This window comes from Caloenas nicobarica, chromosome Z, assembly GCF_036013445.1.
Source record: "Caloenas nicobarica isolate bCalNic1 chromosome Z, bCalNic1.hap1, whole genome shotgun sequence".
Classification (NCBI taxonomy): domain Eukaryota; kingdom Metazoa; phylum Chordata; class Aves; order Columbiformes; family Columbidae; genus Caloenas; species Caloenas nicobarica.
Window position 1 is genome coordinate 68,869,483 of NC_088284.1, and position 119,068 is coordinate 68,988,550.

Here is a 119,068-nt window from a genome sequence, read left to right on the forward strand (position 1 = left end):
ATCCAGGCTGTTGGCTGCTTGGGGGAGACAGATCACTGCTTGCTCCCTGGGTGCTTGTGGGTTTGGCTGGAGTGTGGACATGGAAAGTCATTCCTGGGAAACTGATGCAAACGTTTGCCTGTGTTCTTGGCACTTTCTCATTAAAACAGTCTCTGTGGAAGAGATCTTTCTGGCTGCTAGAGTCTGGCTAAGGCCAGGCAGCTGGTGTGAGGTCCCCAGTGCCCTCCAGGGAGAGGTGGGCTTGTTCCCAGCTGGGAAATGGAAACTGGAGCCTCTGGAGCCCAGCTGGCACAGGGGGCAGAACATCACCAAGCTCCTACTGTTTCTTAGAGCCATGTTCTGAAGGCCAAGGGCTCTGGAAGAGGGCAGTGGTCTCTGCCTGTTTAACCCCTCCAGGGCTGGCTACTGGGACACTGAGGACAGTGTAAGAGCATCGTGTAGAAGTTGCCAGCAGACCGGGATGCAGCAGAGTCTTGGACAGGGACATAGGTGGTCCTTGTGGCATCTTGCATTGGCTTTTAGACCCTGAAAGGCACTGCACAGGAACTGTGGGTGTTTTCTTCTCATGGTTCAAAGTTTGTTTCTACAGGCAGAAAAATGGTCTGAGGGGGACCTTCAATTTTCTCCTACTTCTGTCCCCAGGGTATTGAGCTGCTCCTCCCCTCTTCTGCTCAGGGGTGAGGAATGGGCAGGAGTCATCCAGCTCAGTGTCTGGAAGAAGCCCTGCATGGAAATTTTGTCCCTTGTTGACAGAAGGAGCTGAGAAGTGTCAGTAGGATTTCACCCTTCTCCCCACTGGTTACCAGGGCTTCTCTGCACAAGATCAGCATGTGGCTTCTAAAGAATACCTTGACTCTTTCACTATGAGATCATACTTGCTCTAGCAGAGCTTCCTGTCCCACCTCCAGCTCCACCTGCCTGTCAATGACCAGGGTGGGTGAGCAGAGATCTCTGACATTTATCCCACATGTTTACTGTGCTACACCTTCCTGTTCCCCAGGGCATAAGCAAAGGAGGAAAAAAAAAAAAAAAGGATGTTGTTAGAAGGAAGAAGAAGAGGACTAAGCTGGATTTTATAACCCTTTTCACCCCTTTGGAAGGAGTTTGAAGTGGGTGTGATCACCCTTTGCTCTTGCTCTGCGTCTCTAGCACAGCAGTGCCGACACTGGATCCATTCTTATTTTCCTACGTCCTGTTTGCAGGATGCCTGTGCATTTGAGGACAATGCACCCATACAAGACTTCTGTTTTTGTCTATCCGAGTCAACAGCCCCACTCCTGGAGCCTGTTTTCCTTTTCCATCCACTGCTCTTGATGTTACTACCAGCAACACAGATATTACTGTGCAGAGACAAGATCTCTGCAGAGTCAGAGCTGACTGAATTCTCAAGCCTGCACTAGGTCTTGCAGTGAAGAGCTGAGTGGGGAAAACAAGGGTTAAGTCCAAAGCCTGGACCTTTGAACTTTTCCTGCTTACCTTCCTGCTGTTCACATGCTTGAAAATGATCTCCAAGAAGTCTTGCTCCATGATTTTTCCAAGGATGGAGGCATTGCTTACAGACTGCTGACTCTTGTTCCCAGTTGCCATGATATCCCACCATGACTGACAGCAGCTTCACTCACGTCAACCAGCACTGTTAGCTCCTATGAGGGAGTGCCATCCACTCCAGTAGACAGCAGTATGGTTCAGCTTCCATAAGCAGTCCTCAAACCTCACATTTGGCACTCCCGTCTCCTTCCCAAACTATGCTGGTGAATGCAGATGTCTGGGAGCAGTCTTTGCCTGTGGAAATGCTATAAAAATCCACTGATCATTGTAGTCTTTCCATATTGTCCAGCACCATGCCATCTCCTCCATCTGTCAGTGGACAAGCGTATTCCCCAACTTCTACCATGCCTGTGGAGTCCTGTCATACTACCCTTGATGACCCTCACTAGTCTGAGCTGTAGGTGGTCTCAGACCTGCCAAATACCACCTCACGAGTATCCAAGCAAGCAATGTTTATGACATTGTTTTGCTGTCTATTGTATTTCCCATTCTTACATGCATCCTTTTTTTGTTTGCATTTTAGTGCAAGAAGCTCCATTTTAGTCAAGCAAGACTTCTACTGAAATTCGTTGTCTTCTTGCAGAAGAGAAGGCTTGGGAGATTGAAAATGGACACTGTGAGAAACCCCTTCCCCTGGAAGGTGTTGCAGCCCTGGGACAGCACAGTGGGGTGGTGAGGGGTCCTCCCTTGGGAGGTTTCAGGAGTCAGTCGGTGGTTCCCCAGCTGTGTGACCAATACAGAAACAAACCAGCCCCTTGGGAGCAGCAGGAGAGCGCAGTCCCTGTGCAAAAGGACACTGCTGCTTTGGTGGCCAGGAGATCGGGCCATGCATGACGCCAGCAAGCCTGGAGAAACCTGCAGGGTGCTGCGAGGCAAAGAGCATGGAGCCAAAGGGTTGCCTGTGCTTTCCAGACCCGCTTTGCACTGTGTTTCAGAAGCCAAAACTCAGCATGGTATTTACCACTGTGAGTGTCTGCCCAGCTGCAAGAGAGAAAGGGAGGAGCTGTCAAGCTTTCCATGCTTGGGTCCAACTCATCCAGAGCTGGCAAAGGGATGGGGTGTTAAGCCCATGTCTGGGAGCATTTCTTCCAGGCGTCTGTGGAGGTGCTGTCTGCTGGCACATAGGACATTGCAATAAGAGCTCACAGGCTGGGGTTTTTTACACCCTTCAACTTTCTGTTGAGAGGGAGAAGAAACAGCTCGGTCAGAAAATGCAAAACATTGGCAGACTCCCATGTGAAACAGAGACAAGGCTGAGAAGTCATCCCCGCAGCAGCACCCCACCAATCAAATGCTCTAGTTTTCTTTTTCCAAACCACAATCTGGAACAGGGGAAAAAAAAAAAAAAAAAAAAAAAGAAGTCACCATCACCTTATCTCTTTCCCATGGGATTTAGTGGCCTCCCTAAGGGAAATGCACTGACGCGAGTCCTCACAGGGAACAGCAGTGCTGGTGAAGAGGCTCTGGGGTCAGAGCATCACTGCGGAGCCAGGATGTGTTCCAGCAGTCTGGGAGGAGATGTCTCTGCAGGATAACTATTGTCATCCCCATTTCCAGAAATTCTCTCAGGAGATACATGGGCCCGATGAAGAGCTCGACATGCCAGAGAGAAGACCAGCGCTGGAGAAAACCAGCTTCAAAGGGAAAAGATATTATTTTTCTGTTGGTGATCCAATTTCTTTGCCTTTCTGACAGCAGCACGACCACAGCAGATGTATTGTTCTTACAGAGGAGGCAGAGCTAAGCTCAGCCCAGGCACTGGGGTCTACATGCAGTTCATGCATCCACTCACTCAGCACCAATGTCTGGGGACATGCTTGAGAGAAGGAGTGCCAAGGCTGTGTGAGGACATCAGTGACACAGGTGAGACGGGGTGTGGAGGTGAAACAAGTCCATGGACGCAGTCGTGCTCTCAGAAAGCCTGAGTTTTTCTCATTTCAGGTAGAAAACACTGACTTTCTGCTTGTGTCTGTACAACTTGCTCTTTCACGCAGCTGCTAAAAGTTTTCAACACGTTTTCCAGGTGTAAGCAGGAGCGTTACAACAGAACACAAAGCTGAGGGAGCAGGTTGGGTGTCTCAGGAGCAACAGTAAGGTGAAGACTACAGCTTCCACCCCACCTGGACGAACCCCCGAGTGACCCAATGTGAATTCAGAGTCACCCTGGCTTTGATCAAAGGGATTGAGCAAGATACCTCCAGAGATCCTTCCCTGCCTAAATCATTCTAAAACATGGTTCTCTTAGAAAACACAGTTGCTGAGGCAGTAATTGACTGTAGTTTGGTTACCTCTAACTTGCATGAACATTGTGATACCTCTCACCAGAAATCCTATAGAGACAAGGTCCCAACATGCCTCGTTGATGTAACAGGGATTGCCCAGATAATGTGGGGAATATGCGTGGGAGTTGGGATTGCTCAATGAGGTCCGCCTAGCCGCTCTCAAATCTGTGATCTCACTGAAATGAGAATTTCTGGTGGACAAGAAGCCAGGTGATGTCAAATCAGTGAGGGTACAAACCCCTAATGTGTAAAGGGCAGCTGAGCGTCAGAGTCAGTGATGGCAACTGCAAATGACAAGGCTGTACCCAGCTGGCACAACATTGTGCATGGGAGTTTGCCCTCTGCAAAATTAGCTGCTTCGAAAATCAGTGTGTCTAAAGCACTGCCACTGGCCCAACTTTGAAAGATTCTTCTAAGGAGTGCTCTGTCCCACAGGTACTAGATCATAATGCTGCCCAAAGTTGTGATTAGACACATTGAGTTTATACATAATAAAGCTTCATTGAGGACTGGAGCGTTAGATAGGAAGAACGTGCACAAAACCCCATGCTCAGACACACATGGAGCACCGTGCACCAGCCTGCGTGACACTGGCAGCTCAAAAGGGTTTTGTTAGGGCTACCAACCAGGCAGATAGTGAGACATGTTCAAATGCCATCTGGACATGGGTCTAGGTGGCCTTGCTTGAGCAGCAGAGTTGGACCAGATGATCTACAGAGGTCCCTTCCAGCCTCAGCTGCTCTGTGGCTGTATGTGATCCCCAGGGGTTGCATGGAGCTGAGGCACCCCCAGCCCTGCAGCCATCCTGCAGCAGTGATTCTGGGGACAGAAACCCCTGGAAACACACCACATTGAGCATCCTGGCACTCCTTCAAGGCATCTGAGTTTCTAGACAGCTCTTAGCCCTCGTCCTCCACCCATTCCCTGCATGGCACCGGCAGCTGCTGCTTTCCTGGTGCCTGACCCCATTGCTCAGATGTGTTTCTCATTGCTCAGCTGCTACTGCTGCTTTTCTTTGGTACACTTAACGCAGGCTTTTCCCAGCTTTGGAGGATGCACACATAATGGAGCACCAGAGAGTTATTTACAGTCCTGGAGTCTCTGCTTTTGAACTGTTCCAAAACTTTCGGGGCCTCTACTGCTATCGCGCTTGTATCACACATTAATAACAAGAGACATCAGGCACTGAAGGCCAGTTCACACACTAAGCGGTTGTGCCAAACTGGCAACAAGTACAGTAAGCCAGGACAGGGTCTTGGTGCAGAGAGCATTCGCTGTTTTAGTGTAAGGACTGGGGCTGTTACCTGCAGCGGCAATGTCCTTCCTGGTGGAGCCTCAGGTGACAGCAGCAGACGGTAGAAAAGCAAATCCGAAGTCGAAGAGTACCATGAAAACATTGGCAAAACCTCATCTTGCAACAATGCAGCAAAACTCACTGTGGGACCCTATGGGAAGGGGGAATATTTATTTTGAAACTAAGCTGGTTTCCTCACTGCTAACCCCCACATCCCGTCAGTCATGAGGATGTCCAAGATGGGAGCATCTGAGTGGTCTGTCCAGGATGCAAACACCAAAATGGAAGCAGTCTGTCCAAGGACACTTAATGATGATGGAGAGTAAAAGGGACACTTGCTACTGAGGTTTTGTTGTGGCTCCTGGGTTGTTACCTTAGGAACTGTGTGTTGCTTTTGAGTCTTGACTTTTTGTACCCATTAGGAGCTGATGGTGACCACGATCTCCTCTTTCTCCATCCTGCTCCTCTTTTGGGAACCATTGAGATGCTCTTGCTGCCCTTTGTCCCTTTATCAGGATGCTTTATGTCTCCTACCCTGTTCTTCCCATCAGTATTTTTAATGGCTTCAGTATAGCCCGCTTTAGGCTGTCACATATTTGAGACAGTCCCTGGTTTTGGGGTTGTCTGGAAAGCAGTAGTACCCTTGTAATAGAGCAAGTGCGGGTGCCATCCATGGCTGCCCGCCCCATGGCTGCTTCTGCCGCTTGGTCTTGCAGGGGCTCCCGCGCCCACATACTCTCTGTCCACACCAGTCAGCATGTTCGTTGCAGTCTCTTGCAGAAAAAGAAAACCAGCACAGTATTTCCAACATAAAGATAGAAGTAGTAAGGGCGAGGGAACGATTTGCCACTTATCCAAGCATCAGTTTGGCACTCAGGATCAAAAACGTAGCTGAAAGCAGCTATTGAAGTCAGCTGTGAGGCACAGCATTGTCAAACACACTTGTTTTCTTCTATTTTTCTTCCTTAAAAACAAAACAAATCAGGACAGGATTATTCCTTCAATCCAATAAAGGGAACAGTGTTTCTGTTACATAGTTTGATTTCCTCAAAGAATTTTGGACTTAATATCACTTGATGCTTTGATAAGACCCATGCCTTATGCAAAAGAAACAAAGCTTAAAAAGTGGTTCAGTGACCTTTTGAAAAGTAGCTGTTACAAAACCTTCATGACGTTTGCAGATGGCAGAAATATGGTGGCATAGCAAATAATGGCTCTCTGTTACAGGATGCTCTGAATCTGAATAAATCATTGCAGTCTGGTGAAACTGACTTTAATAAATAAATTACAGAAATGCAACCAGAGGCCAATAATGCCAGATGTGAGATCTGACTTGGAAAGCAGTGTTGCAGAGAGACTGAAGTGTATCTGTCGGTAACACCATGAGGTCTTTGTGCTGCAGTTAATAGGGATAATGCAACCTCCAGCTGCAAGCAAGTGGGTAACAGCCTTAGGAACAGAGGGATCTTGCTTCAGCCCTGATAGGAAAAGCACTTGGTTGCTGTTTTTATTTCCAGAGGAACAAGGAAACATACATTTTCAAAGAAGCTGCAGAAATGAGCTAGGAGTGTTACAGCAGGAAGATTATCTTGTGCCGCACATCCAAAAGGCAGAGACCGTCTCTGAGCCCTGCTCAGAGTCACAGCACAGCAAAAGGGAAGGCTCCAATAGTTCCCTCTGGCCTTCAGTGTTTCCATCAATAAGGTCTCTGCTTTGCTTCTTTTTTTTTCCCTGACACTGGGTATGTCTCTGGGGAGGAAGCATCGACAACTCTGCGGGTAACTTCTGCAGCTCTGCCTTGTGACAGAGACTATAAACCAGGGCTCGGGCTGTGGAGCCAGTTACCTGCAGGGGTCAGGAAGGATACCCCCTTTCCTGGCCAACTGCATTTTCTGTTTTAAATCCTCACAACTTTTGTATCGGAGATGAAAGTGCTGAGCAAGTTTGGCATGGCAGTGAATTAAAATGACCAACAGCTGCAGGATTCTTACATGGCGCAGGGTTGACAAGCAAAGCTCAGCACACCTGTGAGCTGGGACAGACTTGCACATCTGAGGCCATTCCTCTGGGTGGATGATTTCATTTTGAAATTATGTACTTTTTAATTCCTAATCTTGTCTGCACACTCTTGCCAGGTCTCAATACTCAGGGCATCCCCTTCGTTTCTGGGTGCATAACATGAGCCCTGTGACTTCAGTGTGTCAGGAACAGCCAGGTGAATGCTGTGCATCCACCTGCCCAAGCACGGTCCGTCCTTCTTTCCTTCTGCAGGCTGTCCAGCCAGGAAACCTATTTTCTCTTACCGTTTATTTGCCAAGCCGCAGATGTGCACAACCCTGGGAACACAACTTCAGCTCTGCCAAATCCCTTACCACCCGTCAGCGAGAGAACAGCCTCTCCGAAAGCATCAGGTGCGAAAGCCCCAGCATGGGGTCAGCAAAAGTGGATGCAGACATCTGGTTTTAGCAAACCAGCTCTTCCTGAACTGCAAGCCAAGTGCAATGCAGCTTTTCCTTTGTCCCTGGGAGGAGGGGACTAGACCCCGGACCTGGGAAGTTTTCCAGCAGAACATTTACACAAGGCCTTCAGCAGTCTGCCAGAGGAGTGCCACGTGGCCAGATAGATATTAAACAGAGCTGGTCTCCCCAAGGAGACCAGTGGCAAGGATGGGGAAATTTCGGCAGCTGAGCACAACACAGCCCAGGAGAGGGAGGAAAGCAGATAAGCCTCAAAAAATCCTGCTGGGAGGACGGGGCAGGACAGCTGTACGGCTCTCTGAGGAGATGCCTGAAACCCGCATGTGCTCTTAGTGAAACAGCCTTGTGACCACAAAGCCAGAGGGAAGCCTGTCGGATGGCTGCTGAGGAGAGAACCTGGAGTGGCTCACACACAGGGGGGATGGGGACGGCTGCCACCTCAAATGCCCAGACCCCTCTGGTATATTTCTTCTTTCTTTGCATCTGCCCCAGAGCTGCCTCCCCAGCCCACACCTACAAAGCTGACGCTAATGCAGCATCAGCTCTCCAGGCTGCAGAGTCCCGTCCTAAACCAGTCAGAGCCAGAGGAGCTTGCTTGATGAAGTTGTCAAGTCGACTGACTTCTCCTTATCTCTGTTGTGATTATTTCCTCCCTACCTGCTGCATTCCTCAAATAGCAACGTTTGTTTTGGAAATTCCTCTCCTGAACGGTTCCAGGCTGGAAATCTGGGAGGATGCGGGAGCAGGATGGGTACAGAGGTTGGTTGCACTTGCTCTCCTCCTGTGTGACTGGCTGCTGGCGTTTACTCCCCTTGCACCCACCAGGGTGGCTGAGGGAAGGGATGCCTGTGTCCTGCAGCTGCTAAGCCTGTGGTTTATGTTGTCCCATCACTTATGGTCCTTCTGTGGTTCAGCACTTCACTGCACAGCAGTGGTGGCACAGCAAGCAACCCACTCCCTCCGCACCTGCCACCCCAATTTCCAGCCCCTACCCTGGCTTCAGGACTGTGCAAGCCAAAGGAGAAAGTGGGCCCTATGGCAGAAGGACTGCAGCTCAGCAGAAGGGATCTGGCAGCAGCACTGCCAAGCCCTTTGGCATGTTTTGCTCTCTCTGGTGGCCACCATCCTCTATTTTGTGTTATTGTCCACTAACACATTCATAACTGTGCTGTTTGAGGGAAGCCACGCAATCACAGATGGGCCTGTGAGCATGGGGGTTTTGGAGGACCACCAGTGATGAAGGGGTTCCTGGCCTGTGTTTGAGCACAATGAGGGGGAGACTGGTCTTTGGGCTGAAAACCACACACCGGGTAGTCAAGGGAGGGAAAGGGGCTGTGTCATGGCTGTACAATTTTCACCCCTGCACAGCTGCTTGGCATCCTCCTTCCCACGAGAGACAGTTGCAAATAAAGTACACAGGCAACATCCTGACCTGGGGAGGACTCGATGGAGGAAAGAGCTGTTGGCACTGAACTGAGCGGCCGTGCTCTCAACCTCAGCCTGATGCCAGCAATAGCGCGCCTAGAGAGCAGATCGATGTCACAGATCAGGGACTCATCTGCCACGTTTCCAGGGAGGGGAAGACACTCGAAGGTGCTCATGCACAGGACAGAGCTGTGGCACAGCGTATACAAAACACCTCTCCACCTCTGAAACCCTGGGCAGGCTGAAGGAAAGACATCCAGGCCTGTCACTATGCATGTGCAAGGGGTGCACACCTCTTGCTGGCAGAGACCATGGAGATGTCTATGTGCCAGACAGCCTGGAAGCACTGCTGCCAGGACCCCCAAAATCTGCCTGCTACAAAGCTGTGCTGCTTCCCACGGGCTGTGGGCTTTTTCTTCAGCCACAGAGGCACTTCATGCACCAGGAATGTCCTTAAAGTAAAAGGGCAAGTTTTTTGAACTGCAGACTGACCTCATCGGGTGAGCAAGAGAAGGTAAACAGCATGTGGGATGCCCAAAAAGCCAGGCAGCATGGGGATGGATCAGAGGCTGAAACCCTTGATCACGTCCACATTCTCACCTGCCCAAATATTGCATCGTGCTGTGGGTCCACACTGCATCTGGAGCAACATCTGTGTGTGTCTTACCCTGGATCTACCTGGCAAAACATCATCTCGAGGATGATTTGTGTTGCCGTTCATGTATGCATGTCTGCAAGGTCCTAGTACATAAAATGGCAGCAGAGACATCTTCCATTGGACCACAGGACAGAGAATAAGGCTGCTGGTCTAGGGAACTGCCATTTTCATGGCTCCATGCAAATCTGACCAGTTGTGGATGGCCAAACCCCCACACGGGAGGGTCAGTCCTGTGGGTCAGCACACAGAAGAGAAACAACACCCTGCACAACACCAAAATCCTATGGCAGGGAAAGCCTGAGTTGTAACATTTTTGAGCAACCTCCAGGAAACAAATTAGCCTCCCTTCACTGCAAGCACAGAGATTTACAAACACATTTCGAGGCAGCTGATTCAAGCACGGCCTGCTCTCAGCACATCAGTATTTACACAGCACTTAATGCTCTCAAAACGGAACACATAAAGAAACACTGGGGGAATTCCCCATGTCCTCACAGTGCCATTTGTCACCCAGCCCTGCTGCCCAGGCAGGGACAATGAACTGGTAATTTTAACCTGTTCACACAGTCTGTGGGTGGGGACTGAATGCTTCAGCCCTCCACCAGAAGTGAAGCTGCTAAATTAATGTGTACTGTGATTAAGTTACAAAAGACGTACCCATCATTAACCAATTGACGTGATAAATGCTTTCTAACCACCTGTAAAACGAAGGGATATTTTTGAACTTTTAGATCCTTCTGCATGACAAGAGGGAGACAGAAGGTTAAGTAATACATTGTTTAGAAGCAGAGTGCTTAGCTTTATTTGACTAGTAATTAATAGATGTATTGCAAGTAAGAAACTAATCAATTATAACTAAATTAATACTAACTTTATGGTTATAGATGTATTGTATGTTAAAAATTTCAAAAAAATGTAATGAATATGTGATAATTGTGTGAAGACAAGCAACACAAGAGCATCCAGTCACTGGAGTACTTACGGAGGACGATCCCCAGTGTTCCCCAGCACTGTTCCCCAGCGCTGTTAATAAAAGAATGCTGCTTAATAGTATAATTGACCCTGCTGTTCAGTTTATTTCTTTGTTTCCGAAGAAAACATATTTTGCCGCACATGTAAGACAGAAGCTTACCTTGAATGCCAGGAAGGTTGAGAGCGCTCACATGAATAGTGGTGTTAATGCCTTTTACTGGCCCAGGGAGGGGGAATAGCCACTCTGTTTCTTACTGGCTGCTTGGCTTTGGCCCCTTGCGCATCTTGAGCAGAGACACCAAATCTCTTCTGGCATTCAAACCCTGCAAAGAGACCACGAAGGATGCTCGCTGGGTGCACAGCCTGGAGGGGAGGCACAGCATGGGTGGGTGGGTGGGAACAGCAGTTCCAGCTAAAGGGCCTTGGACAGGTTATACAGAAGTAGGCCTGATAGCCCAGGCCAGTGAGAATGATATCCTGGGGTCAGAAAACTGCCCCCATATGCATGATGTGTGAATGTTGGACCTGGGTGTGTGAATGAGAGGGTCGGAACACATGATATGCATGGGAACATAACTGAAACAAACATAATATGAGTGTGGTGTGTTTTTAATAACAATTATTGGAAAAAGATCTTATGTGACATCTTAGTCCTTAGTGACATCTGTAAATCCTATAAATCGTCAATGGCTAATAAAGAGGGCCTCAGCCTGGCTCAGCTCTTGCTGCTAACAAGATCTCTGCCCGCGTGTGCATCTTTGTCTGCGTCCCGGTGTGCGTCGCTCCTCATCACCGCAAGTGGTGCCCCGCGTGAGTGTGTGACCCCTGGAGGCTCTTCATCGAGCAGTGTGTTTGGTGGCGACCACGCAATCTGACGGGAGAGTAAATTTTATTTGTGGCCACATTAATCCCTAGGGTATAAATAGGGACAAGCAGTCCTCGTTGAACAAGAGAGCTGCAGGATTGCGTTAGTACGGGGCAAGCCACTTCTCAGGAACATAAATTGTATTTGCAGGTTTTACTGCAGATATTACGTTCTTCTGGGTATCGTCTTTCTGAGAAGCAGGTCGCTTCGCTCCTGGTATGGGTGAGAGAGAATTGTGCTTGGTTTCCAAGTGAGGGGACATTTGACAGTAAAATTTGGAAACAGGTTGGAGAATATCCACACGCACAAGAGAATTCAGATTTTACAGTCCCCGATGGTTTGCATGTAACTTGGAGATTTGTGTACTCTGCGCTATTGCAGTTGCAGTCGGCAGAGCAAATAATGCAAGGGCAAACAGGGGAGGATGGACAGAAAAACACAAATGAGCAGGTTGCTAATGATTTGCATCTTGACAGCACTGACAGCACTAATCCTTTTGAGTCAGGCTCTGTAGATCTTGAATAAGGGTCAGTTTTATATCCATCATTAACGCCATCACAGCTGTGTAAAGATAAGGCAGAAATTTGTGAGGATCTGGGTCAGGAGTCTAAAACTCTGCCCTCAGCACCTCCTTTGCCTGATTTTAATGATGCTTATACAGCACACAGTAACCTCTTCATGACTAAGACAGCGGAACACAAAGGGGTGATGCAAAAATGCCGTGAAAAGGCTATGGAGCACAGCGATTTTTCTTTTGCCTTTCCAGTTATTTACAAACCACAACAAACACCAGAACATGATGGAATACCTGCTTCTGTGTGTTGCCTTTCCTAAAATCAAGCAGCTTGTCAGGAATGTGAGTTAATTGTTTTACTGGTTGTTGTTACAGGTTTTTTGTGGTATTGTTTGTGTAAGTGCACTGTAAGCCTTCTCCCTCCTTCTCCCACTCGTGCTGCAAGCCGCTCCGTGCTTCTCCCTCCTCCCTCCCTCTTCTCATGGTTTTTACTTATGAGATGGGGTCGGGAATGACTGTTTTCAGTCGTGTTCCTAAGAAATCAGTGTTGGGAGGTGCTTCAGAACATGGGAAAGCACTTGGAAATACGAGGAAGGAAGATCTTGTGAAATGTTATAATCGATGGTGGCTGCTGTGTAAGTTAGATGAATGGGAAAAGTGGCTGCAGAATAGAACCTTGAAGTATAACGCTTTGTTGCAAATAATGTTGTTTTTAAAGCGAGAAGAGCAGGACAAAAATAAAACTCTACAAGAGATCATTAAATCATTTCAGACAGTTTTACAGGTGGAATGGTTTGAACTCCAACAAGTTGGGAGAGAATTAACTGACAACACATAAGTCATAGAAAACTTGCTGAAGTCTGTAAGATGCTTTCCTTATTAAACTGTTTTCTTTGTAGGTATCTGTTTAAGCATATTACAGTTTAATGTCTTTGCCTGTTATATGGTACAGGAAGTTTACAGACTGTTAAATTATGAGAATCTGTTGACTCAAAAGTTACATTTTGTAATTACACAGAAGACCGTGAGTAATTCAGTTCTTTACTGCGTGAATGTGATGATAAGATTTTGTGTGTAGCAGCTGTTACTTTTCTTTCTAGCATGCTAGCTTTATTCTAACATCCAGACTTGCGCAACTTTGTGGTAGGCTGTGTCTCATCTCAGTGTACTAAATTTGGCTTTTTTGTATGCACACCGGATAAAGAATCCTGGTTTTGGGATAACAGTTGTAGCACCCCAGATGAGACATTAATAAAAGCCTTGCCCAGTCCAGCTTGCTAGGGCACCGCGGGGGCAGGTGCCGATTAGGCTCCAGCGCACACTGACCTGTTTTATCAGGGAGACCCAGCGTCACCTCTACCTGGCTGAGCAGTAAGTGGTCCAAAGGTGCAATGCAAAAATTGAGATATTGTCTTGAATAAGTATAATTGTGATCCATTTGCGTATTCAAACTTGGTGTTTGGTTTGCATATCTGAGCTCAGTATTTTAGTTTGCGTATTTATATTTGGTACCAAAAGAATTTTGTTTGGGGAGATAACTACAAAATGGGAACCAGTTCTACTACTAAAATACCACCTTGCTCCCCCTTAAGATGCATCCTTACACATTAGAGTAACTTTTTGGGGAAATACTCTGATAAAAGAAAACTTGAAACGATATTGTACTCGAATGTGGCTTGAATGTGGAATTCTGGGTTTTAGTGCTATATTGCAATTAATGTTGTTCTGCAGAACTTTGGAAAAAATGGGATGAAGTACAGTACTGTAAGTTAATTTGTTCTTATTGTTATCTAATAATTTTGAGACCAGAAAAGAATTTAAGTTGTTAAACTCTGATTTGCATTGAATTTAGGTGCTAGTTGGAGGTATGGGAAATAAAACTAAATGCTATGATGGATGTGAACTTGGAAGAGGTTGTATTTAAAACTGCTAAAATATGAACTGATTTGGATCTACGAAAATGAAAGTAATGGATTGATGGTTAATATGCTGTTTATCGACATCTTTAAGAAACAGCAAAAGGTAAATGGGGCCGCGGAATGTAACTATTGCTCAGCTAATTAGAGTTGCATATAGAGTGTATTATGGCTGGAATGAAATGGGAAAATAAAAAAGCAAAATATCCCAGGCCTGTGCTGTACAGTTTCAACATAAATTTCAGGCCTGTGTCAAGCCACAAGATAAACTTAGCTCCCTGGCAGCTCCCAGGCAGCTCCCAATTAGCACCAGTGATTATGTCACCTGTGTGGTCTTGCCTGTATCTAAACTGCAGTAAGAAGTAAAAAAAAAAAAAAAAAAAAAAAAAAGAGAGAAGAGAAAAACCTGGCTGCCTGCTTCTAAAGCGGCGAAAGGGGGATTTTCTCTCCCCGCCACTGCAGCAATCTTGCGGCTGGAGAACTGTAACACTGATTGGAGTCTAAGGGTGAAATTTAAAGGCATCCCCAGTGGATCCGTAGTCCTAAGGAAGCTGGGGAATTAAACCAAAAACTTTTTTTAATAGGCTTATTCTGTGGTAACTAGTTGTATGAGACTTCTTAGTAAATTCACCGTGATAATTTTTGAGATCGTGGGACAGAAAGAAGGAAAGGCCCTTTTTTGAAACCAATGGAACGCCAAATTTGGAACAAAGATGAATTCTCATATTTGCCAGAAAGCCCTATACCTCTCTTGGGTCAAGATTTGTTAAATAAGTTATAAGCTCAAATAACGTTTTCTGAGAATTCTGTTTAGTTGCATGTCTCATAAGAAGACGCTTGGAAGGTGCAAATCTCCTTGCTGCAAGCAAGAAATCTCCAAGAAAATTTTGGATACTGTATTTTCACTAGTATGGGCAGCCAAAGTATTGGTAAAGTCAACACTACACTGACAGAACTCAAACAGGACTTTGGTCCGGTAAGGAAAAACAATATCCAATAAACATGAAAGCCAAAATGGGCTCACGGCTAATGCCATTTAGCAGACTGCTGTTACACACGTCTCATCATTTGAAATATGTACGTTTCTACAGATACTTTTTCAGGTATGCGTTGTGCATCTGCTTATACTAGTGAGAAAAGCAAGGATGTTCAGTGCCACTGGACCCGCTGCTTTGCTATGCCGGGTGTGCCACAACAGATTAAAACTTACAACGGTCCTGGCTAAACTGCTAGATCCACGCAATATTTTTTATAGCAACAGGGTGGTTCGCATGTCACAGTTATTCCACATTCTCGCACTGGACAGGCTATTATTGAACAGGCACATTCCACGCTGAAACAGATGTTATTAAAACAAAAAAGGGGGAATATGACGCCTCAAGAACAATTAGACAATGCAACATATACTTTAAATTTTTTGAATTGTACTATGCCTCCTTCCTCTATCACAGCAGTGGAAAAACACTTCTGTGCTCCAGATTCACTGCCTCAGAGGCCAAAGGTTTTGTATCAGGATGCCCTGTACAACAGTCAATGGCAAGGGCCTGTAGAACTAATCACCTCGGGGAGGGGTTATGTTTGTGTTCTTCCAACAGGACCAAAGTGGCTTCCTGCGAAATACATTAAACCTGACCATGAGTTGGACAAACACATCGCAGGACGTAATGCCAGAGATACAGCATCTGTCCCTGCAGCAAAGGGCAATAAAGAAACAGAAGAGACCAAAGGAAGAGGCCGGTGATGTTACCTGGGGGCAGCTGAAGAAGTTACAACAAAATGCAAGTAGTATGAGGGCAGCAGCAGGCCCCTCACTGCAATTAACACTTTCTTAGCCTATTCAGCTATCATCTCCTGCAACAGTGCAGTAACAACGACACACACTGGGTAGGTGGTGCATGGATACCACCAGGAGATCAATTGCTGGAAAACAAGGATTGGATTGAATTTAATCAAATGCAACAGTATTTTGTTGAGACCCCTCCTGTATGTATTTCTAAGAAACCAATTAACAATTGTTTGTCAGGGAAGTTTCATCTGTTTTATCAGTGATGCGGGATGGAGGGGTGGTTCAGAGCAATTTGGATTTTGTTTCCATTCTGGGTCTTGAACATCGAGATGTAAGTCACAATTCTGCTCTGAAACCACCTGCTGACATTCCAACATGTAAGGTATCTAAAGTAACCATGGGAAATATTTTGAGTTTGTACAGGGCCCCCTGTAAATTAGAGGCACTAGCATATCAGAATGATACAGATTTACATTAATTTGACTGGGGACTAACTGGTGAAAAAACTTTCAATGCATTTGTTTTCCTTATCAGGATGACTAACCAGCCTTCTCCAGTATTTGTTAATAACTGTAATTGTTGTAATTTGAATTATTCTATTCTATAGTAGGTTGATTTGTAATGATAATGTATAACAGGAAAATGACACATAAGGTATGATGATCCACAGTGGGCATTCAAACTCGCCAACAGAGTGCCCCCTTTTGACTTTGGAGGCAAGAGGTGACTGCACCACCACTCCAAAGTAGCCTGTCAGATCATGACTGTGGTCACAGAGTGGATTGTGTGGCAGTTGCGCATCCCCCTGAGATCTGGAGCCTTCAATGGGGCCGTTGATGGCTCTTTAGCACCTTTTGTGCCCCACTGCGCCTGTCCCCACGTACACACCTGGGGTGGGGCTGACAGTCACATCCTCCCCTACCCCGGGGCAGGGCGACTTCACCTCCACCAGCTGGTGGGGCAGGAGGGGTGGGACCCTCGGTCAATTGACAGGGTCCTCAACAAAGGACGTGCCCAGAGAAGCTGGGAAGCTTATGGTCTATGTTGTAATGCCCACAGCCACATCTGACCAGACTATAAAATGGGGTTCCTGCTGAAGACACCCTTTGAGTGGTCTTCTCGGAGCTGCGGGTCTGTAAACTGGAGCGTTTTCCTTAGACAGGAACACTTAGACAGGGACTTCCTGGGGTTGAGAGCGCCTCACCTCATTTGGGTGGGTGATTATTTACTGGTTATATCCTTGAATGAGTCTTTGCCTAACCCAGGCAAATGATTATTTCTTGTGGGTACCCTGAAGTAAGAGGCCTCTAGTTTTGTTTTTTGTGAGTGACTACATGCATGTTGTGGATTCTCGTTATTTTTATGTTATTGTATTCAGAAAATCTCCTTAACTGATATCTGAAACTGTAGTTTATGTTATCAGAGTGCTAAATATGTGTAACACTGTTGAAATGGAATGATAGTATTCATGAGTGAACCCAAGTGAAACAACACCTCCAAAGAGTATTCTCAGATAATGTGCAAGGCCTGATTTAGGATTTAGCCAGTGCCCTGCAAAACAATTGCATAATTTGTAAGAATTAACACCATAAGACATAACGGCTAACATTATCTAATAGCATAAAGTGATCAGACCCCAAAAAACTTGGTTTTCAGGCCTCAATCTGCATATATGGATTTTTGTGGGAATTAGATGTGCTTGTGTAATATTTTTTCTTATAGTCCTCCGAATCACCTGGAGAATGATACAGAATGAAAAGAAGAATAAAGCCAGGGTCCTTGCTGCGCTCACTGTGAACCAGATGTTCAAAAACAAAAAAGGGGGAGATGTGGGAACAGCAGTTCCAGCTAAAGGGCCTTGGACAGGTTATGCAGAAGTAGGCCTGATAGCCCAGGCCAGTGAGAATGATATCTCGGGTCGGAAAACCACCCCCATATGTATGATGTGTGAATGTTAGGCCTGGGCGTGTGAATGAGAGGGTCGGAACACGGCCCACAAGATATGCATGGGAACGTAACTGAAACAAACATAACATGAGTGTGGTTTGGTTTTAATAACAATTATTGGAAAAAGATCTTATGTAAGATCTTAGTCCAGGCCCGTATCTGTAAATCCTATAAATTGTCAATGGCTAATAAAGAGGGCCTCAGCCTGGTTCAGCTCTCGCTGCTAACAAGATCTCTGCCTGTGTGTGCATCTTTGTCTGCATCCCGGTGTGTGTTGTTCCTCATCGCCGCATGGGTGCACGCTGGGGGAAGCCCTGCCCTTCCAGCCAGACTTTCTCCTGACCCTTCTGCTTCCTCATTCAGAACAGGTGCTTACAGGCCAGGGCTGCTTGCTGAACTGCCTGGGAGCTTTTATGCCCTCTGACTCCCACAGACACGGAAGGAGTTTGCATTGCTGCTCCTAATGGTAATTTGCAGCTCCCTGCTCCGTGCTGCAGCAGGTCATGTACAGAGCACACAGTGGTGCTTGGTAGTCCTTCACACTGGCGGCTCCTGCTCTCGAGTTGCAGCTGCAAAGACCAATACAGTTATCTCTGTGCGTAAGGAAGGAGCTTTCTCATTGCTCTTGCCTACAGGTCTGAGACAGTGTGCATCTGGACACAGCATTTTGCACAGTTGTACCCCCCAGCCAGCACATGGCAAGAGCACAGATATGCTTGGAGGAAGCTAATGGGAGCTTCACGCTAAGCAGAGCATGTGTCCTTCAGGTGTGCATGGGCAATCCCCATCCTGCAAAAGGGATCACCACAATTAGCTGGCAGAAAAGATGATGGATCCTATTCTACTTATTTCTCAGGGTCACTCAGACCTTATACACACCCCTCTACCCTGCCTCAGCCCTGCGTTTTTGGGTGCCATGCCTGGGGCGAAGCTGGGGGACGGGCAGCTCGCTGAGCTCCTGGCCACCGCAGCAGCGAGATGCTGACTCACGCCTACAGGTTGCCATGGAAACCGCAGTCATCACGTCATACTCCCTTCTGCAAACGAGTCTCTGCTAGCCCTGGAGAAAATCGGCCATGGGCCAAACCACCACCTGGGAGAAACAGCTCCAACCCACCGCCAGCAGCTGGAACTGCAGAGAGAGACCAACGCTGGCTCTGCTGCCTATGGAAGACTGTCAGAAAGCCCCATCCCCGATGCTGTCTCCCCACCAGCCCCACAGCAAGCAGCTAGGTGGGGCAGGAGGGTAAACGAGGCAGGACTGAGCTTCAGGAAGCTCTTTTTTTCTGTTTCAGCTCCAGCCCCACCACAGACTTGGGTTTCCTTGCTGTTTCCCTGTGCAGTCAGCTCCTAGCTGCCTCCCCACCCCGAAGACCCTTTCCCAATGGGCACACGCTGCTTTGTGGCCTCACATCTCACTGCCACCCCTGTGCACCCAAGGACAAGGGTGCATGGGAAGGTGGAAGTACATGTTTACTTCTCCATCATCTGGGCAAAGGGCTGGCACAGGGCAAAAGCTGTTTGGATGCAAGGGAAAGCTGCTTCCCTGCAGGAGGGGTGCAGCTGTGGGCCAGAGGGTTGGTAGGGTCTCTGGTCTTGGAGATACTCCAAACCCAAACTGATAAGGCTCAAAACAACACCACCTGATGCTGGGCTTACCCTGCTTTGAGCAGTGGATGTACTACGAGTGCCCCAGGGCTCCCTTCTGATTTAAGCATTCCACTGATGTCCTGCTAGTGTGAGCCAGCTGGTTATCTAAGTCTCGCAGGACCTCTGAAGGACATGTCCTGTGGAAGATCCACATTCTCTATGTTCAGGACTGTAACTTGCATGACAGTCAGCTGAGTCATCCCTCCCACTGTGGTGACTAAATGCTGCATGAGTCATTTGTGCCACTTCACCACTGCAAAGATGCAGAACACATTCCCCAGAATGACAGTTCTCTGGTGGCTGCTGAGGGTGCCAGCCACAAATCTACCAGGAGAGAGGGCCTCATGAGGGGCCATGACTGAATCTGGTAGCCTTCCCCAGAGAAATAAATGAGAGACAACAGTTGATATCAGATGACATAATGACCATACGAGGATGTGGCCAAGAAAGAGAAGTGGCTCACAGTGACTGCAGAAGCCCAACCTGCAGGGTCCCTCACCTTTAGGACCTGAAGTGGATCATTAACACCAGCTGAATTTAGTCTTGGCTGCCTCTGGCAAGGGCCCCTGAATGATCTGCAAAAGTGAGGGTGGAGGGAGATACAAAAGGCCACAAAACATCACTCCCAGGGGTTAAGGCCATGAGAAGGCAGCCTGGGCACCTCCCACAGACAATTCATCTCAGACACAGCCTTAGGGAAGACTGAACCACCTTTCCCATCCACTTCTGGAGGAGCTGCGTCCTGTCTGAAGACATGGGAGATGGGCAGAGGCCGTGCTGGGTGAGGCCTCATCTATGTTCCTTTACCCTGTTTCCAAAACAGTGGTCAAAGGAACGTGGTCTGGCCCCAGCAGGGGGCCATAGCTCTTCACCCCGGGTGGCTCCTGTTGCTGTGTCCAGGCTGAGCCATCCCCATGCAGCACCCTCCAGCCCTGTACCCCAACACAGGTCCACCCCCTGCACCAGACCCACCTGGGGCCAGACACCCAGCCCAGACCTTTCACTCAACCTCCAGACCTGCCCAGCCACCACCCAATGTCTCTCTGCACGCACATTCCTCCTGCCATGTCTCCTATGCTCCAGCTGTGCCAGCTGCTCCACCCCAACCCACCAGAGCTTCATTCCCTGCTGGGAGGCTGAATCTTCCCACCCGACCTCTGCTTCAGGCTCTCTGCCCCAGGAATCCTGACCCAGTCCAGCTCTGGTCTCCCAGGGATGCCCAAGCAGATGGAGGTGCTGGGTATAATTACTCATGTTGATTGCACATTTCTCGTTGACTGACAGCCTCAAAAACAAACACCGATCTGTGTTCACATTTAAACAAAGAAATGTTTTTCAGATCTGGTGTTAATAAAGGTTACTGATTTGTGTTTGGGAGAGCAAGAGGAGAAAAGGGGAGGTAGTTCTCGAATGAGCAAATCTTTCTGTCATAAAAATGCCTGGATAGCTCTTGAGTCCTCTTGGATCCGAGTGCAGAGAGGAGACAGATGTTGCTGATGCTCTGCTGTATTAGCTGTTGGTCCAAAATTTGTGCCTGGACCTGATTAAACTGAAATCCTTCTCTTATATCTTCTCCAAAGTATTCCATCTATGGTAATGTGAATGCACTAGACAAATGGGTCCAAAGAAGAAATATCTTCCCCATTCTGATATTTCTGGACTAGAAATAATTACCTAGAGGAAAAACTTCAGACCAAAGTCCTTATTCTAAGACCAAAGACCCATATCTTCCATCCCCCCACCGGGGTTGCTTGTGAGAGCAAACAAAAAAGCCAGAACAAAGGGAGAAATTTAATTATTATGTTTGGGGTATTTTAGTTGGAAAAATAAAACAGAAAGGAGTTCCTTTGTTAGCAAAAGCTGCGGTTTCTTTTGTGAGCAGTTTCCATGTGGTTGTTCACTGCACATGAGTAAGTGATTATCCTGTTTCAAGTAACATCCAGGAAACTCTGAAAAAGCACCAGACATAATGACATTGCAATATCTTGACAAATCAAATTTCTAACCCCTGCTGTCAGAGTTACAGTATTGCTGGGACTACAATACAAAATAAGGGCAGAGCTATAAAGATCCTCCTCTAGGGGAAATAACTTCTGCTAATGTTTAATTCCGAGGGCTGCTGTTGCACCAATGGCTCAGGGTAGAGACTACATTGGAACTTCAGCAGCCCCTGCTCTGCTAACATGAGATGGTATGACAGTCATAAACCCACCCAGCAGAAACTATGGTGATAGCGGCACGAGCAACACCTGAAACATGGTGCAGCCAAAGATCCCTGGCCTCCAGAGGAAACAACACCTAGCAGAAGCAAAACATAAGAACAAGACGAAGGACAGCAGACAGTGCCAAAAAAATCTCATTTTGGCTGAGAAAAGAACAGGCTGTGTCACAAGACCTACCCTAACCTTTGCCTGTCTGGCATACTGGGAGCGATGGCCCCAGGAGGAAGCAGAAGGGACAATGCTGCAGCCACCCTGCACCCTGGCATGGTTCTCATGACTGCCCATCCAGGCAATGAGTTATTGAGGCCATGCCAACAAGCTGTGTCTGTTCATTCCAGTGCCTAACACACAGCAAACTTCTTGCCTGCCTTTTTCTGCCAGCACGCCTGTCTACTTCAGTCTCCCTGCCAGAACACTTGAGTTTCCGCCAGTTTGACAACCTGCAACCTCGGCAGGTCTACACAGGACTGCGAAGGAATATTCCTTGCGCTTTGCCAGCATCAGCACCCATTTCTCCTTACACATCATCTTGAAGAAGTTTTTGGACTCACAGAAACACAAGATTCTCCAACATCCGTCCACTAGGCTGGCCATGGTCCTCCTTGTACAGCCCAACAAGCAGTTTACACTGTTCACAATGAAAATTATTTTTGGCCCATGTTCAAGCTCACGCATGCTTACAGTTACCTCTGGGTCTTATCCAGCAGCTCCACCAGCCACTTTCCAGCTTGGACCGATGCTCAGGGTTATGCATCCCTTGCCCCTGTGCACCAAGCACCAGTGGCACTTCTACTTGCTGGGCTTTGTGAGCATTCTGGTGGTCCAGCCCTCTCATTTAGAGAGGTTCCTCTAGACTGAGGCTCTGCCTTTTACTGTGTCAGCCATTCCCTCATAATGACTATTTCCAGCACTGTAAAAAAAAAAAAAAAAAAGAAGCATGCAAGTGTACATGTACATATATGTGTGTGTTTGCATACGTATATATACACATAGAAAATTTCTGTTTTCTAGAACTTAATCTTTTGTCTGCAGACATGTGTTGCTGCACTTTTTCTGTTTTTTTCATGTTTCCTGGCAAAGAAATACTTTTATTCAAAGCAATAAAAATAAAAATGTCCAACATATAAAAGAACAAAACAACAGGAGTGTCTTACCTGTAGACCCCTTGAGATGCTTATAATCATTTCCCTCACTAGTCAAACTTTGAATAGCAGGGTTTGTCCTGAGACACAATGCTGTTGGTAATTTATGTAAGCAATTGAAAAGAAACAAGGTTAATTATTTGTGAAATTATTACCATTTACTATCAGGCAGGCTGAAGCCACCCTGTAACTGAGCAATGTCATCACTGGATGTACCCTTGGTGGGGTTTGATTTGTTTTGTTTTCATTTTTATCCCACAAAGGAGGCCACGGAGTTTCTCCAGATGAGGGGTGGTTCCTTATCCAGGTCTTTCTGTTGCACTCATAAAGGCTCCAGTAAAAGCACAGCAAACTGACACCTGAAGCTGAAACATGCCTTGAAAGAAGTCATAGTCCCGTCACAGGGAAGCACAGCCAGCACAGGTATTTGTTGTAACATTTTTATTGGTTCAAGTGTGTGAGTGAGAGCACAGCATTGCCTTCAGAAAACAGCCGTGCATCTTGGCTGTGCAGATGCCTTCCCCGATTCCTGGAGCAGAGTGTTGGAGCATGGGGTGCTCCATCATTCGTGAGAGGAATGTCAGAATGGAGATGGTCCAAGCCTGACTCTCCACATTGCCCATGGCCACGTGGGGCTTGGAGGGAGCAGAGGCTCCCTTTCACTCACATATCACCACAGAGGTACAAAACTCTTAATGAAATGCCAGCAACAAGTCTCCAGGACCACCCTTGGGTCCTCTGCCAAGTCCATGGCCTCTGTGTGTTGACGTGGTGCTGTGACCTGGCCAACAATTCCAAAAGGCCCAAGGTGGTCAAGGGTCTGACACTGGGTGGCAATCTGCCCTTTTGGTATAAGCCAGCAAAAAGCTCTCCTGGGGCAGCAATTAAAGGAAGAACGCTCTGTACAACGTTCTCACCACAACAGTGCTTGAACTATGGGAAATCTGTTCTCATCAAATTCTTGTTTAGAGGAACAAGAACGAAAGCCAAGGAAACCTGCAACAACAGCAGAATCATAGGAAAATTCAGGCTGGGAGGGACGTCCGGAGATGCCCAGTTCCAAATCCCTACTCACAGCAAGGACAGCTTCAAGGGCATGTACAGCGAAGCTGGGAAATTGTGAAGGTCTCCGTAGGTCTCCTTTCCTTGCAGAGCAAACATCAGACCCGCAACCAGCACTCATTGCATGGTGTGTCTCTGCAGATACTCTCAGCATAGGCAGGTATGGTGGGTGTTTTTACTGCCACTGTTATGAGCCACCCCAACCTGGATGGGCTGGGGACAGGGCACCAGGGAGGGAGGAGGTCTCCATCCTTGGAAGGGTTCCTAGACATGGCTGCACAAAGCCACAGCTGTCCTGATCTTGTGCTGGGGAGAAACCTGCTGCGTGCTGGGCTTGGGGACCTTCGGAGGGCCCTGCTGAGTCCTGTGCTGCTGGGTTCTGTGCAACCCTGCATGTCACCCTGGGCTCGGCCCTGTCCCCAGCCATTCTGTGCATGGAAAGGTGAAAGCATGAGGGGGTGTGCGCCCACCGCACCGTCCAGGTGCACCAGGAGCTGCCCCGGGTGTTCACCACCCTAAACGCCATCTCCAGAAACTGCCATCTCTGAGCTGAGCTGCTTCAGCACACTCAGCCCTGGCCTGCATGAGGGGATGAACTGCAGACCCCCCAGAGGCTCCACCAATGGCACTGCTGGGGATCCAAAACCATTGGGGTGAGGCAAGTTGCTCATAAACAGCAGTGACTGAAGGTGCTCTACTAAGCTACTCAATGAAGCATAAAACATGGTCTGTAGTACACAAGAGAAATTAAATCACTAAGAAATGCCTACAGCTTCTCAGGTTGCAACAAATAAAAGAAAATCCTGCTTAGGTGCAAAATACCTGATAAATCTGTGTTAAGAGGCATGGGTGCAAGCTGACCCATCTTGGCAGCTGTGGCATTCTTGTCTTGGCTTAGAGGATGTTCTGCAGGCAAAGATAACAACTCAGCTTTACGGAGACAGCTTCACTTCTCCTGAATGTCAAGTAGCTGGCTTTTCTCCCTTTGCCAGGAGGAGCATCCCAGCAGGTATTTCCAAGACTCTTAAACTCTTGACTTCAGCCCCCGTGAGGTGTGTGCTCCATGGCAGGGACAGGATACTTGGCAATCTCCTCCAGCCGCCCTGTTGCATGCTGATATTGCAGATATTAGCTTTCTTTTTTAAAAACAAAACTAAACAAACCAAAACACCAAAACAAAATCACACAACGCTTTTAACTGAAAGATTCTGATTGCCTCCAAAGTGTGCCTGTCCACTCTGAAGTTTGTTATGGTCAGGCTACACACAGAGCAGCAAGAGGACACCATCTCCCACAGTGCCACCCTCAAGTTCGGGAGCAGTACGGGCTGCTGGAGTGTTTCTCTGTCCTGGTGATGGTCTCTCCCATCAGCCCAGCCCTCACTTGCTGGCTGGGGAAAAAGCCTGGCGAATTTTTCCCCTGCCCAGGCTCCCAGATGCATGAGAGGCATTGCAGTCAGCCTGCATCCATTTAACCTGGGAGAAAGCACCCTTCTCCAGCAGGACCCTGCTCATTCAGAAGGAGAGCAGCTGCTGCCTCGCACTGCACCCCCCCAAGAGACAGCCCCAAATGAAGGGCAGGCAGCTCTGACATTTTGAGTCACTGAAACTGCTTTTGTTAGGTGTGTCAGGGAAGAATGGCCTGAAGAGAGAGCTCTTGCTGGTGCTGGAAATCCCAGCCATGGGGACACTTTCCTGCCACGCAGCAGAGGACGGCAGGGTGCTAGCACAGATTATCAAACCCCAGCCCTCCCAGCCCGCAGCCCAGGTGCAGGTGAGCCTCACTGTGCTGCCAGATGGTTTGTTTTGCTCCAAAGCCAAGCCGCAGTCACAGCAAAGGTGTTTCACACTGGTGACAAGCAGAGCAGAATGAGAATCTAGCTGGTGGTGATGATCCCCAGGCAGGGACCGGGGCTGGGGCTAACCTTGAAGAAAGGCTGCCACCTGCCAAGTTACAAACATCATTCCCTGTCCCTTCTTTACTCCTACCGCTTGTGTTATCACATTTCGCCTCATTTGTAACAGCGTCCCAGAGCCCAACCCAAGATTATGACTTGGAAATATAACATAGCCTGCAAGTTAAATATAATCAATCCTATTTAACATCACTAGGGAGTGTCTTTATTCATTGTTAGTCTCCAGTTACATAGACATTATCACAGTTCTCCTCTGCCTGCAGTCCTTAAAAATGGAAGGCAAATGTCTTCAATCAACTTTTGCCTGTGAATAACAGCCGTTTCAGCCTAATTTCTAATTTCTCTTCTAACATGAGTCACACTTCAAAATCGCTCCAATGGGCTGCAAGGTCCAGCTTTAGAAAGAAATCTGCAATGCAGTCTGCCTCTCCAGGATGATACACCATGCCACGTTTTGCTTTCAGGAGGCCTCCTCTGCTCTGTATGCACCCAAATAAAAGTCTGGCTGTCCTCATATCGCAAGTAATTTAGGAGTTCAAAAACCATGCAGATAAGAAGCATAGTGGACACCTCTGTGAAAACTGTGCAGGGGTTCCTGCAGCTCTATTGGTTCAATGCACCCCGTGCCCCTGCACTGCTGCACAGCTGCACCCGTGGCTTCTGCAGACACTCTGTGCTAGTTGCATGCAGAAACACTATGGGACTGGAACCCAAAAGCCGTCCTCTGTGGCAACTCCAGCATCTGCCTGGCCATCTGCAATTTGCGCTGGATCTCCCCATGCTCCTCAGCTGCTGCTCCTCACTGCAAATAGCAGAAAACTTCCCTGCACAACCTGGTGCCCACATTACCTTCCCTGGTCTCCTCCTTCCAGCATCATCCTTCCCTAACCAGCCTATATCAGCCACTCCTTGCAGCCTGGGGAAGGTGCCAGTGCTTCCAAGATGCTCAAGCTAGAAGTCAGAGGGCTGAGATGAAGTTGGTGAGTAGTCTGAGAACAGGCCCTCTATGCGCTGCTGCAGACCCCTTGAGGCCACCAGGTACACATGAGGAGCATAGGGCTAGCTGGAGACTCCCCATCACTGGCTGTTCACCCAAACCAGAGCTCAGGCCCCACTGCAGCCAGATTCGATCGTTGTCCCTGCAGCAGTGGGGTAGGCTTGGTCTGAAAGACAATGTGAAACCTCCAGTTCAAGGACTGCAGGTGGCCCACCACTGAACGTAGGTGCAGGAAGTCTCTGACCGCACTTGGGCTGTCCTTTCATCTCTCAAAAGGAGAAGTAAGAGTGGCTCCAGCTCTAACCACACTGTGTGAGAGTCACCTTTTGCACCAAGGCCACCTTCCAGGGAAACGGCAGTTCCCACGGCTCGCCCTGGATGCCTGGCTGAGAGAAGAGGAAACCTGGGCAGCTCTCAGAACCCTTGACGACCTACTACACACGTCTGGTGGAAAGGTGGTTTTCAACACATCCCAAGAAAATATGAGAAAAGTCCCATTGCTAAAGTTAACTGCGGGAGTTAAGTTAACTTGGCCTCAAGTTGTGCCAGGGGAGGTTTAGATTGGATATTAGGGAAAATTTCTTCATGGAAAGGGTTGTCAGGCATTGGAACAGGCTGCCCAGGGAAGCGGTGGAGTCGCGATCCCTGGAGGTGTTTAAAAGATGCATATGTGAGGTTCTTAGGGACATGGTTTAGTGCCAGCATTAGGTTAAGGGGGGACTTGATGACCTTGAGCGTCTCTTCCAACCAAAATGATTCTATGATACTTCCTCACTACTTAGTGCTGCTGAAGACTCATCTCTGTGCTGCATCTAGTTCACGGCTACCCACGGCAAGGAAGATACTGACAAACTGGAGAGATCCTAGCAGTGACCACCAAGGTAGTGATGAGGCTGCAGCACAGGGCATATGAAGAGATGCTGAGGGAACCTTCCCCAACCTCGGAAGAGACAACTGGGTGGTCCTCATAGGGGTCATCCACTGCCTGAATGGTGGTTATGGAACAAACAGAGCCAGATTCTTCTCAGAAGCAGACTAGGACAGGACATGGGATAACAGGTACAGGCTGCAGGATCGGACATTCCAGCTGGGCATGAGAAAGTTCCTCCACGTGAGTGTGGTACATCTAAGAGGCCAGATCTCTACCTCTGGACAAGGCAAAGCACAACCTGATCTAGCTTTGGTCCAGGGATTTGAACTACAGACCTCCACAGATGCCTTCCTAACAAGACCTCCTGGCGATTCTGCCTTACGGTGGGAAGGAGGGAATATGGAATATGGATACCTTCCTTTGGGGCTTTCAGCACCCCCTCCTCTGAAACATCCCTAATGCCCAAGGCAGATCGAAGACACTACATGCCTCTCCCTCACCATGCCTGGGCCACTTTCCTCCTTGTGCAACATTAATGCAGGAGGGAAGGTGTTTGGTGTGGTTTCTCCGCAGCCTGGCAAAGGCTGGAAGCTGTGTGTCACAGTAGGCTTGCCTGGAAGAACAGTCTGAAAATCCAGAGCGGAGGTGGAGCTGGTGCCAGGGCACTGTGCAGTGCTAGGCCCAGGAAACCACATAGCTGCTGCAGCTCAGAGCCCCCAACACGCTTTTGGAGATCACCTCTGCGACCTCTTTGAGGAGTATTTCTGTTTGAGCAGCCACAGTTTTACTGAGGCAGAGCAGTGACTGAGCAGCCAGAAGAAGGAGACAAGGGAGGAAAATGACTGCAGGCATGTATTAAAGTATTCAGCTTGTCCAGCTGAAAGAGATTTCTGCCAAACGATTTTATAAGGAATGAGGTATTTTACAGGAAAAGCAGGGCCTCTCCTCTCATTTCCTCTCCCCTCTTCTCTATGAACTTCAAAGAAAAGAGGGGTCAAAACAGAGGCCAGGCAACTGGAACTGAGTTCCTGAGCCCTAAAGCCTAATTACGCCAAGATACATTTCATTGGATATCTCTCAGAGACAGGCCTAAATTACTGATCCTCCCTGCCGTGCTGCTGGGCGTTGGATAAAGCCAGAATGTGGTCTGCAGTTTGCAGGGCCCCAGCAGCACCAGGGCTCTTGGGGGGGGCCTCAGCATGAGCCCTGCCAGTGGCAGGGGCTGTCCCTGCCCCGCAGGCTTTGTGTGGCCACAGCTAAAACCCCCTCCCCAGGACAGGGATTGTCCCTGCCTTCTGGTGCCTTGTCCCGGGGCTGCTGACGAAGTTGTACTGATGAAAACCCCTCAGTGCTATTTGGCTGTTGCCCCTTGTTGCATCAGCTGAGGCTACCAAAGAACCTTCAGCCATTTGCCATTGCCCTTCTAGCCATTTTAAGCTGACGTTAACCTCCGCTCCTGTCTCCCCTGTGCCAGGCTAGCCAAGCCCAGCTCCTGCCAGCTCTGCCTGTGGGCCATGGCCCCAGGCCCCTTGCAGCTGTTTGCTGGCCCCCCTCCAGCTTCTCTGTACCCCTCCCTGATGGATGTCCAGCTGAGGGGCTAATGATGTCCCTCAATCTGTGTCTCCTTGCATGGCTTGGCCTGTGGTTTCCCTCACCAGCGATGACAAAGCTTGGTTTTGCAGAAGTTTAAGGTTTCTTCCTGCATGACATGGGTCTTCATGGGTCTTGGGGTGGTTTTGTTTTCTGTTTTGTTTTTTTGGATCCATAAAAAGTATTCTCAAGAACAGAGAGACAGAAATGACGCAGGCTGTTTCTCCCATACAGCCTCTCTGAAGATGCTGGCCTCAGAGGGGTGCATCTTATTTTGAGAGTACAGCAAACACACTTCTACAGAAGCACTAATTTCCTGCCTTGTGGTCTGAAAGCTGAGAAAAGCAAAACTCTACTGCAGGTCACTAGACTGTACTTTGGAGAGTAGAGAAAGGACATCACAGTCACCATAAACAGATGTGGCTTCCCAGTGCCATAGCACAGCCTTGGAACATAGGAAGCCAAGTCCTGAAGCTTGTGAGGAAGCACAGTTGCACATGAAACCAGGTGGCCATCTGGCAAGGACAGTGATGACCCCACAGGTGTACAGCTACTCTGAGCTGCAGGCTGTGATTCTGCACCCCAGTCAGTGCCTGGATGCTGCTCCCCAGCCACTACAGACAGGTGACCTGGTTAGCGTGAGTCACAGCCCACTCCTGGTTTGGTGCTCAAGCTGCTCTCCCAGGGAAACGAGAGGGCAGGAGCGATGCAGGAGGGGAATGTACAAAACTGATGGCTTTCAAACTGGGAGGGATCTGACATTTCTTTTATTAAATTTTCTGCCAGGAAAAAAAGATAAAGTTCTTCTCTTAAAAATTTTGATTCCAACATACTCTCTCCGTTCTCACTGCCCTGGGATTGATGTGGACTGGGTTCTACACCGTTTTATTGCAGATGATCTGCGCTGCCTAACTGCAGCAAGACCGTTTATCTCCCTTTGCATCCATTTCCCAATGGAGCCAAAACAGAAAATGGAAACCTTTCCTTCCCTTATGTAACGCTCTGCCAGAGCTAGCAAACTGCAAGCGCTGGCTGGAAGGACCTCTGGAGGTCTCCAGGTGCAGGACTGCTGCCAGCACCAGATCAGGCTGGCTGTAGCTGTGTCTAGCTCAAAGCCAAAGTCTGCTTCTCAAGTGCTTGCGCAGCACTGGGTGCATTGGAACCCTTTTCTCTGATGAAGTTCACAAAAAGCTCTGACTTCCCACCCAGAGAGGCTTAGCTGGGGTGTCCACCTCCCTCTGCAGCTATCAAGGAAGGAAGGGACAGATGGGGTATATACCGCCAACATCCGTCCAGCCTGTTAGCACGTTCCTGGGCCACAGCAGGAGAGAACCAGCTGAATTTACTGACGGACCAAGCCAGATTCCTGTGTGCTGCCAGCACAAAAATAGCTGCCATCTTTGGATTTCACAGCTCTGCTTTGTTATAGTCTGGATCAGACTTGTTTTCAAAACAACCTGCAACAGATATAAATACACCTGTCATTGAAAAGAAATATCCCTGGAATGATTAACCAATACTTCCCAGCGGTAATCCCTGCACCTCTGTAACAGGAGTTAAAAAAAAGGAGTTGGGATCACAGAGAGGAAACAACAGCATGCAAAATGTTAGCCGTGTGCCTCACTCACTATTTTTTCAACTTTATGCTATTAGATTACTTTCTTAAGCACTCTGGGGACAGAGACAGCGAAGAACAGCTTTCGTTGGCAAAGGCAGGCAGTTTCTCACAGACGGCTCTATTTTCAATGGCTCATCCAGCAAATTGCACGTTAAGCCTAAAAAAACAGCAAGGAGCAAGTCCATCCAAGAGGGGCTGAGTACAGCAATTTCACATCCCCGTGCGCTGGCAGTCTAGCACTGGGATCGGGCACTTACTGGGAGCAGCTGGGAAGAGTCCCATGCCAGCGAGACACGAGCAGGATGACCCTCAGTGCTGCCCAGGGGGTGAGGAGCTCCCTTCCAGCAAAGCCACCTAAACCTACATGCAGTCAGGAGGGACACCATCAGCTTTACTCATCTTCTAGCATTAACTGGGGCTTGCAACAGATGTACTTGACCCCTCCCCCAAGCAGGACCTTAAATCATGCATCTGCAACAGGGCTTGAAGGTTTTTGGCCTCCATCAGAATGCAGGCAGCACAGGCGGACTGCCACAGCCACCCTTTGTGCCTTTAAAGGACAGCTGTCTCTCACGTTCCTCCTTGCCACTGGAGGGATCTGCCCCTACAGCAGCATTTTTCCAATCTTAGTATATAATTAAAGCAGCCAAGGTATGTGATTAATTTCCCAACTAATTGCATCTTACTTTATGCAGTGTCATTCCTTCACACATGACCACGCTCTTGAGATGCAGAGCTCGCACGGGCTTAAGGCTTGCAAACAGCAAGTCGGATCCCTGGTTCGCATCTGCAAACTTACACACGCAAGGCAGCAGCTGGCCAAGGAACTGCTCCACACCCGTGCCAGGCCTGACCCGCAGTCCACACGCTAGCATTACCGCGGGGAATCTTCTGAAATCCTGACGAGTGAGAGACAGCGGGTGGACTGCGGCTCTGTGGGAAACCAGCTGGAAAACCTGAGCTCTGTGTTGTAACAGTGAAAACACTCAAACAAGGCTTGTCCTGGAGGGACAAGACCACACTTCTAAGACAATGCTGAGAAGCCAACTTGCAGAGTAAATAGGCAGGTTAACTTGCATCAGTGCTCCTGCCTTGACGTTACACTCGCTGTGCTCACTGAAGTGGCTGCTCTGTTTCAAGTGCTGCTATTTTGAGGTGCGACGGCAACCTCCACCCTCCGAGCTCCCAAAACCAGCAGCCGCTCCCAACAGCTCACTGGTCCCGGCCTTTCCGGGGCTTTTCCCCATGCGTCCTGCCTCAGCCTTCCTGGCCAGCCCAGCGCTGTGCCCGGCCCGTCAGTAACTCGGCTGCCATGACAACTGCGCTGGCGCCTTAGGCCCAACGTTCGTTCCAACGCACCCACCAGATAAGCAGCCGCGAGCCCGAGGAGGCTGCGGGCTCTCCAGGAACGCCACTCCGGGGGCACCGGCAAGGACCCAGCTCGGGGCTACCGCCGCCGGGCGCCCACACACCGGCCCGGGCCCCCGCAGGCCCCGGCGCCCCCCTCCCCGCGGAGCCGGCCCTACACCGCCAGGGGGCGCCCGCCCGTCCCGTCCCGCCGCCGCCGCCGCTGCGGCGCGCGCCTGTCCCAGCGCGCGCCCCGCCCGCCCCGCCGCGTGACGTCAGCCTTGCGTCAGATCCGGCGCGGCGTGGCGTGACCGGAAGCGGCGGTGGCAGAGGCGGCTGGAAGTGGTGTCGGCAGGCCTTCCGTGAGCGGTGGCGGCGGCTCAAGATGTCGATCGAGATCGAGTCCTCCGAGTACGTGTGGGGGCGGCGGGGAGGGGAGGGGAGGCGAAGAGAAGAGAGGCGAGGAGAGAGGAGAGGAGAGAGGAGGAGAGGAGAGGAGAGGAGAGGAGAGGGCTGGCGGTCCTGTCCCGGCGGCGGCGGGAGAGGGCGGTGGAGCTGGGCCAGCGCGGGAGCCGTCGTGCGGCGGAGTGTCCGTGGAGGAGCGGCTGATCCTGAGGGCTGTGGCGGGCGGCCGCGGGGAGGGGCGGCCCGTGGGGCTGTTGCGGTGACCGAGCGCTGTTCCCCCGCAGCGTGATCCGGCTGATCATGCAGTACTTGAAGGAGAACAGCCTCCACCGGGCCCTCGCCACCCTGCAGGAGGAAACCACCGTGTCCCTCAACACTGTGGACAGTATTGAGAGCTTTGTGGCTGACATCAACAGTGGGCACTGGGACACGGTGCTGCAAGCCATACAGTCACTGAAGCTGCCCGACAAGACCCTGATTGATCTCTACGAGCAGGTGAGTGAGTGCATGTTGTGAACAGACTTGTCTGGTCTGGGTGCAAGCGCCTCTTTGGAGTTTTCTGCTTACCCTTTGCTGATGCAGGTTTTTGTCTCTTCATGCAGGTTGTGCTGGAGTTGATTGAGCTCCGGGAACTGGGGGCTGCCAGGTCTCTCCTGAGACAAACAGATCCCATGATCATGCTGAAACAAACTCAGCCAGAACGGTACATCCACCTTGAAAACCTTCTGGCCAGGTCTTACTTTGATCCCCGTGAGGTAAGTCATGCTGTTCATAGAATCACAGAATGTTAGGGGATTGGAAGGGACCTCAAAAGATCATCTAGTTCAATCCCCCCCACCGGAGCAGTAACATCTAGGTCAGGTTACACAGGAATGTGTCCAGGCAGGTTTTGAATGTCTCCACAGAAGGCGACTCCACAACCTCCCTGGGCAGCCTGTTCCAGTGTTCTGTTACCCTCACTGAGAAGAAGTTTCTTCTCAAATTTAAGTGGAACCTCTTGTGTTCCAGTTTGTACCCATTGCCCCTTGTCTTATCATTGGTTGTCACCGAGAAGAGCCTGGCTCCATCCTCGTGACACTCACCCTTTATATATTTTTTTTATATATATATATACCCATATGTATATTTTTATATATATATACCCTATATATATTTATATAGAGACCTCACAGTGCTGTCCTGCATGACCACTAGCATTGGGTCCGAGCTGCAAAGGGTGTGCAGCATCTTTTCCATTCTGGGAGTGAGAACATGCAGCTTCCCAGTTTGATGATTTTACGCGTTTTATAAAATCATTGGGAAATTATGTGTAACACTTGATCACGAGGTAGCAGAGCAGTGGTTTTGAAGCCTACTGCAGGTGGGAGTTTGGGGATTTATACCTGTACCCTGCCACAGGATGACTCCTATGCCTTGCTTTTCCTGTCTTCTATAAGCAGAAGAAAATGCACGCTTTCTAAATAAAATTGTCATTGTACAATAACAATAATAACAAGGTATTATTTCTGACTGATTGTGTCAGTCTGATATTTTTAGTGAAAGCATATCCCAAGTGTTTCAAGGGTTGGTGTTGAAGAGAAGGGCTGTTTTGAAGGCCTAACAGAAAATTAACCAGGAAGGGCCTTCAGCTCAGAGCAAGGACTGTGTTTATGGAAGACAGTTCAGAAGAATCACTAATCACAAAAATAACTTCTCTCTAGGCATACCCAGATGGAAGCAGCAAAGAGAAGCGGAGAGCTGCTATTGCACAAGCTTTAGCTGGAGAAGTCAGCGTGGTACCTCCATCTCGTCTTATGGCCTTGTTGGGGCAGGTAATTCTTGAAAAATACTTTAGTAGCTATATCAGTTTCTATAGAACTTTGGCACAGAAAACTAACTAGACTGCATAGAGATGATTATTTTCAAAGTATGTCCTAACACACTGTTTCCATTGTTACAATTCTCTTTTGATTCTCAGAATGTTTTAATTGATACTCTATGCAGACAGTGTTTCATGTATTTTGCTGCTTGATGGCTTACATCTTACTTTTTAACCTCATTAGTACGCCAAATAAATTCTCTCAGCTGACAAGTGTGTCCTGCATCTGAGGGCAGCTCTCTGCTAAAGGGACTGTGTAGAGTTCTGTCTTTTGAATAAGGTTCATTTGTGCCTTCCAAGAAAGCTTATGTGTAATTTTGAATTTTAATGCATGTAGTTCTAGGCAAAAAGACAACAGGTTGGATAATTTAAATTAACACAAAATCAGACTCACACTGCATATGTACTGTGTATTGCATACTGAAAGTAGAATGAGAAGGGTGAGCCTGAGTCATTCTCATTTGTGAAAATCATTTGGGAATAACTTTCTATTCTGTCTATGGTCATGAGTTAGGAAGTATAACCTAGTAAGTCTCGTTTCAAGCAATTGTTTGCAGTGTATTTGTCTAAAACTGTGCAGGTGTACAATTTGTAAGGGTACAAGAAACTGTTGCTGCATTGTGTTGGTTAGAAGCACGTTTGGATGAGGAAGATGTGTGCTGGCTGGTACCTAACTGTGTGGCTTTCAACTTCTCGACAGGCACTGAAATGGCAGCAGCATCAGGGCCTGCTTCCTCCTGGCATGACAATTGACTTGTTCAGAGGCAAAGCAGCTGTGAAAGATGTAGAAGAAGAGAAGTTCCCTACACAGCTGAGCAGACATATTAAGGTGATGTTGTATTTGCTTTTGTCTGTGTTACTACAGTCTATGTGCTTGTTCCTTCCTGTGGTTTATGTTGGGACATAAGAGTAAACTTTCTGAATTCTTCTCTTTTTTTTTTTTTTTTTTTTTTTTTTTTTTTAAGTAATTTCCCCCTTTCTGTCTGTTTTTTAAACTTCTTCTCCATGCTTTATCCCATCAGGAGACTTTTGATGAGAATCTGAAATGAGGTCCCTTAACAGGTCTGGGTGCTCATGGTATTTGTGGATATGATGAATGTATTAACTGTTTCTTTGGTTTCACAGTTCAGAATAATTCAGTTTTCAGAAGTGGTTTGCTTAGTCCCCTTCTTTATTTGTGCAAGGAAATATTCATTTCTTAAACTTCAGTGTGTGCACATTAGCTTCTGTGAACCACATAAGTTTTGATCATGAACTACTACATACTACATAGTCAGTATCTGCTTTCTAAGGATTTTATAATATAGGTTTCAAAAGACAAAACTGTGCTGTAATGATGATGTTGTCCTGAAGCACTCACAATACAGAGTAGGTAGTTTCCTCCTGTGAAGGCTTTTCAGTTTCACCAAGCAGTTCTGTACATTGAGAATAGTTAGTTTACTGTAGCAGCTCTACCAGTTTTCACAGTGAACGGAAGTAACATTTTTCAGAAGTCATGAGTTGGAAATTGTGAAATAAATTTGTTGTGTTCAGTAGCAGCTTGGTAAAAATGTTTTATTGGAGATTGTTTTGTTCAGTTTACCAGTACTGAGCTTCGATTTTTGTATTGATTAGTGGAAACTTTTTTCCCTACTCAGTTGTCATAGTCATTTGTATTTAAAAAATTTAAAATTTAAAAATAGTATATGAAAATACCGAATATTATCTGTGACAATTTCACTGGAGAAATATAATTCCAAGCGAAGCAACTTGTACTACTTCAGGAATTTCTGAGGTCTGCTAGTGATAAATGATGGGTATTGGAAAGATGTTTGCTAACATACACGATTCACTGCAAAAACAAAAATGTGTAGACAACCAGCCCAACTGCTGCTCTAACTGTGGAGTATTTGATATAAGTTTCACAGATACTACCAGACCAAAAGGAGGGTTCTTTGTTTGTTTTGAAGTTCTAGTATGTAGGTGTTGACAGGATTTTTTTGTACCTTAACATTAAATTTGTGAATGCATACCTCTAGAAAATACTGGGTTTTGCCACCAAAATGAGACTACAGTTTTGTTTTAATGATTTGCTTCTTTCAAACTGCTTATTAGGCTTAATTTATATTCTCCTATAAAACAGTTTGGGCAGAAGTCACATGTGGAGTGTGCTCGGTTTTCGCCAGATGGACAGTATCTGGTTACTGGCTCTGTCGATGGTTTCATTGAAGTGTGGAACTTCACTACTGGAAAGATCAGAAAGGTAAGTTGCACCTTATTTCACATGGGTAGTTCATTGACCAGAGCACCTAGTTTTATTTGTCGAGGTTATACTTGTTTCGATTTCTTGGGCACTGTGAGTCTGAAAAGGATGTCTGCTTGGGCGATTCAGATAGTGGTCTGGAATGTTTACATGGGTTTAGTTGTCTGGTTTGGACTTCCCTCTGCAATAACTTTTTTATTTTTTTACGTTTCTGGATCATTGTTGTTGCGTCTAAAATGGTGACAGTAGCACATTGCTATTGTTAGAAGGCTGTGAGGTCTACTTGATGATAGGTGATAAAATATAACTGAAGTCAAAAGTGCTAGTACTTTGTCACTTTGCCTTAAAATATATTTCCTTGAATTCACTATTTTGACTGGTGGATCTTCTGCTTTCATTTAGGATCTGAAGTACCAGGCACAAGATAATTTTATGATGATGGATGATGCAGTGCTGTGTATGTGCTTCAGTAGAGATACAGAAATGCTGGCAACTGGAGCACAAGATGGAAAGATCAAGGTATAAATCTTTTTATGGGATTTGTTGGTGGAGTTGGAGAACAGAAAGATTCACCTGCAGTTGCAATAGTGTTGCAATTCCTTATAAAAACAAATGAAGCTTAGCATCGCTCAGAAACAAATACTTATTGGTTCTATGATCTCATAACAAAGTAACCATTTCTTTTTCTTCTCCAGGTGTGGAAAATCCAGAGCGGTCAGTGTCTGAGAAGATTTGAACGAGCACACAGTAAAGGTGTTACATGCCTCAGTTTCTCTAAAGACAGCAGCCAAATTCTCAGTGCTTCTTTTGATCAGACAATCAGGTAAATAAACTGAGAATGTGTGAGCTACAGTGCAGGAGAACAGAAAACAATTTTCATATTGAGCAGTTAAACTTTTTAATATAGATTGGTTTGACCTGGGATTTGATCCTTTTGCATTGAGTTTTAATACTAATAGGAGAGCATGGTTGCTGAGGATTGGAGAGAAACAGTTTGAGAGTCTGACCTTTCACCTTGCACAACTTGCATTATTCCAGGGCTAGGGACTAACTACTACTACTGCTCTATTGTCATTTGCATTGACCTTGCACATTTTCTTTCTGGGAGGCTCCTAGCTTAAAAAACAGTTCTGTCAACCTTCAAAAATAACATTTTTTTAATAATAAACTTAGGATAAGAAACATCTGAGGATAACGGGATGATGACATTTTTTGTAACAGCCTAAACAGCTTGATCATACTCACTAATTTTAGTAGACGTCTTGACAGTAGCTGGTTCTATCTGTTGTCTTTATGAACAGGTATCATGGGCTCTTCTTTTTCTACTACCTGTATAAATCCTCTGAGAGCAGCTTTAGTATTTTGATGCATCCTCTCTGCTTCTTCCTGATAGTTGCTGAATAGAGTATAAATTTGAAAAGTGCTTGGGAATCTCAATTAGCAATACCCCTGGCTCTCCCATGGGTTTGAATAAGGGTCTGTGTGTCTCTCTGAGCTGTGCGTGGGTGAGAGGAGATAAGGTGCATCACTACACATTCAAGGACAATCACTTGCATTGTGTTGCTGATTCCTAAGTCAGGTGTTGCCAGCCCATATTGTAAAAGGGTTCTTGTCCCAGCTCACACCCTGAATCCATCTCTGTAATCCCAGTCCCCACATCCACCCCTCTATCTCTCTTGGATCCAAAGAACTCCCTTTAGAGTGGGAACAAGAGGAAAAACGACCCAAAGGAAATGTTTTCTGGGCATCTCTTCTTCCAACCAGTCTGACATGGAATACTAGAGGTCCAACCGTGGAAGACAGGCAGGCTGATGGACCCTGAGAGCTTCCAGAGCAGGCGTTGCAATTTGTATCTGGATATGGCAGTAGAGCCTTTCCTGTGCTTCAGGGTGCTGGGTCTTGAGTTGAGTATCTCTTCAGATGTACATGGTGCATAAGGGAAGGCTGAGAGAGCTGGGCCTGATTGGCCTGGCAAAAGAAGGCTGGGAACGGACCTAGTTACCTCATCCGGATGTAGTCACAGATAAGACAATGCCAGACTCTTCTCAAGTGCACAGTTCCTACAAGGGACAACCTCCAGGAAGTGAAATTCTGGTTGTAGATAAGGAAAAACTTTTTTTTTTCCCCCCTCAACTTCCCCTTGAGAAAGAAGCTGTGCTTGGACAGTGCTGGGAGAGTTGGGTCCGGCTAGAGGGGAACTCAACCCTTGAAGACTTTCAAATCTAAATTGAAAAAGATCATGAATTACTTGGAAGTTGACATTGCTTTGAGGAGAGCAGTGGAACAGAGATCTTCTGAGGTCGCTTCCAGTCTTCAGTTATTCTGAGATTCTCTGACGTGTACCACAGTTTTGGAATCTCTGTTAGGGAAAAAACATGTGGCCAGATGGTTTTTAGATTTATGCTGGCAAGAGAAAAAAAACTTCTTTCAGTGATGAAAAAGAGCCATAGAGACAGGATAATTTTTTCTCTTCACTCTGAAAAGATAATTCCTGTTTCTCCAGGCTGTCTTTACAGTTCTGTGTTTGAGCATGGGAATTCTTCCCATTTCTCATGCAAACCGTCCCTTTCTGTGTAGCACCAGCACTATGTTGGGCGTTTTTAACCAGTCTGTATAGTTCAGCTTCCCAATGTCTGTGGCATTCATTTTGGGCAGTGAAACTGTTCATGGTGTTGAAGGCCCAGAAGCTGAGATCTTGGGAACCTATGAATGAGAGTTGAGTCTTTATACAAACTTTGGAGTTGCTTTGGTGCACGATCCAGTTAGTGTAGTTTAGCAAGTTGATAGTGTGTCCATTCACTTACAGCGGTTGGATATGAGGTCTGTCTGAGAAAAATCTAAGGAATCATATCCCTCTTAATGTGGCTGGGCTAAACTGAACAAACTTGCCATTACCTGACACTTTCCATGTGCTAAGGCTTAGGTCCATACAGTTACTGCAGCTTACCTGGTTAAGCAATAACGTGATAAAGCAATGGATTGTTGTGGGACAGGTATGAAGGTGGTTAGGCTTGCATCTGTGCTCTAAGAAAACGCAAGCATGTGTGCAACATGTGCAAGGCAGACTAGGCATAAATTATAAACCCGTTTAATTTAGAAGGTACCTGTAGAGGTCTCTAGTACAACATACTTCTCAAACCACAGCCAACCTTTCAGCTAGGACAGCTTGCTCAGGGCCTCGTCCAGCTGATTTCTCAAAATCTCCATGGGTGGAGACCCCACTGCTGCTCTTGGCATCTGTCCTAGGGCTGTACAACCCTCTCAGAGAAGATTCTGTTTTGACATAAGGAATGATGTTTTGTTTTGTTTTTTTCCTTGTATCTTATGTCCTTTATATCTTGTCCTTTATCTGCGCACTCTGAGAAGAATCTGACTCCATTTACTCTATGAAATCTTGTTAGGTAGTGATATTAACAAAATAGTTTCAATTTTTCAGGTGTTTAGTAAGGACTTGAGTATCCTTTTTTTTTTTTTTTTTTTTTTTTTTCCCAAAAAAGGGTCATTGCAGGATGGATAAAAGCAAGAATGAAGATTAATTGTAGCTTTAAATACTAGCAAATAGTCACACAAATACTCAAACTCTGTTCTAAGTTACCAGGTGGTCAGCAAGCTCGTAAAACCCTTGTTCCCGCAGCTTTTAGCATCTGGAAAGTGTTGCTTAACACTTCTGTAGTGCAGTAATTCTGGTCCTGCACCTATTTGATGTCTTGTTGTGGAGTGGAATTTGCTCACTGTTGGGTAGATTTGGTTTGCGACAAAGCTCTTCTGTTGCTATGCAGACACTTTGCTGCAGTTCAAAGTCACTTAGATCAGTTTTTACTAGTTCACAATTATTTTTCTTCTTTGGGATTATTCTGATTTACTTAATAATAGTTTAATTTTTGTCTACAAGGAAGACAGCAATTAGATGCTTCTGAACTTTCAGTTCTCTTGGCTGAACACACCCAGCTCTCCTCATGTGTCACATGTAGCCCAGCCCTCTGGCCATGTTAGTAGGGACCCAAAACTGAACATAGTCCTCCAGCGGTGGCTACACCTCCACCAAGTAGAGGGGAACCTTCATCTGCAGATGGTGTCTCTCCTAATGCATCTGGTGTGTGGCTGGGGTTCCTCAGTGCCACGGCACACTGCTGGCTGTCACTGTCTTTTCCCCAAGGCCTCCCAGGTCCTTTGTTGCAGACGTTTTCTGTGGCCAGTCAGCCCACAGCTGAGTCTGATGCCTGAGATGGTTCTGCAACTATCTGTTCTCAACATAGAATCACAGAATCAGAGTGCTCTGAGTTGGAAGGGACCCACAAGGATTGAGTCCAACTCCTGTCCCTGCATATGATAAGCCCAAAGTTCACACCATGTGTCCTGAGGGTGTTGTCCAAATGCTTCTTGAACACTGACAGGCTTGGGGCCTGTTCCAGTGCTCCACCACCCTCTGGGTGAAGAACCTTTTCCTAATGTCCAACCTAAACCTCCCCTGGCACATCTTCCTGCCATTTCCTCGGTTTCTGTTGTTAGTTGCCAGAGAGGAGAGATCAGCGCCTGCCCCTCCTCCTCCCCTTGTGAGGAAGCCGTAGGCTGTGATGAGATGATGTGGTTTCTCTCAGTCCATCTGTCTGGTTTGTCAAGGTTTCCAACTTCCTCATCTGTATTTTTGAACATTGAGTTGCAGGATATATGGGACATTGTGAATCAGATTGATCCCGTGCTTGATGACTGTATACATTTTATGTTTAATTGAATGGCATTATGTAATGTGTTTAATAGCTCTAGGCTCTTGCCTGTACTGTAAAACCCAATGGTATTGCTTTAGATCAAGATGTGTGGGTCTGGAGGCAACTGCACAGTGAACAGGCATTACAAAACATCTTAAAGAGAGGTGTTAATCTGTTTAAATCCTGATACATATGAACTGTAGCATAAGCATTTTAATTCAAATTATGTAACGTCGGTTGTTGAATCAAGGACAGCAAGCTTCAAATGGAATAAGGAATTTCATTCTCAAGACTTCGGATTTCTTGAAAACGATATTTCTGTAGCCACTAAGTACTAAAATTTAAGGCTGATACCGATTAGCAATATAACTTCCTTTTAAATAACTGAGCAAACTCTTCACAGAGTTGCACCATAAGAGATGACGGCAACAGCTTGCAAAAGAGAAAAATTCTGGCTGGATGCAAGGACAGACTTTTTTCTTAATTCAACTAGACATGGCCTTGCCCAAGGCCCTTAGCAAGCTAACATCACTTAAAGGTCGGATTTGTTTTCAGAAGTGTGTTGGACTAGAGACCTCCAGAGGTCACTTCCAAACTTAATTCATTCTGTAATTTTTGTTTTGTCAGCTTCACAGTTTCCCTTTTCATAGTCCTGTCATGTAATATGTACAGTGTACGTTACATACAGGTCCTTGAGCCTGAAGGTGGTTGATATTTTCCTAAGCTTTCCACAGGAACATGTAACGTCTTTGTTGAAAGGGGCTTGTGATAAAGACTTCTGGCTTGCAGGTTTTTAGCACTTTTTGTTGCTGCCTATCAAAGGTATCTCATATTTAAAATATGGTGAAGCCAGAGGGTGGTTGAGACTACTTCAGTCGCTCACTCAGTTTTGACCTCTGTTGTGTGACAGGATTCATGGTTTAAAATCTGGAAAAACTTTAAAGGAATTCCGTGGTCATTCTTCCTTCGTCAATGAAGCTACTTTTACCCAGGACGGCCACTATATTATCAGTGCATCCTCTGATGGCACAGTGAAGGTAAGATAGCATTTACCCTATTTAAGTAACACATTCAGACTCTGTGTGTTGTAGCTGATTGGTTGTAACTGCTGCAGTCATTGGAGAAGGACTTGGGGTTATCTGCAACGAAATGTCTTTCTGCTTGTGGTCTTTGCTGTGGATTGCTGTAAATGGGAACTGGTGAAGTTTCATACTCTGCTTACAGACTGCAGCAGAGCCTTTTTCTGCTGTGTTTATGAAAGGAGGACATAGGTGCACTACTTACCTGCCTGTTCCTGCCTTATTCTAGAAATCAAATTGTCTGTGACACCTCTTATCCTAGAATGTGGGGATTCCCATGTCTGAAATAATGTCATTTTCCTGCTTACTGTGTTGGACACCCGTTTGTTTCTTGGTACTTAGGAGTCCCTTGCTGTGCAAGCTAGGTAATCTAGCATTAATGAAACTGATTGTATGAGTGTTAAGTTTGGTTTCTAGTCTCAGCAAAGAGTGCGCTACTTAGTGTGTAGTAGTTAAGAGTAGTAAAGCATTGTTTTGTACAGGGCATTACTGGTTAATTAAAATAAATAAATTGATATAGAAACAGCTACATTAAGTAGGGCATTGATGCAGGGCATGTGGGCTGGATAAACAGATCCAATTTATAGACGTGGCCTAGGAGAGGGTGCATATTGCACATATTAAATGGGGCATTACTTCAAATTTGTGCTCTTTGCTAGACTGCCCCTGATTGTGGGAACAGCAAGAGAAGGTGGTATCTTTCATTTTGATTGTACTAGCGTATTCCACAGATGGTGAGTTGTGTTTTATTTTAAATATCCAACAAGTAGTTTCATTTCCTGTTTCTAAACAGCTGGAACAGCCTGGTGTTGAGCCTGAAGCAGCTCCAAACTAGAATGTTTCTCCCACTGATATCAGTGAGGCTTTGCTTTTTCAGTGATTTTCATGTCTATCTTATGTAAGGCAAATTGCATGTGCAGAGGCTGCACAAATATTCACAGATACTAGCTAAAACCAGAAAGCAAGTCTGAACTCACCCCTTAGGGAGTATGCTTAATGAAAGGGAGCCAGGCTGAATTTGGATAATGGAAATTCACTTTCAGTTCAGTTGTAGTGAAACTGCTCCTGGTGTTCACACTTCAAAATAGATGTGGCAATTTATTTTTAAAAAATCTGCTTTCAACTACAGTTGTTGGGATTCATATTTTCCCTCAGGAGCCTTAAAAGATCTGAGTCCTGTATCCTGAATCAGCTTGGTTTTGTTTAATTTTTTAAAGCTAATTGGTTTTACATTTATGTTTCATACTAGGTTTGGAACGTAAAGACGACAGAGTGCTCAAACACCTTCAAATCTCTTGGCAGCACTGCTGGGACTGACATTACTGTGAACAGTGTCATTCTGCTGCCTAAAAACCCAGAGCACTTCGTTGTTTGCAACAGATCCAATACGGTTGTCATCATGAATATGCAAGGACAAGTAGGTGATCTTACTGATGTTCTTTAAAGTCTCTTTCTCTCTCTCAGTCACTTTAAGAATGCCAAAGAAACTAGTTAATTACCTAGCCTTGGGTTAAACCTGATTTCTCCAGCTTGCTTTCATGACAGACTGTGTACCCAGGTTATAGAACAGCTTGGCTTGCAGAAAGCGATTGCAGCTGTGGAGAGATCCTGTGTTCTGATCACACTAGTGCTGCCTAGATATCTTTGCCCTGAACATAGTAATGATGTGCTGTAGTTTAATCCTGCAAAATATTTTTGTGGGGCTATCTTTACAGATTGTAAGAAGTTTCAGCTCTGGTAAGAGAGAAGGTGGTGACTTTGTCTGCTGTGCGCTTTCACCACGTGGCGAATGGATCTACTGTGTTGGTGAAGATTTTGTGCTCTATTGCTTTAGCACAGTGACCGGCAAGCTGGAGCGAACTCTGACTGTAAGTTCTTAACTTCAAGCTTCTGCAAAGCTATAAACCCAAGATGATCGAAATGTTTGTTACGTATGAAGTCCATAAGGAGAAGTCTCTAAGGACAAATCTCATACCAAGAAATGTTTCACTTCTAGCAGCCATGATTGGTAGCAAACGCATTCCAGAACATCTCACTGTAGAATATCCTTAGGCTTTTTTGGAGCCATTTCCGTTTTAAAAGTTATGAAAATATTTACCCACCAAGCCAAGAGTGAATTGGTTCGAACTTGTTTGAACTAGAGCATGTCTTGATCTGGGCTCTGGCTGATGGAGAATCTGACCAAGCTGTCGGATTTAAAGCTATCAGGCTTGGATTAAACTAAAGAAGGATACCAGCTTGAATGTCTAAATTTAATGGGGAGCACTTAGATGTCATAGATTTCAGTGGATGTAAACCTCCACTAACCCTTCCATCACCCAACAAAAAGTAATTGCTGTGTCACAAAAATTATTTGTACTGGAACTTAATACTGAGGGAGCATGTTCTTCTGTTTTTGCTGTATGTACAGAGCATGTTAAACCTCAGTCCAGCTTTCCTTTCATTTTTGTTTGAAGAGAGTATTTGCCTTGAATCTGCTAGAGGAAGAATTTCCTGATGCATCCTTCTGCTTATCCTCTAGGTTCATGAAAAAGATGTCATTGGCATTGCTCATCACCCCCACCAGAACCTGATTGCCACTTACAGTGAAGATGGCCTGCTCAAGCTCTGGAAGCCATAGCTTGATTTTACAATGAGCTATGAAGTGCACCTGTTAGTTGCAGGTTATTGATGTTTGTGCTTTAACAAGGTCTAAATGCACAGAGTGTGATATTTGCTCTATTTTCAGTTCAGGTTTCCAGAGAATGACATTTTTACTTCTTGGTCTAAAGTTAGGTTGATTGATGCTTAAATATAGCATCAGTTAATTTCAAATACTTTTATTTTTATCAGAGTAGCTGAAGCAACTTCAGTGAGAGGTTTCTTTTCTTCCTCCTGAAGTCTGTACTCTTCCTACAGTGTTTGTAAAAGTTCAACAAGCTAGGAACTATACACATTTACAAGTGGTTGTTGACTTCCTAGAATACAGTAAAATGTTTTTTTTAATGTGAGTGAATTATGCAAAATGGGAAAACTATCACTTCTCCACTGCTAAAACAAAAGCACAGTTTTCCTGGAATTCAGATGAGGCTACTCTATCCTCAGCTTGACAGCAGAGGCTTTTCTAGTCCTGTGAGTTTTGCTGTGTTCATTTTTCACTATAATTTTTCTAGTTATACCTAGTAAGTAGTTTCACACAGCTTTGTCAGAATGAAACTATTCTTTCCCATCTCCCAGCACTTCCTGCTATAAACCTGCCTAATGTAGCAGTGAGATATAGCCGATTTGGGGCTTTTTGTTTTGCCTTTTTTTTTGTTTTGTTTGTTTTGTTTTGTTTGAGTTTACTTCCAGGCTAAAAGGAATTATTACCTGGGCCCTCTTCCTATAAGTGCATAGTGTCTTCAGACCAGCTTTAACTGAAGCAGGCCGCAGGGGATCAATATTTTAAAACATGCAAAAGCTGGTTTACATAGGCCAAGTTCCTAGTGCTGCCAATGCTGCACATGCTGAAGTTGTTTTGGTTTTTTTCCAGTTTACTCAGTTCAGCTTCTTATTTTCCGAAAAGGGGATAGCATACTTATGCTTTAAATAATTATTTGTAAGATTTTTTTTTAAAGTTTCTTATACCTGTGGACCTAGTTAAGGTGATACTTAGGTCCCACTCTATGAAAAAAAGGAGGTTTCAGGCTCTTCAGTTTGGAGCAGATGATTAATGTGTTTGAGATCCTGACTGGCACACACTGTTGTGAATGTACACCAGAATCTTCTAAAGTCCAACTGTAATTTTTCTAGGATGCAGCAGAAAAAGAGGTCTTGTCTGTAATGTTAGGACAAACATGTCTAGATTTTAATCCGCTGCACTGTGTCCTGCCTTCATCTCTTGTACAATGCTTTTCTGCCACACCAGTCTTTCAAACAGTAATAACTTCTCTTTGACTTACTAATTATTAGTTCTAATTTAAATAACCTTACAGTTTTTCTCAGCTGAAGGGCTTCATCCTAGTGCAAGGGTTGGTTGTCAGCTGGTGACTGACCTCCTTCAGCACTGACCAGTGCACTTGGTTGGTCTGTGTTCATGTTGGTCTAAGGAAATGCAGGAAAAGTTTAGCTTAACTTTTCACATAGCATTGCTTATTCACTACAGTTGTAGTGTTTAGTTCTGTGTTTAGCTGTAATGTTTTAATTCCTAAATTTTTTACTTCCCTAGGTATGGCAATAAAGTTATTTTTTAGATAGCAAAAGGTGATTGTTTTTCTTGCCTGGAAAGACACTGGTGTGTCAGAAGCATCTGACAATAATACATCTGACAGGCTCCATTGGCAGTTACTACTTCTGATACAGTAGATGATCTTGACAAAATATTTTCAATATGATCTAACTTGTGGTTCATTTTGCCTTCAGATTACACAGAACTGCTAATCCTCTATGTAAACTATATTTTACATTGTTTGTTAAAAGTAGTTGTAGCAAATAAAGCTGTCAGAATCCTGAATGTTTGAAGACTGAAATACATTCTCAAGCTTAAAAATGTGAGAAAATCTGGCATTTCTTATTCTTTTTATTTAAGAGTTTCAGAGTTTATTGCATCAAGTACTTAAGACAAAAAAGCAAAATGTACTAATACATGTAATGGTGTGTGGTAAAACATAGATGGCAGTTGGCACGAAAGTACAATGACAATCTTGATTTTTTTTTTTTTTTAATGTAAATGTTATGAGTTTTTTTATTGTAATCTAGGAAGACATTTTCTGTCTGGAGAATCAGCCGAGTGTTGTGCCACTTACCTGTATGTGAGACTCAAACAAGGCAACATATAGTGCAGTGGTGTCAAACTCATTTTCACTGGGGGCCACATCTATGTTTATACAGTCCTAAAATTACATTTGGCCCTTTGAAGGCAACCACGAGGCTGATGTGGCCCCCAGTGAAAATGAGTTCGACACCCCTGATCTAGTGCTTGAACTAATATTAAAGAAAGCTTTGTTCACCCATGGGCCTTGCTTTATTCTTCAATTATTTTGCATGGAGCTGGCGAGTTCTGTCATACATAGAGGAGTGCAAAATGTTTTGCAGGGGGATCACCATGTAACGAAAGTCTCATCCTGTTCATCTTCCCGTTCCTGAGCTGGAGATCAATGAATTTCAGCCTTACTCAGGTGGAATCAGCTGTCAGTCTGTCTGTGCTTGCAGAATGTATTTGGAAGAGCTACTGCCATCCTCAGCAAAAAATAAGCACACTTAGGTTCCTGCACAGTTATGTAAGTGGTGGATGTAACTTTTTTAATGTCAGTAAAATTTTGTCCAAGTAACACAAGCCTATAGATAGGGGTGCAGTCCTGCCCCGATACTACTGCCAGCTTGCCATCTGTAAAGAAAAATTAAATCCTTCTTTGAGTCCTATTAAGATTTAGTGAGAGCAGCTGAAAACTTAAGATCTCAAAACAAAAAGATACTTTGTGGATGTCTTATTGTCCTGTCCCAACAGATGGCATGAGGGATGAGTTAACCTTGAACACGACACGCGCCCTGAGTCAACAGATGTGAGTTAACTCTGGGTTAATTCTGCACGGTTATGTGAAGTGAATGACAGACAATCACTCCAGGGATGGTGGGTTGCCTTCCAGTGCTGTTTTAGATGAGCTTTTTTATAGCTCTCCGAGTAGAGGAAAGTCTGGGGGGAAGGGGTGATTGCCAAAGATCGACAAGTCCCGACAAGTCCCGACAAGTCCCGGGCTGTGTTGAAGGGTCTCAACTTTTCCCCTTTGTGTGCCAAGCTGGGCATATCAGAAGATGGAGCTGTGTGCCCTCCAGCGCATACCCCACCTCCGCTATCGGCCAGCCGGCCTGGGCTGTGGCTCGTTAGCTTGTCGTTAATATGTAAATCGCGGTTCATCCTGTACTGAATGTGTCACCTCCTGTGGCCGGATGAACTAGTTTTGCCACAGTGTTTTAGCCATGATCCTTATCAATACACAACACAACCGCGTGGCTGAAAACATTGTGCATTGCCCCCCCAGGGCAGAGATTTTTTTCATGACAGATAAAGGATAGAAACGATAAGAACAAAAGGGAAGAGGGAGATAGATTTCAAACATTGTCTATGTAGTCTTCATCTAGTCTAGTAGAGATACAATAGCAATGCCAAGCATCAAAAGCAAGATACCACAAATTAACATCATAGCAATATCTAAAAGCCATTTTCACCAATCTGTGAGTGATTCTAGGAGAGAGCTAAACCAAGGTCCAGGCCTCAAGCTGTTAAACCAGTTCTATGGCAGCATTGCCTGGAAAAGCTCTCCGGTTTGGTACTATAATACAAACAATAGGAACAGAGGTAACATTGTAGTACTAACAACAAGTTTGATTACACAATTTTCCCCCAAGTACTGTTGCTCAGGAGTTGATGCAAAGTTTTGAACTATTCAATCAAGGTCCCATCACTTTTCCACAGCTGTCTCAGTTCAAGAAAAGGGGAGTTAATTATTCTCCATGTTGTGTTTCCCGCTGATTTAGGTGTGGGGTTTGGGTTTTGTTTCTTTATGCTTTGTTTTAACTAATTTTCTAATATTTTCTAATATTCAAACCAATCATTGCACAATTAGTTCCAAATATATATGAAACCTTGTATCAATTCCTGAGCTAAATTAGGTATATTCTGGTTACACACTAGCGAAAACAGTGTTAACCCTATAAAACATGGGAATATACATTGGCCCCACACAATTTCTCTCTTGCAAGATAAAAGAAAGCTAACATAAAAAATAAAAATCTCCAAACATATTAAAATAACAATATTACTAAAAGGCAACTTTTACTTCCCCCCCCTTTTTTTTTTTCTTTAAAAAAAAAAAAAATGAAGGAATGATCCAACGGGGGCTGACCTGGTGCTCTTTCCCATGGGTGTCAGTAGCTTTCCATGCATCCGGAGATCTATTTCTTTTCTCTTCTTCCTGCAAGGAAAGAAAAAAGAAAATCTTGGTCTGAAGGACTGGCTTTAGAAAGAGAGAAAAATCCTCCTAGTATTGATTTTATGTTCCCTGCCGTGGGCATCAGTGGCTACCCAGGTATATTTGTTGAAAGGGGTTTTTAATACCAAGGGGACTTGTCCCACATTGGGGAATTCAACTAGGACAGGTTGTCCAGAGTTGATGGAGAGGGTCTTCGGCATCTTCAGGTTCTCTCACTTCAGGGAGTAAAATGGTGATTTAGGGCAAAACACAGTAATTCAAGGACATCCATTAACCCCCCAGCGGTCATTTACTCTGGTTACAGCTTCTGAGAGCCGCATGAACCATCCAGGCTCATGAGGTTTCAGAAAATGTTTCAAGAGACCGTTTGTTCTTTCTACTATCCCATTAGCTTGGGGATAGTAAGGAGTGTGAAACGTCCATTGTACACCCTCTGATTTCACCCACTCTTGGACCACCCCAGCAGCAAAATGGCTTCCATTGTCTGATTGAATTGATTTGGGCTTTGGCAAGAAACTAAACCACAGTTTCAGTTTTTCCACTGTATTTTCTCCAGTAGCTCGTGACACTGCTCCAGCTTGAACAAGTCCCAATACTACTTCTACCCCAATGAGTACATACTGCTTCCCTGCTGATCTTTTAAAGGGTCCTATGTAATAAATCTGCCATGTTTCCCATAATCCTTTTCCATCTCGCAGATGGGGTGGAGAATCCTGTAAAGGGTGTTTCTCTAATCCAGTGCGGCATAGCCCACAAGCAGAAATAACTGTGTGCTACGTAGTTCTCGGGTGACAGGCCACCCTCTACTCACAGCTTGCTTCAGAAGGTCTTTGACAGCTGAGTGTCCATGCTTGACATGCAGCCACTCTAACAGGTGTTCCCATTTCTCCTCTTCCTGCTCTTTCACCGCTGAAGCTAAGCGAGTGAGTGAGTCTACCTGATTATTCCAGATGTGTGCCAGGTGATTGCCCCCTTGGTGGGCGGCCACCCACCCCACATATATGGGTTTCCGTTTAGCCATAGCTAATATCTCCTCCCATCTTTCTTTCTGCCAGACAGGCACTCGATTAACCTCCCACTGGTTCTGCTCCCAAAAGGGAGCCACTCAGTACATCCTTTGAACATAGCATATGAATCTGTATAAATGTACATAGGTTCAGTACTGTCAGTTCCCTTCATTATTACACTCCAAACTGCTACCAATTCTCCTGCTTGTGCAGAACCTTCTCCTTCTGTTGCAATACGTTCCCCAGAATCAACACACAGAGCTACTGCCTGATACTTCCATGCTTTTCCTTCTCTCTTAGCAGAAGCATCAGTGAACCATACATTCTTCAGATGAGACTCAAATGAAGGAGCTTCCTTTATGTAAGAAGGTGGTGGTTCCTTATCTGGGGAAATGGATGATCCCTCCTGTATTTGAAGTGTCTTGGGTGCCCCTTCTTCTACCCAGTACATGTGACTGCAATGTTCCAACTGGGCATACCACTTCCTGACTGTTTCGCGTTGTGCTGCTCGCACAGGGGGGCGGGGTGCCAGCCAATGTGGGTTTTAGAACTTTAAAAGGCCCCCGTAAGATGATTTGTTGTTGTCGTATAACTTTTTCAGCTTCCTGCAAGGCTAAGCTGACTACAAAAAGGCCTTTTTCCCAGGTCGAGTATTGTTTCTCTGCATCTTTAAAACTGTATGAATAAAACCCAATGGGGCGAGTTGGACCTTCTGGGCCCCGCTGCCACATGAGTATAGATGCTCCGTGAATTGCAAAACCCCATTCAATTTGGAGTGGATCTGTTGGATGTATTGGGCCTAGGGCTTGATATGCTCCTGCCTCAAAAACTAATAACTTTAAGGCCTCCTTGTGGACAGGGGTCCAGTCCCAGGTAGCTTTTTTGTGGGTTAAATCATGCAGAGGGCGAGCTATGATAGAGAAATCTGGGCTGTGCTTCTTCCAGAATACCGGTAAGCCTAGGGCAGCTCCTTTTTATTCTCTGGCATCTTTATCTGTTCTAAAGTGGTTAAAGTTTCAGGAGGAATACACACTGTCCCTCCTCTTCACCATATATCTAAAAACTTTACCTCGGGAGAGGGAAGCTGTGTTTTCTCTGCAGGAATCTGAAAACCCAAATTTTCCAGGCGAGTAATTATTTTTGCCTGAGTTTGTCCCACAGCATCGACATCAGACCACCCACTAATATATCATCAATGTATCGGTAGAGTTTAACTCCCTCTTCTGGATTGATTTCTGCTAATCCCTGGGCCAGAGTGTGATATGCTAGAGTGGGCAAATGTTTGTATCCTTGAGGCAAACGAGTGAAGGTGTATTGAATACCTTCCCACATGAATGCAAATTTATCTTGATCACTTTCCCGTATGGGTACCACCAAGAACATATCTTTCACATCAGTGGTGGCTAGGATTTGATGGTCTTGCTCCTGTATAGTGGAGATCAGTTCGGCTATGTTAGGCACAGCTGCTGTTGAAGGGCTAGTGCCTGCATTCAAATGCCGATAATCAACTGTTAGCCTCCATTTACCATTTGGTTTGTGAACTGGCCACACTGGTGAATTATAAGGAGAATGAGTTTGAATGATTACTCCCTGCTCTTGCAGTTCTTTTATCACTGGAGTAATCCCCTTCCTGGCTTGCAGTGGCAGAGGATAAGGTTTCACATCCACAGTTTTGGAGGAGAGGAGGACAGGAGCAGTTTGCAAAGGCCTTATCGGGACAGACAAAGACCCAAACTTCCATTCCCTACCTGCAGAATCCATCCAGGCTTTCCCCTTTAGTAAATCCAAACCCAGAATATTTGTGGGGATCCCCAATATCATAGTAGTCTCAGTAGGAGTGGTGTCCTCAGGCAGCCAACTCTTTACTCGGGCTGTGGGTTGAAGCTTAGAATATCCAAAAACATCTTTAATCCATATCTGTTTCTTGTCGGGGACAATTCCACCTCGGTCTGCAGTGTCAGAAATTAAAGCAGACATTTGGGCTCCTGTGTCTACTAGAAAAGTAGCTGGAATCTTGAAAGGGCCAAGGGGAAAAGTTACTAGCAGATCTCCTTGCTTATTTTCAGTGAGCCGTCTGAAATATATCCATTTGCCGACCCCTGGCTCAATTACTGGGGACGGCGAAAGAAGTTTCCTGGCTTTGAGGGGCTGTTGAATTCATCTCTAGGAGCTGTGGGAATGACTGGCGCAGCTGACACCTGAGTTACAGGGGCTGTGGGGGTGTCTTGCTTTCCTGGTTGATCTGTATCTGCTGGTTTCCACATCTTTACGAGCAGCTGTAAATTGGGGAGGGGCACGCCATCCACCAATTCCCGTGGAATACCTTTATCCAGACCTAATTTCTGACATTGATGCCTTGAATCTACCCCCATAAATTTCTTGTCTCAGGGGTGAGGAAATTTTACCTCTGTTTCAGTTCAGTGGACCGCTGCTTGAGGCTTAACCTCTTTTCCAACGAACCCCATACGCCGGCCATAATTAATCACCTCCCGTGCAATCTCTCCCCAAGAGAGATCCAGTCCAGTCTGAGGCCCCGCACTGCAGTGGCTCTCAGACGATCCTGGATTTGTATGGCATAGATTTTTAATGAGTCAGGTAACCCTCTAATCGAAGGAGTCATCCTGTCAGGGTCAGTAAACAACAACATGGGGAAGGCTGGCAAGGAACCAAACACCTATCATGCATCAGCTGAAGACAAGCTGCTTTGTGAATGCTCTCAGTGAGCTGGCTTACCCCAGAGGTAGGAATAGCAAGCTGGTCTCCCCTCTCCAAAGGGTCTAAACCACCGGCCCAATACGCAGCTCTCTGAGTCAGAGACCAAGGCTCTCTGGCATCTTTGACTGCTAGAAACACACCAGGACCCCAATAACCTTGAGCTTCCTCCTCAGAAAGCCTTATTTTATCACCACTAGTCAGAGAAACTCTCCACACATATTCCGTCTCAGTCTCCGTAGCCTGCCTGCTATATTTTTCCTGTGATTTTGCTAGTTCAGTGACTGTATATGGTATTTCTTTAGTGAAGATGGCGGGTTCAGCCTCCCTGCCATCACGTACAATTTCAGTTTTAACAAGTGGCCGAAGCTCGGGAGTAGGATCAGATTTCGACACAACCTCCAACTCCCTCCACGGGTAATGAGGAGTTACCTCCCTTGACATAAGTTTCTTTTACTGGGTTGGAAAATCCCGGCTCATTTTCCAAATCGTCCTCATAATTAGCCAATTTCAACCTTATCTGCCTTTCTCTTGAAAAAGCATCTCACAAACTATTCTGCAAGTTTTCGTTTGTTATCAGCTAACTCCTTTTCTACTTGTTGCTGCTTAGAACACTCTGCTGCCAGCTCTGTCTGCAACGACTTAATCACCCCCTGATCAGTTTCTTTGCCCTTTTGGGCAGCTATCAATGCTGCTCCCAAAACAGCACAGGCCACAGCTTTACCTTTCCTGCGCTTAAACCTGTTTTCTTTTGCCAAGTCCCTTATTTGCTCAGTTACAGTATCTGGAGACGACCAACATCCAGAGGTCCACTTAAGACCCTCAGGGGTCGGGCAAGCCTCATAATCTTTTAGTAAATTCAACAGCAGGGAGCAGTTCAGGTCTGGCTTAACCCAGGATGCCATGACCCACTGCTGGAGAACGTGGCACAGACCGATCAGTCCTCCTTTAGAGCCTCTGGCTCCTATCCCCCCCCAAACTGCTTCTCACAGAATATCCCACTTCTGACACCAAATAAAACTGTCCCATTCCAACAGATGGGATGAGGGATGAGTTAACTCTGAACGCGACACGCACCCTGACTCAACAGATGAGACCAGGTGTGAGTTAACTCTGGGTTAATTCTGCGTGGTTATGCGAAGTGAATGACAGACAATCACTCCAGGGATCCAATTCAAGTACGAGTTTTACTAAAAGTACGTGTTGGAATACTAGTTACAGCGAATAGTGGCTTCGCAAAAACATTTTATGATATCACAGAACTTATTAATTCATTAACAGCAGAAGTCCTTCTACAAGCAATGGATTGGCAACCACTAGTAGCTATAATACAAAACTTAACAAGAATCCAACAGCAGAGCTTAAGATAGTGTTACTCTTACATGTTCAAAAGGAAAAGAGAGAAAGAGAGTGGTAGAGAGGGAAGGAAAACTAAGGTATAAGAGATATAGAAAAACTCTGAGTAATATATCACCACTTACGGAAGGAGAGACAAAGAAATAGGGATATAGAAAAAAGGAGAGAAGGAAAGAGCAGACAGAAACCAAGAAAGAAAAGGGTGAGGGATCCAGCCACTCTTATGACTCCACAGTACGGATGAGGAGACTTGTATGATGATGTATGGCCCCCTGTGTCCGGCGGCGAGGATGCTGGGGTTTGCAGTTCGGGAGCGCAGCGTCCTGCGGTGTCTGGTCCAGTTCCCGCGGCAAGGCTGGTGCACGGAGGGTGCTCAGGGTGGTGGGTTCCCTACCAGTGCTGGTTTAGATGAGCTTTTTTTATAGCTCTCCGAGTAGAAGAAAGTCAGGGGGGAAGGGGTGATTGCCAAAGATCGACAAGTCTCGACAAGTCTTGACAAGTCCCGGGCTGTGTTGAAGGGTCTCAGCTTTTCCCCTTTGTGTGCCAAGCTGGGCATATCAGAAGATGGAGCTGTGTGCCCTCCAGCGCATCCCCCACCTCCGGTATCGGCCAGCCGGCCTGGGCTGTGGCTCGTTAGCTTGTCGTTGATATGTAAATCGCAGTTCACCCCATACTGAATGTGTCACCTCCTGTGGCTGGATGAACTAGTTTCGTCACAATGTTTTAGCCATGATCCTTATCAATACACAACACTTATAAAGCAGCCAAATTCTCCCGAGATTGGAGAAATGACAATCTCTATAGGTGCCTGCCAGCCATGTGAATCCATGATCCTGCAAGTTGCCGAGGATTTTGAACCACGAGCTCAAGCAGGAGGGCCTGCCTCTGATTTGAGGCAGCTTTAACACCAGTGTTCAGTCTGAGATAGGAAGAGAAAGAAAATACATTGCAGAGATCTGTAGGAAAGATGTTAGAAGTCTGTTATAAATGCTGTTCAAGTACAGCTTTTTTGCACTTTTTGCTTAGCATCTGCATGGGTTTCGGGAGTCCTTTTTAAACATGGTTACTCCAGTTCCTCTTGATGGTGTATTCTCTGCATAGCTGTAAATAAACTCTCCAGCCTTCTGGATCATGGTGTGAGAGGCAGGCTGAGCAAACTTGGATCTGAATGTTGGGGGAAACACACAGGCTCTAGGTGAATCCTAAGGGTGGCTAACTGCCTTATTTCAGGGGTAGAGTAGGCATCATGTGGGAATTCTTTGGCTCCCCATGGAGCAAGACAGAAGGAGGTGGATGCTGCTGAAGTGAAGGGAGCATAACAATTTTTCCTATAACAGGTGCTGCTTGCATTATTAAAGTGAGCAATGAAGCCCTGTTCAGTTTGTGTCCCTCAGCCTACAAAACTGCTTGCTGTGTAGTAACAAGTTCTGATACTGTCTCTGCTCTTTTGGGCAGGAAATTGCAACTAGTTAATCCTTTCGTATCTTCCCAAATCAGAAGCTTTGCAAGCCAAATCAACAAGTACGTGGTCTTCTAAGATTTAGTCACAGAATGATAGGATGTCTGAGGTTGGGAGGGTTGGAGGCTCCACCACCTTCTTAGGCAACCTGTTCCAGTGCTCAGTCACCCTCACAGTGAACAAGTGTTTCCTGATGTTCAGAGGGAACCTCCTGTGGTTCAGTCTGTATCCATGGCCTCTGGTCCTGTCACTGGGCACCACTGGGAAGAGCCTGGCTCCATCTTCTTTGCACCCTCCCTTCAGGGATTTATGTACATTGGTGAGATCCCCCCTGAGCCTTCTCCAGGTTGAACAGTCCCAGCTCTCTCAGCCTTTCCTCATATGAAAGATGCTCCAGTGCCTTCAGCATCTTCATGGCCCTTTGCTGGACTGTCTCCAGTATGTCCATGTCTATCTCATATTGGGGAGCCCAAAACCAGACACAGTACTCCAGCTGTGGCCTCACCAGTGCTGAGTAGAGGGGAAGGATCACCTCTGTCAACCTGCTGGCAACTGGGATACCATTAACCTTCTTTCCAAAAAGGGCGCACCACTGGCACATGCTCAACTTGGTGTCCAAGTGGACTCCCAGGTTCCTTCTCTACCCAGATACTCTCCAGCTGGGTTGCCCCAGCATACACTGGTCCCTGGGGCTGTTCCTCTCCAGGTGCAGGATTTTGTACTTCCCCTTGTTGAACTTCATGAGGTTCTTGTCATCCCATTTCTCCAGCCTGTCCAGGTCCCTCTGGGTGGCAGCACAACCCTCTCTTGTACCACCTACGTCTCCCAGTTTTGTGTCATCTACAGACTTGCTGAGGGTACACTGTCGCATCATCCAGATTGTTACTGGAGATGATGAACAGGACCGGACCCAGTATTGGCCCCCAGGGTACACTGCTAGTTACTGACCTCCAACTAGATATTGCCAGGCCAGCCATTTCATTATAGACTAGTTGTGGTGTTGTCAAGCTTGACACAGAAATGGCTACTGTGGTCTCAAGAACAAGTCAAGAACAGAAACATTACCTCAACTGTGTTGATGCAGCTATGGGTGTGGTGAAAGGAGAACTGGTGTTCCTGGGGGAAAAAAAAGGCTATATGAATGCTTTTTGATGGAACACAAGAGTCATCTGAACCAAAATAATGTCCTGCTGTCACCCTCAAGGCACTGCACTGGGTTGGGTTTGCCCTAGCTGTTTTAATCCAGTGGTTAAAGAAAAAAAAAGAAACAAGGGTGCTTACTGAACTGAAAACAAGTACCTTATTTTAGTGCTGTTTAGTCTCAAGACCGTTGTGCAGGAGCCTCAGACCTACCCAGAGGTAGGATGACTTTCTGTTCCTCTCCTTGACTCAGCCAAACTGTCCCACTGATAGTGCAAAGGCTCCTGCTGGTCATATTTGTATGGCTCACTGATGAGCTCATTCAAGCAGAATTTGGAATGACACTTTGCCTACAGAATTTTATTCCTGCTGAGACAAAGAAAGCAAAAATGAAACATGCAGGGGATCACTATTCTGTAGGTACCTGAAAGGAAACTATGTTTAAGGTAAAAAAACATGGTACCAGCTGTCCTTATAAACTGAAACTCATAACACTTACAAGAGCTAGAGATGTTTTATACACTAATGGTTTCCAGATATTCAAGTAACAACATGCGTACTGTCATGAAGGAAAAAACCCAGAGTTCTCTTCATGACACTTTTGCTTCAGAGCAGTATGAAAAACATAAGCTCTGTCCCAAGCCAGATGGTAGAACAAGACTAAACTACCACACCAGAAGTTAAATCTGGACCTGTCTTCTCAGCATATTTTCTGAAAGAAGTTTTTCGCCAAAATTTTTCTGTGAATAGCTGTCTAAAAAGAAGGGGGTGGTGTCTTTAAACCAACATCTGGTCTAAGAAAAGAGGCAATGAACAATTTTGTAATTATATTGGAAATACTTAATCTACAGTAATTAGAACATTCATACATAATTTTCCAAGAGTCATCTTAAAATAATGCACACAATACATGAATTTCAGAACGTCAGTTGGTTGTGTTCACTGACAGCAAGTTTCTCTCCTCTGCAGGATCACATATGCCCACCAAGGGGGCTGGTACCACTTTCCATGACACACCACTGTGTGGTATCCAGTTTCAGTAACCAAGGTGGAAGTCAGGCTTCACATGCCAGCAGGCTGACAGCTTCCAAACCACATGTGTGCTGATAAAGCCTGGAGGTTTTTACTCATGCGCAGCAGTGAAGGAAGCTCCTGCAGCAGCCAAGCAACCACTGGCTCTATACGCAGTATGGTACAGGACAGCAGCCTAAGACTAGTCAGCAATGAACCGCAGCAAGCTTCACATCTAGCTCCGGGGTCAGGACCAAAGCTGGCAGAGGCAGGGACTGTCTAACCTTAAGTGCAGCAGCTTCAGAGAGCTTGTGAATCGCATGATTTTAATGGGCCTGTGAAGGCTGACCACATCCTTCTCAGCTTCACGTATTATGTGACTGCACAAGAGCCAGTCCCTATTTAACAAACACCAGTACAAGCCCGAAACATTAACATGTTATCCTAAGTGGTACAAAACTTAACTATATCTTATCATGAATTATAAGTACTTGTGCATACTTTATTAACAGAGTATAAGATCTAGAATTCCTAAAAAGAACACCACAGAATCTTAGTTTAAGCCTGGGCAATTGCACACATATAGGAATTACAAACCTTGGAATAAAAGACAAGCAAGTAAGGGAGTTTTCTTGCCCAAGTAGGAGCGGTGAAGTGCAATCAACTTCACTTGAGCTTGCATCCTGGAGCTTTATACAAATTGCAAAGTCAGTTTAATTACTTAGTTTATTTCCTTATGCTTTTAGAAACAACTATGGCTGGGTAGAACAACAGATAGCAGGAACTGAAGGTGAACTGCTTGTAGTCCTTCACTCATCCACTAATGCGTACAAAACAAGCATCGCAAGTTATTCACTGGCCCATTACGACGTCTGACATTGAACACCACCTCTAGGGTGATGCTCATCATCTTCATAGACTTCCCCATTATAATGGTGTTTTCTTTTTTGAGATGGATCAAAGTCCACTAAATCCACTTGTTCCATTTCCTCAGTTTCTTCTATTTCCTGCCTCGTAGGTAGCAGTTTTTCAAGTAAAGACAGCTTGTCTGAGGAGAGGAAGCCACTCTCTGGGAAGTTCACCTGAAATCATCAAGAACTGGGGTTACATTAAGTCTGCCTGAATTGGCCTTTTTCCATCCCACTACAGTATCTGTCAGTGTTAGCTTCATCACCACCGATGACTTAAACCCAGTGCTCAAAATAAAATATCTAAGGCTATTTTTTAATGCTTGCAAGAGGTTAGCTTCTAATGCTGGCAACTTAAACAAATCTTATCCAATATTTCTTCTGCCTCAGGCTGCTCTCCAGAATCACCCTAGAAGCAAAGAACAGGATATACCAACACCAGAGATACAGTTGAATCTCCTCTAAAGCCACAGCAGGGCCTGCTGTGGCAGCATGCAGCATCAGCTTCTCTCCAGAGAAGAAATCAGCATTTTCCAGCCTAGCCCCTTGCTCCATCACAGGGGAAGTTATTAATCGGTTCTTCCTACACGATGATAGAAACTAAACAACTTGCCAAGCAAACAGAAATTCACAAGGTATCTGAAGAAATTCTTCCAGTACTTAATGTTCTTTCAGCACACAGTGTTCTGGAGTTCTCTCTTTGTTCTGAACTGTAATTCTGTTTGAAGGATTACATGTTCTCACCATTGTTAAAACCAAATACCAAACCAGGACATCTGATAATAAGTGTCTCTTCTTATGAGGTAATGCTTAGAAGTTAAATATTGGATGGATATTCAGTGCTGAATGTTTACCATGGAAGTAATTTGATCCACTTACCCTGAATTCTATGATCAGACGTCCTTTTTCATATGGTCTGCGATAAATTGGCATACCTTCATTCAACACACACTTAATAGCCCCATGCTTGACAACTTGGCCTAAAAAACAACAAAAAAAGGGTCCATGCAGGCAACAGAAACAGTGCTAGTTTTAACTCCCTTCAATATTCACGTAACCTTCTACATTGTGGTTAGACAGTTACACCAATATGTAGTAGTCTAATAGGGATTTACTGCCTGGTCACTTCTGAGTAGGAAAGCAGGCTGACGTCTACATTACATTCTTGTAACCTTGTTATGCTTCCCAAAGGAAGCATACTTACAAATTTTTAAAGTGCTCCATCAGTTCCAAGGCTGAAAAAGTGGTTTTCAGAGACCCATGGCCTTCAATTCTCATGAGGTATCCTCAGGATACAAGTATGTCCGTGAGGTAAGGTCTGTTACTATATCACGCAAAGAGAAAGTTACTGCTGACTGCTATCCAAAAATCCTTTTTTGTTTAAAGATTTGTACTGCAAAGACTAGGAAAAATAAGCTTGATACCAGCACACATTCCTTGTACATCAGCATGGGATGTTTCTGCTCCTTTAAATCTGCAGCTTACATTCACTGTACGCTTGGACTTCTAGCAGAAAGCAAAGCAACACTTACCAGGATGGGAAGTAATAATAATAGTTCTATTATCCAGCGTTGTGATAGGCTTTTGAAAGCCACATAGTGCTTCAACCAGTTGAATATCCATAGACATAAGAAGATCTTCATCTCGTCTAAGAAAGAACCAATCAATAACACTCACAGAGAAGGAGAAGCAGTAAAAGTAATCATACCCAGCTTCAGTATTTAACTTGGCAAGGACAATAATTCTAATGGAAGCCTGGGCAATTAAATGAAGAATACTGAATATATATGCAGCACCTCAAGCCAGCAACTACAAGAATGATAGCCACACTGACCACCGTTATTAAGTAAGTCTAGCTATCAAAGCATAGAAGTGTTTATTGAACAGAAATAAATACAGCAAAGCTCACTTGCATTCAGTTTCACTTCACCACTCCTTCCCAATTCTAGGGAGAAGTTATCTCTTAGCCTCCTAAATGTTGCAACTGGGACAACTAATCCTTTCCTTTATGTAGATTAATACTTTCATAAGTGCACCAGCTAGCTCTACATTATTCTGTTACACTTGGTCTCTGAAGATCTGGTACTAGGGAAGTTTGAACAGGTGATGGCCACTCCTGGTTATGATGACTGTGCCTTCTAGAAAGCATCAAGAGGTATCTGGAAAAGATAATGTCACTATTTTAATTGGCTATTATGACTTCAGCATGGCAGCACTAGCGATGTCTGCACGTCGAGGACTACAACACCCTCCAGCCTATTCAAAGAACTTGGTTATTTCACTCACCCTGTTTTAAAGGTGTCTTAAAAGAGACCTGCCTGAAAAGTTAATTTTAGGCTGCAACAGGTGAGGGGCAATATTCCACTTGTCCAGAGCACCACAACCCCATAAGACCAGTAATATCAAGGGTTATCTAAGGACACTAGAAATGAAGGCAGTGGGCAGAAAGATGGACAAAAATAAGCCAGCAGAGTTGTGACTTCGAGTTCCAGGTAACTGTGCAAACAGTCTGGCCCAGACTGTCCCTTTGGCATAGATGATTCAGTATCTGGTTTCACTGGAAGTTAAGAAAAATCAGCTGAGTAAGCTTATCCAAAGCAAACAGAACTGATTCTTAACCTGTGAGCTCAGTGTTCTTTGGCATAGAGTTCTGGCACCAACTTCCAGCACTCAGCACCACACAGAACAGTCAGGCAAACTAGCTGCAGGTTTCCCAAAAACCTCTGACTCACCATTCCTATTTACAAGTACAATGTCCGTGGTTGGTGCTGAGACAAATGATCTCTCTACATACATTGATTCCCTTGTTACTGTTCTGAACAGAAACAGCAAGACACCAAGTGCAACAAATTTCTGAGAGATGACTGGTGTTGCTTTTAATTGGACCAAAATGTACTGGACAGGCTCATCTCGCAAACAGTAACTTGAAACAAGGAGTACTGCAACACCAAGCAGTACTGCCCAGTAACACGAAATACTTGACACATGGTCAACACTGCTTGAGTCACTTTTGCTTTCGCAAGAAAAAACAGACAGGACTGACTACGCTGACCAGTGCACTCAGGCAGGTAATTAGTGTGGGAAACCACCTTTGGTCAGAAGGATGCATGCTCTATTCAGTAAATTCATCGTAAATAAGATCCCTGAGCAAAAGTAAACACACTACAAGTGTTATGTGCCTTGAAGCCAAGTGGGCAATGAACAGCTGCCTACACTAAATGGTAGTTTTCTGAAGTGATGAAATGCTATCCTAGAAGGAGCAAGGAAATAATCAAAAGTATTCACATCTACTAAACAGAATATTGGTATTTTAAGAGTTCTTAAAATTCCAAGATCTGTAAACTCTTAATACTGTAACTGGTTTTGTTTACCTTCCATCCCTTTCCACTGCCAAAGCTCACAAAAGAATATGTTGTACTACCAGAATACAAGTGGCTGTGACTAGCTGGACCAGGATTCCTCCACACCTCAGTGTAAAGTACACCTCAATACTCCTTTGGCCACTCAAACAAACTCACAGGTGAGTTCTAGCCACATGATCCTATCTACTGATATTTCCAGTAGATAAAAAAAGGTGAGTTGTAACCAGGGAAGGATGTGGACAAGCATCTCACAGGAGTTAACACTAAAGATGCACAGAGTTTTTACCTTGTAAATACAGAGTGGTCTTTTTGATCCAAAACAATAATAATGTCCCCTGGCTCTAGTCCTGGCTCTTGGTCGCCTTCACCATGGAATGTTATTTTCTGACCATCCTTCATTCCTATTGCAGAAAACCAACAAAAAAACATTGTTCATCCCCTTAAGTGAAAAGCAGAAATAAGAAATATTTTCACAGGCACAACCTGGTACCAGGAGATCTCTGGAGCTTTAAGTTAGACCATCAGGACCTTCTCTTGAAGCATTCATAGTGTTTGTTTAATCCACTCATATGTCCAACAGATTTTAGTCGTGCCAGCATGAACTATGTCCCAAGATCATTAAATTTAACTGTAGTGCAAAATATTCACCTGCCAGGATAAAGTCCTTAGGGAAACAATATCAAAACAGCTTTTATCATATAAACAAGTACTAAAATGAAAACAAAAACACTGCATCCAAAACACATTTTAAGACCAAGCGACTGATCAGCTTCTTCAGTCTTATAAATATACATGGCAAGGCTACTTATGAAACATGATCTTAGTGCCGGCAGAGTGCAAGACTGTAACTGTCACATAAGAAACCCATTTCACCCACGCAAGTCTCTCTACTAAAAATTCTAGCTGCCTCATGCTAACTCAGTCTGTTTTTCTATAAGGAGAGGAAAAGAAACTAGTTTACATGATTTCCCTCACTAAAATGTCAGTAACATATCTCTACTAGCCCTTGTATTTAGTGTTATTGTAGAATTTTGCATATTAAAACAAATCCAGGCATTGCATAAGGTGTGTTTACACCTACAGCAGTTGCAGGTGATAATCAGGCGCAAGTCTGTAGAAGCCATGTGCTTGTCAGCTTGCTCTGCCTTACAAGCAGCACTACTCCAGAGACTTCTCCCACCAGCTTCTGAGCAGCCTCCTCACCAGAGAGGCACTTGTGACTCAATGCTGTTGTGTTCTCACATCACCGTGACGGTTTGTGTATCGAGTTGCATTTCGCCAGGCAAAGAGCACCTGCACAGAGCAGCACTGTCAGGGTTGCATAGCAAACAGAGTTCTAAGCATGAGAGGCTTAGTACTGTCTCTGCACCCCATTGCTATAGCAGACCTGGTTCCCCTTCACACTGAAACACAGTAGAAGTGATCGAGTCTGCAGGGCTTCCCTAGAGGCAGAGAAAACTGATTAGGCAAGCTGAGCCAATAAATGATGAGATTTTAATCAGTCCAGTCACCTGGACAAGACTCGTGCTTATGAGGTTGCTCAAATGTATTTCACTGCTTACAATACTGCAGGTTTCAGAATTAGTTCTCAGTTATGTGCAAAAGTATTAGATGCAAAGACAGAAGTAATCAACCTTCCCAAAAATAAGTCTCCTACTTTTCAAAGGCAGCAACAGGCAATTTTACTGTGTATACATATTCAGCAATGCTACTCACCAAATCAACATCATGCATTTAATAAAGCTTCTGTTTTAGTGCTGCAAAGTCAGTCAGTACATCCAAGTTCAATACTTCACCTTAGTAAGAGACCTCACCTTTGTCAATGTGAACTTCCAGTATCTTCTTCTCCCTAATAATTTTTCTGCCAGTGCAGCTCTTACAGCGGTCCTTGGGGCTGATGCGCTCCCCATGCCCCTGACACTCCATACACACAGACTGGATTTGTTGCACCATTCCTGGCCCGATCTGGTGAATTCTGATCTGCATGCCTGTTCCTCTGCAGTTAGGACAGCATTCTACTGCACCTTTCTTGCCACCACGACCTGAGGAGAATGAAAATTTAGAGATGGATGGTTACGTGCTGCCAGAAAAAAACCCAAAACCAAACAAAACCAACAACAACAAAACCCCCAAACCAAAACAAAACCTGAAAGCTTTAGAAGCAACTTGTGCTTAGTTTTAGTTTCACAGTTACCTTCACATTTGTCACAGATAACATTCTTCTGCAGTGCAAGTTTCCTTGTTGCACCATTGTACATATCTTCTAAACTTACTGACAGCTGATGGACCACATTTTTGCCTGTAAAATAAAACAGATATTTACTTAAGTTTGAAAGCTTGTCTCCAAGTTACAGTAAAATTCCCATGTCTCTATGCTGAAGTCATGACAAAACAAGTCTATGAGCTTTAACATCCTATTTTAACATAGCTTTATCTTGTTTTGCTGATATTAGTCAATTGCCGCTTCCTATCTGATGTCAAATTAGGTAACAATTCTAATGGCTTTGTTGGTAACAATTCTCTATTAGAATAAGTCAGACTCTTCTGTAAAAGCATGAACTGTAACAGAAGAAAAAAATACGTAGAACCTTGCGTTTAAGTCTTACAATGCAGAACTTAGTTTTTAATGAAGTGACTGACTGTGCCACCTGCAAGGAAGTGGGAGAAACGTACTTTCTCCCTCTCACCACGGGACTTTCTGGAAACTGAAATAACTAAGTTTTTTACACTCAGCAACTAACTAGAACTTCAGCTACTGCAGGCTGAATTTTGTAAAGGATACAAAGTTCTGGGTGACTAGGAATACTTTGATACAACACTCTAACATTTTGACACAAACCCTCTTTTCTTTATCACCAGATCTACACCAAGAAGGGATGGGGTCAGCACTACCCAACCAGTTTGATTAACACCAGAGTCTTTCCCAGTGTGATTAATTTTGACTTTAATTTTTGAGCAGTATTTTATTGCAGCTTCAACTCAATTGCACTGAACAGCACAGGAAAACAAAAAGGTTTCACACACTCAATCTGAATTGGCTATCTTATTTAGATATAGTTACTTGCAATAAAGACCAAATTCATACTCAGACACTATGCTTCCAGTAGCTTAGTTAAAAAAAAAAAATCACTTTAAGATATGTTACCATTCCATTTCCTATTCAGGATATTAGAGGATGATCTTATGCTCAGATAAATGCTTTCCGAACATGAAGTCTGGTTAGTTATTAACATGAAACAATGCACAAAAGACACTGTATGAACCAAATGCCCTCCCCTGCTTGTTTCAAGTGTTAAGGGATAGGGAAAATCTTTCCTTCCATATTAAGATCAAGCCTGTAACTTCATTTCAACGCTATTTAAAGTCTTATGTGTATGGCATTCTCCTCAGAGACTCTGATCCTGTCTGCCACAGCAATCACGCTGTAAAGTCTGGTAAAGTGTCAGAAGATGGCACGTTACCTCTCCTCTCTCTCTGCATCCTCCCGCCGCCGCCAAAGAACATATCGAATATGTCCATGGGTGACCCGAAGCCACCACCAGAGCCACCCTCTTTGATGGCCTGCTCGCCTCCTTTGTCATACAGGTCCCTCTTCTTCGGGTCGGACAGGACTTCGTAAGCTTGGGAAATCTGCTTAAACTGCCAGAGACAAACACTGTGCCTCAGCCACCCGGGCCTGCAAACCCCCAACAGCCCCCGAACACCGCCCGGCCGGGCCCGCCGCCCCCCCACTCCCTCAAACCTTCCCCAGCCGGGCCCCTCGCCCTCCCTGTCAGGACCCCCGCGTCAGCCGGCCCCGCCGCCCCGGCACAGACCTTCTCGCCCTCATTGGGGTTTTTGTCAGGGTGGTACTTCAGCGCCAACTTTCGGTAGGCCTTCTTCAGCTCCTCGGCGGAGGCGTTGGGCTTCACGCCCAGCACATCGTAGTAAGTAGTCTCCTTCACCATGGCGGAGGGCGGCCCCTGAGCACCGGGCGGTCCCGCACCGCGCGGCGGCTGCTCGCCCAGCGCCGATCCCGACTTTTCTGGAAAGTTCCGAGCCGGTGCCGCATCCGGGCGCTTTTGAGCCGGCACCGCCCCGCCCCGGAAGTCCCGCCCCGCCCGCCGTCGGGCTACCGAGGGCGAGCAGCCAATAGCAGTGGGAGGCGGAAGGCGGCTGGCCAATCACCGCAGCCTCCCGACCGCGAGCGCACCCGCCGCCGCCACTCCCGGCGCACACTGGTCGCGCGTCGCGCTGCGCATGCTCCGGGCCCTGCCCCGCGCAGCGGGCGGAGGCGGTGGGCGGGCGCCAGGGCACCGTGTGGCTCCGGCTGCGCCGCCTGCGTGTCGCGGAGCAGTCGCTGCTGCGTCCGGCTACGCGTGTGAGCCTGACAGGCCCTACCCGCGCCGCTTCCCACGCCCCGCGCTGCCGGCGCGAGGCCGTTCCGCGCGGGGAGGCACCGAGCTGCAGGCGGGTACGCGGCAGGCAGCCTGTCCGCCGCCTTTCCGGCCCCCGCTCCCCATCGCCCCGCGGGCCTGGTCACCGCCGGGGCGGGGTTACCGCGCGGGCCGCCCGGCCCCCGCTCCGCACATGGCGCCTGCGCCGAGCCGCGGCTCCCGCTGCGCCGCGCGCGGGCTCGGTGCGCGTGCGCCGGGCCGCGCGGGGATACGCTGCAGCAGCCGGTTGGCTGGCCCGGCCGCGGCGCCGGCGGCAGCGCGCGCGGTGAGGCGGGGGGCGGCGTTGCCATGGGGACGGGCCCCGGCGCCCCTTCGTTCCTGGGGCCCAACGGGCCCGGAGAGCGCTCGACCGCCCGCGGGGGATCCCTCGCGTCCGCATCGGCTGCGCGGTGCTGGCGGCCGTGGCTTTGCGCCAGCCCCCGCCCCGGGTGGTCGGGCACCGAGGGTAATGGCGGCTCCCCCAGGCGGGGTGTACAGTGAGCACCGGAGGGGCCCGGCCTGACCGGCGGCCCGGCCGGGACGTGCGGCGGGCTGGGCCTCACCGCCCGCCTCACGTTTCTGAGTGTGTGACAGTGCTGGCGGTGCACTGGGACGGAGAGTTGCTTTCCACACCACAGAGCTGGGAGGAAGAGCACTCAGCACCCAGCACCAGGCAGGGAGGAGGGTGTGGGATCTTTGCTGTCCGGGTCAAATTTGTGTAAAGTTGAGTGTCCAGTTTCATAGCATGGTCCGTCTGCAGATTGCTGCCAAATGAAGCTGTCCGCCTCTTTTGCCCTCTCTGCCTTCTGCTGCTTTCTTTGTGTTGGTGTGTGAGTTAATCTCTCAGATCAACTCCTATTCAGTGGCAAACAAACCAGTTTTGTGGGAAGGCTTTTCTGTCAGTTGCAACTGTTGGTCCAATTGATTTTTCCTACACATCATCCGTGGATGTGAGAACATATGGTATATGTAGAAGAAAGGAAACTAGCATTACCTTTTAAACTGCAACTTGCTCTTAGATTATGCTAGTGTTAATGATATGCTTTGCCTTGAATTTCAGAAACATGAACCTAGTTAGCAGAAGTGACTCAGCTAATGAATGGGCTGACAGCAGAATTCCTGGACCCCGTTCCACAGGAAGGTGACCCATTGGGAAGCTGCATTATAGTAACATACTGTTTGTTTTGCTGTATAGCACAGTGATGCGTGTATGCTGGCTCGTGGGGAAAGAGAAATGCAGTCAGCGTGTGAAACTGCCACACTTGGAAGCAGTGGTAATTGGACGTGGGCCAGAGACTGGGATAACGGATAAGAAGTGTTCACGGCAGCAAGGTAAGGTTTAGCTCAAATCCCGCTTTCTACATGGAGCAGCAGCCAAACTTGTGAAGAGAGTGAGACAGAAATACAGCACTCTTGTTTATGAGTAATCATCATTCTTCTGTTTGGCTAAATTACAGTGAAGGTAACAAACCAGTGTTTTGGCCTAATTCTTAAGACTGCTTTGAGCAGGGTCTAAATGGGAAATCAAAGTTTTTCCTTGAAATCTAAGCAGGTGTTCCATATGCTTGCTTTTACAGTCACTGCCGTATGGTCTCCTTTCTCTGCATGGTCCCTAGTGTTGCCCAATTCTTGAAGTCATCAAGCTTTTTTAATAAGCACTTATGGAGATCTCTAGGTCCTAAAAAATCAGAGGAGACATGTAATAGGAAGTTTACTGTAGTAAACTAAGGCATTGAACCATAACATGAATCCCCAGGCCCACAGTTACGTTCCACTGCCTGCACTCTTTGTGAGTGACACTTCGTTTTCCTACTCTTCCACCAGCTGATTTTTAGTATGACTTGTTATTTTAAAGATGCACTGGGAGAAGATATAAAACTATCTGTGATCTATAAAGTACTCCCCTTTGCATCTTCTGCACCTTATCTTTCTTCCCTCTGGACGCAGTCCTGTTCCATGCCTGGTGAGGGCTGATGAGAATAGCAAAAACTTCCACAGATTTCACCTTTATTCTGAAGCAATTTTGCTGATCCGTGATGTGAAATACTCAGGTGTGACTCAGTGTATGAGTTGGTTCTGTTTTACCTGTGGTCCTGGAAACAGAGGATGAGGTGGAAGTATTCTTTGTGTACAGATCAGCCTCAGAAGGTAGCAGGTCTTAAAATACAGGAGCGTTTTCTGCAAGGGGTGGTTCAGCAGAGTTCTGGCCTTTGTATTTATACTGTTCTGTGACACTTTGTTCTTTCTTTCTTTCTTTCTTTCCAGTTCAGTTAAAAGCAGACTGTAACAAGGGTTATGTCACAGTTAAGCAGGTATGTTTTTAAATGTACAATATTTCTCATACTTACTGGGATGGTGGTTGTACTTAAACTCCACAAATGCCACAAGTGATGATTCTGATCAGCAGGACTGAAAGGCCTGAAGCTGTTTTATGACGAAGGAGAGCACAGTGAATGGTCCTCAGAAGGGATCTGTCTTTTTCGTGTATGTGTACCTCAGTGTAAAGACTGCACTATTCTTTACAAATATTCTCCAGTCTCAGACAGAGAAGACTTTCAGCATCAGGGCACACTGTTGTGAATCCTCAGTCTATTTTTCCAGGCACTATGTTTGGGAGATTCTGGAGGTCTTCCCCTAAACTTGCCATCCTGCCTTAAATGTCTGAGCTGAGGCAGCCCTTCACTTAAGGTCGAACTGGTTCTTGTGTTAATGGGATGGGGCAGTTGTGGAAGGTTTTTGTTTCGATGTCTGATAGAGCCAAAGGTGTGGTCACCTCTGGGAAGTGACAGGACGTGAGGCAGCACTGCAGGCATCCTCATGTACTAACTGGATGGATGTAGGCCTACTCTCATGAGGACCAGTACAGCAGAGATAATATGAAGGGAACATGCTCTGTCTTCAGGTGCTGGGGCATGTGTGTATGCCCGCAGCATCAGCGTGTGTGGACAGCACATCAGTGTGTTCTGTCTACTGAGGAGGAATGTCTTCTGTCAAAACAGCCCCAGTGCTCAGTAAGCACACAAACCCCACCAGTATCTGGTGAATCCAGCAAAGATGTCTCAGACAGTTTTTCACAGAAATCAGCCTTAGCTGCAATTTGAGTGCCATGTTACTGGAATCTCAGGGCTGGGAATATTTTCTGGTGGTGGATGTGAGCATGTTTTCACTGCCTGCTCTAGAGTTGCTTCCCAGGTGGTATGTGTGCATCACAGGGTTCCAGTGCTCAGTTGTTTGATCGTATATTGGAGGGTGTGTATTGTACTTGACATGAGTGAACTGTGGACTGATGAGATTCTGGATGGAATCAGGCAGGTGCTTCATCGTAGTGAATGCCAAGCAATGAGAGGCACAGTACCATCTTGTGAAACAGGCAGGTATCGCAGCGACAAAGCTATAGGAACATTCTGCGACAGAGTTTATCAGTTTCAGGGAAGAGCTGGTTTCCTAAAGCTTGTTTCATGCATAAACGTTAAGCAAAAGCATTTGGTGAAGTTGGAGACTCCTGATTTCCCTAGGGTCACCCTCTTGATCAGGCAAAATCCATCTATCAAGCAGTCACTCTAGGTAGCCCAGGCCACTTTGTGTTACTAAGTATGCCTGAGACACAGGAAGAGGTATTGCTTTTCAATTATCATCTAAAGTTCAGGTGACTTCTCAGTCTTTAAACAGTGTTTTGAGAGGAAAATCATTTTAGAGTTGCATAGTTTCATAAAGTGATGAAATGAGAGGCAGGTAAAAATTTGACCTTGCTGTCCTAATTTTCTGCTAGTACAGAATAAATAGTAAAGTTGGTTTCGTTTAAGACCCAAAATGAAAATAAGGGCATTAAAATACAGGTAAGCTGGTATATATACTACTTCGCATAAGCTGAGGTAGACAGAGAGGTTTATCCTCTCTTGAGGGAACAGGAAAGTGTTGTCACCATGTTTGAACACAGTCTTCTCTGGGCTGGAGAAGGCTTATCACATTTGCCTTGGCAAAGGAGGAAAAGACAGGAGCAAGGAGCTGATCCTTGTGAAGTGGACTCTTCTAGGGGCTCAGAGATACTTTCTTCCTGAGGTTTTATGTATGTATTTATTTATTTATTTTTATTTTTTTGTTTTTCTACTGTGCAGGAGGGAGTGGGTTGCAAGTGTTAGCAGTGGACTATGCTTGGTGAGCCAGTGGTTTTGAGCCTGAACGCTGTTCTCTCTTGAAATGAGCCACAAGAGTGTGCTTGTGTAATTGAAGGCAAATGTGTTGATGAGATGGCATTTGGTAGGAACAGAAAACAAAATGTAGGAAAAAGGAGAAGAAAGATAAACTCATTTGAAAACAGGAATTTTCTGGGGATGATTGGACCGAAATAATTAGTTAAAACTACTCATACTCTTCAGAAATAATTGTTACTAAAGCTGTTATTATTTTAACAGTTTTTTAATAGGGTTGTTTTGTTTGTTTGTTTGTTTGTTTGTTTGTTTTTGAGCACGTGGCATAGGTCTCGCTGTAACTGTGTAGCCAGCTGGTGCAGAGCTGTGGGGTCCCTGTGGCACCGTGCCCCTGAGGGTTGTGCACTGACAGCTGTGATTGCCATACTGGGCTGTATGGAGGTGTCTCCAGCATTGGACCTCCCTGATCCTCTAGAGTGGGCTGATGTGGGCAGGGAGTGCTGTGAATACAAAACACATTTGCTTTACAGGGTCCTGATACTCCAGGACAATGGGGCAGTGGTTGGTGATTCCAGTTACAACACCATTTGCTATTTTTTTTCCCTTTTTCTCCCTACCAAAGATAGGAGTTAACCCAACTAGTGTTGATCTTGTGGATATTGGCAAAGATGAAGAGGTAAAAATGAAGCCAGGCCAAGTTCTTCACATTGTGAATAAACTTTACCCCTTCATGGTGCAATTTGCTGAAGAGTCAGGGAAAATTGTTACAGAAGCAGAAGAGAACATAAAAACCAAGAAGACGCCACGTGAGGACTCCTGTGAGAATGACGATGTAGAGCTTGTGCCCAGGAAAACAATGAAGGTGGAGGTGGTGGATACACGAGGCAGTTCTGCAAATCCCAAACTAAGCAATACTGGTGTGTCTCCACATGAAGGAACTTCGACCAAAAAGGCAAGTACATCAGTAATAGTACTTGTGCTTTTCCTCCTGGGGTTGTCTCCTTCATTAGGGCTTTTGTTGTTTACTTTTGTGGGTACTACTGATGGAGAAGCATCTCAGGTGAACACAAATCCTGAGAGTATTCAGAGCATGTGAGCTGATGTCTGCTGTGGCAAAGGCTCTGCTCCTGAAATAACCTGAGAAAGTTACCTGGGACCCATTCTGGCCTGAGCTGGGGGTGGGTGGGTGTGAAGGAGCTTGTTTGTAGCAAGTGAGGATTTAATCTCTGGTTCTTGTTACAGTTTCTGCTTAGAAGGACAGTCCATGTGAACTCAGTTTACCTGGATTCACACAGGAATACTGTGCTGCCTTTTGAGATGAAATCTGCTTTGTTAGAAATAGAGCAGTGGTTATCTAAAAGCTTATGCACATAGAATGGAGTAACTTGACCTTTTTTTTCTTTTTAATTGCTTTTTTTCCCCCTCCTGGTTTGGTCATTCGTTGTGGTAGAACCATGTTTACGTTAATGAATGTTACCAGCCAAAATCTTTGGAAAGGGAGTTTTTAGTCCCTGATGACATGGACAAAATAGAAGACTGCTTAATGCATCTGGAACTGTAACAGTGCAGTTCCTGGAAGAGAAGGCACAGAAATTAAATGGCTCAGGACAAAATTTCAGTCCCAGGTTGTGGCGGGTTGACCACTTACTTCATTTGTTAACTCAAGCTAGTTATATTAGGGCCAGATTTGTGGTGGTATGAGGGGGGAGACAGGATGATTCACACTGTTCCTCTGTCAGCACTATAATAATGTTTGAACATCTTCCTCTATAAGAATATGATGAAGATAATTGTTGATAAAGCTTGTAAAGTGATCCAAGCAGATAAAACATTATCTGCTTTGAAAAAAGTACACTTATTCCACTTTCTATTAGGTGTTTGGTAACCAAGTTAAGAGATATCTGCTAGTGTTGGCTTGATCTTCACGTGCCTTTCTTGTTTTTTGTGCAAGCCACTTCTTGCACAATATAAACAAATAAATACATCTAAGAGTAGGGCCACACACCACAACCACTTTTTTGTTCTATGCAGAGCAGCATGATAGGACAGTTAACAAAGATCCTTGTAATTCCTTTGGCCTTTGTGATCCATGAAGCAGAGGGTCTTTTTGTAAAATAATATGTCATTAATAGTAATCAAGGAGTGTGCCACAACATTTGTGTGCAAATTATTAAATTCAAACAGATCCAGAACTCCCTGTTGTTAAATTTCCAACATTTCAAAGACTGAACTTTGAATCTTAACAGCATCTTGTTAAAAGTTTTCAAAAGTAGTTTTGTGGGGGCAGTTGGAGCAGGTGTGTTGGCATTTATAGAAAGGAAGTAATTTAGCTGTGATTCAGCTATTATTGTGCTGTTGTGTAATAACTAAAGTACTTAACTGAATGCTTTAAAACATATAATTGATTTCTTAATTCTCTTTTGAAATATTTTTCCTTGTGTGCTTTAGGAACATTTAGGCCACTGGAGTCAGGGTCTGAAGAGCTCCATGCAAGATCCAAAAATGCAGGTGAGAGCTCTACACTTGTACTCTACAGTAGTTCCTGTCTGACAAAGTTAAATGAGCTTTCTTTCATCCTTCTGCAGTTTACTTTAATGGTCTGATTAACCAGTGGAGTACTGCATAAGGTCGAAATTGTACTTGCATCTCTGTGGTTGCATTAATTTGGGAGTCTCTACTATTAATATGCTGATTTTGCAGAACGTCATTATCTTAATTATCTTTGAGCTCTCTACATTGTCAAATTCAGCCAACAGATTTCAAAAAGGTTGTTGGGAGAGCAGGCAAGCAGTGCAGTTGCTCTGGTTCCTTGAGGAAACAACTAAAATGAGGCTCTGTGGTTTGAAGCTGAGCAAGCAGTGGAGGTTCCTGTTTTTGAGCAGTCAGCATTGCCTTCTCCCCAAGCCTGGCGCAGTTTCCTGGTTCACAGCGAACTCTTCACTGCAACTCTGTGCCAACTGGCAGGATGTGACCCCTGGCTCCTCCTCCTTTTCTTTGTGCCAACAGGAATTTCCTGGATGGTTTCTTTTATTCTTTTGCAGATTCTCCAGAGGTACCACCCTCCTTCTTTTTCCCTGTGGTTGCATAATGGTTGTCCTTGAGCTGTTTTTTTGTCATCTGCTGTCTGCTTTTGGGGAGCTCACAAGAAAGATGCAGAAATCTGACAGATGTATGGCTAAAGTGTATACGCATACTCTTGTATTCTAAGAGCCCCGAGAGAATCTGCCCTATCCTTGCATAGAACCTACTTTCATTTTAAGTTATGGAAAATATGTAGACAACTCCTCAAAAACAGGCTTTTTAGCTGAGCTCCAAAATAGGGAGAATGCTCTCCATCAGTATTCCAGTGTCTGGCAGAGTATGGCCTGAAGCTTGTGTCCATTGAGCTTGGGTTTTTGCTGGCTGGCTGCTGCATGGCCACTTTAACATCAGAGATGTGTTTTTCCCTTTGTACTTCTCAGCAAGAGTATCTGTCCAGGAGGATGGATGTCACAGACACCTGGGATACTTGGTCCTTGAAATCACTGAATAATTTCAGTTGGAAAAGACCTTTGGAGGTCACCAGGTCTGACCACTTGAACTCAGTGTGACTGCCACAGCCTTTGTTTGAGTTGAGGTGGTCTCTAAGGGTGAGGATCCCATGGCCTCACTGCACCCCTTCAGGTTATGATCACCCTCAGGCTGAAAATAATTTCCTTGATAACTGATCAGAAGGTCCTTATTTCTTGATTTTTTTTTTTTTTTTTAATTAGTTCAAGGCTAGAGTGTTGAACTCTGTAGAGTTCTAGGAGCACTGGATGCCTGTTCCCCTGGAAATGCTGGCAGTTTCAAATGAGGCTTTTTATGAGGAATGATAAAGCTATTGAAATACTTGCTTACTTTTAAAATATGAAGCTTAATCTTTATCCCTTAAGCAGAATTTCGTATAACACTTTCCAAGACAGTGCTTTCTTGACTTAAAAGATAAGCTGGATTTGCAGTTGTTCTTTGAATGTTAGAACACAAAGAACTGTTTGTGACTTAATGTGAGCTTTATTAGTTGTGGTTCTGAACTAAACACACAAACAACAGAACTCCTATCTTTGTTTTTTAATCAAATATTAAATAAATGACAGTATTTCTTTCTTTGAAAATACTTGATCATGATGCCATTCCCACTGGCTGCACATGCAGACACTAGTGTGTGTAAATAAAAATATGACATCATCACCAGTCTTGCTGCTGAAAGAATCGGTCCTGTGATTTGTGTGCTGATAAAATTGTAATCTTCCTTCCTGTAGAGCAAGACTGATCAGCTCTGTATATAAACATACAAGAATAATTATCGAAGATGACAAAGACATCATCTATCTCTCACCAATAGATTAGCTACTAAAAGATCAGAGACACAGCATGTAGGTTCTGCCTCAGAACCTGGCAGATTTTTATTGCCAGGGCCAGGTTGTCCTCCCTGTCTTCCACATGTTTTGCTGCTGTTTCTCTTCATCAGCTGTATCAAATTGTTGCAAAAGGCAAAGCAAAATGGAAACAGGGGAAGAAGGGCATGATAGACAGGAATCTGTCCTTTTTGTGAGTGTTCTTAGTAAGTAGCACATTGGGTAGCATGAACTGGAATAGCTCACACTTGAATGTTTTTGTCTTTGCTGGCGGAGGTCTGCAGTGCTGAGCACGCCACGTGTAGCACCTCTGAGACTTGCGTTTCTCTCCAGAAATCTGCAAAGGATGAGGCAGTCCAGTGCATTTGTACGTGCTCTGTATTGAGCACAGTGCTGTGACTTTTGTTTCAGTAACTGCAGAGCTTGAATGTAGCCTGACAGAAGCAGAGTTTCCCAGACATCACTGATATCTGAATCCAGGTGATTTTCAAGAGAGTTTGTATCCACCTGTAGCAAAGCTTAACTTATTGCTATGTAAGAACAAAAAGCTTTTTCCTGAGAGTATATAAAGAGGGATGCTAGAACATCTTTCTGTAGCTGCCTGGTGCATGGTATGGAAGAGGACACATATTCTGGACCAGCTTAGTTCTGGGAGAAGTCCTCCTTGAAGTGGAAAGCTCTGCTGCTTGATATTTGTTCCCATCTAGTAATCTTTCCTGGCTTTTTTTTTCTGGCAGTCCCAGTTGCGCTAGCAACACATAACATGTGCTTAGGGACTTCTGTGACCGCAATGGGTTGTGCAGATGGATAACATCTCAAAATCCACTAAATATAGTGCTTATAGGACTAAGATATTTAGCCTTCAATCAGTAAATAATCTAGTTATTTGTTTTGCAAGGTTTACAAAGATGAAAAGACTGTAGTCATCAAGGATAAATATCCCAAAGCACGTTACCACTGGCTTGTCTTACCATGGGACCCCATTTCAAGCCTCAAGTCAGTCACCAGGGACCATCTTGAACTCCTGGAACATATGCATGCAGTTGGGCAAAAAATGATTGAACAGTGCCCTGACAAAGAGAGTCTGGAGTTCAGACTGGGTTACCATGCTATCCCCAGTATGAGGTAAGAGCTATATGTGTCGTCAGGTGGAGACCCCCTTCTTCCAGTTATACAGATTTGCAGCTAAATCTGTAACATCATCTGGCATTGCTAAAGAGCAACTAATCCTCCTAACACTACCAGTGGTTCGGTGTCCAAGTCCTTTGGGTGCGGCCCTGCACACAATGCTGTGTACATGCAGATGGGCTAAGCAGGTGTCTTGGGGCTGCTGGGAGATGCCTGTTGGGTTCCCCCAGCAGAGGCCTGTGGCTGGGGCTGCAGCACACCTCTGGTCTGGTCCCAGCGAAAGAGGCGGTGCTGCCAATGGCCAAGTGCACCAGTCTGCGAGTGGAGAGTGAATCTCAAGCCTATCGAGTCCTGCCTGATGCTAGGCAAAGATTTGAGCTTTGTGTGTAAATAAGTCCAGATCTTGCAGCATCCAAATGCCTGTGGGTATTGCAGTCAGTGTTCCTAAATTGTTCTCCAGTTCTTGGATGAAGCTTTGAATTACTGATCCAGTCCCATTCACATACTCTACAAAATTTAAACCTCTGTTTTATTAAAACCACTGTTTCTGCCTTTTTGGAAGCTAGCAGGAATACAGACTGTAGTCAGGGGCCAATGGAATATGCAGAGTAGTGACCTTCACTGTCCAAGTGAAATGCTTGGCATGAGACAGTGCTGCCAGGACTGACTGGGTTTGTTCTGTCACAGGACTGTGGGTCAAACACGATCAGGCTGGCCCATAAGGCTGGCAGTCCTGCTCTGCTGAGTCACCTTTGCAACTGATACTACTGCAACAGAACTTTGAGCATTAACATTATTCTTCTCTCTTATCTACATATTTGTTTCAGTCAGCTGCATTTGCATGTAATCAGCCAGGATTTTGATTCTCCAGCCCTGAAAACAAAAAAGCACTGGAACTCTTTTACTACAGACTACTTCTTAAACTCTCAAGGTAATGATTAGAAAAGGGATTTCATAACACATAGTCCTGTTTTTGGCTTCTGGCTTTGGGCTTTTTTTCCAAACAAATCTGTAAGCCATACATTCTATTGTAATAAGAGAAAGGTTTAATGTAATTTCAGATACTGGGGAATAGCACTAAGTAAAAGTCAACCGAATTTTGTGACTGGTTTAGATTAGAATGCAGTCATGCCATGCTGTGCATGCGAACCAGCATCCAGAGATTCTGCAGTGTTGTGTGTTCCATCATGCTACATGGTCCCAATACCTCTGGTCTCTCCTTTTTTTTTTCTTTTTTTTTTTTCAGAAGTGATGGAGATGGTAAGAAGCAAGGGAAAAGTGATGGTGAAAGATCATGTCTCTGAACTTCTCAAATTGCCCCTCAGATGCCATCGTTGCAAACAACAGCTGTCCACTATCCCACAGTTAAAGGAACATCTCAGGAAACATTGGCCAAAATGACTTTGCAAGAAATCATCTTACAACCTGTCTTCAGATTTTTGCCTAAAACAAAGACCTCAAAATGTTAGTGGCTGTGTATGTTTTCTGTTAACTGGAATGACAAATGTAATGTGGGAAAAAATGGCCTGGAAACAGCTGCATACTAACTTTCTAATAGGTGTGTTTGCAGCTTTGTTGTGGTATTGCCACGCTAATCTGTATGACAACTGGAGTCTGTAAGAAGCATTTAGTTTGAATGAAAGGATTTATTTTAATTCAGAAGCTGAGTAGGTTTCTACTGAGAAAGGAAAGAAACAATGAAATTGAGGTCTTCTGCTTGTAACTGGAGTTTCTCTTAAGTGATAATGTTGTAGAGGCTGGTGGGGCTGACAGTAAAGCTGTCAAAGGAGTGGGAAGCAGCATGAGCTACAGCATCCCACAGCACTGTGCCACAGCATAGCTTTAAGATCTTGGTGCTGCTGAAATTCTCTTTAGCTATGGAGCAGGCATTGCCCCTTGCCAGGGCAGTCACTACTTGGGCTCTAAGAGGGGCAGCCTGTTTCTTCCATGTACAAGGATGTATTTAATTGTCATCAAGACATGAACTCCCTGATAGGCAGCAGAGCAACAGTCATAAAAACCTGGGTTCAGAACTGGTTTGTGGGGTTCAATTTCATTCTAAACCCAGCTTTGACTTGTTTAGTAAGATGCCTTCTGGGTGAAATGGCTTTCAGTAAAAGAGCACACAGAGCTTTTGTTTTACAAGGAAAATGCTGCTTGTAATTCTTGATAAGATACTGTGTGGGACAAGGGTGTCCTTCTGTGCCCCCATGCAGCAGTGTGTTACTACACACACAGATGGGGCAATAGTGACCTGTTGCTGCTGGAAAAAGAACAAAGATGTTCCTGTGGTGGAAAAGGCAACAGTTAAGGGTGAGGGGTTTGCCGTGGCCTAATTTCATATAAGAGTCACGCTTTAGTTTTTGCTGACGCCAGTAATATTATGCTTTAATTTAGAAAGTAAAACTTGAAAATAATGCCAGATAAACAATGACAAAAGCACAGCCAGTCTAGGGATTCACTCAACAGTCAAACCAGGGCTTCACATGGCCCCAGAGTTGAAGTAGCGCTAATGCTTAGCAACAGGCACTGTTTTGGACCAAAAGCAGTTGCAGATGCTGGAGAACCATGGTCTTCCTCATGTGGCAGATGCAGGCCAGAATGGAAGCCACGCAGCTTTACAGTTAAAATGCACTGTTCATGCCCCATGGCCCATCACATCTGAGTGGGTGTCATGTTTTTTAGTACCTCTTGGAACAGGTCCAAGAGAAGCACAAGCACCTGCAGTCCACCTGTATACAATAGGTGGGCAGCCAAGTCACACTTGTCATATGCTTGCACGGGGTGCACTGGTTTCTGAGGGGCAAGCCTGTGTATGATGTCATAAGTCAGTGGCATCAGTAGAACCGCTGCCGTGCTCCAGGCACGTGTCAGCTGCTTGTGCTGACCCCAGCTGGAGTGGTGGCAGGGCAGTGCTGCCAAGAAGCACGTCCAGCACTTGCTGTGTGAAGTCGCAGCTGGACAGAATAAGGCTGCAAGAATGGCAGCAGCCGCCATAAGTCATTTGAAACCTGAAACGGACAGCCATGTATCTGCAACAAAGGGTAGTGTCAAGGCCAGGAAGGAAACTAAAGCAGTAGTTTTAGACATTGGCACTGGTTATTTAAAGTGTGGCTTTGCAGGGGAACCATGGCCTTCCTGCTTTGTTTCATCTATGGTTGCTAAGCCCATATGGGAGACTGGGAGAAATCAAGAAGAAACCTTTGTTGGAAGAGGGCTTCGGAACAGCAGTGTACCCTTCACATTCACCAACCCAATAAAACATGGCATAGTGGAGGACTGGGACTGTGTCCAAGATACTTTGGAGTGTATTTTCCAGGCAGAGTTGAAGATACAGCCAGAGGACCATGCTGTTCTGGTGTCAGTGCCTCCCCTGTGTTCCATCATTGACAAGGGAAAATATGCTGAGATGCTGTTTGAAGGACTTTACATGCCTGCCATCCACATTGCCTACCAGTCCAATTTATCCATGTACTCTTACGGAAAAACCTCAGCTCTCGTGGTGGAAAGCGGCCACGGAGTTTCACATGTGGTTCCCATCTATGAAGGTTATATTTTACGTAGCATCACTAGGACGGTAGATTATGCTGGCTTGGACATCACACGTTATCTCATGCAGTTACTAAATGAGTCTGGAAACACATTTACAGAAAAACAGCTAAACATCGTACAAGATCTCAAAGAGAAGTGCTGTTACACTTCTCTGGACCTTACACGGGACTTGAATTCGCCTCAACGAATGGATTATGAGCTGCCTGATGGACACCTCATCACTGTAGGCAAGGAGAGATGCCTTTGTGCTGAAGCGCTCTTCAAACCAGTGTTATTTGGCTCACAGCAGCCAGGGCTCTTGCAGCTGACACTCAACTGTCTCAAGAAGTGTGATGAGGACCTCAACAAGAAAATGGTGGGGAATATCCTGCTGTGCGGGGGCAGCACTATGATGGAGGGCTTTGCCAACCGCTTCCAGATGGAACTGGCCAGGATGTGTCCCAATGACAACATAATCACAGCAGTGTCCCCTCAAAGAATGTCTTCTGTCTGGATTGGTGGGTCTATTCTGGCCTCGCTCCACTCTTTCCAGGGGCTCTGGGTTCACAGGAGTGAATATGAAGAATGTGGTCCTTCCTGCATTTTTAAGAAGTGCTTCTGAGGAAGACACTGGATGCCTTAGAAAGACCAGCGTTGACAAAGGGTACCTGATTCACTCCAAGAGGACCTCCCTTCCACCCCTTGCTGTAATGAAGAGATTTCTGATGCAGGTGTATTATTTTTGTGATACTGTGTGCCTGAAATATCTTGTGGGTTGTTTTTTGATTTTTATTTATTTATTTATTTATATAATGAAGTTAGCAGAGAGGTGACAAACTTCTTATTCTGATGAGAATCAGTCTTCCATACAGCCATATTTGCTCAAAATTTGGGACATTTCTTAAGCTAACTCAGTATTTATATATTGATGCCATACTTAGATTCCTGATAACTGCATCTGTTTGCAAGAACCTCCACAGAACTCAGAATAGCAAACTCAATGTGTCTGTAAAGACATCAGCAAAGGCAGAATATTTTTCAGGATGACATGCATCACTAACAAAGCAAAAGAGCATCCTAGTAGAAATTAAGGGAAAGCGGACTCTTGGCTGCTGCTGAAAAGCAGCTGAGGTTCAGCAACTGCAGAAGTAGGAAACAGGAGGCAGGACATCCCCCTAGAAGCTCATGGACATTGGGTGCTGCTTACAGCTCTACCACTCCTTTGTCAAAGTTCACTGAGGAGAGAGAGGGGTAGGGGAAGACAATGGAGTCCAGTGATCAATGACAATGTGAATGATTTAGAAGACTGATCTTACATCTGGATGACAGATTTAAGTGATGTTACCTTGATGGGAGAACAGAAAAACATGTTTAAGACCAGAAGGTCTTCAGCTTTGACCATCACCATGACAGAAAAGCAGACGTACCTATATACATACATTAAAGGAACTGCTGTGTGTAGGCACAAGCATGAGCCCTCAATAAGCTGGCAGTTTTTCTTGGGTTCTTTAAAAAGGGAATATCTCTCTAGACAATAGATCAGACTGTGCAAGACCTCAGCATTTCCTGGCATCAGATTTAGGAATGTCAGGAATTAGTGGTGTCAGTGTTGAAACTCAGTTCCAGGGCCAGAGCCCTCCCATACCCTAGAGAGGACCGCAGACTCCCTCATCACCCCTTTCTCCAGATCTGAAAGATGGCTTTTGTATTTCATCTTGGACTATGTTCTGCTACCATTTTGAAGACCCATAGTCCAGTACAACAGTCCTACCCTGCACACCCTTTCATGTGCTTTACCATCTCAAGGCTTTACTCTTGGGAGAATCTCTTTGCAGTGTAATACTTGACAACAGGTGTAAGCCATCCCCACACCACCCAGTGTAGTCCACATAACTCAGAACAGCAGGAATTAATATCACTCCAATGCTTCATGAAACACTGACAAAGGATTGTTTTAACACTCCAAACCCTCAAGGCAGCATGGCACATACAGTGCAAGCCAACATGGCCATCTCAATGTGATGGAGTTCTCGTATCACAAAAACAATGATTTGAAGCACTGGAGACATGCTGATGCCGTGCAATAAGAACACAGCCCATTGCTATGTTGTGAGATACCTCCAACACACAGAAAGTGCCTTGTTTGTGCTGGCATTTTTCCACAGCACCTAACTGAAATAGCTTGCATTGAGTACAGCAGCTGCCAGGCCAAAATTAAAAGAGGGAGAGGTGGACTGCTACCAAAAGGTTTTCAGCCCCACCTGCAGAGCTTGTCCCCTTTCTCTGCTCCCAGGATGGCTGCTATTAATTCTGGAGTCAGATTACATAAGTATTCTGGAGTAAAACCTAATTCTCAGGTATGAGGTTAGATCGGTTTCCAGCTGAAACAGTTCTGCAATAGCACAAGGCATGATCAGGGTACGGCTGCTGATCTGTCAGTGCCATACAGCAGCATTAGCTGATCTTAAACTCAGATAATTAGGACAGTGTTACCCAGCAGTGTGTTACACTGACATTCGCCACCCCCCTGCTTTTTTCATGTTTACCCAAGATCTCCCTGGTGTGAATGACTTTCAGGACATAACAGCTGTTGGTACTGCAGGGTTCACTCTGAGGTAACAAAACGATTCTGATGACTATCTGGTGTTACCAACATCCAGCTTCAACAGAGAAACCACCACTCATTTGTTCAGCAACTACAACAAATTACTATTAATACAGACTTACTGGTGAGATCTCTTAAACCAGGGTGAACAGCTTAAAATGTGACCGACCTGTCATCATGGCAGGTACCATCCACAGGAGGGAGTGATAGGGCAAACAACACTGGTGGGGTTGCTTCATCCAGAAGGGAAGGAACAGTGGTGGGAGACGCTGGATTCAGCCAGCAGCATTCTGAGCTGTACACCCTGTCACTCCCCAGCCTCACAAACCACCTCTGCAGTGGGACGCGAGCAGCTGTCCTCATGACCGTGATGCCATACAGGTCACAGTCACGGCTGCATCTGGGGAGAGACCCTTCACTTGCACAGCCTTAAGAACAGTGTATCAGAAATGCCAGGACAACAATGGTTCTATAAAGATGTAATGACATTATATGAAAAGTTACAGTCCAGAGTCCCTTGGGATTCCTTGGCTTCTAGTTATTGGAGAAGATGCAGTTTCCACTGCAGATTTTTATTGAGTTTTGGTGGAATAAGTAATTCTGGATCTGAAAGAAAAACAGGATAAGTGTCAGAACAGAGGGTAATAGCAATATGGTTTCTTCAGGAGCTCTCAACTACTTAGTTTTCTTTACATCAGAGGACACAGAAGTCTCTGACACATAGTGTTTCCCTTTAGTGACTGATCACCAGCCTGCACAGTAGACTGCCTCCAGCAGAACTGCTTACAGAATTAAATCTCTGGGATAAATCAAGTTCCCTCTCCATTAAGTGTTATTGTTCATAATGAGAACGCAACAATCAGTGGCAGAAAGTAAAGCTGTGTTTGTTCACCAGGAACTGGGACATCATATACAACAGCCAGCTGACTCTGTGTGAATAAGAGGCACAAGGTTTTCTCTGGAGCCAGCCCTGGCAAGTGGCAATAGGCAGGTCATATCTAGAGGTTTATTAGAGGATTTCTCCAGGCAATTCCAAGACTAGTAGGGGAAGAGACTGTAGGACTAGTGGGGAAGACAGCAAAGGAGCATGATAGTCTGTAGCCTGGCCCGGCTGCCAAAGCCAGGTAGAAAAAAATCAGCAGGTAGGTTACCAGCAGAATTATCTAACATATTCCCTAAGAAATCGGATTTCCAATTCCCTTACAACAAACAGACAACACACACACAGGAAGGCAGGAGCGCAATCCAGACAGTACTTTCAGCACACAACTTCAGAGGAAATAAAACCTTGCTAGGATGGCTGTTCACTTGCCACAAAATGGCAGGGTGCATCATAAAGAAAAGCAAGAAACTACCACAGCTGAATAAATGCTACAACTGTTGGGCAGGTATCAATGCTTGGTAACCCTCAAAACCCACTGATCTCACTGACATTTCACACCCGCACCTAACTCAGAGCCTCAACTAACCTTGTACACCAGGAGTCATCATCCTCTTCTGCTGATAGGCAGCCATAATGGTGTTTGAGGTTGAATTGGGTCCCAGGACCTGTGTGAAGAAGCAATACCCATGTTTCAACCTGCACAAAGCAAGACTAAGAGCAGGGATCCTACAAAGAAAACTCTGCTGTTTGTTTCCAAAAGTAGAAGCAGCTGCCTGCAGGAGACCTCACAGTACTAAGTGACCAGGAACACGTGATCAAAGCCCAGTAATGTCTCAGAAAAGTTGACACAGAAGCAGAAAGAGAGAACTGATTTCAGACAGCTTTCTCTGGACACAGAATCCTCACCCCTGCACCTACTTCATTCACAGCACTGTCATGACTTGGCAGGACCACTCTCATGCAAGTGTCAGCAATATTTAAAATTTGTTTGAGAGTCTCAGTTCTCTGTCACATAGAGCAGTTTTAATCTGTCCTTAGAGACTTGTTAATCAGTCGTTAGGGAGAAGATACTGGGGAATATCTTTTGTTCATTATGAATGCTCAGAAACTACCTATAAAGACTTTTGTTTTGGAAGGGAATTAACTGCAGTCCTTGCCATTTCTTTATTCTGCATTAAGCGGAAGCTTAGAAGCCTGACATAACCCTCCTTGCAATAAACTTATGATATACTGGTTCAGACTAAGCTGGCCAGTCTGGTAGCTTTTCACTTCACAACACCAAGTCATAAAAGCTATGCTAACACTTCAACCATCAGGCCTAAAAAAGAAAACAGTGTTCCTATGTTCTAAAAATTGCTTAAGATAGAGCTTACAAAAAGAAGTCACCACCAGGACAAGGTAACACAAGCCTTATGAGACCTCATCGTGTCCAGTGTGGCACTCAGTGCAGGGGACATAGCAGGCTATACTTGTTGTACACATCTAGAGTGTACTGACTTGGCAGGTACTGCACAGAGTATCTGTTCGACCTCTGCAGAAAAAAAGCAGATCTGGAAAGCCAGAGAAGGATTCCTGACTCTTTGCTAGAGAATGCAGAATACTGCTAAATACTTGGCATTGTACAGTAGGCAGGTATTACAGATGAGCACAGACCGGGTTTACAGAGCTCTGCTGCAGGTCTGGAGTCCAGATTTCTGGGATTGAGGTCTCCATCAGCTGCAAAACCTCTTCCAGGGCTTGCTGCAGTGTCCCAGCTTGCTCATCATAACCAAACAACACGAGCTGCTTCAGAAGGATGTGTATGTCTCCTGCAGGAGGGAACAGAAGCAGAAGCAATAGCAATTAACATAGGTATGCTAAATAAACAGCTTTATTTCTCTGGTATCAGGGCACAAGAAGGGAAGCAGCAAATCAGAACCAGTTCTGTTCCTACCCAACTCCTACAGTGCCTAAGCACAAATGTGAGACAAATTGTCACGGCACTGACAAGGTCTCATTTCTCTTCTCCTAAACTTCAAATGTGGAGAGCTCACACTATCACGTGTTCTTCCAGGCATGGAGGCAGATGAACTAAGTCAATGTCCAACACAGACGGTCTTACGAGCCAGGTGGCTTCTCTCCTTGTGTGGCGGATGCACTCGACCTCCTCCAGCCAAACCAGCAGCAGTTTGGTAGAGACTCCAAAGGAGGTAAAGGCCTGACCTGCAGCCGGGCCAGGAACTCCTTTTAGGAAATCCACGAGGAAGCAGAGCGGTACACTGAACATGCACAAGGTGTGGGTGCAAGGAGTCTTGTGTGTATTTTTCCCACTGTATGCAAACTGATTACGAGCCAACCACTTTATTCTCTAAATATGACAGCCTGGATGAGCCTACTTTGAGCTCTCTCTGCTAAAATGCTGGCTGTATGATGATGATCTTTTACTATTCACAGATCACTGGATGAGCCCTTCATATCAATCATTTACCTTAAGTAAATGCGTACTAAAGACAATGAATCACCTAGAATTACAAGGTCATGTGACTTTTCATATAGTGTCTGCTTTACATTACTTAATAAGCTAAATTTGCTGAAATTTTAAAATGTATGTTGTAAAGTTCTGCTCATATTTACCAAATTTCTATCTACTTAATGAAAACAAAGCAGCTACAAACCATCAACATTATCTGCATAATAAGGCCTGGTTTGCACCTTATTGAGAAAAACAGAATTTACTTGGGCAAAAAAGCACCTTCAAGGCCAGCACAAAGCTACAGACCATCAAGAACACCTGCCAGGTAAGGCCTGTTTTGCACTTTGTTGAGGTAAAAAGGATCCATTTGGACAGAATAACACTTTCAAGACCAGCACAAAGTGGCTACGGACTACCAATAACATCTGCAGCTAAACAAACGAGGGCCTGTCTGAAGACACTGAAAGAATCCAATGAGAAGCAAGTAGGCCCCAGACTCCAATATTACTACTGGACTGAATCATCACATGAGGGGCAGGTAAATAGTCTGGAAGGGTATAAAATCCCATGGATTTCTATCCTTGTCTCGGCACCACTGTGAAGGCACTCAGCTCAAGTGGACCCTGCTGCTATAGTACTCCCCCAAATTATTTATTTCTACCAACTCTGATGCCCAAGAGCTTCCTTGGAGAGACCTAGGATGCAGACTTTGGAGCAACTTGACCACCAGGCCCCTGGAGGGGGGTAAGCAGCTTAAGGTGCAGAATCATGAAACTTTGAAATCCTAGCCAAGCCATATAAAGAATCGCGTGTGCACATATAACCCTTTAGTCATAAACACATATAATTAATCCCTTACCTGTTTTCCCTAACCCTCTATGTCTCTTAGACATGAACTGCTGACCAAGTCTGGGTCTAAGTCTGGATCCAGCAACACCTAGACTCCTCTCTGAAAAGGAGTTTAGAAAACAAGGGGTTCCATTCTGAACTCAATGGGAAGACCTCCATCTACCTTTTCACATCTCCTGTCCTTATAGAAATCACTCTAAAACAACTCTCACCCGATTCTGCTTGGCATATTTTCTCAGTGCAGTAAGTAACGGAGTGAACCTTGCCATCAAACTCTGTTAAATCGCACTTTTGAGTGATCTAAATATTGCTCTGCAGCAAGCAGGACCCTAAACCAGTCATCCGTGACATCCCAGCATACCCATTAAGAACAAGAGGGAGCATACTGCCTCAGCTGTCCTCACAAGCTGCAGAGTGGAATAATATCAAGTGTCCTACCCTTAACAGTCTCAACAGCGCGAACATTTTCTCCCAGGGCTTCTAGAAGAGCCATATCTTCAAAAGGACTCCCCTCTTTCAAGCTGTATCTCTTGCGCTCAGCCTTGCGCCGGTTCTTGGAGGATCGCCTGAAAAGGAGGACGCTTAATTATAGTGTGCACAACAGGATTAGCTGTTAAAGGGTCAGTCTGAAGGAACATCAACAGCGTGCATGAAAGAGAGGGGACTGCATGCAGGCTTAGGTATCTTTATGTCCATGTTTTCAATGCTACTCAACCAATATCCTTTGTGGTCTGAAACATACATCAGTAGTGGAGCTGTTTCTCTACTACAAAAAGGACTGCTCTTTGTTCCAGCATTGCCCAAAGCACAGAGTAAATTGTTTGGCAGTAGTCACTATCAGGCAAACCTGAGCTCCACTTAAAACAATTTTGTGCCAGGGTCTGTGCTTGCCTCTGCACACTTTCATTTCTGCTATGTCCACAAGTTGTGCACTGATACAGCTCGGCTCCTGCCCATTATCACAGGAAAGCAACTTCTAATCACAGGCCAATACTTGTTGCATAACATCCCCAAATGATCAGCACTCTGACACAGGTATGCTGAATGCTAAGGTTGCATTCTATTCCTCTTTTCATGTGGGCTACAGAAAGTGCTCTAAGAGGTTCACACTTTTCCCACAACGGTATTTTTGCACTAGGGAATTCAGAAGCAGTCCCACAGACTACAGTGGCCTCTAACACACCCCACACTGAAGTTCACATTCTTCAGAGCACTCAAAAGCAACACGGACACCCACTGTGGGAAGACATCGGTATGAGATTTAGTAGCAACTCCCACCCATCAAGCACAAAACCCAGGACAAAGAGCCCAAGCCATGCGCACAGGCTGTTAATGTCTGAGGAGCTCTGCCCATATTCTGTGCTGAGCTTCCTACAGCCAGCTCTTCTGGCAACATGCCCGACACTCACAGCGTCAGCTCCCTGCCAGAGACTGTTCACAGCTCCTCTGCTGGGCACTCAGCTCCTGTTGCACTAGTAGCTTCTGGCATTTTCTGCTCTCTCCCTCCCAATAAGAGTTAAAATAACCATGAAATGTCTGTAATTAAAGCAGCTTCAAGGCATGCACAGTTGCCAGGAGGAACATGCCAAGCATGAGCAAGCTGGCCTCCCAAATACCGATGCCAGGGCAGCCACTACCTAATTTGGAGGCAGATACCTACGCTGATATTCTTGAATTGCTGTGTGAATATTTGCTGTTCATGTCGCTGGCTGTCACAACACTGCTGGTTTCAGAGAAAAGATCCAATTCCGGGCAATGTGGCATTTCATAATCTGCAAAACATGTTAACAACTGTCACAGTATGCAAAAAAGTCACAGTTATTCCAAGCTTCCTCTCTGGGTAATCTACGTAGCTTGTTGGAGAAGCAGCTTGGGCAGATACATTCTACCTGCTGGTGTTTCAGAGCCTTACAGCTCTCAACTCCTCTCGGCGAGCACACAAGAAGAAACAGCAATTGTGAGAAGAACACTGCTCCTCTGCCCTGGTGGGGACTGTGACATTAAACAGCATGATGAGAGGGATGATAATCTCAGTGCAGCAAATCTGGAGCAGGACAAAGCATTCTTCTTTCAGAAAACTTCCCTGAGCCTGTGTGAGCTGGCAGGTGAATGCGCTTAGAGGGTACTTGGCATGATAAGCACTGTCTGATCCAGCCAGGCTGGCATGGTGGAGACAATGCTGTGTTATTCTGAAAATCTTTCAGGTGCATTTTCATTGCATGAAAGCTGTGACACAGACAGCACTGAAAATAAAGCTCTCTTTACAGAATGATCAAGGTCAAATAATCACAGTCCAAGTATGGTGTGAGGAGAGGGTGAGAAGAATGCCGTTCTACTGTTGTAGATACCACTAGAGCTAGAAGAGAACACAGCTCCACCATGACAAGTGGTAACCGCAAGGAAAAGGTGATCACAGTTACATATGCAGGAGAAAGTCACATGCATTTCAATACCAACCCTGCAGGCTCTCACAAGCCTTCTCCTTCAGCTCTCGGACCACTTGCAGGCGACTCCTATGGTGAAGAAATGCTGTTTTCTGAGAATCTAGGAAGATCAGCTGACTTTTCTGAGCTGCTCAATAAGAAAATCAGAACATAAGCATTTGTGCAAAAGACCCAGAAAAGCATTTTTTTTGCACAAAAAGTTTGAAGGAGTACAGTCCTCAAGCTCAGAAGTCAGGTGCCAAGCACAACAGGACTCAAGTGGAAAGAAATTCCAAGCTCATAATAAAGGAGCCCACCAAACAAGATGCACTTGAATGCGGAGTAAATTAACCTGCCAGACAACCATTTTGTGGAAAAAGAGTCTGTTTCTGATAACTGGAAAAGCAGAAAGCTCTGTGGCCACTTCTCTTTACATTAATTAGGTTTCAAAGGAAAAACAACCAATAGTAACCAACCATGCTTCTTGGATAGAAGGGATAATACATCTGTTAAATCATATTTTTCAAAAACTACTAATAAAAGCTTATAGCGTAGCCAGCCATTTTCTTAAGTCTGCAGCTCTGCTGCCACATGTGCTCTGGAGCAGGGACTCTCCTACTTGTTCATGAACATGCAGACATAGATTCCTTTGCAGTTTGTGACTGTGAGGTCTGGAAAAGCTCAAAAGGAGCTTGACTAAGCTAAAAAGAGCCCATGACATTGCAGGGCTTCAAGCTGCATTGAGTAGAGCCAAATGCAGCTAACTGGACAGCATCAGTTGGGCAGAACCAAAGCATCCTTCCATAGAGCTTCCAGTACTGGAGTGCTGTGACTTCCCACAGAACCCGTAAAGACCTTCTTCAGCCTCTATAGCATAGAGAAGTCTCAGATTCTTGCACAGATTCACCTTCCAGAATAGCAGGTTTAAAGTTGGTCTCCAAGATATCCAGTCTACCATACTTGTGAATCTGGATCAGAGAAAGTAAACAAGGTATTATTTAAGGACCTCATCCAGATCCCATCCCTCTGGTTCTTGCACTCTAAAGAAATATTTCCACTCTGTTTTTTGTGCTCTAAAATGTCTTACCAGCCTTAAAGCCTCTTCCCAGAGAGCCCCTTCTAAGACCAGGAGAACAGCCTCTTCATAGTCCTAGAAGGAAAGAGCAACCATGTACTGCTACTGATGCTAGTAATACACCTTCAGGTAGCACCTATTCAGATGTACATTTCTACACAGCAGCATCACAGTCAGGACAAGAAAACACCACCGTGCCAGGTACTTTGAAGTGCTGAGATTAAAAAAAAAAACAAACACAAACTATGTTACTTCTCCCATGCTGAGGGGAAATCCCTCTGGAACTCTGTATTCCTTACTCCAGCCCTCATGCTTCGGCTCTCTGAGACAAAAGCTTTTCGTATCAAAGCAGAGACAGCTTCATGAGTGGAAAAACACAGCATTCATCCTCGCCCTGCTTACTGCATCACCTTGACCCGCTCTGCCCTTCCCAAGAGAACCCATGGCACAGACTGTTTTGCTGTTGGCCTGCATGGAGTCACGTATGGCCCAGGAGAACAGACAAAACACAGATGGAATATCTCTCTGACAGGATATTACTGTGGCACAGACAGGAATGTGATTATATTACCTGAGTGTACTGCTCCAGGAGTATGGCTGCCTCTGCATGCCTTCTCTGTTCAACTAGTTTTCCTGGAAGAAAAGGTGGAGTTCAGCTTTTCAGAAGTAGCTGGATTTTGTGCCACAAAACTACAAAGTAGAGGACAATCCCACTCACTGAGGCATCTTCTACCTGCTCACACACTTACTCAGTCTGCCTGGTAAAAAGAAGGGCTGCCTGATGTCAAGGATCCATTAATGTGCAACATTATTAGCCAGTTGCTTGTGAAATTGCGGGTGCACATCCTTCAAGGCCAGCTGGAGAAGATTTTCCTCCCAGTCTGAGGCAGAAATAGTGAAGTGTCTCTTAAGTGGAAGGGGCTGGGATGTAAAAATGAAATCTCTCTTGAAAACTTCAGTGTATTGGCACCTTGCAATCTGCAGGGAGCACTTCATTGCCTGCTCTCTGTAGTATCGACAGCAACCACCAAGCTTGTGGGATTCAGGGCTTCTAGCTCCCTAAAAGTCAGAACCAGCTTTGGCATTGGTTAGTATGCTAGGATGCAATGTGAGAGAGCAAGTGACATATAACACCAGGAAAAGGAAAAAGGAAAAAGGGAAAAGGAAAAATTATCCAAGCAAAGCAATCTCATCCAAGACAGCTCATGTCTGCTCATTTCGCTAAATTACAGTTGTGATTTCACCAGGGCACCAGAAAAAGTATCAAAGGCAAGTCACAAAGGATCCAAATCACACTAAGTGACACAAAAAGAAAATACTGGAATATTCAACTCTGGGAGATGACACTGGCAGCAGCCATATTCCCACTGCATAAGTGGGCCCTTCATAAACCCTGCCTCAGAGTAAGGCAGAAGTCAGGATGATGCTCCCTTTCTCTTGCTGAAATATAGGCCAGGTCCACAACACATCTCACACATGCAGTCTGATGTGCCCTAGTGAGCACAAACTCTAAGACCAGCTACCTTTTTCTCCTGCAGCAGGACAGCACATAGCTTCACAAGTACCAGTTGGTCCTAGCTGCCAGCAGGCTTTAAGGCGAGAATATGAAGCCACAGCTCTGAATTATTCAATAGCCTTTAAGGTCTGTGACTAGGCACAGTACTTAGGTCAATGATGTCTAGAGGTCTCAGTCACATCAGATACTTCAAAGAATCTCCATTCCCTGAGGTTAGCGAAGGATGCAATTTGGAATAGCAGTTCAGCAACCGTTTGCAAAGAAAAAGTGCAAGAAGCAATCAGCACAGGGCAGCCAAGGCCACAGTTAGCTTGGCAACTCCTGGATGCCTACCAGCTCAGCCCCACCATGTTTTGGTTCCTTTGAGAAACAAACGTAATGTGCGATCACACAAACCCTTGGGAAACATAAGATCTTTGCTCTCCCTTTAAGAAAAATGCTGCCGAAGACTGAGGTTTTCCCTAAATTTTAGGAAAAATCAAAATGAACCCAAAATAACAGCAGCGAGTTTTGCTCTGCACACTTCCATCTCCTCAAAGCCTACCTGTCATGCTCCGTGCCAGGCTGGACAGCTTGTCCTTTGTGTAACCAAGCCGTGATGCCATGCACAGGGCTTGCTGCCAGCTGCCACAGTTCTGAAAAGCATCAAGTGCTTTTGCAAAGATGCCAGCACGAGCAAATATCAATGCAGCCTGTTCATATAGCTGCTTCTGAATCAAGTACTCCCCATACGCATCGCTGATATCCTGCAAGAAAGGGTCAAAAGAGAAATAAAAAATCAGCTGTAGTGCAAGTAGCAGTCCTTCGTTAGTAAAAATTAAGCCTTATTTCCCCCTTCCCCAAGGAACCTCCAGGAACAATGTTCCTACCCCATTTTGAACTTTATATCAAGCCAAGGGCACATGGAGACATTTCACAGAACTGAAGCAAGAGACACAGGGAGGTACCTAGCTCTGCAAGCCAAAGGCTGGGTAAACTACATATTGCAGGAAATCAGCTCCTTCTTCACCACTCACGAGTGCTGTTTGTTAGAATGTCTCCCTGAACCACCTTACTCCAGGAGTCAAACACCGGCACAAGGGAGGATGCAAGTCCTGCAACTCTATAAGCATAGGCTGCTGTGAATCAATATCCTGAGCTTAACTACGGTATTCAAAGTGCACAATCTCCATCAATAAGCGGAGGGCGGATTTTACTGTAAGAATACAGAAGGAATAAAGAAAGACTCCAAATAAGCCAGAGTCAGGGACAGACCTCCTTCATAAGAAAAGAGTCCTTTCTGCTCTGTGTTGCAGTTTCTGTGTTTCCCCTCTTACTTATTCATCTACTTCATTTACAAAGGATTCTATGTTGTGTATTCACAATATCTAAACTAAATTATATTAAACGTCTTCATTTACATTTTACCTCTGCCTTGGACAAGCTAAAGTTCTTCAGTAATACCAAAACCAGATACTACATGCTAGAAAACAGCACATCTACACATAACCCAAGCTCTCTAGCACTCAGCAGAATAGTTTAACAAAGTGTCCCCGCACACCCTGCAAATGCCAGACAGAAAGCTGGTATCACAAAGGTCAAGAGAGGAGGAAAAGTCTTTCTGTGGTAACAAGAGTTGTCCAGCACATCACAAGATAGTGCAGCAGAAACCAGACTCCCAGGTGCTCTACTGGTCATGGGATCAAAGAAATCGGAGCCACTCTTTCGATGACCAGAGCTCACAGGGTCAGTGCCAAGTCATTCCAGTTGTTATCTCAGACAACACAGGAATAGCAATGACCTGCAGAACTTGAACACAAACAGCTGTTGTCTCATTCCTGCCCCCACTGAAGGTGCCGAGGATGTGCAAACACATGTGGGAAAGAATAAAAAGCTTGTGCACTGCAGTGCTATGTGCTTACACACCTTGTATTCCTGAGTGCTAGAGGGGTACAGCTTCAAGGCTTCACAATACAGATTCTGATCCTTCACCAAGTTCAGAAATTCAGAGAAGTGTTCAGGACCTGTAGAAATAATTTATTTTTCATAGCAGTAAGAGAAAGCACATGGCTCTCATGGCTCCCAGCCAGTCTGGGTTCATTGCATTAAGAAGCAATGTGTTGCTTCATTAAGAAGCAATGTGTTTTGGGTGGAACAGCACAAAAGCACCTGTTCTACTAATATAAAATCAAGGTGTTCACTTCCTTGAGGTTTACTCCATTTTTGGCAGCAATATTAACTGGGAACAAGCCACCTACAACAGGAACAAAACAAGACTTACGCTTCATGATCACAGAGCAGCAAACATTCTCATTCCTTTCTCCCTGAGCCAAGCTACACTACAAAAAACACGTAGCAGAAGTTCACCATACACTACCAAAAGAGAAGACGACCTTGTGCAATTCTCTTCAGCTTTTTCCCCCCAAAGGCTCTCCAAAATGGAAATGTTCCACTGCAGAATTTCTCCTTGGAAATGTTGCATGTGCAGGACACCTACCACATTTGCTGAGGTGCGCAAGAGCTTTTGTGTATCTCTTCAAGTGTCTGTCTATTGTATATCGCTGATAATTAGTTTCCATTTTCTGGAGGGTATTTAAGAAAGGCAAGTATTCTTTTGGGTCCTGCAAAGAATAATGAGAACTGCAGTTGAGCTAACCTGGTAAGACATATGCCCACATCTTTACCAACAGACAGTGCCATATTTGAAATTGTACAATAATATATTAAAAAAAAATTTTAGTGTAAGTCATATTAAATAATTAATTATGTCTATGTACTCTTGCCAGGAATGACTAACTTAAATTACCAGGCTCCCTTCCACATGGACTCCAGCAGTGGCTAAAGGCTGGTGACATTTAAAATTCAAGGTTATGTATCATATCAAATATTGTTTTCTATTAGCTATTATCATGTATAAATTTGCAGCTGTAAAGCTGACCAACTTCCCCCACGCCAAAGGTCATAAAACCTGTTAACATGAACAGGGAGTCTTAACTGATGGACAGCAAGCTTTGCTGTACAATTAGGAAACTCTGAAGCCCCTGATGGAAATTTTCCATTCCATGATTTCAAATTAAACCTGCTAGAAGATACACACTATTATCATGGCCACCACCAAACAAGCAAGTATCAAGAGTATAGAACTGGGAACGTAAAGCATGCAGTGACAGCACTTCAGACCACAGTCCTTCCCATCCCCAGAGCTACTTTGCCATGCTGCTCTAGAAGAGCCCTGTTTCACCTTCAGTACAAGCAAGTTTCCAAAGATGTGCTCAAGAAGTACTGAGGGATGCAGAGATATTCCACCTTCCCAGTATCATCCCAAGCACACACAGGACTTCTGAGCAATGGGGATCCTGCTTTGGTAGAGAGCTATGACTAACAAAACATGTGTGTGATACGCAGACTAAAAAGAACCTTTAGGAAAGCAAAAAAATAGTTCCTTGGCTGGAACTATAAGCCAAGACCTTTTGAGACTTTTCTGCCACCATGATGACTAAATCAAAGTCATACGTCCCCAAGGAATAATCATACAATTCATTGACATCCACGAGGAAAAGCAGGTACTTCAGCGCTTCTTCTGCACTCACAGCTTTGACATCTGGAGTAATGCTTTCTGTAACAAAATAAACCAGGATATGATCAGTTACACCATCAGCAGTGCAACCCCACTCTGAGCGAGATGCATTATCAGGCACATCCTTGACACCAGACAGGGACCAAACTAACAGCTCGCTCTCTCTTGCCAGAGTGGTTTCTTTGCCTTTCCTGGGCAACTTCAAGGACCAATCCAAGTACAGTAACTTGCTAAGTGTGCAACAGTGACAAGTCAGAAGTATCAGCACAGAATAAAAGCAAAGATTGCCTGTTTGAGATACCAGGATCCAGAATGGGAACCTCTGGGAGAACCAGACATCCCTAGATAAAAGGATGAGCCAAGGGCACACACAGCAGTGTATCTTAGCTGATACACTGCTGTTCCATTAACACACAGCTAGTTTAAAGTACGTTTCTGTTTTCTGGCTAACTCCATGAACAAACACCTTATAATAATTTTCAGAGTGAACTATGCTAACAATTACAGCTCTCGCAAACCACCCATTTTCAAAACTTTTGAGTTCCTGATACAACACCTCGAAGATCATGAACTTTCTGGAGAGCAATTTCCAGTTCTGGAGGACTCTTCTTTACATGTGCTGTCAGTATTGATAGGCAGTATCTGAAGAAAACAGGAACAGTAAATGAAAACCCAAGAAGGCAGAAACATTGCTTCTTCCTATTTTAGCACAGTTAGTTCAGGTTCTAGTTTACATTTTAGTAAAAAAACCCCCACCTACTCTTTTTAAAGGAAGGCAGCAAAAATGTGAAGAGAACAGAATATACCAGAAAGGTTTTTCTACTCAGCATGTCTGTCCAAACATGTCACAAGACCAGAGGTGTGTTTTGAGTAGAATGAGTTTCCTTACCATGCCAGCTAACATAATGGAGAGAGAACACCTCTCTCTGAAAGCTCAGATAGCTGGACACAGTTTTCCTAATCAAATCTGGCAGGAAAATGGTCTTTTTTATAAAAGGAAAGCTCTCTAGGAGGTTATTTCCACTTCCATAAATTTCACATGTACTACTTCAAAACAGTTTTCCTAGTTAAGGGGATGCTTTGTTTTCCAAAACCTTTTGCTGAAAATTATCTAAATTTTCAGGGTTCAGCAGCAACCCAACATCTGTTGCTCCTCTATACACTGTTTTACATATAAGCTGCCAATGGTTTAACACTGCTTCACTAACCACTGTTACTATCCTATTTTCCCACTCTTCATCATTGCCTGGTGTTGATTCATCCAAGGAGGATGGTTACTGAAAAGGTAATAATTCAGAAATATACAACTGAAGGTTTACAAAAGTAATTCAGTCTCAAATGGAACAGCTGAGACCTTTCCAAAAGGCCAGCTGATCCTAAAAGCCAGCATCTCCCTGAGATTACAATCCTTCTTGTGCCTCTCTGTCCCCTATGCCATTCCTTAATGGAGTGTATTCCCTAAGCCCTTACAAGCACCCTGAATCTATTACTTAAATTATTGTAGTAAGGAGTTGCTTTGCTATCTGCAGAATTATTAAATGTTGTGGTTTTCAGGACAGCATCCTCAGCAGATGAAAGGTATGGCTACGAAAGTTTTGTGGAGCACAGTCTCACCTCAGAGGATCTGAAGCAAAATAACTCATGTTAAGGACAGCTTCACTTTCTGCAAATGAATTACTAGAAATCTCTCTAATGGTTCCTTTACCCACAATAAGACAATGCTCACTTTTGAGGGTTGATGTGTTCCATGGCAACTCTCATCACATCACATATGAGGTTTACTTTATTCTGGTCAGGATACTGGTGTGGTTGAGCATTACCACTACCATTCAAAGATGGGTACATAGTCTTTGTGAAATCTTCCTCTCTAAATAAAAACAAGATAAAAGAATACTAGCATCATCCATCACATAGCCCAGCACAAAGACAATAACATTAAGAAAGACAAATGCATGCAGGAAACAACTACTCAACAAAACAGCTCATATGTCATTCAGTACTTACACACAACCTGCCACGCTACCAGAAAACTCTCCAACATCTCTTAACTGTCTCAATTGATTCTCAGTCGAGAGATGCATTGAAATAAATTGTTCCAAACAACTACTCTAGTTGCACAAAAAATCAGAAGGCAAGATTTTCAAGATACATCTGTCTTCTACTAAATCCACTAAAGAGATGCTGAGCACAGAGCACTTCAGAAAACTGAGCCATTTCCTTTTGTTTCTAGACAAAGATTTAACGTCAGGTCGAAACTGAAAATAAAACAGAACAGCTAAGCGATAGCTCCAGCTCCTAAACAATTATTTACTTCAATAAGGTTGAGAAGTCCTGAAGCTACCAATGGCTTAAAGACTCTTGTCACTCAGTCTTTGAGAAGGAAGTCAGGGGACCTGATTTGGGAATTTAAGCAAGTATCTTGGCCTCAGGATTCAGACAAGCACTGCTGTCTTGCTCCTCTTCATGAAGGATCGAAACTTTGTCTGTTCACATTTATCCCTGTACAGCAAACCAGAAGACAAAGCAGTAAGATGATGTGTTCATCCCTTGCTGTAAAATCTAATGGCTGCCTGCAAGCTGGAATTCACAAAAAGACACACTGACTGTCCCTGAAACTACTGAGCTCACCTGGGTCTTTATGACCCAACATGCCAGATTTCTGACTGACTCCTTGCACCCACATTGAAGAGCTGCCAATATCTTGACAAAATAATGTAGCACCACTGATTACACGCATGCTTCCATTTGTGGAATTGTACTCACTTCAGTTCTGTGAAAAACAAGTTGATATAGTTCACAGAATCTATTTGCCTGATAAAGGTTTCTGTGTTTTCCAGAAATACCTGAAATGAACAAGAATGTTACTACTGTTATTCTGAATAAGTACATTAAGTACAAGAACAAATCAAAGACCTTCTCTGAATGTAGAAGATGTAGGAAATGCTAAATCCCACCTGCTTGCATGAGGATGCAGCAATGCAGAGCAGCCACTCCTGCTGAAAGCAGAACTGACAGCACCACCTACTCTTTTCAGCTCACTGTTCAATGTTGATGGATTCCAGGCTAGATGGATATGGAAAACAACACAACAGAACTGGGCATACTTGCCTTGGGATTGTGATCATAGAGAAGATTGAGGTTGATTCGCAGCTTCCTCATACACTGAAATGCTTCCTTGAACATAAGCCTGGAGGAATGAGTCAAATGGGATAGTTTACAGAGTGGATAGGTGCAATATCTGCAAATAAAGGCAACTGACTACAGGTAAGCACAAACTCCCTGGGAAGGGAATACCCTAGGCAATAAGCCATGCAGAATGCCTTTCAGGAAAAATGTGCAAGGTCAATCCTGTTCATTGCCAGCCTCTGCAGTGGAACAGACCAGCATGCCAGGTAGAAGAAACAATACAGGCCTGGCATTATTTTTTCCTCCTAAAACAGAGAACTACATTTTAATCTAATGGGCCAACTTCTGTTTCAGAAAACTTCAATGTAAATCAATCAAATAAAACATGACAAACAGCAAGCTTCACCATGAAGTGATCAAGATGTCTAAAGACTGGAGCAGATGAAGATTTCTCCCACCCACACAGTCTCAGCACACATAAAAGTTCTTTAGTGTTGAAGTGAGAGGCACCTGAGACTGCTGAAAGCTGGACTTCTAGCTAGTAGCCCCACAAACAGTATAATTACCACTAATTAAGTCAATTCCCTTGAGTTTAGCCTCCCTCCTTTCTCCAGCACATCAAAATCAAAGGCAGCCAGCATCTAACAGCTCAGACTGGGGGAGGGAATACTAGAATACACAAGTATAATTTACCTGTCGAGCCACTTCCGAATCTGAGCAAGAACTAGAGCTCGGTGGTGAACTGTCTCGAGGTTTCCTCTCGGCATCTATAACACAAGATCCACACAATTATTTATTTGTAGTTACTCTGCCTACGTTGAAGGCAAAGTGAAGGACTGGCCAGTTTTCTTGGCCTGTCTGCTACCTGCAGGTACATGGGCCTATTTGTTCACTTCAAAGGACAAGTAATTTCAACAACTGTGGAAAAATACCTGAAAATTCTCCCAGCTCAGAAACATTCTTTCTTCAGGAGGCTGGACTCAACCAGGCAAAACCCAGAGCAACCTGATCAAGCTTGAAGGTTACATCTGCTTTGAGGAGGATGCTGGGCTACACACCTCCAGAGGTGCGTTTCAAATGACAGCCTTCTCTATTCCATGAACCTCTGCTGGTTCTGAAAGTTGAGCTCAACACTTTTAGTGCCAAAGCTAACAGAGGGCTACTAGCAAATACAGGAGGTACTAAGAGGTGGGTCTGAGATTTACTGTGAGAGGCCACAAGACGTGGAATTACACTACCTCAGCAATTACGCATTTGGACCATCCTTCCCAGTTCTGTACATACCTGGCTGCCTGTGTTATTTAGGCATTTATTATGCCTAACTCCAACAGGCATGTTCAAAATCCCTCCACATCCAGCCAGGCAGCTGGAGATTTGTGAGGCGCTGTGCTGCAGCAGTACAGGGCAGCAGCTTTGTAGTGCTGCACACAGCGTTTGCAGGTTGACCAGCTGTCACTGATACTGCCCTCCTACATCCCGATAGCAGATACCAGCAGACATGGGCAGAGCACTGACCTGCAGAACAACCTTTGTGTCCTGGGGCACAACGGTGACGATACGCGAACCTCGCTCCACCTTGCGTAGGGTCTCACTGTTGGGTGCAGCACTGCTCAGGCCAGCCTGAAGGGCTGAAGACAGTGTATTTATCAGCACACACGGCACACCACAGCATAGTGCCCCAGCCAGGCTCTCCTATGTAGCCCTGCAAGGTCGTACTGGACCAACTCAGTCAACAATAGACCAGTGATCTTCAAGGGTTCCAGACAGGAAGAGGATCTCTTAGTGCTAAGCACTCCTGTACACCGAGTAGAGAAATGTCCTGTGTACAACAGGAGCACAAAGCTCAACAGAGCAAATGAGAGGAATACCGTCAGCTGCAACGGACCAATAGTTTGTCATCCTGCCTCTCCCAGGTCCTCACACCCCTTATAGCCAGATGCCAGCAGGAACTTTTTCTACTGGGGTCCTTTCTCTGCTACACACCCTCAAATAGCACACAGCTCTTTGTTTTTTTTGGACAGAGGGGAGGGAGAGAACACAGGGCTAAGCTGTTGAAAACAGTGAAGGGACAAATCCTGTCCCCTGAGAGGAGCATGTGATATACAAAGTCAGTTCCCTGTGTTCCTTGCTCTCTGATAGGTTTTTGAAAGCAGTACCCTTCCTCCATCTCTTAAGCAGTTGCCCTGCATGACCCAAATATAGCAGGTTTTAATGTGAAAAATTGGAACATCTTGTGGTTCCAAGACAATAGCCATGAGCTGCCAGCAGCAGGCAGCCAGAGCTGGCATTTACCTTGCACTGATATGTCCTTCAAGCAGAAGCACTGACAGGTGTGGGAGTTGGTTGTAACCAACAAAAACTCATTGAATGTTGCAAATGAGGTGATGTTGGAAGCAACCTGTGGAAAAATGATTAAGTTTATCGCTGTATAGAGTGCAACAGGAAAGCTGCCTTTGGCAGAGAAAAAGGGGATACAATAAGGGGCAAAAACTTTGGTACCTCAACATCATTAACAAAAAACCGGCATCGATCTGTCAGGCCCAAGATCACCTCCTGTAAATAAAAAGCATTAAAAGTATAAGCGATCAGTGTCACAACCTCCAGTGTTTCACAACACTGACTAGCACTGGATTGAGGTACCTTACAATTAGGTACTGAGTACCTCACATGAATTACTTAGAGAAGCTGGACAGGAAGTCATACAACTTATGTACCAGGATGGCTTAATTAAGTATCTTTAAACACTTCTGGCTAGAAACCCAGCCTGGTCTACTCTGTAACCAAAACTGCACAGTAACAAAATGGAAGCAGAAACCATACCAGATAATTGAGCTTTTTATTCAGCAGCACTTGGTCCAAAATACCAGAGGAAAAGCACTAGTACAGATCAGAGCAGAGCAACTATATACAGCATTCACCTGGATGCATGCTGAAGAAAAGAAACCCTGAAACCACCAGCAAAATAGCTAGTCATTCCTTAAACTGTTGTAACTGTCAAGAAACCATCACCAACAGGAAGCATCAGTAGCAGGAGATCTGCAGTAACTCGGTGCAGCCACATTTGCTAACAGGGTAAGTTCAGATAGAGCAAAATGCTGTTTTCAAGAAAAGCATGGCAGTGACTGCTGGAAATTTTAAATCTGAAATTTCTCACTTTTCAATGACATTATTAATTGTATTCATAGAATGGGGAGATTGGGTGTTAACTGCAAGCCATCAGAAACTCTCTCGAAGACAAGGAAAGATATACTTTCGGTTCTGCATAGGGCCTTATGAAGAATGCTGTTAAGAAGTATCACTGGACCCTGGGCAGAAGATCATGGACACATTTGACACAAGAGAACAACCGAGTAGGGAATTTAATCTGCTCACAGTCTTACTTACTTCACCATTGATCCTTGTGATGGAAGTCTGCACACAAAGGTAGGGGAACCGAACAGCAGCACCACTGCTAGTCTGCCAGGGCTCAAGGACTGGAGTAGAAGCCTCTGAAGAACAAAGAAGATCAAACTGCTTTCCAGTCAATCAAAGATTCAGACATTACAACCACGTAAAATGTATCTCACGACAACTAGAGCTGGTAATAAGCTACACTAACTGACAGAAAGGAGGAACGCTGACACAAAAGTCTCGGACACAGCAGAAAAGAAGGTGGTAACTTCTAGGGGCCTGGCAGCGGTTTTATTCCACTGTGGAAGGACAGAGAAGTGTCAAGGACGTGGCAGTCAGTCAGCACTTCTGAAATCACCAAAACAGTCATCTTCTTTCCAAATCATGAAGTCTGAACTATCATTCTCAACATTAACTGCTTTCTGACACAAATCACTAAGTTGGGCCCTTTTCTGGGAGCAGAAGAGGCATGAAAGGCAGGACCAACTACTAGCAAGAATCACCCATGTCACTGAAAGCGAAATCATCTCATTAAACCTTTTGAGGTTTAATAGTAACTACGCTTCAGACCAGATACTTTAATAGGGCCCAGCTTACCCCAGAGGTATTTCAGGATCTGTCTGTCAGCCAGTTGCAGAGCTACAGTTTTGGTCACTGGGCTGCAGCACAGGCTGATCACTTCTCCATCTACAGGCACAGACAACCTGGAGAAGGACAGAGAAGACACAAACCATCAGTCACAGGAGATGCATATTTAACACCTAGTTCCTGCATTTGTGGCCAGATGGAAGGATACACATCTCCAACATGGACAAATACCTTGCTCACCTAAGGATCTTCTGCAGTCTTTTCATGCCTATGTCAGCTGAAGTTGGCACCACAGAGCACCAGCAACTCCAGCCAAGAGGCTTTTGCCCACCTGCTAGTCACTGTCTGCATACTCACAGCACTCTGTAGACCCCACACTTCTTTTGTTCTAATCTACAGTGCATATGCAAATCAGCCTATCTTTGCTCCGTGAGTGTTGCAGAAAGCAACTCTCAAGATCCCTTTGGGAAGTAGATTTCTGTACCCCAGGTGGCTTCCTTTTGTGATCTGGTTTTAGTTCAGCTGACCCCACAAAGGCCAGCAGGTGAGGAGGAGTAACAAGGGGTACCAGTCCCCTTCTGGACCTTGATAATGGTGGGCAAAGCACAGAATGGGAGAAATTCAGTCTCCTCCCCACCTGAGGACCTGGAATTCAGACAAAGGAACAGAGCTATCCTGTACTGACACAGGCATGCTAGCATACACTCTCTTGTCAGGCTGTGTTTAGGCATTAGGACTACAGGCTAGTGTTGACCAGTAGGCAACTTCACGAGCTGTTTGGTTCTCCTGCAGGAAGAGTGTGAATTCTCCAATAAACAGCCTCAGGCTGCATGTGTACTGAGAGACTGAATTCCTTCTAGGCACACTGTCCAGAGGTGCTCTCAGACTTCACCCACAACCGACAGATCTCTGGTACCGTAAAGTCAGGCGCTCTTCTTCAGCTCCAGCTACGTGAGGCACTGCAGTCAGATGGTGAAGGACAGACAGAGCAGCACGCTGACCCTGACCAACCACCAGGAAGCTGTCATCTGGCAGCCAGGTGAGAAATCGGAGCCCCAGAGGATTCATCACTTCATTATCGTCACTGCCCACATCAACTCTGTCACAAAATAAAGAGAGACTGGGAAGCAAATAGAACCTGATTTCAGCAGGCCACCTCACTGGAGAGGCGAAGGTCTTCCAAGGCACAGCCTGTCTGTTCAGACACACAGCATGGCTAGGATGGCTCTGGTGCACACACAGGCACTCAAAGCATGAATCCTGCTGCAGGCTGAGCTAGAGATGAAGGACGAGATCCAGGGAGCCCCATTTGTTTTCCCTAGGTGGTACTGCTCCCATGCCAACTGTGTATAGGAACAAATGAAGAGCAGGATGTGGGGTTTTTTTTACCTTGTCATTGTCTCTGCCAACAAGGAGCTCTGTTGCTCAGTGTGCCATGGGCACTACACAGCCATTCCCTGGGTTCTGGGAGCAGGACAGCACCACAATGCCAAGAGCACCAGGCACAGGAAAGGCTATCTCAGTGCTGTCACTGACAGTCACTGCTCCCACTAGATCAAGATGTCAGTCAAGGGCACTTCTCAAGATAAACTGCCCACTGTGTTGCCCAATCCTTGGCACTAGTTGCAGCCACAGTGTCAGCACAATTAAACCATATTATCTGACATCCTCTTCAAAATCTTGAGACAAGTGGTCACAGCTGTGACCCCTAAAACATCCAGCCAGGCACTTCCCTTTTCTCCCTGCTACAGCTGTACTAGTTTTATATTACCTGTAAGTTTTATCTAGGTATGGTGTTTCCACAGCTGCTTTAAATCCATTTCCACCCACAGCTCCAAACTTGACAGTAGTGTCATTCACTGTGCTCTGTCCTAGCAAACACAAAACAAAGCAGAGTTTAGAGATCCTGCCAACAAAGCCCCTTCTATCTTCATTCTCATCAAAAAGTAAATGCTACAGGAAACTATTATACAAGTCACAAAGTACCACCCCTACGTGTACAGCCAACATCTAATCCTCTTCAACACTCACCCTGAGGAACACAGGTACCTCATAATGCCACAGTATAAAACTCAGATACAACAGCAACAGTCTCTTGTTTCACAGCACATTGAATTGTATACAGGACTGCTTTGGCAAGAGCTGGGTGCCTCAAACGGACCCTAGGTAGCTACTCCCAGACATTTCCAGTGCCAATCACCAATAAGCCATCAAAAGAGACCACACAAAACACCACTTGCTGCAGTCTACTGAAGCGAAAGCTAGGCAGGGTGATATTATCAGTATAAGCACACAGTCAAGTGCTGAACACTGCCTTCTCACAAAGCCAACGCACCATTAAAATGCCTCTGTGCTGCCCAGACTACTGAAGACTGGAGAACTGAGCTTGAAATCACAGATGAACTAGATTATCTCACTCCTGACTACTAAAGGCTTGAGCAACCATCACCCTGCTAATCCCCCAGGGTACTGCTCTCAGGGACAAAAGTTTTCCTTCAGCAGGACAGTGCAACATGCTCTCACCATATCTGTACAAAGAGATCTTGTTATCAGCATCCAGGACAGCCATGTCTCCACTATGTTTGGGATCTGTGTGAAATGCAACCTGATTAACCGCCTGTTGGAGCTGGAGCTCATAGGTACACATGGGCGGAGGCACCACAGCATGCTGGAACGCAGTGACAAGTACTTTATCTATGGAAGAGAAAAAAAAAAAAAAAAAGCTGTAACCTAGTCCCAAAGTTAGTGAGGCTCTTGTTAGGTGTGGCGGATGCATTCGACCCCCGCCCCAGCCAAACCAGCAGCAGTTTGGTCCAGGCTCCAGAGGAGGGAAGGGCCTGAGCTGTAGCCAGGCCAAGAACTCCCTCCAGGAGACCCACAAGGAAGCAGAACAGCACACTGAATGCTGGTAACTTGTGGGCGCAGAGAGTCTCGTGCATATTTTTCCTACTGTATGCAATCTGACTACAAGTCAACCACTTCATTCTATAAATACAACAGCCTAGATGAGCCCAATTTGAACTCTCCCTGCTAAATAAGTGAGCTGTACGGCAATGGTTTTACTACTCCCAGGTCAGCGGATGAGCGCAATTTAAGTTTAATATTAATCATTTAGCTTAAATAGATGCACACTAAATATAATGAATTATTTAGAGACATAAAGTTGTATGATTTTTAATATACTCTTTGCTTCATGTTACTTGGTAAACTGGATTTGCTAAAACTTTAAGCTGTAAAGTTCTGCTCATATTTACCAAAAGCAACTACAAACTACACTGAACACTTGCAAGATAAGGCCTATTTTGCACTTTGCTGAGAAGAAAGGATTTATTCAGACAAAACAGCACTTGCAAGGCTATGGTCCATAAACAATGTCTACAGCTGAACAAAGGCCTACGTGGAATCAGAGAAGAAGATCCAATGAGAAGAAGACCTCAAAGTGAAATATCGCTATTTGACTGAATCATGGTATGAATGGTTTGTAAAGATATAAAAGGCTATGGTTTCCTATGCTCAGGTTGGGCCTCTGCGCAGGTATCCAGTTTGAGCCAGCCCTCCTGCTATTCTACTCCATTATTTTTTTTTTCCCTAAGAATTTTGTCTCTTGAAGGTCTGCTCTGCATACAGTTATCAGGCCTCGCCTGAAAGTTTGCTGCTAGAGTTCTAAAATACAGACTCCAGAGTGAGCGGTTATCAGGGAGAGAAGAGTCCTGACAGTTTGCAGTGCGACGGATACAGGCCTCACCTGAAAGTTTGCCTCTGGAGCTCCAGGATACACACTCTGGAGTGAACGGTTATCAGGGAGGGAAGACGCCTGAAAGTTTGCTTTGTGAACGAGTATCAGGCTTCTGGAGAGAAGGTAAGCAGCATTCGGCTTGGCATATTTCCCCCATGCAGTAAATAAAAGAGTGAACCTGCCACCAAACTCTTCTAAGTCGCGCTTCTCTTTAAGAAATCTAAACGTTGTTCTGCAGCAAGCAGAACGCTAAATTACTCCCCCATGACATTAGGTTCTTTACTGAAAGTAGGAACAATGTTACAGGAAAATACAGCTCCTGTGCCCTTCAGCAGTTAACTCAATTGAACCACTGCTGAAGCTTCCATCAATTACACAGTCCCTCTCAGTAACAGCTTTGTAGAAACAGCAGCCAACAGAAGAACTACCATAATCCCATCCAGTGTGCATACAAAGGCCTATGCCACCTCTTGTGACTCTAAAGCTGCAAAGCAGTCCCACTGCTTACCTCCATCTATGACCGCCACATTTGCCACATGTTGGCTATTGTCCCCTATCCCACGGTCTGTGGTCCAATGCCAGTCATAGGACAGGTAATGCCAACCCTGGCAGAGTACATGCAGTCTATACGGGTTCTCTCCATCCCATAGGAGCGACACCAATCGATTTTCCTCCAGGCTACCAAAATGTAGACTTTGCTTCAGGTACCAGTGATAGTTCCCTGTGGTCCACAGTTGAACTGTTGAAAAACAAATGGTTACCACAGACTACTTCTTGAGACCCATCTCGAACCCTTCCCACCATCACTGCTCTTCTAGGGATGGGTTAAGATAAATGAAAATAATAGTTCTAGCTGTTAGCCCATGAGCTGTGTCATGCAACACCCAGGACAAGCAAACTTAGGAAAAGACTTTGTGCTAAAGCGTCAATCATAGAATTCTTCAGGTTCACCTTGTGAGAAGGCACCCACATTTTATGAAGGGCTCACACCTTTAGCATTCCATTAATACCACTTCCAGTTACACCAAGCCTGGAAGATGCTTTGAGCTCAGGTTGAACTACCAGTTCTTCCTGACCTGCACAAGAGTCTCAAAGCTGTAGGTAAGCCACCCCAGTGTCTCCTAACTTGTAGAGAAATACCCACTGCTAATCACAGAGCGAGAGCCTCACATAGCACTCTCACCATAACTGTTTGGGTTGGAATTTTCCACCTTCAGGTCTTCCAGCCATATAGCCAGGATCGTAGAATCTGCATTCCAAAGCAGTTCATTAACCTGCAGAAACAAGCACAGCTCTTACTGATATTGCTGCTTCTGTGTAGGGTGGGTATGGTCCCAATTGGTTTGCAAGACCAGGAGTTGCTCCTTATTTTCAACAATATAAGGTGAACGGGTTAATATACTAACATAGCCCTCAGGTATGGCAAAGCTTCTGACAGTTGGAGCAAAGCACCCTGAAGCAGAACCTGTCACAGAGGTTCCGCACAGCTCAAGAGGCAACACAACCACAAACATGATAGCAGTGTTCTCTTTGCTTTCCTTGGTGCTGAGGAAGCATCTGCCAAAAGACCTCTTGGCATCCAAAGGCAAAACCTGCACTAACATCCTAGCAGTACCTTCTCACTTTTGTTTGGCATAATGTGAATATTTCACCTCACTCTTGCAACAGCTGACATCCTCAACAGCATTTTTGAAGCATCTGCCTTGTAGAAAGTATACAGGTGCCAGAAGCACCTATGGGCTACAATCCCCATGTACCTGTCTCTGTACTAAAGGCTTGCAGAGGGCACAGCATCTTCTCCACAGGCTTCTTCATTGCTATCTTTCAGGCCATTTTTTCCAATAGGACCAGCACTAACGGGTAAGTTAAAAACTTCCTTCTAGAATCTGGAAAAGATCTAGTCCTCTTCTCCATTACACTTGAATCAAAGAAGCCCAGAGACAGCACTTACTTTGACCTGCCCCTTCTGGAACGGGAGGGCGAACTCCCCGTGAAGAAGTCCATTCTTCTCCAAGAAAACCACATCATGTCTGTTGGGCTTTTCTTGTGTGGATGCTATCAGGTTTCCAGAGGGCCTTAAAAAAGAGCCAGACGAAAAGTGGTTGCTCACATAATCACTAGCTGTCATTTTAAACACCAAACATCTCACATTTTCTTCAGAGACATGAAGAAAGGGGCAGTAGAGGATGTGTTTTCCTTGGCACTGTTCAGACAAAGTCGCAGGTGCACAATAGACATTTTACAGAGCTTATGACATCTTCAGGTGAGCAAGTAAATGTCAGCACTGGCAAGTGGACCCTGTAATATTCCTATTTATCCACTTGAGTACAAAAACATTTGACACTGAGACTGTGCAGAGAATCTATCCCTTCTTCCCACACATAATGCAGGTACTAGGCTTTTTTGGGTTTAAAGGGCTACTCTTCCTCCTGATGGATCAGAAGGAAGCTTTCTTCAAGTTCTGAGAACATTAAAAAAACACAGGAGAAATGAAATTGATGCTGATCAAGGACTGTGACAAGGGAATAAAAAGCAACACTCTGCTGCCAGCATGCAGACTGCTTTGTTACTCACTTCCAGGACAGTGCTTGTTCTAATCCTGAGATAGGTTCACTTGTTGACTGCAGCGCAAGCTCTCTGTTCCACACTCGGACCTTCCGGGCACCTACAGGTTGAGACAGCAATGAAACAAAGGTGTAAGAAAGCACTGGGAAGACACTTATATAATTCCGTGAGAGTAGGATAGCAATTTTTGATGCACATGAATAAAAATCAGATTTCTCTTATATACTTTAAGGGGTAAGAACTTACTCTGTCTCAAGCAGTTCTGCCATAGTAACTGAGTGAATCTAAAGGAACTGAGTAGGATTTCAGTCTAACGTAGCTCAGTCATAGCCACTTACCTCTCCAACTTTCACCATAGAAATGTTAAAATCCTCTTATAAATGCAAGATCCTCCCTAATCGAAGTACTGACAGTAAAAACCCAGACTAGTAGAAAAGCAGTGCAGTTTGGTGCAGTTCAATATGTTGATCAATACATTTAAACTGCTCAGTAATATTTATCATGGAAGACATAAATTACAGTTTTACAAGAAATGTATGTGCTCATCACCTCTTTGGCTTTAGGGCAAAATCTAGGGAAAAGTATCACCTGTATTTAAACAAAAGTGTGCAAGGTCAAACTGCTAGTATGAAGGACAGCAGGTATGGCAACCCAAACAGATTCATCCATTCGGCACTGGGAACCCATCAGAGATTGCTTAGAGCTTGAGCAGTGATTTAACGCTGGTGAAACAAGCAGTTCAGATAGTAACTACTCAGTCATAACCTCTCCTGGCTTCTCACTGGACTGAAAACCAAACTGCAAATGAAGAGTTCAAAAGATCATGTCTAAAAAATGCCTCTGAAAACACCAAAACAGAGAAGAGAGCAATTAACTATCTCAACTCAGCCTTGCTTTAAGTGGCTGAGAGACCACAAACATCAGCCAGTCTTTGCTTAGATTCTGCTTAAGAAGCCTCTTACATATGTTGGTATTTCAAAGAAGTTTGGTCCCATACCTGTCTCTGGACAGATGACACTCACTGCAACAAACTGCCCATCTCCTCTCCATGTCACCCGAGGCTTGCCATCATCCCAAGCTGAAGCAGGTGACACTTCCTAAAGTCATACATAAGAAAGTTGCATCAAAGCTTGGGAAGGCAACTGCTGTCTTTGTCTAACCAGACTGAACTGCTAACCCAGCTCTTTCAAGAGCCTTGGCATGAAATCAATCCAAAGTTAAAAATTCATTACTTAGAATGTTATTTAAGGAAATACTAGAATTAAAACTGTCTGTAAATTCAATCTGTTCTTCCTGCAAATGTATATGATTGTCTATTCACATGATCACATGCTATCCTTCCCCTCCACCAAGGTCTCTGCTCACAGACCAGCTGTGCCTAAACCCTGGTGAATCAGGGTTTGTTCACAACTGATGCCTGGTGTCACAACCCCTTGAAAGGAGAAAGGCAAGAGAGGCATGCCATCCAGGCAGTCTGTATGGCAGACAGAAGCTGGGACGAGAAGTAGTGTTGTTCCAGGCAAACAGGTTCTTCACAGAACAACACAGGAAAAAAAAAATCCCAATGGAATACACATAAAGAGGCAGCTGTTCAAAGGTTTAGCGTCGTCAAAGTAGGCATATTTTCCAAACACAGTCAAGCCTTGTCCTGTCTGTCCTGACAGTAAAGTTGGACCAGGCCACATTTCATGTCTCTGCACTCCAGCCTGTCAGGTTTCAGCAGGACAGTTTTAATTTTGAAATTTAAACATAAGAAGAAAAATCCAGCAGTGGAGTGGTTTTATATACCTGACATCTCACCAAATAAAAAGCAGTGAAAACAAGACCCAAGCACAGAAGTGTCAAAGGAGCAAAGAGGTAAAACATGTGGGCACATGGAGCTGCCTCACAAGACTGGTGATGCTCAGCAGCCCAAACCCTACTCTTGCCTTCTATGTGCTCCAACTATTGTTATTTCTGCTCCTCTCAGACAAACTATTTATCTTGGTCATATTAACACTTCATTGTGTAGCACACATTCAGCAAAACCTGTCATGTTGATTCGAGGGTGGCTTTCCCTCTGTAAGCACTAGTGCTTGCAAATCATCTTCCTTTGAGCTCTGTATGAACTCTTAAGTAGTCCCAGCTGCTGTCTTGAACTAGGAGGAGGATAAAAATGCTGGATTTCAGATAACAGAAATAAATAGAAGCAGCCTATGAAGACAACTACTAAAAAGATGGTGGCAAACTGGCACCACAGGAATAACAGAAACTCTCTTTACATGTTTTCCCAGAGACAGTATGGGCCTAACATAAAAGAACTAGTATAATACCGTCTGTTTGCGATGTGCTGCCTGTTTTCCCTCTGATCCATGGAACTGCGTCTCCTTTTTACCCCAGCCAAGAGCAACAAACTTCCCTGAAGAAGAAATAATCATTACAGTGGTATATTTACAGCACTACTATGCACTGTGTGGTAAATACAACCACAGCTCCAAGCCACCCACACTTTCCATCCACGTTTAATTCTAAAACCTGCAGGAAATTTATAGAGCCCAGAAAGTCCTTTGGTACAGAGAACTTACTTGAATTTATGCTGACAAGTAAAATACCGGTGTTCTCCTTCAGCTGTGCAGCAGCATTACAGTCTAAAATGTCTCCTCGGGCCCAGTAAGTGTTCAGCTCCATTTCTCTACTTTCTACACACTTACAACACACCATTTAAATCAGTTTGAACAACTTAATTTCAGTGCTCCACTCACTTTCCCCAAACTCATCCTGGTGGATTTGCTTCTCAGTAATTGGCTCAAAATCCCTTGTCATCATGATGAGTGTTTGCTGACCTGCAGGGTAGATATTAAATACAGTATTAGTAATGGTATCTCCAGCAAATAAAAACTCAGTGTTCTCTTATGTTGTCCTATTTTTCTGACATGGACTTGACTACAGAAATATTTCTAATGGCAATATGGAACAATAGAGATAACACATACTTCAAAGCAGATAATCTCAAACCCTAATGGAAGACTTTCAAGGCTCTCTTCAAAAACACGCTTCCTGCCCTAAGCTTAAAAAATTCTTTCCACCTTCAAAATAAGTGCCTGGCACTCTCGAACATTTTCTCTTGAGATACGTGGAACAAGAAGGTGATTTGGAGCAGCTGGCATGGATTTATGAAGGGGAAATCATGTCTGACCATCCTAATAGCCTTTTACAATGAGACAACTAACTTGTTGATATGGGACACTAGTGGATGTCATTTACCTTGATTCTAAAAAGCCTTTTGACACTGTCTCCCATAACATCATAATAGACAAACTCAGGAATGAAGGGAGAGATAAAAGGACAGTGAAGTGGACTTAATACCAGCTAAACTGCCAAGCTCAAAAGCTTGCTATCAGTTGCAAAAAGTCCAGCTTGAGGTCAGTCACCAGTGGTGTGTGCTCAGACACTAGGGCCAATGTTTAACATCTTCATTAATGACGTGGAAGATGGGACCCTCAGCAAATTTGTAAATGACACAAAACAGGGAGAAGTCGCAGGTACAACAGAGGGTTGTGCTGCTGTCCACAGAGACCTTGTTGTGTAGGTGAGATGGACTGTCAAGAACCTCATAAAGCTCAACAAGAGTGAGCTAACTTGACTGAAATCAAGTTAATTTTCTTCATGCAGTTAGAAAACTTCCTTCTTTGTAGCTAGCACAGTTGTTGTTTGGACTTAGTTTGAGAATGTCACATGAGAATTGGCTGAAAAAAGGCTCAGAGGGAATCTCTTCAGTGTGTGTAAGTATCTTATGTGGGAAGTGGGGTACAGTAAACAAGACAGAGCCAGAGTGTTAGTGGTGCAGAGTGACAGCACAGAGGTAGTGGGCACAAACTAAATTACAGCAATTTCCATTAAAATGCACATTAAAATTTTACTGTGATGGGGGTCACAAACAGGAATGGGGTGCCTACAGAGGTTGTGGGGTCTCCATCCTTGGAGACATCAAAAAACTGCCTGGGCATGGTTCCCAGCAACTTGCTGCAGGTAACCTGTTCTGAGCCAGGGGGCTGGAATAGGTCATCTCCAGAGCTCCCTTTCAACCTCAAGCACTTTGTGATTCTGTTTCACTTGACGTTAACTTTATTTTCTAAGTCAGACACATTTATAGCTAAGTTGAGACTGTGACACATGTATTTCCTATAAAAGGACAATAAACAGTTTTTGTTACTGAGAAATCAAATGTGGATATAAAGCAGGAGTCTCTATGTTTTAGAGGCAATATCAAATCTATTTCAAGATCTGAAAGACTAATTACCATTCGATAAAACTCAGCTTTTGGGGCCTGAATAGCTTCCGCTTGGATCACAAAGCACCTCACGGATCATGAAATGAAATGTCATTTATATAGGATCAGGTGGGTTTTTCCTGTCTTTTAGTCCCAGTTTCATAACTTTGTGTTTTGTTTCTTCTATCTTAAACATAACTGTGTTTTGTATTTTCACCATAGTGGGTTTCACTCCTAAAGGCAGAAACCTTACAGGCATTTGTTGATACCTGTTGCAAGCAAAACAAGCTCCTGGTCAGGACTCCAGCTCATGGCACTCAAACCGCTGTCCACACTTCCAACACATTCCACCTGCAAGACCAAAATAAGATCACGGAAGTGTAGGAACACCAGTGCAGCATCATCCCAGCACAAAAGCCATGAGTCATCAAGGCAGGGAAATCCCCTCCTACTTAAAAAAGTCACAAGTCTTACTTTACCTTTTCTGTAGAATGAAACAAAAGACACATTTCTAACCAAAGATGGTTGCACAATATTTATGTGGGAGACCCCAGAAAATCTAGAGATTAGCATTTTCTACCATACACAGTTTTACTATGAGCTTTATTCTGCAACTCTCAGTCTTACGTCAGCATGTACAGTGTTAATACTAATACTGCGTGATCGGGTCTGTGGTTACACCGGCAAACATACTGAAGTCACAGAACCCAGACATAATGGCTCTTAGCTAGAGAATTCCAATGTGCAGTTAAGGGACACTATGTCCATTAAAACTCTGATCAACTTGTGCATACTGAACCTGACAATTGTATACAGCAGCACTAACTTCAAAGTTTATGAAAAACTAGGCCAGTTTTACTGGGCCATCATGAGTATATATGCAATAGCAGTGGGCAGAGAACTTCCCTCATGCATTGTTACGCTCATTTGCAAAAGCCATGGAACAACTGTGATAAACAGCAAGGTGATGCCATTCAAGGAATTAAGCTCAGGTGTCACAATCTTTTCAGGTAAACAAAGTGGGACTGGGCACCGGTGGGCAGAGTAACAATCACCCACATGCAAAAGGTTTCAGAACAAGTAATCTTCAAGACTTCTTTCTTGGTACCCAGACTGCACCAAAATAACACAACTTTAAGATTGAGAAATTAAGCCAAAAAGCCCTGAAAAAAAGGATGTGAAGTTAAACCTCAACTCCAACCCATAAATCACCACAAGAAAAGTCTCATGTATCGCATCTTTTGTTAGTCTGTATTCCCTTATGACATGCTTTAAGTTGCAATATGGGACACATTTTTCAGATACAGATGATGGTATATTTAAATGGTATCTGTAAATCAAACCTAAATAAGAACCAAAACAGGTAAGCTGCAAATCACCACAATCTCACAGCTAACCCAGACAGACTACTGACACCTCATGCACTGTCGGGCTGGTATTGTGGGAGTTGATACAGATTTCAGAGGGTGCTGCTGTGGTGTTTAAGTGTCTTGCTGAAGATTGTACAAATCTGACACTGAAGATGGAACAGAAAACAAGTATCTCAGTTCCTGCCATATTTACTCAGCTAAGATATTTTGTTTCCCCTTAGTGTTTTCTAGGGCTTTTTTATTCCAAATGTTCTCTATAACGACACACAAAACTTTCTCCTCTCTTCAGTTAAGTCATGCCAGCAGGATGTTCTGTACTGACTGCTAAGAATAAAAAGGTAGCTACACTGTTAGTTATGAATGGATTCCTTTATTCTGTACCTAGTCGCAGCAATATCCTGTTTCTGTAAGACTGTCTGGTGTATCCTGTCCTGCGGGGTGTGTGCCAACAGCCCCCTGAGCAAACACACAGGACTAGGGCTGTGGACAGTCAAGCCACCATTTCGATTCCGGCTCTTTTATGAAGTGTACATTCTGTCCTCAATCCTGCTCAAGGTTCCCACAAAAATCAGCTCATCTGCCCACAAAAGGAAGACTAACCACAACTGCCCCTTGAAGAAATTAAAACAGAGTCAACCTTTCCTTTGAAATCTCTCAGTATTGTTGTGTATTTCCTGCGACATTACCTGCTTTGTGCTGAGATTGCACAGTAGGATGTCTCCAGCTGCTGTAGCAACACACACACACTCCTGCTCTGGAAGATCTTCCATACCCACAATGCAGCCGCTTCCATCCTCAGGCATGAAACCCTCCACAGTCAAGGAAACTTCTCTTGTCACCTTGACATAGAGAGGACAAAGACTTATTAACCACACACCACCTCACTGGGATTTTTGCAGAAATGACAGAATAACATCCATGGATATATTTCATCCTACTGCAATTACATGAAACATTACACAGCAGAAGTATGTGAATGCACCAATGTGCAAGTACTCATCTTCACTTATCCACAGGGAACTTTGAAGGTTCTCTTATGTTCAAAGTGCTAGAGAGTCAATGAGAAAACTCATATAAAGGAACAAATAATAAATGGCAATACTACAACTTCCAATTTGTCTTGCTAATCACCTTTCAACCCCCTTTTCCTACTTCTCCACACAGTGTCAACATTAAGCTGGGTAGCTGCTTAAAGTGTCCCTATACTTTTAAGGTGTCACAGACATCGCATAAGAATTACTGGAGAGAGCCCAGTGGAGGGCTATGAAAACGACTAGGGGTCTGGAGCATCTTTCTTATGACAAGCAACTGAGCAAACTGGGTCTGTTCAGCCTGGAGAAGAGAAGCTGAGAGGGGATCTCACCAATGTTTATAAATATCTCAGGGGTGGGTGTCAAGAGATGGGACCAGACTCCTTTCAGTGGTGCCCAACGACAGGATGAGGGGCAACGGGCACAGTCCGAAGCACAGGAGGTTCCATCCAAATATGAGAAACTTCTTCACTTTCAGGGCGACAGAGCACTGGAACAGGCTGCCCAGAGAAGCTGTGGAGTCTCCTTCTCTGGAGACATTAAAAAACCTGCCTGGACACATTCCTGTGCGATCTGCTCGCTAAAGCGAGCTGCTTTAGCAGGTGGGTTGGACTAGACGATCTTCAGAAGTCCCTTCCAACCCCATTCTGTAATCGTGCTTAAGACTAAACATAAATGACCCGTGTTAAATACGACCACCCGCTTGGAGGCAGATTTAGTACTTTGAAAGCACAGCAGATCACGTCAGCCACAGTGCAGCCCCACAGACAACCTCCACGGCACCCTGAGACAGCAGCAAGCGGTGGCAGGGAGCAGCAGGGGGCTCCGAGGCCCCGCAACCGCCGCTGCAAAGCGCGGCCCGCGCACGGACCAGCACCAGCTCCCGGCGGCACCCACGCTGCCGGAGGCACAGACGCCTTATTCCACCCTCGCAACGGGCGGGCCGAACCCGCCCCTAGCAACACGCCTCCAGCGATCCGCGGGAGCCGAAGGCACCGGCACCCTCCCCCGAAGCCACAGCCCTGGCCCGAGCGCGACAGCGACAAGAGGCCGCGGATCCCGGTGCGCCCGGCGGCTCTCACCGAGTCCCCGGCGGGGCCCAGTTCCAGAACGCCGTGCTGGGAGCCCACGAGAACCCTGCCGGGCTCGGCGCTGAGGCAGAAGCACTGCGGGGTGCCCGGGGGGGCGGCAGGGCGGCGCCCGCCGGCCCGCAGCAGCCGCAGGTTCCTCATGCTGGAGGGACGCCGGGCAGCCCCGCGCCGCTCACGGCGCCGCCATCTTCTTCGCGGCCGCGCAGGCGCCGTCCGGACCGCGCCTGCGCGGTGCGGCAGATGCGCCGTGCGCGGAGGGCGCATGCGCTTCCCGGCGGGGCAGGCGCGGGCGGCGCCGCCTGGGCCCGGCAGCCGCCGTCACCCGCTGCGCCTGGCGGCCTCGCATCGAGCCTTTCCGAAGAGCTCCTGGAGGCCTCAGCGCCGTCCTGGTGCGGGCTGGGGGCCAGTGCCACCGGAAAATGCTGTGCCCGGTAGCGCCGCCAGCGCCAGGCCGAGCTGGCAGCGTCGCCCCGGCTGGGTGCGGGTCGCGCCCTGTCCCCTGCTGCTCCTGTGAGGCCTCTTGCCGAGCCGCTCCCCGAGCCCGTGTCCTGCTGTGCCGTGGTGCAGGCCGCTCTGCGGGGCGAAGGGCGGGCACTTTGTGGCCGTGTCAGAGCGGGACCCTGGCGGGGCACCAGGTCGTGGCCGGTACCTCCGCACCCCTCCCGCGCTGCCTTTGCTGCTGGTCCTACAGCCACCTTCCCCTCTGTGCATCATGCAGCATGTTCTGGGTCTGGAAGCAACGTGGGGCTGCGGTTTAGACAACAAAACCAGTGCTCTGACTTTTTGCCTGCTCAGTTCCCTGTGGGGTTGCATATGCCTGTGCCAGGGTATAAGGTAACACTGGGAGCGGGATGGTTATTTTGCAACCATGCTGATACTTACCAGTTGAGGAACTCCAGATGAGACTTTGAAGGTGCTTCCAGGGCAGCCGACACATAGGCTGATACACAAGGCCTGATAGCAGCTTTTTGTTGCGCTCAGGCTTACTCCTCCAGCTGCAGCCAATGCTTCCGAGAAGAATTTCATGCAACCACAGGTATAGCCTTCGTACTTTTTTCCCCCTTTTGCCTAATGTAGCTAGACTCCATCAGTGCTGATCCCATCAAATGGCCAGCTGCTGTGCAAGCCAAATTTGGGCCAAATTGGCTTTGGCTACGGAAGTGTGTAGAGTTTGCATGCTGTTATTGGCTTCATGTGTGCTACAGTTTGAGAGCTTAGGCCAGTGGAAGGATGGGCCACCAGCCATCTTGACAGTTTTTCTTCTTGCTGCTCAAGTACTCGACTAAAGTTGGTGATAGAACTTGGTAAAGTTAGCTAAACTCAGAGGTGGGTTTCTTGAGACCAACGGAAATGAGTCAAATCATCAATGCTCAGCTATCACGGCATGCAAAGGAAGTCAAAGCCATGCAGACTCCATATCCTGGGGAACGGGTGTGTCAAGTGCTTTCCCAGGCCAGCCCAGTGCCTGCCGAGCCCAGCAGGTTCTGGCAGCAGGGACAGGAGGAGAGGCAGCTGCCAGAGAGCGTGGCAGGCTGGCTGCGTTCTGCACCCAGTCCCCGTGCACTCTCTCAAGACCTGCCCCCTGGTTTACAGCAGCCTCTCACACCCCTGTTCTCTGCAGGACCTCTTTTGGAGGCTTTTTCAGGAGTCAGTCTAAACCCTTTGGCTCAGCTTGATCCTACCAGCCTCCAGTCTCCCGTGGCACCAAGTGCCACTGTTTTTACCATGTGAAATTTGCCTGAGCCGATTTGACCCAGCTGACTGCACTGCTGTGGCTGTTGCACTGTGGGGTCTGCATCCACTGCCTCGGCGGTTTTGGAGGCCTGGGGTGCATCCCTCCGAGCAGATGGGACCCTCTGGTCCCCTCCCGCCCACGAGCTGTCCCCTCTGAGCTTGCTTTCCATGTGCCGCATGACGCTGGGGAATGATTTTGTTCCCGATACCCGGCCAAAACGTCCTTTTAAAATTATTTTCCCCGCGGGTGCAGCTGGCGGGTATCCCGCCTCGCACGCCTCTTGCTCCGCTGGCCCGTCCCTGCCGCCCTTCCCGGGCCGCGCCCCGCCGCCAGACCGGCCCCGCCGCCAGACCGGCCCCGCCGCCAGACCGGCCCGGCCCTGCAGGAAGCGCGGCGCCGCGGCCGGGACAGCCCGTGCGCCCGGAGCAGGTACCCCGCGGTGGGCCGCGGGTCCTCTGCACCCCCCCCACCCCTGCCACCCTGCGCCCAGCGGCCCGGGTGCGCGCCCCCCAGCCCGGCGTTGCGGTGCCCCCCCGGCCGGGGCGGGCGGTAGCAGCGGTGCCAGGGTCCGTCCCCCCCGCGCCGAGCGGCGCAGCCTAGTGCCAGGCTCCAGCAGGCATCGCTTGTGCCCCAGCGCGGTGCAGCTGCGCTGGGAGGGGCTTCTGCGGCGCTGGGGGAGGCACGGGGAGGGGCGGGGAGGCTGCCTTGTGCTGCTCACGCCAGCAGCTCCAGAAAGGTCTGAGCAGGGCTCCCTTTTCGTTGATGAGTCAGTGTCAGACCTCCTTCCAGTTAAATATCTGTTTTAGACAGTTCCCAAGCAGCGACTGGACCAAAGGCAACTTGAGGCAGAAGCCCCTCTTCTGTTGCTGTTGCATTTGTTCTGGAGGCTGTGGTTACCTGCTTGGTGGTGCCTGCAGCAGTACCTCTACACCAGCGGACG

At 45.5% G+C, this 119,068-nt stretch overlaps 5 protein-coding genes and 1 non-coding gene across 9 annotated transcripts; 3 read left to right on the forward strand and 3 right to left on the reverse strand.

The window, feature by feature from the left end:
* Positions 1–32,403: 32,403 nt before the first annotated feature.
* SMU1 (SMU1 DNA replication regulator and spliceosomal factor) lies at positions 32,404–47,352 on the forward strand. Its single transcript, XM_065657594.1, has 12 exons — positions 32,404–32,509; positions 32,788–32,998; positions 33,106–33,258; positions 34,204–34,314; positions 35,062–35,190; positions 36,484–36,603; positions 37,006–37,122; positions 37,299–37,426; positions 42,220–42,346; positions 43,638–43,805; positions 44,104–44,256; positions 44,910–47,352. The coding sequence occupies exons 1-12, from the start codon at positions 32,484–32,486 to the stop codon at positions 45,006–45,008; spliced, it is 1,542 nt and encodes a 513-aa protein (XP_065513666.1). The 5' UTR covers positions 32,404–32,483; the 3' UTR covers positions 45,009–47,352.
* Positions 47,353–54,247: 6,895 nt separating this feature from the next.
* On the reverse strand, positions 54,248–66,370 carry DNAJA1 (DnaJ heat shock protein family (Hsp40) member A1). Its single transcript, XM_065655722.1, has 8 exons — positions 66,106–66,370; positions 65,752–65,929; positions 64,485–64,589; positions 64,105–64,332; positions 62,577–62,691; positions 60,461–60,576; positions 59,808–59,908; positions 54,248–59,102 (listed from the first exon to the last, which is right to left on the reverse strand). Exons 1-8 carry the CDS (start codon positions 66,235–66,237, stop codon positions 58,884–58,886), a joined length of 1,194 nt encoding a protein of 397 aa, XP_065511794.1. The 5' UTR covers positions 66,238–66,370; the 3' UTR covers positions 54,248–58,883.
* Positions 63,620–63,725, reverse strand: LOC136002644 (small nucleolar RNA SNORA66). Its single transcript, XR_010607939.1, has one exon. It is a non-coding gene; the product is annotated as a small nucleolar RNA SNORA66 (small nucleolar RNA).
* A 194-nt stretch (positions 66,371–66,564) lies between the features above and the next one.
* APTX (aprataxin) lies at positions 66,565–78,580 on the forward strand. Of its 4 annotated transcripts, none has more exons than XM_065657805.1 (8): positions 66,565–66,743; positions 67,901–68,037; positions 68,971–69,017; positions 71,476–71,805; positions 73,302–73,361; positions 76,128–76,354; positions 77,185–77,288; positions 77,607–78,580. In XM_065657805.1, the coding sequence occupies exons 2-8, from the start codon at positions 67,908–67,910 to the stop codon at positions 77,756–77,758; spliced, it is 1,050 nt and encodes a 349-aa protein (XP_065513877.1). In that variant the 5' UTR covers positions 66,565–66,743; positions 67,901–67,907; the 3' UTR covers positions 77,759–78,580. The 4 variants fall into 4 exon arrangements, with proteins under 4 accessions (XP_065513877.1, XP_065513874.1, XP_065513876.1 ...); XM_065657802.1 differs by having other exon boundaries at positions 77,604–78,579; XM_065657804.1 differs by lacking the exon at positions 66,565–66,743 and adding an exon at positions 66,926–66,991 and having other exon boundaries at positions 77,604–78,580.
* Positions 78,212–116,596, reverse strand: ELP1 (elongator acetyltransferase complex subunit 1). The gene is made up of 36 exons (XM_065657800.1): positions 116,385–116,596; positions 114,958–115,110; positions 113,171–113,252; positions 111,394–111,474; positions 110,965–111,050; positions 109,650–109,749; positions 108,662–108,752; positions 108,039–108,162; positions 107,271–107,361; positions 106,596–106,826; positions 104,875–105,045; positions 104,123–104,222; positions 103,268–103,450; positions 102,361–102,467; positions 101,758–101,861; positions 100,873–100,926; positions 100,666–100,771; positions 99,889–100,001; positions 99,067–99,140; positions 98,356–98,434; positions 98,011–98,090; positions 96,974–97,114; positions 95,804–95,889; positions 95,138–95,286; positions 94,168–94,291; positions 93,597–93,694; positions 92,236–92,437; positions 90,747–90,808; positions 90,188–90,250; positions 90,008–90,068; positions 89,135–89,248; positions 88,338–88,449; positions 87,116–87,243; positions 85,030–85,184; positions 83,963–84,041; positions 78,212–83,099 (listed from the first exon to the last, which is right to left on the reverse strand). The coding sequence occupies exons 1-36, from the start codon at positions 116,532–116,534 to the stop codon at positions 83,032–83,034; spliced, it is 4,002 nt and encodes a 1,333-aa protein (XP_065513872.1). The 5' UTR covers positions 116,535–116,596; the 3' UTR covers positions 78,212–83,031.
* On the forward strand, positions 79,202–80,749 carry LOC136002596 (actin-like protein 7A). The gene has a single exon (XM_065657801.1). It carries the CDS (start codon positions 79,338–79,340, stop codon positions 80,508–80,510), a length of 1,173 nt encoding a protein of 390 aa, XP_065513873.1. The 5' UTR covers positions 79,202–79,337; the 3' UTR covers positions 80,511–80,749.
* Positions 116,597–119,068: the final 2,472 nt, after the last annotated feature.

What these genes read in the sequence shown, in the direction of transcription:
- SMU1 (XM_065657594.1), top strand. Translation starts at nt 32,484, where the DNA reads ATGTCGATCGAGATCGAGTCCTCCGA. An exon ending in CACAAGATGGAAAGATCAAG is followed by an intron (nt 37,123 to 37,298) that starts GTATAAATCTTT and finishes TTTCTTCTCCAG; the next exon opens with GTGTGGAAAATCCAGAGCGG. An exon ending in TCTTTTGATCAGACAATCAG is followed by an intron (nt 37,427 to 42,219) that starts GTAAATAAACTG and finishes GTTGTGTGACAG; the next exon opens with GATTCATGGTTTAAAATCTG.
- DNAJA1 (XM_065655722.1), bottom strand. Translation starts at nt 66,237, where the DNA reads ATGGTGAAGGAGACTACTTACTACGATGTGCTGGGCGTGAAGCCCAAC. An exon ending in TATCTGTGACAAATGTGAAG is followed by an intron (nt 64,333 to 64,484) that starts GTAACTGTGAAA and finishes CATTCTCCTCAG; the next exon opens with GTCGTGGTGGCAAGAAAGGT. An exon ending in TATTATTACTTCCCATCCTG is followed by an intron (nt 59,909 to 60,460) that starts GTAAGTGTTGCT and finishes GTTGTTTTTTAG; the next exon opens with GCCAAGTTGTCAAGCATGGG.
- APTX (XM_065657802.1), top strand. Translation starts at nt 67,908, where the DNA reads ATGCGTGTATGCTGGCTCGTGGGGAAAGAGAAATGCAGTCAGCGTGTG. An exon ending in GTTATGTCACAGTTAAGCAG is followed by an intron (nt 69,018 to 71,475) that starts GTATGTTTTTAA and finishes TCCCTACCAAAG; the next exon opens with ATAGGAGTTAACCCAACTAG. An exon ending in CATGCTATCCCCAGTATGAG is followed by an intron (nt 76,355 to 77,184) that starts GTAAGAGCTATA and finishes TATTTGTTTCAG; the next exon opens with TCAGCTGCATTTGCATGTAA.
- LOC136002596 (XM_065657801.1), top strand. Translation starts at nt 79,338, where the DNA reads ATGGCAGCAGCCGCCATAAGTCATTTGAAACCTGAAACGGACAGCCAT.
- ELP1 (XM_065657800.1), bottom strand. Translation starts at nt 116,534, where the DNA reads ATGAGGAACCTGCGGCTGCTGCGGGCCGGCGGGCGCCGCCCTGCCGCC. An exon ending in TTTTTGTTAATGATGTTGAG is followed by an intron (nt 100,772 to 100,872) that starts GTACCAAAGTTT and finishes ATTTTTCCACAG; the next exon opens with GTTGCTTCCAACATCACCTC. An exon ending in ACACAAAGGTTGTTCTGCAG is followed by an intron (nt 99,141 to 99,888) that starts GTCAGTGCTCTG and finishes CTTGTGTTATAG; the next exon opens with ATGCCGAGAGGAAACCTCGA.